We start from the raw sequence: 144,179 nt of genomic DNA, 5'->3' as shown, positions 1-144,179 counted from the left end.
GCAATTGATACGGTAGCAGCACGAAGCCGCCGAGGCGGGTAAGGTAATCAAGGGGCTGCAGCTGTTGAGGGCTAAGCGCTTCCAGGTGAATGTCACCTGAGATTTTGCATTCTGCCACTCGGAGGACTGGGGACACACAGTAGTGCCTGACAGCACATCTGGTGCCAGGTGGGCAGGGAGGGGACATTGCTGATTCGGGAAGGGAACAGAAGGATGGACAAGGATTGATGAATGGACAAGATTTGAAACAAAAATGTCTTTTTTCTTTTTTTCTTTTTAGGGCTCACATACGAGCATTGAGTCGCACTCTGTAGCTGTATGAAAAAAGGTCACGTCTTTGGCTTTTAACTCAAAACACAAACTCCAATTAAACTCAAACCCTTATACTTCCTGTAACTATCTGACATTGACTCACAGCACACTGTCCACTTAAAAGGAAATAAACGTGTGCCAAATCAAAGCAAGGAGAGAAGTGAGGCACAAGGAGCAGCTTGGCACTTTGACCTGTGGTCTGAGGCCTCGCAAGCTCCGTGCCGATGCTTAGGTTTGTAATTGAGCTAGCAATCTAAATGGGTCTTCCTTTGACCTGCACCATCTTTCAACAGCTGAAATGAGCAATTCTGTTCATGAAAAGACAGATCCCCAGGATCTTTTAACAATATCAGCACTGGCACATTTAACAAATGTATGCAACTCAAACATTTCACTAAAATGTCTAAGCTTGAAAGTAGGAGGCTTAAGTGTTTGGTTATTAATACAACTCCTACCTTTCCTCCCCGAATGGACAACCAATGTCATCAGCACATTGCATAATCGATGGAGCACACTGCTGGACTCCAAAGATGGGCATGTGAGCCTTTACCACAATGACAACTTCCACCTGTTGTCATACTCCTACTTGCCCTCAGCTATATTTCTTCTATAATTTTTAATTATTATTTTTGGCTTCCGTTTTTAGGAAGAAGCCCTTTCCACACAGCAAGAATTCTGATTGAAACACTTACCTTCATGAATTACCACAATGATTGTGTCTTACTCACCTGGCTTGGCAGACTAGCAAGCCTGCCCACCAGATAAAACTCCTTCACATTTACAAGACACACTAAAATCCTTTCTCATTTACACTATTAAAACTTCAGAGAAACACCATAAAAATGGTGGAAATTATTCTGCATCAGTACAGAAAAGAAATCTCAGACCAATGCCTTGGACTCCAAGCCAGAGTCCAGCTGCTTTCTCTTTTGCTCTTACTAGCCAATTCAAGTTTTTCTTGAAGTTGATTTCCATTATCTCAGTTTCCAACAAATATTGTTTCCTTTTAGAAGAGCACAGTTTTCAAAGCAAAGCTTGGTAGAAAAGGTAACAGAAGTTAGTTCCTAGTGCTTAACTTCCTTAGAAATGCAAATTGTGATCATTCTGTGGATGAAAAGTTAGACAACACCTGGAAAAAGGGTAGATATAAAGGTCATCTCAGCTTCAGTAAACAATTAGCATCAGGAATGAAATCAAAGTCAAGCAAATGCCAACATACAGAGACTGGAAGGAAAAAAGTAGTCACTTTCTTTTGAGCACATTAAAAAAATGTAACAACCCATGACAGCGCAGTAATATAGTAATAGCAGTAATTTCTATATATTTATCACCTACCTGTCTACATATGTTGTAAGAGAGTCTTCTACTTTTCTTCCCATTGATGTTGTGTTCCACAACCTAAGAGCTGCTGGCAAAGGGAAACTCATGTCACATTAAAACAAAAACAGAACAGGAAGTGGAAAATAAGAAGTTTGTTTCTCCTGAAATGAAGATCAAATTGTTCCTTTTAGCAGAAGACTTCACCTTCTCTGTTTCTCATGTCATAGGCAGATGTTTAATGTAAACCTGTAGCATATGCACAGAACAACAGAAACACCTTCACAAAGATCAGCAGAAGGAGTTTTTCCTTTGCTACTGAGCAGTGCCCAAGAGACTAGAAATTGAATCAAGAGTCTCACTTTAGGAAATCACAAATGAAAACAAGGACATTGACTTTCATTTAACCAACCAGAAACTAATATTCTTGGGTAATCATGAAAGAAAAATATATATCAAACTTTTTCCAGGACTGAAATAGAAAAAAAATCATCCCCCTCCACTGTCCCCCCCCCCCCCAAGCCCAGCTGTTTAACTAATTGCAGCTAGGTGCAAGCCTGGGACAATTGCTAACATTGGTGACAAGCCCAGATGAAAAGAAATCAGTTAGAATATTAGTATTCATCACTAATAATTAAATGCATTTGAAAACACTACACACATGGCCATGGTAGAAAGACATGAATTGTACTACAAAGACAAAATCATTCTCAGTGGTTAGTTAAATGTTGTCAGTCAGTCCTAACCATTTCACAGCCAGCTTTCTCTTTGTAATGGCAGATTAAACTTGGCAGACTTGATGGGGCGTGATAAACTTCATGTAGTTCCCACTCCCCCTCTTTTTACAAAGCTGGGGCATGTCCTTCCCTTTAGGTTTACTTCAGAAAGCCCACATAAAACAAGGAGATCAGTTTCTAAGTCCTCAGGAGGTTGACCCAGTCTCATTAGAACATGAAGTTTGAGTACATCTGCATCAACTGAGGAATCTGCTTCAGCATCTCTCCTGTCTCTGAAGTTCAAAAGCATTGAGGAAGGAAGCACTTACTCAAACAGTTCCAGTGATCAAGCAGCAAAGACAAGGCCAAAAGAAAAGATTTAAATTATATAGCTGCTTCTCTTCAGAAAACAAAAAATGTCCTACTGGGTCAAATGGTCCACCCTGGGCAGTATCCTGTCTCCCACAGAGGGAAAAGGAGCTGCTATTTAGAAAGAGCATGCAAGCCTGATCACTTTCTCCAGTACATTTCCCTCATACCCTCCAGCATCCAAAACTGTTGTATTAGGCATTTGGGGGGGGGGGGGGGTACATCTCTGCTTAACCCCTTCAGTATGTGTTTATGGACCTGTTGTCCATAATTTGACAAAATTTGTCTACTCTCTTTTTGAAACTGTAGATATGGTGTCTCCACAACACCTTGCAGCAATTGTTTCTAGAGTTATGCTACCCACCGCATAAAGAAAGACTTTCTCCACTAGCTCTTCTTCAGACTTTTAGAAGTTCTCATATTATGCCCGTAAAGTGTCCCTTTCCCTGATCTGCTGCTGTCACAAACTGATCCTGGCAGTAGAAACTAGAGATGGTTACTCTTGAAGAGCAGTAGATTTGAGGAACCATAACAATTTGAGAAAAAAAGAATACATGAAGGACATCCAATCTTTGCTGCCACAGCTGGTTCATTCTCTCACTTCCATCTTTCATTCCCTTTAATCTAGGCTCTGTAATGACCTGCACATCTGGAAAGTTCAATCTTCCAGTGAATCTTTTCAACCCAATGCCATCTAACAGAACAGACTGTTTATTTGAAAAATAAAATGAAAACAATTTTTGCCATTATAAGTAAACATCTTGGCCTAACTGTAAAATGTTGTTTTTACTGAAATCCAAGATGATACTTCTTCCTAACTTTGGGGGATTTTAAATATCCCAGGTTTGTCATAGACTTTCCATGATATGGAAATGACTTGAAAATTTTAAACAAAATGGTGCAAGTGCTTAGAAATAGCTTCTAATGAATGGAAGATAAATTGTGACAGGGCAGAAGTAAGGCTATTTTTTGAATACTTAGCACTGTTAAATTTTCTTCCATGTACATATATTAGATATATTTACATATCTATCATATCTCCACATTAAATTTTTAGGGTGTATTTCTTTTTCTGGCTACAAATTCTTCTGTTCAAACATCATATTATCTGTGTTAACTTTTTATGTTCACTCCGCAAAAATATCTGAGTCTTCAGATTTGGATTAATACCCTTTTCTTTTCCTACCATTCCTGCAATGTAAAGCTAGGAAAATGAGCATATGAGGAACTAGGCTCAGAATCATCACTCTTTAGCTCCAAAAGCAAAAGCATTTATCTGAATCATACTGGAGCTAACTGCTATTTGGGTCAATGATGAGAAAGGGAAACATCTCTACCTCACACACACAGACTTTTTTATAAAAGTAAGTATGTTACTCTGCTACCAAAAGGCTGTAGGTTCAGGAGAATTAATTCAGCAAATGTAAATCAAAAAAAAAGGTCAACCCCTTTTCCCCCAAAAATTAGAAACCCAAAACTTAGATACCATTCTGAAATAAACCACAGCCAGAAAGCAAAGCAAGAAACTATATGAAAAGTGTAAGTCTCGAAAAGCACACTGAGAAATTTAATTGTTTTGTTCTACAATCAAAAGCCTGTAGCATGCAAATTAAATAAAAATCTCTGCTTGGATGCTGAAGTATAAAGGAATTCATGTTCTCACCACACTGCAAGCAAGGCACGTTGTTCACAGACATGCAGGAACAATTTCACTTTGATATAACTTTAAATATCACCTATTCTTTTCAATAATGATCTGCAAAGGAGAGCTGATAGGATTTAAACCTGTATAAAGTCTGAAGGTATAAACACGAGCCATTCTACACACCAACATGAGACAAATCAGAACTTCAAACAGTCCTTAAATTTGATAACCAAAATGGCAGTTTGAAAGGTGGAACTTTTCAGGCACCTTTTTAGGTACAACTAAACTTGGTCAAGCATGAGCAAAATATAAGGTTTGTAGAGTACGCTGGAAGCACTGCAACATCCCAGTCTGTTTGCCTATGCTTCACCCTCTATTGAATTTTCTTTTTATTGCTGTGAAAACACTAAATGAAGCAACTTGGCAGAACCTATTCATAACAGCTAAGAGATAAGATGTGGGTCTCTGTGCTGTGCCAATCTGTAAAATAACACTGTCCCACACCAAAGGCATGTGCAACCTAAGTTTTAAAACTCAACTTTGAGTTTTAAGGGTTTTTATTAAGTTTTCTCCCCAAAGTTCCCAAAACGGAGTGTTTTCTGACTTTCTACTGAAATACTAGATAAAGCTTTTCAACAGTTAACAGGAGTATTTCTCAAAACTTAGGGAAGTCATGTTATGTTTCTGCTAATTCATGTTGTGAAACAGCATACTACCTGAGGTGGGTGTGCCTTCGCACTCATGGCTTCTTCAGCATTCTTAGAGTGAATCTATGCAGCCATTTCAGCATTCTGACACCTCCTTCAACCCCCAAATTAGCTCCATGTATGGTATTTAATTTCTAACACAATTGATGTTAACATTTTAACTTGAGCCAGCTGTAAGGTCAAATCCTACACAAATGTTCTCCTGTGAAGAGCCCCAGAGATCAACATAATTACTTGAGAGAGTAATGCATCTCCTATGAATACTTACAGAATAGAACTCCTTTTTCCTTACTAAAATAACTTATTACAAAAACATATGCCCTCATGAAAGATTTTAGGCTGCACCATTAAATACTTATGTTTTTCTAAAAAAAACTTATCTAGCCAGTTGTTGCTTATCAGTCAACTATTTAAGTATTGTACTGTGTTGCCTTGATCTGACTTTGCCACACTGTGATAAATGTGCACAGGTGTACTGCACACACTGTTCCAGGCCCTTTTTTTTTTTTTTCCTTCTTCTCCAAAGGATTATATATGGCATCTACATTAACTAGATTGTTACAGGAAATTTCACACAAATAAGAAAGTCCATTTTTTGTTAAAAAGGACTAAGTTCATAAAAGGATTCTGCCACCCTCACCAAACAGCATGTCAAGATGCAGCGGCTGCCCACTGAAGGTTTGAAGATCACAAACAGTCTCAGGATCCACCCTTCCCTTCCCATAGAAACTCTCCCATTTCTGGGGTCCATGCCAGTCTTCACAACAGCTCTGGGAGATCCAGGCATGAAAAAAATGACACAGGATGTAAATCACTGTATTAAACTCACCTCCAGAGTGGGGGATCAATTTCAGTAGTATTTACTGAAGATCCTTGACAAACCTGGTGGTTCTTCCCAGCTGTCAAGCTCCCAGATTAAGCACAGCCTTGCCTGCTTTGGGTTATTCCATAAAATCTCTTTAAGCCATCACAAATGGGTTGCTGACTGTGCAACTCTAGATTTAAAAAAAGCGATTTTCACTCTCTGTTGTCAGTACTATTTTATTTTCAAAAAGCGTTGTTTCAGGGTATTTCCATTCACCAGCTAAGTCAGTATTAATTTCTTGTTCCCCATTCTGACAGCACACAAAAATTAGAGTATATGCAGAAGCGAATACAGTCAAAATGGAAGATTTTCAACAGGTGATCAGATAGCAATCTGTGAAAACAGCATGAATTTCTGTTTAAGGCAATTGAGGAAACTTTGCTTCCTCCAGACACCATGATAAAATTACCATATATTAGTTTCAGCTATGTCAATTTTCCTAAATTGAAAACCCCAGTGTAACAAAATGTCAACAAATTTTTTTGTGAAATGCCATTGTTCCTAACTATCCTTAGAAGTCACATGTGGTCAGTTATAACAGGCTTAATAGTCTCTCAGAGATTCTATACGAGTTCTGTATTAGTATCTCCTGGCATCATCCCTAAGTTGATTTACCTTAATCTTTTAACTTCATTGTTTTCATCAAAAGTATTCTTCCTCCTTTCCTGCCTCTCCAAAACTGGCATAACAACCCAAATACTTTACTCACTATTTCTTAGCAATTGTCTGTAAAAGGAAAAGGGATTTTAGTATGTATTCTGTACTTATATGCAGGAAATTGAGTTGAAAAACTAGAACTTGTATCACCCATCAAGCACTGTTACTCATCACAAATTATGCTTTGCAATGGTGATCAATACTTTAATTCTGTTTGCATTTAGATAAACTAAGGCACTTTGTAGTCAAGCACTTAACCTAAAAAAAAAACCTCTAGGATGCTCTTTTCTTCTAAAGAAATATATTTTTATGGCATATTTACAGTATTCAAATGGTTTGATGCTTTACCAAGACATCGTTCTACCATATGACTATTAAGAACACAGTAGCATAAATGTATATGTTTGTACGGAGTGAATTCCAAAAAAGATTATACAAAACTCAGTGAAAGACTATACAGGGCAGCACTGCCTCATAACACATTATATACTATTGACATAAGACTTCTAATAGAAGAATAAAATTGAACTTGAGGTTTAGTAAGATATACGGTAGGTATGGCAAGGCAAATTAAAAGTTCTTCAGCAAGCCCACCAGATGCCTTAGTAACTTCCTTTACAGAGCATCATATTGTGGACTAAAGAGATCTCATGAAAAATAAGTTGAAACCTGACTTAGAAAACTGCATAGTGCTTTCAGCTCCCAGTCAGTATCTGCAGGATCAAACCTCAGCAAAAAAGCACTGCCTTGTAGCACATCATAAAATAAGCTCAATAAAGACAGACTGCAAGAAGATCAAACTAATGAGACATCCCTGTTTTTCTTCTGTTTCCTAGGATACTTCTCTACACCTACAGTTCTTCCATGTTCATGTTTTAAAACAGTCATTTGACATTTACACCCGAATTATTTCTAGCTATAAATATCTCCCCTTTTTATATATCCATCTAGCTTTAGCATGTTGGTAGCTCACAGTATCCATTTCATTAAGATCTTCAGGATTATAAGTGACAAATCATTAACCCATCCTTCCATATAAAATAGAGCCTCTGAAGTATAACAACTAAAATAAACAAATCTAGATTAAGCAGGGCTCTGAAGATCTTTTGCTCTTTCAAAATAGCTGTTTGCCTGTCCTTACAAAGTTAACACCTCCAGGCTTCTCACAGTGGTTGCTCAGTAAGGAGTTGTTAAATTCTAACTTAGAAAGTCAACTGGTGGAGGTTAAATAGCTGGTTCAGGCTCTCTGCTCCTTCTAATCTCCGTGTGGAAATTTCCACCTAAAGTGCGAATCACAGCTGTGGCTTTTGTGACAGAAATACATAACCAGTATGGGCTGGTCAGCGCACCCACTCAGTCTCCTAGGACACCTTGCAACACCTGTTAAAATAGAATGGCTTTTCAGCCCTGAGGTAAATAAAACCTAAAGTTACAGATTTTCAGCTGACTGTAACAGTTGACTTTCTCTTGCCATTGAAGTACTCTACTAAGCCCTCACCTTCTCCCAACAGAGAGGACTGCTAGTGTGTCGGCAAATGAAGGACTCCCTGACAAAAGTTTGATAGCAGAGGTACTGGATGTCTAGCTGCATTACTACAGCTCTCCTCCCACACTCTGTAACCATGCAACTCACTTACCCTATTTTATCTTTACACTACACTTCACTATACCCTAAGAAAGATCCTCATCACCTCTTCATACTTCATGAAGCCTTCAGTTGCCTGCTATGACAGTCAAGTTTACACCTTTTTCACCTAGGAGACATGTACTGTGAATTAAATTGTTTTTTGTTTCCAGTAAAATAGAACAAGAAATCAGAACAAATATTCCCTGATGTCCTTCCCTTCCCCCTATTTTATGTGGCACAGACCAGCCCGCAATAATCAAACCAGAGCCATTTAGTGTATAGTCTAGTCTTGCTGTGACTAATAGGATGATTGGTTGTATAGCTTCTTTATGGTTGTTCATTATATCACCCTTACATAAAGTAATTTAATTTCAGTGGGATAATTAGGGTATTTCTAATCTAACTGATAGTCTGAATGAAATGAGATTCTCCGAGGGAGATTTGTGTACCAGGAGCGGGCTGACCTTCGGCCCCAATTTTCACACAATGTATTAAGCTGACAGCCTCCCTCCCAAGCCCCGCCGCACCGCCTCCTCGCAACTGTGCGGATCTACACCCTGCAGACAGACAGCAACATCAAATGAGGTTCCCCTAGCCCCAAATCCCATTATTAAAGAAAAACATACTATTTTATTTGAATTATAGAAAAATAATCCAGGACATCATTCACTAGTTTGAAATGCAGCACTCAAATTGCTATTATTTATCTGCTGTGCAAAGCATGCAGCTAAATTCTTGATCTGAGACTGTGCCTTACAAGGCAACTTTGAAGATATATAACATTCACTTGACTGACACCAAACTTCTATAAGTATTGGAACAGAAAAAGGCTTTTTCACAATTTTCTGGTAACAAATATGCAAAAGTTGAAATATGCCATTTCCATACCACTAGCAAACTGAATCAGTGCTATACTGATGAACCAAAAGAAGAAGGTTGCACTAACAGCTGCTGTACACTGTGACTGTTGAGCAGTGCAGAATATTCGACTGGTTAATGAAAAAAGGCCCTCCACTGCTCCACTGCCACGCACGTACTAGCACCTTTCTTTCTGTTATGTCTCCTCATTTTCTGAAAGCTAACACATTTCTTTCCCATACCTGTAGGATACTTTTCTGGCTCAGACCAACCACTCTGTCTCTGAAAGCTGCAAGAGTCTTTTCCTTACTTGAGAGTGAACTGAATCTGGCTACTGAAACCTCACCCCACTGCCATAGCTGAAGGCTGGTCCCTGTGGTTGCACATTCCTCTGTTGATCCTTGTCATTACAGAGGATGATACCCTTAAACACTGGAACCCTTCATCCTCAGACCTTAGAAATTATTTCCCTGTGATTAGTAAACTTCTCCAACCTCAGTTACTCTTAAGAGCTAATAGAGGCCCATAAAGGCTCTACAAATCGAGGAAAATAATTTGCTCTGGCATTTAATTTATTTTCAGTATTCCAGTATTTGATTTAAACACAGGAAATAAGTTATATCAGCTTTCAGGCTTCTTTGTCCCAGACTAGCATAAACAGCTGAAGTGGCAGACTGAAGACCTCAGTCACACTCTTCCCTTACAGACACCAAGAGTGAAATCCTGCACACAAAGTCAAGAGCTCCCACTGATGTCAGAGGCGTCACAGTTTCACACCTACAGCTCTACAGTTACACACAAATAATCAATACACGTGGCGTCACGTAAATATATATATATGGATTAAGCTATTCACCTGTTTCTTAATCATAATAAAGCATAATTTAATGGAAGTATGTGCACTTGTTCTCTGAAAAAGAAACCTCAGCATTTACGCTTGAGCGGGGAGAAAAATATGTAGATAATCTATAATATTTACCTCTGAATATTTAGACAGTAGATTTCATACAGAAGTAATTCTCTTCAAGAAATTACACTGCCATGAGCACCTTTTTAAAGAGAGATACTTCATTGTTTTTAAAAACAAAACCCAATACACTGCTACATATTCTAGCTACCTGAAGGTTTTTTCTTTAAACCACAACTACAAGAAAAAGTATAATTAAGATTAAGACTCTGTGTAGATTCATATTTTAAAAGCATGTTTTAGGGAGGGATGGGGCGGGGAAACATAAATGCAATTTAAAAAGAGCCCACCTCAATCTTTATTTCACTCAATTTCCCATCTTATCATTATTCAGTAATGGTCATTTGTGTTTTATTTTCTTCACCAAGCCTTGCACTTGCAATCATGTCAGGCCACTTCCTTGGGAATTTGTTGTTAGCAAGTCACTAACCTGAAAGATGGTAATGGCTCTTTTACAGAAGGAGCAGTCCTGTCAGGACCTATTTAGGAGACTCTTTAGTTCATGGTTCATTGGCCTGATAAAACGAAGAAGCCATTATAGTTTAATGGGCCAAAACAGAGCTCTCATACAAGAAGTAAAGGATCTGTACTAAAGATGAAGGACAATTTTCTACTTTTGGACACATACTACAAACTTAATTTTAAATAAATTTGTAGAGAGAAGACAGTATTGATCAAAAGTAGTTTTAAAGTAACAAATATTTTGCAGTGTCTTCATCAGATGGTTTTCTTAAGATTTTCCAATATATTCTTCTTGGTCAAAAGAAAATCAAATCCTTACATCACTCACAGATAATCTTATATTAAGTGAATGCCCAAAACAGATCTAAGCATTTAGAATACAATAAATCTACTTTATATTAAAACATGAAAGTTAAACACTAGTTTAGAAGGGAAAATCCAAAGCAAAAACACTATTATTATTTTACTGTATTTAAGAGTATTGACAATGGATATCATTGGGTTCTGCTCGATTTCTACATCTGCCATAATTAACATGCAGCTCTGTACTCATCTGTACTTGGAGTAAGCCTTCAGTATCACTAACCCTCCAATGTGCTCTGACATCCTCAGATGAAGTGCTATAGACATGTTTCTGCGTTAAGAGTCTGACTTTCCCAAAAGTTAAGTATTCAGCTAAAATACTCAAACTTGAAATTGTATCTATAATTAGATGCATAACTAGGCATTTGCACGGGCAACTGCTTCCCATTTTGCATGCGCAACAGAAACAACTGTCCTTAACTCCCCACAGCAGTCTCCTCCTCTTCCAGCCTTTCACTGCAGCTCTGCTGCCACATTCTGCCTCTGTTCTGAATCCTCCCTCCCAGCGGCAATACTTTATTTCTTATGCCTTTGACAGAAGTCAAAGGATAGTGCAACTCTACGGTGACTTGAAGATCAATTACTTCATTAGGAAAATAATGATAAGACAGCCCCAAGCTGCAGCCTATTCTTATGCAATTACAAAGACAAGCACTGAGCCTTCTGCTGAACTGTACCCTAAGTGTTTCATGTAAAACCCAGACCAGAGCTATAAAGAGAACCTGCAGTGGAAGAGGGGGGAAAAAACAACTGTTTAAACATTTGGCCAATGAAGTGCACCCTGAAACACGGCTACTCCTGCAGCCCCTACACACAAGTTTGAAAGAGTTCCTCGTATCAGTGAGCCTTCATATAAGCTGAGGGTACTCAGTAGTTCCCAAATGACGTTTCACTGCCTCATGGAGCTTGTCCCCGAAAAGGGTCATAAAGCATTTTAAATCAGGAGCAGAAAATTATCTTTTTTTTTTTGAAACTAGTGGGTTATGTACTGATATCAAACTGGAAAGCACATACAAAATACATCTCTCCTCTCCTAAAAAAAAAAAAATCTTTATTTTTAGTACAGTTTAATAGAGTGACAAATTGCTATGGTATAGAGAGTGTCAGGGAAAGAGAAGACACATCTACTTTCACATATTTCAGCAACATTCAAACCATGCCAGCATTAACAATGATATACTTCAATCACAAAAAAGCCTTACTAAAGCTTCATTTTTAAAAGCTACAACTGCTATAAAGGCATGATTATAAAATTGCTTTATTTCTTACCCATTATACTACCACCTCCAAATAAAATATTTTTTTTTATTATTATTTGAAACTGTTCAAGAAAAAGTCTTGAACTAACATCACTGTCATAGCACTGTTTGGAGGTGGGGGGAAAGAAACAGGTACAAATTCAAAATTTTGGGCAAGATCACCCTTATTTAAGTTTTTATTAATCAAGTAATCTACTAAGATTTTCACTGAATTTTATTTAGATGCAGAATTCATGTCTTGTCCTTAACAGCTCTACAATATTAAAGTGCTCTGTGAAATGACTACATTAGGTCTCCAAAGAGAACTACAAATCATAAGATTTTTCAATAGCAAATCAATTTTTTTGTGCAATTTGTTCAATACTTAAAACACTCAAGATTCTCCAGGAAGAAGTCCTATAAATAGATGTGTTATACAGAAGACGTTAAATATGCAACAAACTTTGCCACCACATTTACGCAAGACTGATCTATACATCTATACTTTGTTATGCTCTTTTCATTTTTTTCTGGGAATAATAACTGTTTGCCTTGTTTCATGCAATTCTATTGTCTCCACTGATTACTGGAATCACATTTCTAGAGTAAACAAGGTGGAAAAAAAAGTCTCTTTCCCACTGTCCCATTTTCTGTCAGGAAGGTTTGAAGCAAAGTAGGCCTCCCAATAAGTTTTCTAATCTAGCTAAGCAGGCCTAAGATATCTGACAGCTGTTTCACGCTCTTCATCATCATCTGAAACAATCAGTACGCATTAGAGAGTACTTTTCCCTTTACAAAGGTGATAATTAGATAACAAGCTGAGATTAAAGTAATTACAGTTAGACAGCTGGCAAGGCAGCACAGTCATGTTGAAATATTGTTGATACTTCAGCATCTGGTTCTAATAACAGCACAGGCTAAAAGATTTTACATTAATTACAGCACATAATTTAATATAAACATATTTAATTACAATTGATGAGCGATAAACTGTTCAAGAATGACTTAACCCCTTACATATGTCAAAATGATTGGAACTTCATATATATCCTTCCACTTTAGAAGCAAGCTACAGTCACTATGAAGGGTTAGAAATTTTCATTTTTAAGAAGAGAATCTACCTGGCCAGATGAATTGGTGATATGTTATTTAAACATAATTCAAAAATATGTTAAAATTGAGGGCATACTACAGAATTCAGGACCAGATCCAGTAAAACATTTAGGCAGAATTGCAGCTAAGCCCAAAATTGCTATCTCAAAAATTCCATCTCCGTTGCCACCCAACCCTGAGGCACCTACAGCTCCCTGGTGACTGTAAAGTTTTCCCAAGCAATGCTCTAAATTACTCAGATCTTATCAAAGCTAGGCAACGCAGAGCCTGGGTTTCTTCCTAAACCCCTTTGGGATGCAGACACAAGAATGTGCTCCAAGGACTGCCTGCGTATTCTCTTGGAAACGGTCACTGGGTAAAATGCAAAGCTGTCCTTGGAGGGCAGGTGGGAGTCCTTCAAAGGTGTGGGCCCTAACCATTAACTTCTTGCATCACACTCGCTCCTGTACTCCTCACTGACCCACCAACGATGTAATTTTTGTAAACGGACAGTCAAAACTATTCATGGTAGGAAAGGTCCCACCAAAATGGCTACCAGCTGAAAAATTAGAGCAGTGGCAAAGAAGGGCAGAAATGAGACAAGCTAATCCCCCTGAAAGAAAGAAGAAAATGAAGTCTGATTTTCTGGGAACACATCCTACTCGCAAATAGCATAAGTATCCCAATAGTACCCGCCTCCTCTCCATATAACCTTTGCAACCCACCATAAGGAGGAGGAGTACCCCTTTCTCTGCTCCTCAAATCTGCAGCTTACACATGCACCTAACCTCTCCAGGGGTGCAGGCTCACAGCTGTATGTTCCTCATCAGAGAGCAGAAAGGTACCTGCAAAACTGGCCAGGCTTCTTGTTGGTGTTTCACCCCATACTAGCCCTAGATCAGGCTTCCATTCCTATTTCCTATGATGGTCTGGCCACACACCTGAATAAAATGATTTATTTGTGTTTAGGCCCTTGTCTGACGCTCCCCAGGGTCAGTAAATATTTTATACCTTTGTAATGTCTCTCTTCTCAGCAATATTTTCACTGTATTTGACAATGCCAATGCTTTATTTGTGGTCAGCAATTAGGTAACTTTTTAAAAAATCCTCTGACTTCTGGCTGGGGCTTTCTCATGTGAAATGATTTAAAAAAAAGACAAGTTTGCTGTAATCCTGAAGATGACATATGATATGAGTAATACAGATTTGAAAAATGTGCACTGATTAGGATGGGTAACCCATTACTGTACATATTAAGTCAAATGCATATTAACTTTATCTTTCCTGAGCAAATAAATTAAGAAAGATGAAATTAAGATGAGCTTAAAAGACAATATATGCCCCATACTATAATATGGTTGCATTTCCTAAAAATGTAACTCTTTTTTTCCCTCTCCAAACATGCAAGAAAGAAATCAGCTTGCTCCCTTAGAAGAGAATTAAAAAAACAGGGACTAAAGCAACATACAGACAAGCACTATCCTCTTTCCTAGATCTGCCATCATTATAATTATACACAGAATAGATGATACTTCTGTAGCACACCTTAGTTAGCACTGACTCTTAGCATCTGTAGTACACAGCCTACATGGCGCTTAAGTTTTATTAGAATGTACCTTACAGTATGTCCATCTAGCTGTAGTATTTTTGGCAAACCTGCAAAAGCATTTTCTTATGAGCCTGCTCCCCCAGTCTCAAAGGTTCCCACTCAAAACAAATCAGGCACCTACCATATTACATCATTACGCATAGGGCTACTCAAAAAAAGGGAAGAGACCTTTGAGGTGGTATCTTTAAAAATAAAAGGCTACATTCAAACATTAAACTTGAGAGAATGCCAGGGAGGATGACCAGGGATTTTAGTCCCATCATTATAATAATTATATGACCCTTATAGGGACCATGTCAGCAAAGGGAACGAACATCTTTTGGAAACTGATGAGCACTTTCAATTTTTATTTAAATGCTTCTATACAAATCTAGTCTTTTCTTTTAACTAGCCCTAGATAAAGATATTGGGTTTCTTCAAAATAATCAATGCTTGTTTCTTTGCTCCAACCTTCTATAGCAATATATAGTATATTCCACTTCCCTGGGTAATGATATAGAAAAAAATGTGACACATATCTGTGCTGTGAAACAACAGCTCCCATTGCTAGGATGCTCAAAATAACAAGCCCTTTGGAACCATTAGCCTAAAAACTGAGTAGGCTGTATATAATTAATTCAAGATAAATCATGAAGAGCTTAATTTTCTACACACCTCTTTCCTTATATTCTAATCACTCATTTTGAATTTCTGGACAAATGAGTCATATTCCACAGATACAGCCAAATGAAATACAGTAAGTGCTACCCACTTGAATTCCTGTAGTTATAGTTACCAACTAATTTTTATTTACTCTCTTATGCACCTAACAGCCTCTTACCAATTTTAAGATAAAACTGTCCAACAGATTTTTTCTCATCATGAACAATTTTATTTTGCCATGTTTCAACCAAAAAAACTTATGTTTTGTTCCCTGCCTTTTGGGGATTCAGCACCATCAATGATGTCAACCACTACCACTGTGACAAAATATATTAACTTGTTATTGCATCGAAGTAGTGCATTAAATAGTCATTCCCTTGCCCTTATCATTAAATTAAATCATCATTTCCTTTTCAGTCCTACAAAGAAAAGTTCTGAAATAATTTAAATTTTTTAAGCTTACTGGAGATAAACTTAATCCCAAGAAAATCTGGGTTCCATTGGTGGACAGCAATTTAGGTAAGGGCAAACATTAAGTGATTAATTTATTATCTCTTCAAGATTTCCATTATTAGGACTTAAAAATGAGCAATGACAACAAAAAGCCCAACAAGTTTCAGAAAGGATTTCTAGATAATACTTCTACAGAAAGTTAAATATTCTTCAGTCACCTGGTTCAGATTGCATTTTGATGAACTGGTTTTGCTTATCCTCAGTTTCTCCTCATTATGTGAATTTCTGGGCTGTGTTATATCCGAAAGGTCAAAACTACTCAGTTATTCCGTTGAAGTTAGAGCTTCTCCAATTGCCTACCTACTCTTTTCAGCTAAAAACAACCCAAATCAAAGCCCAATTCTACTCATGACATGTGGGTGAGGCTTGAACAAACTTTTCTGCCATTACCATCATTGTCCTCAGTGCACTTGGGGGAACAGAACATGGTTGTTGGTACACAGCAAGGACTTTACTTCATTACTCTGTGCAAATGCATTGGCCATTTCCACAACAACTGATAATTTGTGCATAGCTTGCACAGCTAGTTTCTGTCAGCAAGACTGCAGAAGGAAAGGGTAAATCTTTAGATCAAAGTGACTGATGCAGAACACAGTAATTTCCCTTAAATTTTCTGCTGACCTCAGAAAATGATGCAACCTCAGTCTTCTGTATAAAGTTCCCTATAAAAAAGTAGGAGAAACTCTGATGTTGTGCTAAAATAGAGAAAGTATATCAAAACTGATGCTTTATTCCTTTCAAACATTGTCTCTCATCACTTAGAATCACTATGGCTTTACCCCTAAACTCACTACAGACAAAGTGAAGAGGCTGAAACACAGAGCTAAGTTACTGCTAAATTAGACTCGAGAGAGAGACAGACCAGGACAGGAGAAGGAAGGAGAGAGGGTGGGGAGGGAAGGGGAAAAGACAGCCTCTCATATTTTAACCCTCATGGTTATTCTCTTTAAGAAACAAACCTCTTCAGGTTACCTCTTCAGAACAGGCTCAGTTCAAGAGAATTTCATTGTCATTCCATATTTTAAGATTTAAAATCCACAAGCACAAAAAAAAGTAGCTAAAAATCCACTTACAGCTCAAGATCACTCCCATCACCTCATATTAGTTAGTCCCCGACCTGCCAGGAAGTTTCAGGGAAGGGAGGTGTCTGAGGAGAAAAGCATCTGTACTTGCCTTTTAGCTGGGCTCTTCAGAACACTTGACTTTCTGAACACAAATATATACAAAGAAACTGGGTGTGTTCTGGTATTTCATGGTAGATGATCACATTTTGGTAAAGGATGATGCATGAAAAATCTGCCATACTGCCTAGATATCTGCACAATTTAACATTAATTAATTGATAATAAGCATTTTAATTAACATAGTCTCTGTTTTAATGTTGCTATACCCTTTACCTTTCAGAAACAGAAAATAATCTTATGAAGGCAAAATAATTTTGTACAATAATTAAAGAAAAGGAATTTTACAACACTGCCCAAACTGGCTGAATTTTCCTTACATCAGTCCTACACGGTTACAGGCAGAGATGTTGTCAAACCCTCTTGCAGGGTATATAAAATCCTCTATTTGGTAATGTGGTTCCCTGAGCACATGAGATGTAAGTGAATGTTATATTCAGAATTGCTCAGTGGCCAATTCACTCACTCATCTCAACTTTAGTTCCTAAATCTTGAGTAAACACTGACTGACTTGTTTGCATTGAGTGCCATATGCCACAAATACCTTTTTTAACAGTATCTAAACTACCAGGGGTGCTTCTGTAAGAGTTATATGGTCTTATGCCTGGATGTAGAAAAGGCGTGGATCTTTACTTTGGCTTAGGCTATGCTAACTAAATTGTTTGTAGCACCAATACCTTAGTCAGATCTGTCACATGAAACAGTAAAATAGAAGCAAACTTTTTGCTCTTTAGCTTTCTGGTCATTTTTAAATCAGATCATTTAATAGCTGCTGGTTAGACTGTGAGCCACTGTTAACCTGACAGGCATAGTAGGGGTAAAAAGTAGGAACAAGGGAAAAAAGGGAGGAACCCCTTACAATGTATCGACTGAAGAAATTGTAACAGGGATGTCACATCACCAGAATATCATTTCATGACACATTGGTATGGCAGCAAAACAAGCTTAGAAGATTCTCTACATGCTTGTTCCCACACCTGTGTGAGCTGTTCTCCCTTAAAACGCAGTCAATATAGCTGTCTGTTGGGTCAGAGTACAAACCCACCGCTAAAATGATGTGTTATCCCATCTCCTGTGGGATAACAACTCTTGTAAATAATGCACAAAGATATAAACAGAAATAAGAAGGGCCAAAGATTCAGTCTTATGCTTCCTCTTCCATATTCAGCCTTTTTGTTTCCCTAATCTGCTCCTGCCTTTCTGAATTTTGTTTTACTTCATGTCCTTCACCTACTGCTATCATTCTTCTCCTCCTTTCAAAACAGAAAACCTCAGCCAAACAAAAAAGAAACCTGAAAACCACATCTGCTGCACAAGGCGCTCCAGATGCAATGCCTAGTGGCCGTGCTGCAATTGTTCTGTTCGACTGCTCCTGCCTCTTTAGAGCTGACACGCTGCAGGGCAGAAATCCCTTTGTCTGGCACATTTACTTCTTGTAATGTGCAATGTACGCTTTGAGATGAACCCAGGGCACTCAGTTTTGATGCAGGTTCAAAAATCAAACAAGCCAGGTCATTGATACAGATCAAAAATTAAAGCCCAGACACTCTGACCAACAGGATTTGAAGGCTTCCTCACCTGTAGTGGACAGGTTTCAGGTAGGTAATGTCTATTTTATATTCACTGAATTCAACACAACTGAGAGGCAGGAGGTGATATATAAGGGCTGGGGGTTTTTTTTGGTGTTGATCTACAAATATAGATCCAAATGCCCCCAAATTCTGAAGGAGTTCAAAATCCATTCAAAAGCTCTAGATCCATACCTTGCACTCCATCGTAACTCCTGTGTAAGTGGTTTCCTCATTAGGTTGTTTTTTGCACAGAACATGAGAGTAATCAAGTCCATCTACAAGGACAGAACTTTCATTTCATTCTTTACCATTTAAAATAGATTTGGACTCCAGGTGGGATTTAAAAAGAGGCAATATTTAAAAATTAGCATATTTATCATAACCATTATAAAGCAATTTACATCCATCATTTCTTCTTACTGGTTACATACAGTATACACTAACGTCCACCCATGTAGACACATCACAGTATCACAGTACTAAAGAAAGAAAACTCTGCATGTGTCTGAAGAGTAGTAGGCAGTTTTGACAGACATGCTCCAAAGGCAAGGGGACTATTTAACAAAGAGTAGCTAAAAAGCATTGAGTTGGTAGAAGCTGTTGGACTGCAGCACTGCATGCTAGCACAGTTTGATCTTTTTCCTTCCATTAGGGAAAAAAACTGCTATACAGATTTTTCTCAAAAATAGAGCCTGGGAAACAGATCCATGGCTTTGCTTTATGCCTTTGCTGAGAAAATTATGTTATATTTTTTAAAATAGAGAATTCTAGCAAGAAAACAGTAGTATCAGGAAGCTGCAAATACACATTTGTTTTGATAAATTTATTCACAAGTTGAAATAGTACATTTTTAAAATATTTTCCTTTTACTTAATTTAATGAAAAAGTATTCATCTTTTTGATAGGTGATAATTAACCATTATTCTGTCATAAACAGAAAAGGAAGATGTACCTGTGCAGCATTTAACTGAGTACTGTGTTAATCACACTGCAGTGACTCAAAACACAGAACCAAAGCAATTAAGTTTCTTACATGAGGTGTTCCTTTTGCCACAGAAAATACAGCCTGAACATTCCTGAAAGTTTTAACTCCTGATCACAGAAATAAACCTTCAGTTCACTTTTATCCAATCCATTCTGATGAAATTTCAAAGACAAATAAAAACTGACAGGTTTTTAGGTCATGAAGACAGATCTAACTAATTTACACTGATGTTAAACATTGAGGTTTGAAAATTTCTCTGTGAACTCTGCATGCACAATTTCAAGGACTTATGAGCAGTCCCCCAGATATCCCATGCTTCAAGGTAGTTAAATAAATATGCTGTTAAACATTTTTCTTAGCAACTGATAGAGAGGCAGACCTTGTGCTCTACGAGGCCGATATGTTAGAATAACAGAGGTGAGAAATAGCAGAGGAGGAGGGTTTCTCCAAAGGGCTCAGGAGTGCGCCAGAAGGAGAACTAGCTAACATGCCTGCACATCAGCCTTCCCAATAGCAAAAGTATTCAGTTCATCTTTTCAAGAAGCAGTATTCACACATTAACCGTGATATGCACTACTTTCTTCAGAGTAGCAGCCAAGACTTCCCTCAAGACTGTTCGGCTAAGTCCAAGGGTGAGGATCACCAATCAAATAAAACATTCTACATACAACACTTGCATTTAAATATAGTTAAAATAGTATATTTGAACTCATAACATTTTCTTTTTTTAAACAGTGTGAACCAAAATAAAGTTCAGCTATAAAGATATTCCAGGTCTTCAACTGTATACCTTTAAATTAATAGGATTTTTAAAGTGCATTTTCCCACTTGAAGAAAAGCTTTTCACCAAGTACATGAATATGAATACTATAGACTTTTCAAACTGGAAGAGAGGCTGTGAAGGACCTAAATATTGTTCATAAATGTCTTTGAGTGGGTACATTGGCCTGGCTGATTCTATGGAAATCTATGAATTCCTTGCAAGCCTTCCTAAGTCCAATAATGGCTCCAATTCAGCACAGTCATACGACTAATATAACAAATCCACTACTGGATTTTATTTCCATCCTATTTAGAGGAAATACACAAGCCAGTTTGACCCAGTTCAGTCTTGCTTGAAACCTCCAGAGAATTATGCATAGCTCTGTAGTATAAGAAAACTCATTTAAAAACAGATTAGCACGCAAATCTGGTTTGAATTATTCACTTCATAGCATTTATAATTTGCCAGAAAAGTTGGGCAACATAGTGACTATCCGTGCTTACAGAAAAGGCCCTGCATATCTGAACTGCTACATCTCAGAAGCAACTACTATAACATTTTCCATTTTCTTAAATTTTATAATATATGAAACTCAGTTTAAAAAAAAAAAAGTGGCAAATTGAATTTTCCCTGAAGATAACACCTCATTAAATACAGAAAACAAAACAAAAAAAGGAACTTGTACTGAAGACCTGATCCTAGAAGTAGGGCAAACGACGTCCATCCAGAGTCCATTCTATTGACTTCATCGTCTTCAGCATGTACATTGTAGTTCAGTCACACGCCATTAAAGGTAGCAGAAGAGCCCTGCATTGGTCAGAACTATTTATTTAATTGATACGTGGAATACAAATCAACAGAAAGCCCAGAAACAAAATGAAAAAGGTAAAAACAAACTGAAAAAATCCCAAAAGATGATCTCTATCAGTCTGTATGAGACTCACAGTTTGTATAAGACAGTATCTTTTCAGTCTGTAGAAGACACTGAATAAGTTACAGTAAAATTAGTAAGAGTTTAGGTAACAAAATGTTACAAAATAGATAAAATTACTATCATATACAGCAGAGTGGACACTCCTTCAAAAGTAATTTTTTTCCAGTTAAAGTGTGTAATTTGAAACAAAAAGAAAGTTTTTGGAGCTGTTTTTCCCCAGTCTCTTGCTTACCATCACTATTTTTACACCTTCAGTCCTGAAGCTGATTTGGGATTCTAAAAAATCCAAATCTGAGCTCTGCTTGCATCCAAACTACATAGATGAGCAAGTGCATGTACATGTACTTTATATCTATCGATACACAAATACTATACACACAAATATATATATACACACTAATACTGTTAAATATAGGTATATATTATATATTTATATATGTGCATGATACATGCAAAATGATATTGCATTTATAATATGTTTATAATACATAATATACAATATATAATTTACTTCCTATACCATACACACACACATACACATGTGTGAGTGTATACAGCAAATAAAATTACCTGACAGACTGAGGATGAAAATCCTGTGCACATTTTATTTATTGAATATGAAATTCATAGCTGAACAGCAACTAGAAATCACAAAGGAGCTCACTCATATTATGTCAGCTGGGATATTTCATCACTATAGACATTAATGTAGAAGCTTTCAACAGATAAATCACCAAGACTCAAACTTTTCTCCCATGCTATCCAGGATTCTACAAATCATTTCTGGCCCAAACCATAGAGCTGGTTACACCCTGAATTTGATATTCAGTCCTGATGCAAAGTTTGTGAATATCACTATTACCCTAGACAAACCAATATGTCATGAAGGCTACAGAGGCAAAAGCTTTTTCAGCTCTTATGTAACATAAAAAAAACTAGGTCAACTCAAAGTCTACTTAAACAGCTGCGCAGATTCAGAAATTTAAAAGGCACACATAGGGTCCCTTCCACAAGACAATGAACTGAACAGTCTTTGTGTCTTTGCCACTTAAATACTAGTCCCGAAACAGCTTCTTCTTTCCCTATCATCTGTGCAGAAATCTCTCCGCCCTCCTGAAAGGGAGGGTCAAGTAAGAATGGAAGGGTAGGGTCTTCATCACCAACAACAGAAACTAAGACTGATACACACAGGATAATAATAATTCCTCAAAGCCACTGCTAAGGCTGTTTCAGCCTAGAGAATGGTCCCAATCACCATCAAGTACAACCCAGTTCTTGTTTTTCCACTGTCTTTGCTCCTCAGCCACTTGAGATGGTAATGGCTTAATGCTGACTCCCTGCAGCAGAACCAAGCACTGAGAAGAGAAATAGCCTTCCTCTAATGAGGTGGCTTCATCAAGTTGTACAAACATTAGAGATGTGTTTGTTGTGATCTGTTCACTCCATACACTCAAAATGGATGGCCTATGTGTACTTTGCAAGCACAATACATACCTCATAAGTGAAGCTGCGGAGATGAAAAAGAGACCAGAATTAAGACTGGTGAATCTGACACCAGAATCACAGAACTGATGCTGGTCCCAGTCAGAACTGCTGGCTTCCTTATAAAGAGGAGAAAGCCTTCCTTACTGCTTCGGGAACATGGTTAATGAAATAACCCTAGACTACCTGAAATGTAAACAAATACTGCTGAATGACAATCCAAGTCCTGAATATCCAAGAACAACTAAGTCTAACTACATGCTCCTCTTATTGACACTAATAACCTAGACTTAACATGATTAAGCACCAGCAAAATAAATATGACACATACTTCTACATAAGCTTTGCCACATAGAAGGCCACTATCACAGACACAGCTTAAGGCTTGCATGAGCTAGCTCAGGTCAGCCAGCTGATGCTGGATCAAAGGAAAGCCAAAGAAAACATGTTGAAGAGTTGAGAGCTACCACACAGTTTGACCAAAGATGCATACACACGGTTGATTCAGTCCACAGTTAAAGACTGAGCTATGGAGCACTCATGGTTTAGGATGCCAACACTCTCTTTGAAGTCATTCCTCATGGATGCTACTGCCATCTCCAGTTGTCTAGAAGATAATAAGCATAAGGCATCATGAGTAATTAGGGTTGTATTTGCATTGAGCAGAAGCCAAATTCAGTATACAAAGGAGAGGCAGTGAGAAAAAGACTTTTATTTAGAACTGAACTGGTTACTTACAGAATAGGGTGGCTGTATGAAAACTGGATTATCAGTCCCCATTGCTCACCTCCTTCCCAAGCTGTGCAACATGCCAAAGACAGAAGACTAAGTGACATTTACTGGAAATAGATAGTCAAACACAATCTAGAATTTTTATATGTTTTTTTTTGTAAGTTAACTTGTAACTATAAATTCCAAAATCATTATGTTGAGCCCTCTGAAGTGAAACAGATTAAAGGTTTACTTAAAATCCATTTGTTGCAGAGAAACAGGGATAAAAGGGGTAAACCTAGGATGCACTGTCTTCATATAGAGAGCAGACTAAGGGTTAGGGAGCATGCAGACAGAGAGACCTAAACCCTAAACCTAAGCTTGGAAGCCCCGGAGGTGCAGAGCACAGCTTGGCAGTTTGCAGAGGACCCGAGAGGCAGGCTGTATTGAGAGCTGCCAGGGAAAGTGACGGAGTCCCAGCAGCCCACAGGACCAGCATCCCTGGTTCGGGAGGTAAGGGGAATCACTGTGTAACTGTCAGTCAGGCCCAGGGCACTAAATACGTGTGTCTGCCAACCTGCTACACTTCTGACAGACCAGAATGGGCCAAAATCAGAAACTGAGCCTCCAAGAATGAACAATGCTAAAAAAACATTTAAGATTTCTGAGAAATACCACTGCAGACATTCACACCCAAACACATGCAGATTATTTATTTGGTGAGGTTTAAGTGTGGAAAAATGGTGCTGTGAAATTAAGAAGAGTGGGTATTAAGAGCATAGATGATTTCCAAAGATGTGCCTGCCAATGGCCAACATGCATTTTTCCTAAGTCCTTGTTTATTTGACTAGTTGCACACCTTTCCAAAATAATACCTACACTAAAATATGAATTGCCTCAGCATACTGAAGATGCATACCCAGTAACTTACTTGCTGGAACATTCGAAGATCTGGTACCTACATTAATCTAGCAAAATCAGTTCTGAGTTAACGACTGAATTCTTTATCTTTTATGAAATATACAATGCCAAAGTAGAATGTTCTATTAATATTAAAGGATACTAACCAGTAATAGTCAGATGGTTCAAAGTTAAATAGAATGATCTGCTGTCCCTAGGTGCTGATACACATATTCACAGTAACAGCTAAGCTCAACAGAGCTCAACAGAGCAGTATTGTTGCTAATTGAACATGGAGAATGGATTTGTTCCATCAGACGTGTTCGTTTCTTCTAAGAACACCCCACGGAATATCAAATGTACTAAATATAGCTGTCAACATTAAAAGCATGCAACTCAAAAGTGCTATTAAAGAGCTAAGTGTACTTCACTTGGCATTATAAAGCCAAAGCCCTATTTAAACACATCATGTTATTAGAGACAATTCACATTAACGCAAAAATCATCCTTCCTAATATATTTTACAAGACATGCCTAGGCTACTTCCAAGCTCAAGAGTTCCTCAATTTCTTCCACATTTACTGGTAATTACATAAATGAATCAATAGGGTTTCAAGTAGGACAAAAAGAGTGAGTTAACTACAGCAAATCAATACATTAGCTTTCCATCCCAAACCAACTGCTTCCTGGTAAAGCTTCAAAATAAGAAATAAAGCAACATCTACGGATGTTTGCCAACATCTTATTCTATTGCATTTGCTACTGCTGTGTCAAGGTGCTATAAATCTTCAGATACTGCCCAGAAGAGATACAGAAAACCTATATAATTATTGAAGGTTTTTACTGAGAAACTCTGGGAGATCCCTATAGGAAGCCTCTGCTCAGTGATTAGTTGAGGCTATTTGCTTTCACTAATGTAAATATGCAGGAGATTTGTGGAATAAAAATGCAAAAAGAAAATATGAGGCAATCTAGAAATAACTAAGCCTGAGGAACAGCTCACTGAAATCACACCACTGTTCATAAGTCAGAAGCAGAACTACTGCACATCTGCTTACTTTCAGAGGCCTCTTGCTCTCTTCGGTACAATTCCATCCAAACTAACAGCATCCCACAGGTACTGTTTAAGAGCAAAATTTAACCTGAATAACTGATATTTTGGTCTCTGTCAGACAGTTCTCTGAAATACTGATGGAAGCTCTACTCATATAAGAATATCAGAGTTTGGAATCACTATGCAGAAGTAATGACACAAAATACTTCGGACAACATAAACTCATTTAATATTATCCCTATTAGGTACTTCTCTGTTAGTTTGTCTGCTCTTAACATATGCAAAATTCTTTTCAAGGACATGATTTCAAGCAACATGGTGTTAAGCACAGCAAGCAGGTCATGCATCTACCTTAACCTTTTCCCCCTTCCAGGCTGTACAAGTTCATAGAATTTTAAGAATTTTATTTCTGCCCTAAAGAATGCATTGAGATCACTATAGTCTTCTAAAAGCACCTCAAGTTAAACCCAAGATGTGTTTCTAGGAAATTAAAAGAAAAAAACTTCCAAGGACAACATCCAGTCTTCTCTTAAGTAACGAGATTGCTACTCAAATTGGATAGTAAAATTAGCCCTGGTATAAGACATTAGAGAGATTGTGGTAAATACTCTGTGAATTCACATGCAGGCTGCACAACCCTGAGATTTCTCAATTCCAGCAAATTAGATAAATAAATGACTAGTTTACCAATTACACATTGATAAACAAGAATTTTTCAGAAAGAAAAAAAATGTCTGCTCCCTGCAGTAAACTGGGTCAGTTTAAAATACTAAAAGAACCATGGTGTTGTAATGTCTCTTCTCAAATTCAGAATACTCCTTGGCAGGGCACTAATGAAAAAACAAGCAATTCTGACACTTTACCATAGTAACTGAAATATTCATGTTATTAATGTCAGCATGGCCTAAAATGGAAAACAGCCACAGCAAAACACAGTAACCTCTGATGGAAGCAAAACTATTTTTTTTCCTCTGGATAAGCCTACCTAATATTCATGTCTGGAGTTAAACACTAATATTGTTTTTCCAGCCAAAGCTGATTCTAGCCAAAAAAATCAATGCAGAGCAAAGAACAAAAGCTACAAAAGCACAAAATATCATTCAGGAAAGACTCCTCCCTTGCTTACTTTGTAAATCACACATTATTGGAGCCAAACCCCACAGGCCTTGTTTTTGTCAAAATTCCCACTGACTTCAGGAGCCATTTTGCTGGGTTTTCCTCAGCCGGGAAAGACAAATAGAATCTTTTCTTGACATACCACAGAACCCTCTTATGTAGCTCATCATCTCTCTATTATTGTTTGTTGTCACAGAGCGGTGACTTTTGCGCAGTTACGATTCTCCCATTGCAAGCATTCAGTGAGGAATAGTCAAACTCTGATTAGACATTACAAAACCTTCTCGGAAGGCTTTCTGAACCACAGCCAGCAAGATTCCCTGCAGCATTAAGGGCCAGTCCTGCTCCCACCGTAGTCTGTGGGAGCTTTGCCAAGGATGTAAGTGGCATTATGACTGGTCTCCAACAGCAGATATTACCCGTCACACTCAAGACTTGATTAAAGACCTCCTCATCTGCAAATATATAATAAATAAAAGACTTAATTGCATAATTAACTACAAGGGCTTTTAATCCACTATAGACAATACCATAGGTTTTAGGTAGCTGACATACACCAAACAATTCATTAGATCCATATTCACTTGCCATCAATTTACAGAAGATTGTAGAGGGATTCAAAAGATAAATATTGTCAAGAACCAGAGAAGACAACAGGAAGCAATAAAGCAAAATCAAAAGAATACCACCAAAACCTAGACCTACAGGCAGAAGTAATTTCACACTGTGTACACAAGCTTCCAACAAATGTTTTCTCAAAAATATATGCATGATGGGCAGTGATTTTGAATGCTAAATGCAGTGCTGCTCCTACACTTTTCCTTTTCCAAGGCACCAGGCTGAGATGTAGCAGTGTACACAAGTGGGGTGTAAAGTCAATGGGATTACATTTTCCTAATTATTTTCTGCTTGAGGTTTACATCACATACACAAAATGAGATCAGCCGGGACTTGCCTCTCTAACAAATCACTCAGACTTAAACATTGCTCAGATAAACAAAAGAGGGGGGCAAGGCTGAGAAAAGGCAGAGAAGTGCTTCTTCAATCACAGTTGCAAGGAACAAAAACCTGGAGGGGGAAAAAAGCTGTTGGACCGCCACCAAATCTCCCCCCACTAGAGACAAGAGCCCATCTGCTGAGCTCTGCAACTTAGCTTTAACTACCATTCAACTCGCGTCTCTGCAGAGATCAATCTACAGAGCTGGCAGATGGACCCCTGCTTCCCCGAGTCGCTGTGTTATTTGTTTAATAAATTTAATTAATATCCATACTGCATTGGATCGCTCCCAGAAAAGGGGCTGCAGCTCTCTTTCCCCAATAGCAACATGATGAGTGATTTCCCAGAAAAGACCAGATAACAGTGCCCCCAGGCCATTGAAAAATTAAAAGTGCCATGTGCTTACATTGCTTTGCATGTATTAATTTTTGCAGTGCACTAATTTGTTCTTGAAGCCTATTTTAACTTTACAAAAGTATGGGATTTTAAAAAAGTCATAATTCATTTTGTTTTATATCAGTTACAAAATTAGTTGGAAAGAAAAAAAGCATCAAATCTAATTGGACTTCCAAAAATTTTATCTATTTTCAAGAAAGAAATAAATTGTTAATGAGGGTGTCTCCTCAAGCAATATATATTTTCACAGTTTCTGCCAACAAGTTACTGGCATTCAGGGTCATGTTGGACATGTTTTGCTTTAATGCTTAAGAACATACTTATTTTAAGCAAAAAGACACATTCAGCCCACATAAAATCATAAATGATGAAAGAAAATAAAACTACTAGCAATTTTTTTACAGTGAAATGCATAATAAAACAGCACATGCTATGATATTCCAATAGCAAGAGGAAACATAAATATGCACAAATGTTGTGGGGAAAAAAAGCTATTTATCTTGAATGTTAGCATTTCATATTTGCTTTATTTAAAATGTTTCATTTTATACCAAAAATTGAAATTGAGACTTAAATAAGTCTGAGACCAATTTCAGTCAAACCTACTTAACTCTCAGAGCTGTGCTAAATGGATCCGTTTCTCTTTGGGTCTCATTTCCTTATTAACTCACCTTCTGGCTGGAACGTTCCACCTCGTGTCTATTAGCTCAGCTCCAGCAGCAGGGGCTCTAGCAAACAGGACGGGGTTACCAAATTTTATCTTCAGCCTCTAACGTTTTGTAAGCCCCCTTCCAAAAGGAACTGCAGCAGGCAACACTGCAGACGTAACTACGTACCTCTGCCTCTTGGAAACAGCTCTCTAGCCCGTATCACTTTAAATCAGCCTGATTTATTCAAACAATATGACACCTTTGTTAATTCAGGTGATTATGACTGAAGCAGGTTAAGGAACAATGAGAGACATAATTCCATAGACAAATCTGAAGAGGTATTTAATTTCTTTCAGTTAACTACCCTTCCCTCTCCCCTGACCACCAGTCTATCCCTACGTGCTAACAATTTCCACCAGTGATGTCATTTTCATAGTGAATGCCCATCCTTACCTTCAGAAAACAAAGTAGTAAAAATACCAGTGACCATGGATCTCCTATCACCATCAAAGACAGCAGGAATGAAAGTCAGGGAATAAAGGCTAGGTACACTCCACTTGTGTCTAAAAAGCAATTATCTTCCAGTGAGAAAATTAAATAGACTTGTTGACAGAGAGTATGGGAAGACCTTCCTTATGGTACAAGTGGCCCTGCAGGGAAAGGGGAGTAAGTGAAAAGACATACTCAGAACAGCTGAAGATCCCTCTGCATACTCTGGCCGCATGCTTTGAAGCTGCGGCTTCTGGGGAAGTGGAGGCAGGCCCAGCCCCAGGACGCAGTCCTACACAGAGCCTGAGACTATCCCTGGCCACAGAAGCAGCAGTCACAGCAAGAACAAAGATGCCAGAGAACTGGAGCTGCTTCACAGACGACTTTAGGGAACTCTTTTCCTTCCAGATCTCAAGTGATGCTACACACAGAGCTCATTGAAGGAGCGCTTCCATGAGATGTTTAATGCAAAAGGAACAAACTTTTACAGCACAAAAAAGTTTGGCACATACATCACAGATATTATGCAGGTTTGGTGCATTTGAGTGTGTTCTGATAGAAATTTAAAACATTTTCCCTTAATATATCTAAACAATTATTGTGTGTTACAGGCCCTGTATATGTTCATTTTGAATAAAATATTTTACAAAGTAATTACAGTTCAGAAAAGTACCTTAAAATATGTTTATTTATTATTCCCTTTGTGGAAGAAGCTCATGATAATAATTTTTTTCTAATACCTCTAACTTTCTAAAATATTTATGAAAATCTGACAAACAAAAAACAATGACTGGCTACCAAATATTTACGTAGTAGTTTTTACTCATTAATCTTAGCATGGTTTTCATACAAATGTTACTATTCCTGTCCTGTGAGCAGCAAAACTGAGATACAAAGAGAACAGCAACTTGCCAGAGTCAGTGGCACAGCAAAGAGCAGAACCCTCATTCACTCATTCATGCCCTGCAACACCATATCTTGTCCAGTGTCTAGAAAGACCATAATACTTAGCTGTAGTCTTGACTATAATGAACATCAAAAATAATGCAGATGTTTTAAAAGAATTAACATTTCAGAGTCGTGGAAAGCAGGAAGCATTGTGGAAGCAGCTATCGATATAGGATGTTTCATTCATTTCAAGAGCTTCGAAATCAGGTGCTTTGTACGTACAAGCATTACATCACTCATAGTGACTGTGCTACTCTTAAATATGGCAGGTTTAATAGCCTGAGAAACGAAAATCCTCCCTATAGCCGCAAAACAGCCATAGCACAGTGTTAGTCACATTTCATCAAACTACTATGAATGCACCTCAACCATGACTACCGAAAGCCTATGGGGTGACAGCACAGTTCATCCTTTGTACAGAAGACACCACTGGCTTCTCTGCCAGGAAATTAAGGGAGGCTGCAGACCCTGTCTATTAAGAGAAACACGCAGTGGATTCACCATTTCCCATAGGCTATGAATGCCTAGTAACTTGCGACTTGACTTCGAAGGGAAGTTTCCAGCTCTGTTTTCCACTGCCTTGGCAACCTCATTTCCCTACTATGATTCAGTTTTGCTTGCCAAAGGGAGACAGGTCATTCGTTGCCTCATCATACTGAGCTGCCTCGATATGATTAACTTTTTTTTTTTTTTTAAGGCTCAGAATATTACCCCTTTAGATTGCAGTGTGGAAGGAAAAAGTTTTTTGCAAAAGTAAATGAGTAACACTTAAGTTTTCCTTGTGTTTGTTTTTTCAAAATCACTTGCAAATTGAACTGATAATGCTGCTTCCAAAATGATGTGAAAAGTCCTATTCTTTCAATATCTCATAATTTTATGAGAGGTATTTTACAATTTTCTTGTCAATACATGATTTCAAATTAGCTGTAGTCCAGTTCATGTGTTATTTAAATGATACCTCCATTTGATGATAAACTTTAATCAAGTAATGAAATACTATCTCTGTTCAGCAGTTTATTATATTACTGTGTATACTAAAAAAAAAATCTGAATATTCCCCTAAATGTGATTCCCTGGGCATAATTAATATGAAAGATCCTAAGAGATCCATTGCAAAAGCTTCAGGTGTCATAGTGCATTTAAATAAAGGCAGGCAAAAATGTGTGGGTAAGATTGGGAAAAGGAAGCAAGAGAAAAGGTCAGAATACAGAATACAATCCAGTATGCCTTGCCTTGCTTTTATTCTCATTTTGAGCGGATCACCTGGAAAGTGTGTTAGAGCTGTCTCACGTTGTTCCACTAGCTGCTAGAAAAAACTAGGATCCTGTCATTAACATCTTTGAGTGGTCTCTTCTTCAGTTTTCATTTTGAACAATAATGTTAAACCAGGGATATTTTCCACAGGCTCAGATAATATTGCTAATCTAAGGTCAATCACCTATTCAAACAAAACAGCTAATCAAAGAATCCTCTGTGGAAAGGGAGATCTGTCTGTCCTTAAGGCAGGGAGGTATCACCAATGTGAAAGGTTATTAAAACATGAGTTCAAAAGAGCAAGAGCAGCTTCAAGTTGATCTCTCATCACATTATCAAAGCTACAGAATTAATTTCTTCACATAAAAAGAAAGAAATAACAGAGACATTTTAATGCCCAAACATTGCAATTACATTATAATACAATACCTGACAAACACAACGTTATGCTTTGACAAGATAACAAATATATATTGACTATTATTAAAATATCGGTAGAAATTCTTCAGGAGTATTTTCAGTACCAAATGGAATTTTCAGAGTTCACAAATCATGGAAAAATAGACAAAATTCCCATGTGTGGAGTCCCAGAGACCAGCTGCTTAGTTCCACCAAACCCAAATGAAAACTAGCTAAAACTGAAAGTCTTAAAAGGCTGAAGAAAATCCTTTAAATGAGGACATGCTCAAGCTAAGAAAGCAGCTAAGTCTGACTTTCAACTCATCACTTGGAGATCTGCTAAGCAGCAGTGGACACTTAATTACATATTCACAGTGCGATATAATGGTAACATAAATGCCTTAGCCATATAAGAAATATGAGGAAAGAAGTCAGCACAAGCAGTATCATTTTTCCCAGATCACCCCATTTGTTGTTGGACTCTTGAGTTCACTCCAGACTGGAGTTACTAATGCAGGGAAGAAAGAAAAGGTGGGAAAGAGAAGGAAAGTCAGTCCCATGTTCCAAAAGCTCCACATAGAGGCTGCAACTAGAAGTGGTAACTTGGAGCTTCTGCAAACAATCACTGGCAGCTAATTTCTAGAACAAATAACGAGGAAGACTCTTACTGAGGTCTAGCGAGTGGGCATTGTACCACCTAGGAGATGAATCATCATTTACAGAACTCAAGTGAGCTTAATAAGGATGAGCTCATTCTAACAATGCAATCTGACAGGCTGACATTCCCTATAACTGACTTTCAAGGTCACTTTGGGAATTTTTACATAACTTTTTTTTTCTCACTAGCCTAATATATTGAGTGCTAAACTTCTACCACAAGCTGACTTCTACTACTAGTATACCTCGATTGTACCAATGGCACTTAAGTGATCAAGAACTGTAATAGAAACTTTGGGAAAGAGATGCTCTGAAAAAAAAAAGGTGTGTGAAAGCATGCTAGTTTACACCTTAGGGGAACAAACGGCAGTATCATAAAACTGCCACTGCCCAGTTTGGATGCAGGATTTCCAAAGTCTGTTGTATATGTCACACTTACAACCTGAAGCAAACAGGTAACATTAATGACAGGTAAATATGGCTGCCTAGTATTATTTAATTAATCCATCTGCAGATTATTCAATCAGTTCCACTTCTCAAAACTAATGCTGGCTGCCAGACGGCCTGAAGATTAAACACGCAAAATATAAAACATTGTAATGCTTATGACAAGTAAAATAACACCCCACATTTTGAATCTGAACATGACACCTAAATCTGACTCCAATGCTAGTGCAATTCACAAAAATCTGGAAAGCTGACTACACTTCAGCTAAGCTTAAGTTTTATAAAGGTATCTAAGAGAAGTTAAAATTTTTGAGGTGTAACTAGCTGCAGATACAAAATCAGGCCACTGATACAGAAAGCAAAAAAGAGTAAACATATACTTCAGCGAATCAATCATTCAGTGGAATGGAAGAACAACCTTCATATGGGTATATGTACAGGATGTGTATTACATGTACAGGGAGAGCATGCAAACAGAAGCTTTACAAAGCAAAAAGTCGTTCGGGAAGTTCTGTTCAAGTAACTTACCCCACGGTATATGGGATGAGTTAACCCACGCTATTCAGAAAACTCAATGTCAATGTATAGTAATTTTGGTCTGGAACATTTCAGGCTCCTACCAATTTTGTGTAACCTTTTGTGTATCTTGAAGTCAGGATATTTTAAGAACTCACAAAGGAGAACATCACAAACCCACTGATATAAATGCTGTTAAATATTAAAATTCAGTATTTCTGTATAAATAAAAGCCCCACAAGCACCAATTTACTACAGCCATTGTTTATGTGTCAAGATTGCTTTGTTTGCAAATAAATCTTAGTAGGAGTCCTTCTTTATCTGTTATTTGAGACTAGGGTTTGAACAGAAGAAATATAGTAGAAGTGGCAGAGCAGCCAATGAATTTCTAAGTTGCCTATCAGGTGCTTATTACAGATTCCAGATCAACATGCCTCAATTTAGACATCTATTGTAATAAGAGATGTTCAGCTCTCCATTCATCCAGTCTCCATTCTCCCTGCTGATTCCTTATTAATAAGAAAAGCTAATTTTTTCCCATCAGGGCCAAGACTGAATGCATGGTGGCTGTTTTTATGATTCAGAAACGCCCATCTGCTCAGAAGGGACTGAAACTGCTAAGGTATTTTGTGCAAACCTTCGAAACGCCAACAAGTGATAAACCTTGGTCACCGTACAAACTGATATGAATGTGTTCTACAGGAGAAAGATCCATTACCAAGCTCTTCAAGAAAGTCACTACCTTTCTGGCTTGAGTTTCTTTTCTTTTGGACAATGTTATTTTATGATGCTGTGGAGGCTGGAGGCCAGATGGATTCTGCAGCTTTCCTGTCAGATTTCTGGCCAAACAGCAACCTGACACTCCATGTGCCAACTTTAATGGTTTTTTTAAACAAACTTAAAGAGAATAAACCTTTCTTCAGCATAATAAATAACATCAGCCTTGTATTATTTATAAGTGACACAGCATCAGGTAAACTGTTTCACACTGCTCAAAATTATTTTCACGCTGAACAACCTGACTAAATTTTTCATGTCAAAAACTAATCTTTGCAAAAGACACTATCTGATCTACACCACTTTACTCAAACGTACAATGGAAAAAATTATTATTCTCTGAAATGTAAGTTTTCCCATTTAAAATACTTAAATGCCATCACTGAGCGATTGTTAAATATTTTACTTGGAAAGAACAAAGTAGGCAAGTATCTTCTAAATACTGGATGAAAGCTAAACAATGGATACCACAGAACCACTAATCTGAACAGAGTACAGGCTGGGACAAGTGAGCAAAGTTCACTTAAAAATCACTCTTATTCTCACCTCTTACTGTTTTGCCCTCCCCCACAACTGCCCTCCCTGATATACAATCATCTTTGCTCCAGCTCTAAACAATTTAATTCCAGAGAAACAACCTGAAGTTTTATGCAACACCAATCCCAAAGTTAAACAGGCTTTGTGTGTATTGGTTAATATACTGGTATCATCAAACAAAATCTCTCTAAACTTGGACTACAACAAAAGCGACATAAAGACCAACCCACAAACCTTCACAAATCCAGCCTGGCTTTGCATAATCTGGTGTTTTACAAAGAGCTAAGCTTTTTTTGTGTGCGGAGGTGCCACAAACAAAAGTGCTCTTACTCTTTTGCTAAGAAAAGGTGTTATTTGTTTTTTCTACCTTCCCAGTAAACCAGAGCAATTTCCTGATTTTACTTGCTGGATTTCTCCACTGATTTCATTCAGCCCTCTTCAAATTCACATCTTCCTGGCCACACTGGGACACTCAACACGTTAACATAAGCCCTGCTGTATAAGCTAGACCAGAAAAATTACCACAATGCACAGCTCCAATAGGCAAAATCAATCACAGAAGTCCCAAGGCCCCTGGAAAAATAGTATGGGGACACACCTGTATTTCTCCATCATAGAGTTGGCCATTCTTGACATCACATGTCTCTTTAAATATATTTGTAGTGCTTTTCTCTCTACAACTATTCTTCTCTTAGATTTGGGATATAATTCAGCAGTAAACTGAAAGTATACTGACAATTTAATAACCAAACTTCGTTTTAAGAGCAGGCCGAGCAGTCTTCACTGCATTCTTACCTTCTTGCAAAATGTGAAAAGCACATTTTCTTTAACCTCCTTAGAAAACACAGTGTTTCTATATCAAAGCTTTTCTAGCAGTCTTATGCAAGTTATTTATATTTCCAAGCATACGACAAAATTTCTAATTCCATGACAAATGGTTTCCTGGATAATCCTTGCTTTGATAAGACTCTTCCACTTTACAAAAGTTGCAAGTATATGACATGCTCTAGAATTTGCATTAGCTGCTTATTGGTAGAATTTAAGATATTCATTATAAATACCAATTAACTTAGCTGAAAGAAAGCTTTTCTTGTAATTTACTGCCACTTCTACACATACTGGAACCTATCTAAGAGACTCACTCTTACTGAACAACTGGGGATTCCAAATACGTCTAGGACTCCGGACTTGCACATCCTCTTGGTCTAAGATTGCCAAAGAAGTAAAAACCCTCCAAACATTGCAAAAGTTGCTCTTTTCACAAGGTTTTTAGGAAAGAACACATTTACCCTTCTAGGGACAATTTGGGAACTAATTAGCTTTTGTAAATTGTCTGCTGATAAATTACCACTTCCATCTGAATAGCAAAGACTGCTAGCTTGTGAAGGTTATTTTTAACTGATAGATAACTTTAACTTACAGTTATATTTTAATTTATAGTTATTTAAAATTTAATTGCAGTCATGTCACTCAAAGCTTTGTATGGGCTTTCTTTTTTAATGGTAGACATAAATCAGTAAAATAAATTAAGTGCCACTGAGTGCTACATAGTTATACAGCAAATTAATGAAATCACTCAGGAATACACGTGATACAGGTATAAACAACACTGAATCCAACAGGTGGGGCAAATGCGCTACCAAACCTGTCATGCAGCCATGAGAGAAGTTGGTTACCCCATGAGAGACAGCATCTTCCCATTTTAAGTAGCAGCAAATACCCAAACCGCAATTATTAATGCACATTAACAATAACTCTGCTGCGCTTCTGAGCACCGGGGCAGTTGTCTGCTACTTTTCCAAGCAGTTCTTTTAAGAGCTTATCAGGCTTATTTGTTTTATGCTACTACACTCTCCTTTTATCTCCTCTTCTTCTGAATTAAGAACCTTCTTCTTTATACCTACCGGACAGATACACTTCATGTGCAGCCCTGAAGAATACCATACTTCAAGCTTGTGTTTTGGAAATAGCACATCACTGTCTGAGGCCTTCTAGAGAGTTTTTGTTCTGGCTTATTCCCTTTTCATAGCTGCCTTTCACAGTTCAAGTCTATGCAAAAAAGCCTGTCTTTACAGACATTCATCTAACGCTACAATGCTACTATTTACGAGCTAAGGAAGCCAAACTGTATCTAAACTAAGAAGTCTTCAAGTAAACCTAAATCAGCAAGATACTGAGCTCATGATTCTCGAAGCACAAGTCTTTCTTCCAAGTCTCCATTGATACAATTCACAAGCTATGTGAAAATATACTGAGTTTCAAGAGTATCATATTTCTGGAGATGCTGGTTTCTGAATAAAATGTAAGGCAGCCATTCCGTCCTCTTCTTGTGACGATGGATCTCTTTTCTGAAGACCAGGAATATTAACCTCAATGTCCTAACCTAATCCTGAAATGGATATTGCAGCTAATTTCTGACTATGTAAATATCCTATCCATTTTCAGTTTGATGGGTTTTTTGTTTGTTTTTTTTTTGTTGTTTTTTTTTGCTTCCTGTCCTAAATTGTTATGTAGCCTTACTGCTCACTGTTAAACAGCTTCTGAGTTTCCCCACCAAGGTGCTACATGTCAGGGGTGGATGAAGTGATCCTTTTATATCAATTAGCAATTACTGTAAAGTGCTTTGGGGTGAAATGCCACAAAGGATTAGAACTTCAAGAGAAGAATAAGCAGCAGGAGCACATGAACTCATAAATGGCATAGATCCTATTTTATGTAAATTGCCCTGGTAATAAAGAATGAGCAAAAGGTCAGATAAATACAGAAAATGACATATAAGCAGAGTAGTCTTAAATAGAATATTTTTTCCAGTTTTCTCAGGCACTAGCGCGTCTCTAGGCCAATAGCTCCCTCATCTGAGCATCTGTAATATTCAGTCATAAAATATTGGGTTTTATCACTCTGTGAGCTAATTTTATTCCAGACTAACACTGGGCGAGTTTGCAAAATCCATCACAAGAGGATCAAAATTTTCCCCAAATTTGATAACAAAACATTTAAAAAACACAAAATAAAACAAACATCCTTCCACTCCCCATAAAACCCACACATGCTCCACATGGTTCCAGGCAGATCACTATTCTTTGAACACTTTTACACAGGTTTAATGAACCGAGGCAGGAAGAAGACGATATCTAACTCAGAAAGGTTGGAACACATCAATAAAGTAACATAATCGTACATATTTGAGCAGCCTTGAAATTTGAGAGATTACAATACCATTCTAAAGAAAACTGATTTCTTCTTCATTCTTTTGTAATATAATGAACAATCTTACATCTGCTTTAAAAGATCTATTACAGTACCTTCTCCAAAACATGTAAGAATGAAAACAAAAAAAAAAATTGATAAATTTTTTCTACTACCAATACTTTGGATCTACATTTCATTAAATAGCAACAAAAAGCTGAAATTAGAAAAACTTCTGCTGTTCACACCTGAAATTTAAAAGCCATGGAAATTAAGTTTTATTTCCTTAAAACTTGACTGGGGGAGGGGGAGGCAAAGCTTAGCTAACAAGGGCAAAGCAAGTCACATTTCATTCTAAATTCTTATACTAGTTAGGCATTAAATATTCTAAATCAAAGCGATATAGTCTATATAATTAACAATATGGCTTTTTATAGCACCACCAGTTCATGTGCTGGATCTTTTAGTTTGTCTTTACTCTTATGCAACTTCTCATCTAAAACCATCTAATGATATATGGAGACCAAATTATACACAGTGCTTAGTGGAGCATTTAAGGTATTCCCCTAGCATGTAACAAAATACTTCATCAACAGCATGAAAAATACTTTCATTATATTCAATACTTAACTAATTCTTTATGAGAGGTAAGCACTACAGCAGTGGATAGCAAAAAAAAACCCCAAACCTTAAAATACCTCAAACTCTGTAAAATAAACTAACTTTTCATTTCAGTGCAAAAATGATCCAATGCCATGTGTTTCATTTAGTGTGATCTTCAGACAGCATATCTATATGATTTCTACTCCATTAACCCATCTTACCGTGTTTCCAAATGTCTTGCAGTTCTGCTGGGTAAGCAAGAGTTCATTCATGTTGGTAAAAACGCTACCTTTAATACATTGGCTATTTTACTTGTTCAGTTATTTAATGTGCAGCTACTGTAGCTGAAAGAAAAAAACAGCATACAAAAAGAACTCAAAACCATTTCTCCTGTAGATTCAAGTTTACTCTTTTTAGATGGGCAGGGTTAAATAGATACTTTAAAAAAAATACAATGATCAAACCATTTTACAGATTTATTTTATAAGATCCTAGTATATGCTATCAAATTCAAAGTAACTATGCAACTGCAACATAGTCATGTAACGTCCTGTATGCATTTGAAATGGATAGGAATGAAAAAAGGGAGAGGCAAAATGACAAATGAGAAAGGAAAGAGCAAGCTCTGGCTAAAGCAGAAAACTGCAAGTCGGTAGATAAAAATGTCCCAACTCTGTCACAGAATGACTATATTGCCACAGTTAAGAAACTAATCATTCTATGCTTTTTCTTACCTATAAAACAGGTAATACTTCTTCCTGACCTCACAGAGATGTTATGATGCTTCATTTGTTAATATTTATAAAGCATTCCTGTCCACACGTGCCTTGCCTGCATAATTACACCAGTATGTTCTCATAATACTATCTGGAACCAACGAGTAGTCTAGATGGGGCAGTCATTGAACCAGAGGATACATGGAAGCTACAGACATTTCACACAGGCATTTAAACATTTTGTTCCTTTTAAACAGTACATGTCATTTCAAAAAAAAAATATATAGAAATGTTACAGAAAGCATTATTGCTACATTAGATACTGGAAAACACAGATAAGCACCTAGCTATCAAAACTGGAAGTTACACATGAAACACCCTGTCACCAAAACTGTCCCAACCTCTCTCTTCTGTAAACCTACTCAAAACTAAAAGCAACATACTTTCCTGGGAGAGAAACCCAGGAAAGCCCTTCTGACAGACAGCCTGTAGATAAGTTTCAATCATTCTGTGCCCTCTTTCACCACATATCCTTAGAGGTTGAAAGGCTCATGCATTTCATGAGATCTCCAACAGGAACAGCCAGCCAAATGTCAGAGTATGAATCACTTTGTTAAGAAGCAAGAGGTACCAAACGAAAGAAAATTAGTTTTAAAAAGGAAGCATTCATAATGTCTCTAGACTGCATTCGCTGCTCACTTACAGCTGAATCAAAAAGATTAGACATTTTTCAACATGTAAAGCTCACAGATCCTCAGAAGGGTTTTAACACATCATCAATATCAGACAGTTTCTCCCACACCTGCCTCTGTTGATCCCATTTTAAAACAAACCATTAAAAGTATATAAATTTGGTAATCTTCTACTTAGATTACACCTGAACCAGTAACCTATAATGTTTATTAAGTTATGAAGCCTTCAAACAGACTTCTGAGTATGAAAAAGCTTATTTAGCCTTAATTGCCTTTGCTCACTTCTACAATTTCTGCTTTTGATAAGAAGTGGAACTGCTGAAATACAAGAAGAAAGCAATGCTATCCAAAGCATCATGGCATTTCATTATAAAGTTAATTTATGATGTGGTTTTTAATAATTTCTACAACTCTGAATAATAGATACAACCTTTCAGTTGCTTATTTTTCATTAAATCTTGAGGAGCTTATTAGCTGCAGTCCACACTAACAGAACACCAGGAACAATCCAAGATCCTGACTGGTTCCCTAACCAGCTGATTAAGAGATTAGTGTAACATATGAGACACATGGTAAATCTGAACAAACTGACAGCCATACAAGATTCAGGAAATAACAAATTAAAGGAAATGAAGAAATAACACACCACTTTGCAGGAAATCAACATCAAAACACAACAATATTTTTTTTTACAGGAACTTGTCTCCATTATCTGAAGGGCAAAGAGACTCTTCAGTTTTCCCATCACAGTTAAATAACCAACCTTCTGAATACCAAAGAAGTAATCTGCCTCATATAACACATGGTTGCTATGGCAATTCTTCATTTACAATGAACAAAATAAAAAGTGAACAACCAGCACAGACTCTGTGTTAAGCAAACGGCATACCTGTAGACTTGATAATTGTGGTTACTATAACACATCAGGTAACAAAAAACAGCGCTTGGCACTTCTCAATCCTCGTAGATACAAATGCTCTTACCTCTATTCCCAGTCCCTCTGTTTAATCCTTTCAAATCATTCCTAATAACCTACCCCAGCTGTGCTCCCACTACTTGCACTATTTTGCAATACTAACGCAAGTGATGCACTGAGATTTGTCTTTCCAAGCAAACCTTGTCCTTCCTGTCACAGCACTGCAGGCCACCTCCTGCTCTATCAGATGCAGGCGAAAACCTAGCTTACTGGATCCCCAGATTGGCTTTGTTACTTCTTTGTACAGCGCCCTGCACAAAAGACCTACCATGCTGGAACAAAGTGTCTAGATTCTGCCCTTATGCAAAATAACAGTGTTTTTCATTATTACTGCACCTCATGCTGGGTGACAGAAATCACTTTAGGCTTGAAGAGGCAGTGCTGCTGGTGGGGGGTATTGCACACACAAGCTGAAGGTAAAGAATGATGAGAAGGTTATGGAGTAAAAAGAAATCCACCCTAAACTGAGAAAGCTGCTATACAGCTACTAGCAAACTTCTTTTTAGTAATATTTCTCAAGGGTATTCTGCCTTGTATATTCACATATACATATCTAAATTGATGTCTCCTTAGAAATATCCCCATTCATGACCAGGGACACTAATTCCTTGGCATTTCTGGAAGTAACATGATTTGGGTAGATTTCTGCGGTAGTAATCGTGTGGCATAAATGCTGGCTCATCAGTTTCCCACTTCTCCAGCCATGCCTGACACCTGTAGCCTAACACCCCAACTACATCACATTAGTGATTTATTCAGAGAAGAGTCACAGCACCGTGTAGGCTGGCAAGGGTAGGAGTACTACAAAGTGGGGTAGCTGAAGAGCGAAGCTCATTAAGAAGTCGGAATTGCAAATGAGCAAGGGGAACTGGGGATGTAGCAGGATTAGCAAAAGCAGTAAAACATGTCACAGAGCAGGAGCAGGAGACAAAAACAGGGCTGATACCTTCATTTTCATAAACTTAGGCTGTAAAGATTATTAAGGTTCATTTTTTAATCTAAGACACACAGGGAAAGTCCATGTAGCAGGAAGAAGTCAAACCCAAAATATCAACAGGAAGAGGAGGGAATTGTTTTACTTACAACAACATTTAAAACTAGTCTCATGATTTTGTTTAAATTTGCTTACAATTTTCAAAATTCAAGAATGGTAATAGTACCCCATTCACACACTATTCCCTTCCTCATGCCTGCCCAAGTCACGGGTATTTGAGCACAAAGAGCGGATTGCAGAGAGCATCAGACCTACTACCCTGCGCAGAACTCTTCACCTAGGAACTATCAGGCTAAACAGCCTCCACTGACACTTGAACAACTATGCAGCATCAGATGATCCAGCAATCTGTCAGTAAATTTTGGTGACTCACCTAAACCCTGACACAATTTGCTTAAAACAGACCTCCAAAAGCTAGGTTCACAGTATACCACTGCTTTAATGTACGCTTTAATGTGTACACTGCTTTAATGTATACAGCTACAGCACAGAAAATCCTTCATTCCATTTCTTTCTCAGTAAAGTACGCTATGCCCTCGAGAACCAAGAACCACTTTGGATCAGTATAGAAGATATACTGTGAGGGCTTTGAGGGGTTTGTTTTACTATTAGCAGAGGCAATTGTTAATATTCTCCTTCAAATAAAAACCTAAAAACACATTCTTCCTTGGTTATGCAGGTAGGCCTTAACTTTGGCTAGTTATGCGGAGAAGATGTTTTACACATGCAAGAACCACACACAAGGAAGTTTGACAGTGCATACAATCCATAAAACCTTAAGCAAGCAGTAGTACGTGTTCAAAGTTATCAACTTACACGTCACCAACATTATTACTCAGTGTGCCTATCTCCTGAATGTGTTTAAATGAGCCCAAGCATACTAAATTAGACTGGATACTGCAAAGAAAATGTGTTCATCCTTTAAGTCAGTTCCCCCTCCCTTTTTTTTCCTATTTTTAAATAGTCTTCCATCCAGTCATCCTATAAATGCACATTCACAAAGGTGTTCTGGGGAGGATGATAGGTCACCTGATTAAGGTACCTTGGTTTATCATTCCAGCTTCGGTTTCACTTCTGCCACAGGCTGTGTAACCACCAAAAGCAACACACTGCACCTCTCCCTCCACCAGTCTTTCAACAAGAACGGGTCCTATTTAGTTAATGGGAGTACTGATACTAATTTAAACACATCCACAATTGTGTAAGTTATGCACCAGACACATAAGCCTGCATTAAAGAAATATAGACAATTTCTTCTATTCTCACAGTGCACATAACTCATCTATAGAGCTCTTTCTGCAATGAATTAAAACCTGGATCAGAGTCTATAAGCTACTGTATTAGACATTCTGTAAGTAGTTTTTGAAGCTTTTATATATACTAACTACAAAGAGGCAAAGTCCACAGTAAAACTGTCTGAAACACTTCTGGGCTCAAATGGGGAGCCAGGGAAAACAGGAGGAAGGAGTACATCCCCAAACACCTTCATCAAAATGAGACACTGTTCATAGTACATCAGGCAGATATTCAAAACATAACCTGTGTGTAGTTACTTCCCTGATCACGGCTTCAGGTCTATAAGCTTTACAAAAATCCCTAGGGTTTGCCTCATCTCTGTTTTTCTCCTGTCTTGACTGGAAAACAGTCAGCCACAACACTACTTGGTGCAGCAGAGAAGATGAGATGCCAAAAAGTGGTGATTCTACTCCTCTTTCACAAGAAAAGCAAAAGGAGTTAAATATCACCATGAAAAACAATATAACTAAGATGAAACAAATCTCTGCGCAAACACCACCTTTCTTCAGTTATTCTCGGTTCATTTTTTTGTCTTCCAAAAGTTAACAATTGAAGAAAAATTTAAAAGAGTTCCTGGAGAACTACTTAGTATGATGCATGGATTCCCTTGAAGAGGACCTACCACCTTAAAGTAATTCCCAAGGATTAGAAATTTAGGACAAAATGGTCCCTATTTATGCAGTCACAGTACTGCACACACTTCAACCATGTTAACAGTGCCTGGAAATGAAACACACTTGTGCAACTCCAAAATGGTTACAGAGGTGTGAGGAGAGGGGAGAACAGACAGAGGAACCCTTTTCAGTCTGCTCCAGTCCATTTCCCACAAATCATCTTGACAATGGTTTTCAATTACAGCATTTTAAAATTATTTAAACTGCATCTTAAGTCACATGCCTACATATAGAAATACAGAGCACTGAATTAATGTACACATGACATTCTTATAGTTTTGTGGGGGGGGGGGTTATAAATAGAAGGAGTTTGGCCTTGAAAGCTATTTCCTTCTCTAGATGTTTTCCCCCAGGATTCCTGTTGTCAGCTATTCCACTTATGCTTTTTTTTCTCCTGTTTTCTAGTCTGGCAAAGTTGGAAGGCAGGGTAACAGTAAAAACATTAAAGATTCATTAGGAACATTTTATACATTTTTTAAATCCAACTTTATTAAAAAAAAAAAAAAAAGAACAAACACAACACTCCAGTTGATCCAGGGGAAAAGGCAGCGTAGGAGTTTAGTTTGTTTGGCAATGTGGGCACTTGAAGGTATAGGAAGGTATAGGCAGCACTGTGCAGGGACAATGTCCTCAATGGGGCTAATCAGCATGATGAGATTAGCGTACTAACATGACTGTTCTGCCCGAGGGATCCAAGCAGATTTCTTTTAAAGACAGCCAAACTACATCTGTGTGGCACTAAGCACAGCCCCGATCAAGATGACCTGCTTATTTTTGTTTGCTTGATCATTGTGTGACATTCAGACAACTGCTGTCAGACATATATTCAGCTCTGCTTTTCTCTCAGTCTGACAAGACATTTTTCTATCCACTAGCAATTTGGGGGATGTCTACTACTTGCTATATAGATTTCTCATGTTCATAGATGATATTTTGTATCTCATATTTGGAAAAATTTTTTTAAACAAGAATTTATTCTTTCTTAAGAGTAACCCTCTTCCTGCCTCCTCAGATTCTAAAGCCAAGAATATTTGGAAATGTCAATTCATCATTTTTATAGTCAAAGACAAGAATACCCTGGACTGTTTTTTACCTATAAGTTTTGTATGTATATACCTAAACTGTGCCAACCTCAGAGATCAACATGGCAAAGTAAAGAGGAAAAAGTAGGTCTAGTCAGATCTATGCCTAGGTATTACAAAGCAGCCACTTTTTTTTTTTTTTTTTGCTTTTATCAGCTATTCACAATTCTTAAGACATCTTTTATAAAAAAACAAAGATTTAATTTACACAATAAGTAATAAAAATAAAACATAACCTACGTGTAAAAGAATGTTAATATAAGAGAAGAATTAAGGTAACAGTTTAGAACTCAGGGACAAGAGAGACTAGTACAAAACGGGTAAATAAGTAATGGAGGAATCCCCACGAGAAGAGAAGAAGTGATGGAAAGACTGGCGGGGAAATGTCCAAGTGCTGAATTCTCTTTAAACTGAGAGATAATATAGATAAGGAGGAACTGAGGTCTCCCACAGCAATACTTATACATGTTACAAAATGTGTGGACTACCTTCTTCATTGCCTGCTATGACTGTTAAACTGTTGCTACATTTTATGCAGAGGGATTTTGATGATGGGCAAAGTAACTCTATCACATATCGTGCATGAATTACTCCCGTCAGACAGCCCTCTCCTCATTTATATCCTAAATTCTCCATTCTTCCATAATCCTGGAACTTTTTCAAAAAACTTCCACCTTACAAATCTATCAAAAAAAACCCAAATCATCAAAATAGTGCTTATATGCCTGTTATCATGAATCGTAGCTAAAATTTTGACTTATTATAGAATTACAAAATAATTTAGGTTGGAAGGGAGCTCAAGAGGTTACCTGGTCCAACCCACTGTGCAAAGCAGGGCAAATTTTGACATTAAATCAGGTTGCTCAGGGCCTTGTCCAGTTGAGTTTTGAGTATCTCTAAAGACAGAAATCTCACACATGCTGTCATCTTGTGTTCCAGTGAAAACCATTCCATCTTTTCAGGCATTCCATTTTGAGAAAGTAATTTCCAAAGTTCTTCAGGATCCTTCAGAATTTAATAAAACCCTATATAGTAAGAATAAAAGATTGTTAGATACATAACACACTATTTAGCTAAAAATGCTTTACAGATTTGGGAGATATATATATATGTGTATGTGTATACACAATCACACAGTAATAATATTAAAATTGTGAATAGACATAAATATCATTATCTATTATAGCTATTGTGTTACCCAGTTTTCAAAAGATTAAAATTAATCACATCAAGTAATTTTCAAGTTATAAGAAGTATCACACTGCTTGGTACAAGAGGGAGTACTAAATATCTGAAATATACTCTTCACTTTCTCAAATTTATTTTGTTTCACTACAGTGGTAAAGTTACTAAGTCTGAATCACAAATATATAAAATTATATGTATTAAAAATTCAATCATAAAGCTCCACCAAGTGGAAATTCTTAAAACTACACTAAGCTAATTCATGAACAAAAACTCTTATGTTGTAATTAAAACCAATACCCCTAATTCCAATTGTATGCACTGAATAGGAAAGCCGGCTGTCCATTCCCATAGTTCATCACTTCTACCAGTGTGTAGTAGTCTACTGATCAGGGAAAAAGTTTTGAAACCATAATTTAAAAATCACTAAATATTTAATTTTTCTTCTGTTTAGATCTGCCCTTTCAAAAACATTCTTTTCACTATATCCAGTGTAGACAAAAATGATCTGTAGATACTGATTTGCTGCTCAGAAAAGTAACCCTTCTGACTTACTGAAATTGCTATAGGTAACCTTAAGTGTTCCCTTTCTTAATAAGCAGCTTTGGTTATTTAAACAAATCAACAGGCACTACCATTTTAGGTAGCAAGAGATTCTAGAACAAATGTAGCTTATTAAATGGTTTGCTCTTTTTCACTATTGAAATATTCATTATCTGTGTAATTTTAACAACCTGATAAAAACTGTTAAAAGCATAACTGTGCTGCCCAGCAGGTAGTGCCATTTTAATGAAACTATAACTATCATAACTAAATAACCAACTCATGAAGTATTCATAATGTGCCTCAACTTCCTTCAAATGATTTGTTTTGATATGGAGACTAAAAAACATGCCACAACTATTCTGATCCAGTAAAAGGGTTTTTTAAGAATTAACAGCGAGATACTCTAAGCCAAAGTTTGCTCTCAGATCACCTGAACTTGACATTACAGTACAGAACAAGTAATTTTTACACATAAAATTCAGAGGAGTCTAAACTACTTTGGTATGTTTGACAGCAAAACGTCTCTCATGCTGTAGAATAGAAGCATAAACACATACCTCTCTTCTGAAGTGACGCTGTATGGCGCTGTCCCAACAAATCCTTGAAGACATTTGATGCATGTTAGAAGACTGTTGTTCCAACACAACATGGGTCACTGCCTGCATTCACATAACACTATAGAAAGTTATCAGCATGGTAACTCAACCCTATTTTATATAGCAAAGAATCCAAAATAAGAAGTATTTCTTACATATATATTATATTTTATAATATATATATTATATACTAGATATTATTTTTATATATAATAAATATATTGTGGCCTATAAAGTCCAAACACCATCAACCTGGCATGTCTGTATTAATGTTTATTTCAGATCACATACAGGCTTTTGAAGGGAATTTCAGCCATCACTCTCTCATACTATACTTGGGTTTGCAACACGGAGCAGTCTTGGAGCATACCAATGGGATTTTTTTCAGATGAAACTAAACCATAGACATCAGGTCCTCAGCACCAATTGTTCTACAATCTACAAGCGTATCTACAGATACGCTTCTACTGCACCACCTGATTTTCTAATATAAACATAGCCTTGGTTGTCTCAATTCTGCCATTCTTGATGCTTGTTTTTGCATTTCTTTGTATTTGGGGTTTTTTTCCCCTCTTCAGCTCTTGTGTTCCCACAATCATATACTCTGAGAGATTCTCAGCTTTCATTTGAAATAGCTGTTGAGAAACAGTTGCAAATTCTTTAAAAATATATTCTTTAGAAAAACTAAATCTGCCTTCCAAATTATCTGAGGCTTTGCTATTATTTAAGTACATGAAAAATAAAAATTTAGACACAGTATAGTTCAGATACTTGATAAAATGGAAACATCATGAAATCAAAAGAGTAAAAGATTTTAATAAGTTTTTGCTTTGTTTCGGAAAGCAGCAGAAGGAAGTATTACTATCTCATTGCAAAAAACAATTGCTTTCTACAATACCACTCACTAGGCAGCATGTGAAACGCTGACTAGCAGAAGGAAAGATGTTGAAATTTGCAGGATGGGACAGGCAGTTCTTTGAACTATTTATTTATTTATAGAACAGTATTCTTAGAAAAAAATCCAGAAATGTTATATCATTATTTTAAAAGGTTAGTGGACGGCCCAGTAAACTACAGGCTAGTCAGACTAACATTAATTCAAGGCTAAAACATGGCAAGGCAATGTATGCAAAATGTAGAAATAAAGGACAGCAGCATAATGAACAATAAGCAATATAGTTTTGTGGAAATTAGATCTTAACAAATTTTGTTAATATATCACAAAACTGGCTGATACAGGTAACCGGGTTGACACAAGTCAGGTCCTATGATGAATGCGACTGCATGAAATTTTCTTTAAAATGTGACATTTGTATAGGGATGTTTGTCACATTTGTCACTATACAAAAATTAATGAGGTCCACCATAAAAAGACTGAAAACCAGTGAAGAGGTGTCACAAAAATTATTGTAAAAATGGAATCAATTAACAGCGATGTTTTTAGTGGTCTTAAAGAGACCTGGCTTTGGGCTGATGCTGCTACCTTTATCAATGACTGGAAAGAAAACGGGTAAATAAAGAACTACTGGCAGCAAACTCTGCATAACAGAAACTGGTGAACTGGGCAACATCAGTTCTCAAGGTCAGCTAATCTCACGTGAATTCTAATGTAACTAAAAACAAGGTCATGCCTAAGAACAAAAGATGCAGATCACACTTTCAAGATGGCAACATCACCCCCATCTGAAAAAGCAGGGATAATTTTAAAAAAATTAGGTAATGATCAGTAAACAACAGAAAATAAGTTCCTAGAACAAAACCTTGTTTTATATAAATAGCAAGAATATTAAGGAGATATGGTGATGAGAGTAAATCAATGCAAAGTACTGAAACTACACGTTGAACAGTGCTGTACTAACAGCTTATTCTAATTTTCAAAAATAAAAAGTCCAGAAGAAGTTCACAGTGAATTAGCCACTGTGGGAAACATGACTTCTGCCCATAAGCCTGAAAAGGCTTATCAATGTGCTTATTCAGCAGACCATGAGGAACTGAATTCTTCAGAGGCTACCAGATACTTGTATAGGGAAGGAACTTCTAATAAGCAATGGTTATTTAATCCAGAAACAGAAGGCTACATCAGATGCACTGGCTGAAAGCCGAAGCTAGAAAAACTCAGACTAAAAGAGAAAAATAATTTAATAGTGATGGTGATTAATTATTGGAACAATATACCCAGCATTCTCCATCACTTGAAATATTTCTGTCAGATTTTTTTCTTCCAAACAGAGCTGCTATAGCTCAAACAGAAATTAGAGGCTCCATGATTTATTGTCCGAAAATGCTTGTTCCAAGTGACACAGGTCAAGCCATCTGAACAAAAGGGTCCCACTGGTATTTAAGAATCCAAGCACCTATGACAGCACCTTAGCTAAAAATTGAATTTCTCACTATTTAAACATACCTTTGCACTGAAAGCATTAGTAATACAGCACCTCAGATACATTTCACTAGGCTGATAATTGAAATGCCAGTGAAAATGTGGTTCATTTATGCCCACTGATGCACTCAAAATAATCTGCAAAAAGCAAAAGCATCAGGCTGAGTGATCGGAATAATGGCTGTGCATCTGTAGTGTTCGTATAGGTTTCTGCTATTCCTTTCACTCATCTGAATCAATCTGCATCATTTCTGCTTACCTGCAAGGAATATTTTTCAAACATTATATCCTGTTCTATGGGAACATCCTCTCTTCAATTTGTTTCATGGGAATTCAGTGCTGTGATCATGAGTTAGCACTACAAACAAACAATAGCCTTTAAAGAAATTGCAGATGTTACATTTGAAATAAAAATTCTTAGTGAAGTGAAAGGTTTTAAAGCAAGCCTTTGTGACTGCCTGCACTTGGTTTCAGCCTAATAAAAGTAACTTCTGACCATTAACAGTTCATGCAGTTTACTTGTGCCAGCAAATGAAAAACCACTGACTACATGGAGTCTTAGTAGTTGGCTGCATTTCAGCAATACTCCTTGAGATGCTATCAAAAGCACCGAAGTGAAACACTGATGAAAGCCAAGCTGTTATCACAAAATATACTGTTACTTGCAGTAACGGTTGTTTTGAAGGCAATATAACTTCTGTGGACTTCCTCAACTGCATTAATGTGCATAAGCCTCCTGTAATAAATAAATCACTGTTCTTTTCCAGTACTTAAAACACCTAATTCCAGAATTCTCAATTTATCCAGTTCTCAGTTGTGTTTTTGTCTTGAATTGTTTATTCTACAGCTATCAAGAGGACCTGTAGTTGCTGGCCACATGGTACCAGATTACCATTATCTTCTCTTTAACAGCATTAAATGAAGCAAAAAATAAGTTAAATATTCTTTTTCCATGTAATCAGTCATAGTAACTGCTATAAAAAGTTATGTGATGATCTCATCATATGCACCATATCCTCCTTCCTTTATCCTCTCAAACTGTCATTTACACTATGTTTATCCAGCTGTTCAGGAACATCAGAAGCATTTCAGGTAAGCAAGGTTGTGGGTTGGACTCAAATTCCACAGCAGCTGTTTTGTTGTTTCATGTAAATTCACAGGCGATTTTTCTAATCAGACAGAATGAAGGGCAATGCCCAGTTTATTATTACTGTGCTCAAACACTGCAAAAGGCATTGTCAATAGCTTTGCCAACCCCCTGTGGTTTTTTCATTGGCAGAGTTAGCAAATGGCTAAGCATGACCAAACCCTGAGCGCCGAGACATGCTGAGCACTTATTAGACATTCATGAATCAAAAAAACAAAACAAAACAAAACAAAAAAACAGAACCAAACGCTGTTACAATTTCATACAAAGAAAGACTCTGAAAGATCAGTCCTGTAGCAATAAAGGTGGTATCTCACCAACTCACCTTTTTTTCATTTAAGTCAGCTCACACTGAATGCAGCTACACCAGAAAATACTGATCTTATTTTTCCTATCCAACTACATAGTGTTTGGATATTTTACAATAAAGTTCTTAATTTTTAAGAAATGTGCAACATCAAAAAATCATGCTTAAAATCTAACCAAACTTTCCTCAGAAGGCCTATTTTGCAGAGCTATTGTAAACAACAAAGCCACTGTGTCCATGAAAGAACAGAAATGACTTTTAAGCATGCTTAAGTTGCACCTACTGAGCTGTGTTTAAACTTAGTAGCAGACTAGATTCCTGGTTCTGTGTCGCTCTCCTCCCAGACAGCTAATCCTGGCTCCTCCGACCTACCCAATTGCCCCATTCTTCGCTGGTGTCTCTGTGCAGAGTGACCCCCTTGCCCTGGCAATTGTCTCCAAGTGTTTACAAGAGTGCAAAACTACTTGATTCTCTGCCACGGACCTTGAGGAGACAGGGACAGGCAACAGTTTCTTAATGCATTTCACTACATTCTTCATTAGACAAGGAAGTAATTCCACGGTTTAAAAATCCAGTAATGTATTTCTGTATATCTTTCACTTCCTCTTCCACTATCTCCTATACAGGCTCTCTCTTTAATAATAAATCTGTCACTAAAGGAAGAAACATAGCATATGAAGCAGAGATTCCTGAACTCACCTCACACAACAGAGGCAATATTTCAGGAAGAACTGAACAGAAGTTTGCTTTTGTCAAGTTTATGTGGCACGGCAAATAAATTCTTTTATGCCAACTACCAGTAAAGGTTACAATTTTAGCTTATGGACACAGATCCCAGAAGACAAAAGCAAGAGACAACAGCAAATGGAAATATTCTTCAGGGGAGCAACCTAGCAAATAACTTCTTACTTCAGGCATGAAACTGTCCCTTCAAATGCAGATTTTTGAAAGCTTTGTTTCTCCCACTTTGGATGTTAATCTTACCCAAGTTACTTCCGATTTAATTTGATGAAAACATGAACTGAGCACAGAGAAGTGAAACAGGCTAGCACTTCTCTACGTCCCATTAAGTGGATTTTAGGTATGTTGCAGTTCAAAAACATTCTAAGGAAAAAAATCCTGCTGTTTCTACATGCAAACATACACCAAAGAGTATGTTTAAGGAGCTGTGTACTCTTTACATATGAGATGTTAATGGCATATTGCATACAGCTATACAGCATGCAAGTCATCTAGCACCTAACACTACAGACATTTGGCTGTACATGAAACAAATTACTCAGGTTTTCTTTATCTGTAAAGTTGAAACCAGTTCATATAACAGATTCTCTGCAATAGAAAAAGCTGCATCATATGAGCACTCTTGGTTCAAATGAGAAGAGGCTGCCAGTAAGTGTTCTTCAGGAGCAATCTTGGCTTCTAAATGTCACCTCTGCAAGAACACAATGAACCTGCTGTTCATCTGGACAGCAGTTTCTTTGCATTTTCAAGCAACACGTCTCTGCTGTTTTATATTCAAAAGTCAACATTATGCGTTGTAAAAAGCAGATAAAGTTGATCAGTCTATCTTAAAGAGAAACACTGTATAAACACACTACAGGATTGAATACAACTTCTTTAATAACACCTACTTTAGTCTGAGTACACATATTTAGGGCTGTCTTGTAAAACTCAGTGCAATTTCTCAAAGACTGGCTTTATTTGATTTAAATACAAGTTGAATCAAGCTCTCAAGTGTTTCTTTTATAATGCTAATATGACTGGAAATTTTAGCTGGAACAGCTACTAAAATTTCTCTTACCTCTATAGAGTTGTACACCATATGCCAGCACAGTTTCATTTCACTGTTCATTTTTTTCTTAAATGCCAATCAATGGCATTCAGATTCCAAACTGACCTTTTTCTTTACACTAATAGCTTTTCTTATCAGCAGCAAAATCGCTACATCTTCCACACAGCTGATCTGTCACTGTGTTTGGAATAATCCTTTACCCTAACATTTGGTGCTGACTATTAATAAATTAAGAACTAACAGCAAAATAATTACCCTTTCACCTAGGAAAATACTGGTGGCCACCACAGAACGTTCCCTCAGTGACACACTGTTTTGCCCTGCATAATTGATGCAAATGCGTAACAGGATACTGTTATGTTCTTTTCACTAGCTGTCACTTTCACACACATACTATTTGTCTCCATACTACGGCAGATGCAATAGTCTACTGCAGGGTTTTTTTGTTTGTTTGTTTTAAAACAACTCTACTTTTAATGTCAAATGATTTATTTATTGTGATGAGAAAGATAAACCTTTTTTCAAAAGGCTACAGATACTGGTAGTGTTTGGGGCAGGGAGTTGTAAAGTTATCTAACATTTCACTTTCAGATAAAATTAAACTTTTCAACAAAAGCCAAAATATTTATTTCCAGCTTGTAAGTATAATGTATACCACCCAAAATCAGCAAATCTTTCTCATCTATCAGCAGTAAATGCATAATGAATTGTGGTGCATAGAAAAATTCAGCATTTCACCCTACATAAGCATATAATTCATAGAATACTGCAGATGAAGGAGCAGAGATGTCTTTTCTTCACTATCAATAAATTAAACTCAAACTTTGTTTTATACATCTGCCAGCACAGTGGTGAACTGAGGTGTTGCAGGCGCCATTGTGATGGACTAAGGCAATGCTAAGGTCTGTTGCTTTACCTCATCAATCTGGAACCCAAATGGAGCTTTCCCTGAAGGTTGCCTCCAAACACATTCCTGAGGAGCACTGACTGGTGACCAGAGTGGCTGGCTGGAAAAAAAACAAGTTGTGCAGCGTATTAGCAGTGTTAGTAGCTCTTAACCAAGACACGCTACCTTTTTAAGAAAGCCTTTTCACCAGTAATAAGCAACGTGCTAACTTTTCCTCGCAGCAGATAAAATATTCTGAGAGCAAGGCTGGGGAATTTTTTTTAATTAACAGTGTAGTCTTTTCACACTGTAAAATTTTCACATAGTTCATATATTAATCAAAGCGAAGAATCAGATTATACATAGGATAAAACCACCGAAGTCACTTGCTAGCTTCCTTAGCATATGCAGTGTTATTAACAGAAAGTGCTGTGAAAGGATACTCCTTCCACAACGCTTAAGGCACTGGATGGAGCTAGCAGACGGGTTTTATTCTCAGCCTATTCAATGACACTAGAGAGTACCTTTCTGCTTTACCATCTTTTTCTACAGCCTGGAAATGGTAACATTTGCTTTTTTGCAAATCTCTAGATTTCTGGTAGGAGAAAGTAAGACTTTGCAATAAAGAGGACACTATAAACATCACTATAAGGAATTTTTCCCCAGTGAAAAGATTTAGCTGAATTCTATCTATAACAGAGGCTAATAACAACAAACATTATTTACAAAGGATAAATTCAACTACATAAACTGTCACTGAATTACCTAATTGGCATTTTCTGTCTCCCAAATGCACTCCAGATTAAGAATGTATTCACAATGGCCCTTAAGTCTTTAAACTATTTATAACTCTCCTAAACATTGAAATAATGTATTTACATCAGGATTAATCATCACTATAATTTAATTAGCATTTGACAAGAATTGATTTGGCAGAACTTTTTCCCTTAAAATAGGAAATGGCCATAAACCGGGGAATGGCCATAAACTAAACACACTGGTTTTTCTCTCCATCTGCTTCTGGTAAGGTGCATTCTTCAACTGTTAATTCAGTCAAGATCTTCTCAACTTCATTTATCCAGTTAATTAGAGTCAGATGCTGACAACATCAAGATTATAAATCAAATCTGGGTATGCAGGCAAAAAGAAAACTGCTGCTAACACCAGTGTGCATGTTTTGATTTCTTACAGACCTATAAATGAAAGAAGTGGATAAATTAATAACACTCTGGGAACAGAATTACGATTAGATCCAGTAAGGTTGTGCCAAAAGCTACATACTAAAGCACTAACCTTGCAAACACTTGGACCCAAAAGCAGAGTCTAGAACCTTGCCCTTCTGCCAAGCTGCAGAGGAAACTGAAGTCGGATCTCCCACTTTTAGGACACCAGCTCTAGCAAGTAGGATTGATATAAACAGTTATTTCCATCTCCTTCAGTTATGTTTCAGAAGACAGTGGTAGCAACCTCTGCATTTTGTGAAGAGCCCAATCATCCAACCACTCAGCAGATCTCTCAGAGCATGCCTGTCAGATCTGCCACCTCAGCCTCCTGAGGAGGGCGAGCACCCAGCTTCTGGATCCAGTCAGCCCGCAATGCCTCAGTCTCCTCTAAACTGGGGCAGTTTGGGGCATGCAGAGACATGCAATTCTAACATCGGCAGAACTGGAAAAATCAAAAGGAGTATTTAGTCTAGGCATAATGGGATAAAGCAGCTGCTGTGCTGGGGTTTTCAAGATCACAATTTTGTTTTTTAGAACATGGAGTCTACCTAGTTCTAACCCTGCATTTAAACATTCTTGGAGGGGGGGAAAGGAGATGTATCTGATCCCAGCTGACCTCCTTTTTGTGTATTATTTCTACTTACTGTAAGTGATCATGTCTGTGTCACCAAAAAAAAAAAAAACCATAACTAATACTGGTTCAGAAATGACAGAAGTAAAATATCTTATTAGTGCAACTCCTGTACTTGCTTGCCAAGAACCCTGAACGGATAAAGAACACACCAAAATACTGAGAAAGCCTCAAATCCGAAAGAAAATAATGTTGTAGTAAATAATTTTCTTCCTACAAAACAAAAAAGCAAACAAACCAACCCTTAATTCCAAAGCATAGAACAGGTTATCTCAGAGCGTAAAGATTAATAGGTCCCTTGGGGTCTCCACTGAAAACATAGGGCAATGTTGAATATCTGTTCTAAAATGATCTATATACACAAAGCATACATGCTGTTTAAGGATATATAGACTCTTGGGTCACTTCATCCAGTCTCATGCTACCAAAGTGTTTTCCCACACCTTCAATAATATTTTAGAAGAAAGACTGCATTTCTTTTCACTCCCCTTTAGAAATAGTCATTTATATTCAAATTAACTGACCAGCTACAATCCATAAGCAATCCAAAGAGAGTTTCAGTAAATAGTGATTCTCTCTTTTTTTTTTTAGGTAGCAAGGAGCTGGTTTTGGTTGCTCCTAATCTTTGACAAAAATTCCTGTGCCCATATTCTTCTGTAATACAGAAGGGTCATTCCTCAACTAGCATTCTCTGTGTATCCTTTCTCAAGGTCTCTGCATATATGAGGCAACTTGCTTAACAACCAAAAGAAGCTGAAACATGGCAACATTTTAGAAAATCAAGTATTACTGAGTATTCTCATCATGTTACCAGCCCTGCAAATCATTTAAGCACAAGTCTCACTGATCTCAATTTCCAAAAATCTAAATGTAAGAATTAGCACATACAGTGCAGTTCTTACAGTTCTTACAACTTTGCCATACTTCAAGTTGCACGATATTGCCTTGACAATCTTAAGCTACCGTGTCAGTGATTTTCATTTTATTGACTAGCTGACAGCACTTTCATCAGCAGCACAGAACCTGAATGCAGTTCTGAGCCCCAACAGCAACTTTGTCTTTTGAGAAACAAACCCAGAAGCCTTGGATATTCACCCAGCTACAGAGCAATTCTAGCTGCTCCAGCTTACCAGATCAGAAGGATCACGGCAAAGGGTTACATGCAAGGGTTATCTACATGTGGGTAACCGAATGAGACTGCATAGAATATTTGAAGAGAATAAGCTGATCCAAAGCTAACATGCCTCAAAACAGCCAAAAAAGCACAAAGCAGATTTATTCAGGAAATTACAGCTTCTCTGAAGAGCCCTAGTTCCCCATTCATACCATGCAGCACTCCTATCCCATCTTTCTCACGATTCCTGCCGACAGCGTTTCACTGCCTTTCCTTAAAGAAGCTTTAACAGTCTTAGGCAGAAATGTCTTGGCAGTAATAATGAAAAACCTCACCATTCATTCTGGCAAGTACCATTGCCATCTGTTGTTCAGGTGCAGGTCTTAAATAGCCCAAGCAAGAGAATGAAAACAGCAGCCGAGGTGAGGAACGAATTCAAGAGAAGGGCAAGCCAGCACAATTGCCCTGGGAGGCGATCATGCTGGATCCGGCACACTTGCATCACCACAAGGGCCAGTCCTCCAAGGGGAAAAAACCTTGCATTATAGATAAGCCCATGGCTTCACAGAAAATACTTGGAAGAAAATAGCTTTGGACACACTGGACAGAAACATCCAGACCGATGTGAACGAGGCTTCTTCTCTTGAAAACTTGTCCCTGATGATTGTAGGAGGCGGGTGTCCTCCCACACTGTGGGCTAGTGGGGATGTCCTGAGCTCTTGAATGAGATACAGTTTATGCACAGGTTATGCATAAATAGGTACAATTATAAATATAAATTGGGGCCTGTAATCAGCTGGCTCTCCAAATCAATATGCCATGAAACAACAATATAAACTGGTGATATAAACTCATGGCCCACATTAGTCCTTAGCACACTGCTTAATCTCATTCCATGGGTTAAGCACAACACTGAAACAAAACCCTACATTTAATCCATGTGTCCAAAATCTTACTGTTGCAGTCTCTGGTAGGAAATTAATGCCTCAAACAAGCTTTTCTTTCACTTACAAAAGCAGAGACCACCAATGACTTATCCACAGTCCCTAGCATTAAACTACAAAAACAGTCATTATAGTGGATGTTCCAGTTTCTTCAATCCACAGATATTAGAATTTTCTCCTTTGAATTCTACCACTGACCTTGAGTTATTGATTGTGTTTTATTTTGTTTTTGCTACAGCGTGTGTGATGTATATCATCTGCAAGGACGTGGTCTGCACAGTATTCTACTAAACAGTGGTTTTCTCAGAGATGGGCTCTCAGTTTAATCAACCACAGCAAAGGTGTCCCACAATTTAAGAAAATACATATTAAGTTAACCATTAGTTTTGTTTTGACTTGGCTACAAATGTTGCACCTCCCAAGATCAGGGAAAGAAGTAACCATATTAAAAACTCTTATCTCTTTGATGCAGCTACTCCATTTATCTTGGGTATCTTTAGTCAAGTGAATTAGCAGATTTCCTTTGTTTTGGTTTCCATTTTTATTCTTGAATATGGATTTTTACACCTTGAGCCATCAGTTATACTCCAAATGGGAAAGTGTATTCATGTAAACACTGCTCAAATATACCCGTTATCAGTCTGGATACGGTTTCTGAACCTCTCCAGCATATATATTTTAGTTTTTATAACAGCATCTGAGAGTTTTGTATGTTGACTTCACAAGCCTCACTCCTCCTTAAATTAAAAATCTTAAAAACTTATCCCCCATAGTATTTAAGAATCCACTCAGACTTCAAGATTTATCTGTTCTTTATATAATCTATATCTCAATTTTTACTAGTGTACCAATCTAAACTATTAAACAAGATTCATTCCAAGCCAGAAAATGATCTCATTTCATATGCACATTCTCTATTGGGGTCCAAGTCCCTACAAGGCAAGTACACAATACAATTTCCTGCAAAAGAAAACCTCTGAAATTAGTCAGACTGACAAGAAACTTAGATTAGACTTGGCAAAAGGTTCACAAAGATTTAGCCATATTGACCGTTCCCAATTTCTAATGACATCCAAAACCGTGCTTGAGTTATTCCAGTCTGGCAAATCACAATCCCAAGGAAGCAAATCCCTTTTTCATTCCTACCCACAGCAAGGAAAATGGTCTGATCTAAAATAACATCTCAGTAAGGACTAGTTTATAAGACTTGCATATCAAATGCGACTGTTATCTAGACATTCAGCAGTGTTGCAAGAGACGAAGAGTCAACACATTAAACCACTGTAAATGATAATTCATACAGAAATCACAAGTGAAAGAAACTTCAGGTTGGCAAAACATATCAATATTGTTTTTAAAATGATGATACTTCATGAAAACTAAAATATTATCCATGTGAAAGAAGAGGTCAACTTAATACATGATTTATGTATATTGCAATCCTCTACAGGAAATAAACCTAGAAACCATGGAAGGAGTTACACAGTAACAAAAATCAATTTAAAGTTAGTATTTAAACATGTATGGAAACAATCCATATGTAAGTGTATTCCACTGCAGTTGTGACTAAACTAAGCTATAATTAGAATATATTCTGAAAAATCTAAAAAAAAAATCTAATTACAGTTATTATGTCGCTGATTTTAGTCTAATGGAGATAAGTTAAAAATACGTAGAGCCCTGTTGTACCCTTAGAACAAGCTGAACTCATAATTCATTGCATTTTGTTTTTGTATCTGTCTTTGTGAAATTACAAGACAATAAGGATTTAGTTAGCAGAATGTCTTTATATCATCAAATGATTTCACTGGCCAAGGAAGAAGCATAGTAAATCACATTCTAAAAAACTGATAAAACATTATCAGGAAGGTTCATAAAACTTCTATTACTATATGTTCCTTTTTTGGAGCAGGGAGTTGACCCAACTATGATTTTGCAAATATTTACTCTTTTCATTTATTATTTCTTTCTATTCTTCTGCCTTCTCATGCTTTGCCTTCTTTTCCTTTAAAAGGAAAATTTAAAATGAAAGTGATCTAACTTGTACTGGCCAGAACAGGAAAGAAGATAAATGATCAAATTCTGGAATCTCAGAATGCAGCATTTACGTAGCTTGAGAATCCTTCACAGATCTGAAACAGAGTAGTTGTCATATATCAGCTCCTACCAACTTAATTTCAGTAGGTCTTGTTTTAGCATTCAGACCATTTTCTAATTCTGTGGCTGCTTTTCCAAATGAACACAAGAGGGCACAGCTCTGTGCAATCTTAGACTATGTATTTGTATTCAGAATATGCCAAATTCAAATCACTTCTTCCTACTTGCAAAGTATTCCCCTGCAGAAAGTTTGCATACCAAGATAAGGCAAAACAACAGATAAGGAATCTTAAGTACATATAATTTCAGGTACTTCTAAGTCACTATAGGAAAATTAAAATGCCATGAGTGAAATACTTGAAGATTATCATGTGATAAAGGTAAATCAGGCCTCGAAAAGAAATGTGCAACACACATAACTTGAACTATCTGTTTCAGGAAATCAGACACTGATCCAACAAACATGTAAAGATCCTGAATATACTGTATCCTGGTAAAGGAAACATGGAATAACTCAAGAAAAAGATCATGCTGATGATAGGGGAAAAAAAATGCTTCCCTCTATTATTCTTAATCCTTTGAGGCCAAGCTTATCAGTCTATTATTAACACAATGCTAAAAAAAGGAGGGGGGGGCAGAGTTAGGAAGACTTACTAATTTCTGTGCTCTTCAATAACAAATCACATATTCCACTTAAATATATTATTTTGTGCTCTAAGATAATATAAAGCATTTTTTAGTTCTAAGATATATGCAATTGTCAATGACAGAAAGGAAAAGAAGAAGGGAAAGAAGGGAAAGAAGGGAAAGAAGGGAAAGAAGGGAAAGAAGGGAAAGAAGGGAAAGAAGGGAAAGAAGGGAAAGAAGGGAAAGAAGGGAAAGAAGGGAAAGAAGGGAAAGAAGGGAAAGAAGGGAAAGAAGGGAAAGAAGGGAAAGAAGGGAAAGAAGGGAAAGAAAAGGAGAAAAGCTGAGTAGTGCCAGTAAGCAGTACACAAAGGGGCTGGTAAGAAATACTGTAAGAGCTCACTCTGTAAACTCTGCTGCTGCATTTTGGCATTATTGTCAATGACACATCAGACAGCATTGCTCAGATCGTGACAGGTTTTAAACACAGTAACGCTCTGCATCAAATGCAACGTGTCTGAAACTCCACCTTGGCCCCAGAGTCAGAAGGCGGTGAGACTCTTCTTCCCAGACCAGCACCCTGCCCTGCACAGCAGATGCCTGTGTCGTCTGGCTGGATAGTGACGACTGGCTCGCTTTTCTTTGAAAGTAAGCCCCGTGAAAACAAGTAAACATGCTTTATCTAACAGCAATCAGAGTGCCCAAAAAGCAAGAAACTTGAGAGTACAACCTTCTCAGCTGGAAGAAATTCAAAACATCTCTCACCTTCCATAAACCTGCTCTAGCCACGAGGCTGCGGACCGCGCTGCTGCAGAGGCATCTGCCACGTCTCCTGCGAAACCCACACCATGGAGCAGACACCCGTGCAGGCTCTGGTTACCAACGACCGGGAACCAGTTCCTAGCTTACGGGCATCTTCTGCCTGGCCTGCACTTACACCAGGATAAATCAAGAGTAATTACAATAAATTAAAGGGTGAAAAGAAAGCAAAGCCTTTTATTTTAAATAAAGCAGCATGAACAAAAGTGTCCATGCAGTTTGTGACATGATTGTCCCTAGTCATTAACTGTCAACACAAATAAAGCCTCAGCTATAAAATTTGCTTGTCTTTTATAGTAGGGTCTGTAAATTCACAACTATTTAAAGCAAAAAATAACATTTCCTCCTCCTTTCTTAGTATTATTTACTTCAGGCAAGTGGACTATATCTGTTTGTCCTCAGTGTTAAGACTTAACTGAAAAATAAAATGGTTTTCCAGCTTTAGTAAAAATGATAAAAAAACAGTTCTAGTATGTCCAGAGTTGAGCGCAAAAGGAAAGCAAGTTGAGGAAAAGAGAGCCGAATAAAGAGAGGAGGGAAGAGGCACATCATCACGACAAAAGAATATACTGCTTCTTCTGATTAAGTTATCAACAGTAGTATATAATTTTAAGCAAAATGATCCTAAAGATCAAAACCATTTTCCAAGAATTACAGCTCAACAAAGTATGAGACACACCTAAATATCCACATTTACCTACTTCGATAACATGATAAAAAATCTGCCATAAAAGCAAGAATTCATTTTTCTTTTCAAAAGTAACCATTTCAAAGTAGTAACAGGCTTTAAAAGAAAGCAAAGATCACACCAGTCTGCATTAGTTTCTCTCTCCATTTCTGAAATGCTATATGTTATCACGTACATGTTTGTTTTTATCTGTCAGTTTGGTTTATTGTTAGGGAAGTGTAGTATCAGCTGTCTCTTCCCTGCCATCAAAGCTACTTCGTTAAAGTTAATAGTGTTTGACTTCCAGAGGATCTTTTACCAAGGTAACACAAAAAACTTCTGCTCGTCATTATTTTTCCAGCAGTAAAGACACCAAATGGATGCAGTAACCCTCTTTATCTTAAAAAAAAAAAAAAAAAAGAAAAAAAATCCATTGCATTAATCCATTGAAAGCATTTAAGAATTCTACTTGTCATTTACTAAATTATTTTAACTGTGGGCAACCATGCACTGAACGTTGACAGCACGCCATCAGATGGCAGACCAGATTACATTAATGAAAATCTAGTTTGGTTTGTGCAAGACTGCTGTACATACGTTCTTATCCACCTGTGTTAAACTGTACTGCCTTCTGTTTAACATTATCCCATTGTAACTACTCGTGCTAACTGACATGAAACATGCAGCAATGCCCTGTCTCCAGCCCGTATGAACGCATTCTAACAGCCCGAACTGAAGAACAGTCAAAGAGTATAACAACACTGATTTCATTAATAATTTCTGCCTGGTTTTAACTTACCTAATTATTAACTGAGAAGTGTTTGGCAAGCCATATAATTCCCCCCCCCCAAAAAAAAATGCTTCTTCTATATTTCCAAAACATTTCCTTCCCACATTTACATTTCTACATTTCCTTTTTATGACAGTGTCACTGAGTTTAGCCTCTTTGTATTTACATCTTTCCTTATCTCTATTTTCCACCAGATGCTAAAAGTACATCTGATTTTGGAAATGAGGGTTTTTCCATATAAATGACATTGTTTCTGAAAAAAAGCAATACATTTTATTATTCTTAATCAGAAAACACCAATTCTGTAAATGTCTATTAAATTTGTAAAACAAATATGCATTTACAACAGAATTGCAAGAACATAACCAAACATCATCAAAATTGATGCTGAAAAGTGTTTCTATTAAAAGCTGCTTACATAAATAAAATGCTGACTGATTCTAAAAAAAACATTAATTTTCATAGAACCGCTTAGGATCTGAGCATAGATGCTTTAGTACAACACACACACATACTATTAACTAGTAAAAATATAAAGATGTAACAGAATCATTATGAACTTGTTCCTGCATAATGTAAGTTCTCTTAAATAATTAAATGTTTGATATTTAAAAAGATCCATTCAATTTAAGACACATTAGAATGGTTAATATAGTCACAAACAGAAAATGTTAAACCTGTTTATCAGACTAACTATAAGAGGGCCCAAGTTGGTATCAACTTTTGTTCTGACAGATATGCATTATAAAAAGCTTGTGCACCTCAATAACCTGTAGTAAAAGAAAAAAAGAAGTATTTTATGCATTATTAAGAAACATCCAATCTCCTAAAATACATTATAAGAAAAGAATATCTGTTAAAAAGAGAGGGGAGGTATCTAATGCTTACAACATGGGAAAGCTAACAGAATTACACAAGTAAAATTAGTGTTTTATAATAGATAATTCCCTCCCCTTTAAATGTGAGGAAGAATTTTTGTCAGACATTTTTTATCTGAATAATCTCAGTAGCATCTTTTCAACATGTATGAATGTATCAAGAACATTCATGATATCTAAGAACACATATGGTCATTTAACTGCTAAGATAAGTGCATCCTCAGGGGATTTTATTATATTTTTTAAAATAATGCCTTTTCAAAAGAACTGTTCTTATATATATATATATATATTCTGTGTGAGTTTGTGTATATGTATACACATACATGTATGTATAATATATATGCACATCCCCCTATTAGGATTAAGAATGTTATACACACATACACACACACACACACATATATATATATAATTATTTTCTGTATCAGGAGATCACGTCAATTCAAGTGTACAAAATCAAAGTGCTGTAAACAACGTTTAATTATGTAAAATTTAAGGTATCATTACTTAATTATCCCTTTCATGTGAAACTAGTGGCAACAACAAGGTTTAAAATAAACCACCTAAGTATACTGCATGAATCAACTACTACGACTTCAGAAAGGTACAAAAGAAACACTTCTAGACTAAGCCTACAAACATGAAGGTGTGTGAACAAAACCCTTAGGAGTCAGCACAAGGGGGAGCAGTTGGGTAACACTAACAACGCTTCTGACCCAACTTCTCAAGGTTTATCATGCAGTTTTACAGCACCGGCTTAGAACCTGCCTTAGCCGACTGCACAAACAGCTGCTTCTGAGAAATCCTCCTGCATACCCTCAAACAAGCATCTACTAAAATACGAGAGCTCACTTCATCAAAACCACCCCACTCTACGTACAACCAAAACACAGCGTTGGCAATTTCAGTGTGCTGCCTGATGCAATGTTTGTAGCGGTTTTCTAAAGAGCAAGAAGAGTAAATATATTGACAATCTGTTTGTGAGGTGGCAGGAACTTTTCTGCAATCACTTAATTTTGGTAATAAAGAAACATTGCAAATCTGAAGTGAATTACAAAACAACAGAGAGTATCATCTAAATCTGTATGTGCTGCTGCATTTAAATTTTTTAGTTTCAGTTCTGTTAAACAGAAAATGCTAAATATCAGCTTTTCCTCCTTCCTGAGGGAACAAGTAAATTGCAATGCACATTTAAACATACTGAAAGAAATTTTAAGTCATCAACCCTTTTGAACTTTGCTGTTTGAGAAACAAAAGTGATCCTTCCCAAGAAATCTGGAAGGAGATCCCCCAACACAAGCTCGCTGTCATGACTTACTGTGATGGTCTTCCAAATTAATACAGCTGTACTGCTTCCTGTGTATTTCAGTCATCCTGCTGCCTGTAAACCACCTTCTCTGACACCCTGGGCTATTCTCTCTTTAGGTCCTGGAATTCTTTTAGTTTCATGTTTGTGAAACACAATTTAAATACAACCACCGTCTGCCTGTGACTATGAATCTTTGCTGCTACAACTAAGCACTTTTTCAAACAAAAACTTTAAAAATATTTACCATGAGAAAAGAGGTAACCTTGCACACTGAAGAAGAGTACCAAAAGTGCAAACTGATTTTTTAAAAAATCAACAGTAAGCAGATAGACAAATTTGAAGCAATGAAGCAGGCAGTCAAACAAAAACAATTCACTTATAATCCAGGGCTTCAACCAGTAATCACTTTCTCATTAACATATACAATGCATAAATTAATTTATGCTACCTTTGTATTTAAGTCCTGCTTTTAACAACTCTGAGAAAGAAAAGCATAAAATACCAGCCAGAAAAACCCTCCATCCAGCAATTGTCCTACTACAAACTCCACTTTTAAGATTACTTTATACAGGAAATTCATACGCTCAAAACCCAAACCAAATCCCACAGAAGCCAATGCAAATTCTTTCAGAGAATCCAGTGGGAGCTTGATAGAATTCACAGTACTATTCACTACACTGCAGACCACAGTCCATCCACTAGTATTTTTAGAGCCACCAAAATACTATGAACTTCATTCTCAGGTAGGATACAATCCAAAAAAAAAAAAAAAGCTTTTTAATCCTTAATATCAGTTTTCTAGAAACCCTTTCATAATTTGAAAGGATCATCACCATGATCAAACTTTCAAACATTACTCTGCAACACCTGCAAGCAACTTTTAACTTCACAGAACTGCAAAATTAGATTTCACCAACTAAGAACACCATGACCATCATTTTAAAAAACGCAAGAAAATCTTCAGTGCAGCAGAATTTGAACTGCAGGTCCAGTAAATCAACCATTTAGTTTAATTAAGAAGAGCATATTTTTAGTGGAAACATTCCAAAAATACTAGATAGGCCAATGAATTACAGTCCTCTCTCCGAATAAAGTGAATGTAAACCTTATTCTTTACTTCTGCGGGTTATATGAAGATTTCCACCCGGAAAAAAAAAAAACTTTTCTCATTTAAATTCACATTGTCTCTTTTCTCATTGTATTTGCCGTGCAGTCCAGTTGAGAGAAAGAAAGATTTAAGGGTTTTTAACCAAAGTATCTGCTGCAAGTTCGAAGTAAAGCCTTGACAGGGCCCAGCTTGCCAAGAAATGCACTTTCCACCAGTAAGCACAGAAATCTGTCCAGCTTTTTTTTTTTAAAAAAAGCATTTCTGTTGGAATTCACTCTATTTTTTCTAATGATTCTGTGTGTTTGGTGTCCAACAGAAACAAAACACCTTTCCCCGAGGACGCCCCCCACCAGCGCCGGCGGGCAGCGGCGAGGCGGGGCCGGACGCCCCGGGCCGGGGCCGAGGCCGGCACCCGCCCTGCTCTCATGGGGGATCCCCGCGGGGGCTGATAAACCCTTGCCCGCCCCGGCCTGGCGGCGGAGGCCCCAGCCGGCCGCCGCGCACCCCAGCGCCGGGGCGCCGCGCCTCGCCGCCCGCCAGCGGTCCCGCCGCGCCCCCGCGCAGCCATTCCCCCCCCTCAGGGCGCAGCCCCGGCAGGAGGCTCTGCCCGCGGCCGGATGTCGCCGCTTCTCCCGCGGCCGCAGGTTGTTTCTCGACGTTTGCGCGGGGAAGAGCCGCGGCTTGGCCGGGGAAGCCGCCGCCCCGCGGTGCGGGCCTGGGGCGCGGGGGGGGCGGAGCGGGGCGCGGGCCGCCTCCGAGGGGCCGTTGGGGCCGTTGGGGGCAGGGAAGGGTCGTAACGGCCGGGCGCGCGGGAAGGGGGAGGGGGAGGGCGGCGCGCGAGACCTTGCGCTGGCCGCCTTGTGTCAGGAAAACCTGTCATCTGAAGGAGCGTCCTTTTATTTTTTAGCATAATTTGTGCTGCATGCATTAATCGTCAGTAATGATGGACTGACAGATAAATAAAGCGAGTGTATTCCAAAGGCGGTGTTCCATTGTGCACGATTATCACACAGTCTGCAGTGTATTATGCAGCAACACAGACAAGTTAATGGTTTCGGTTCATAAAACAGTGTGACACCGCCGGGGTACCTAGAAAGAAAAAGACGCTTATTTTATCTATTCTGTCTGGAAAGATGGTAGAAAGCCACCATGCTGGCACCTGATCCAGGCCAGGGTAGCTGACAGCATGAAGCAGCAGATCTATGCAACAAAATTATCTGAATTTTTCTCCTCTGTAAACTATGTTGTATCACCATGAAAGATTTGCACAATCTAAAGAGAAAGCAGGGAGTGTAGCAGAGCAAGCAGGGCTTTCATGGAAGTATTAACCCTGGGCAGGTTATTAAAAGGGCCTCTGGAGTGCAGTCATAAAAAGGGAAGAATTTCAAAGGTAACCCAGTAACAACAAAATAGCCGAGCAGGAACAACTTCATGTAACTGCCAAGAGGAATATGGCTAACGCTCAAAAATTCTAAAAAAGCAGAAACATGATAAGAATAGAAAGGATGTTCATTTTCAAGCAGAAGATAAGATATGGATTAAAGTTCATTTGCAGAATAGTGCAGAAAAAGATTTTATGGCTACACTAACCCCAAAACAGAAGATTCCATACTGAGTTATTTAAGTAGCAGGGTAAGCTATTTGAACTACAGTGCTTACTCTATAGGACATGTGCTGTTGCGGGATGTAAATCCTGGCGTACGCGTACTTATGCTTCTGGGGATTGTGTCAGCCTCTATTTTGGACTTCTACTAGCATTCAACTTCTGTATTTTTTATGTTTCCATCTCTGATTTTATTTATGTGGGCATTAAATTCATTCATTTCCTGATGTTCTTTATCTCTATCATTTAGTTTTAGCTCTCTCTCAAAAAAAAAAAAGGAAAAAGCAACCTTAGAAAGGAGGCGTAACTGTTGTATAACTAATCCTTTACATACAAATGAGGTTATTTTTTCTTTCCTTTATTCATTAAATACATATCATTTCTACGCATGTCTACACCTTGGCCAAATAATTATCATTAGTTTATAGGTTTCTTGCAAATATCCTTGCAGGAGAGCTTGGGAAGGGAGTGGGCTGGATGCAGGGGTCAACTCCAGAAAAGGCTCCACAGTTTCTGATCACCATGGCACAACCTGCAAAAGTAACTGGAGAAAAAGCAAACAAATGTTTCGACATGGCTTTTATCACTGGCAAAGCACAGGAGAGAAAACGGTCTAGGAACAATATTAGTTAGGAAGAGACAGGCAAAGCTGTATGGGATTTTTAAGCCAAGGAAAGAAAGTTGCTGAGGTAGTGAAAAAATTTGTGAAACTATATTATATTTCTTATAGACCTGGCAATGGAGCAGTTGCAACTATACATTTCACCTTAAAAAGTGACCTAGGACTCCCATAAAGTACATAGTCTATGTATGCTGACAGGAATGAGTATGAATGATCTTTAGCAGTTTGGAAACTGGTCCTGCAGTTGTAGCTAGACAGAAACACTGCAGGTTTGCTTACTGATTTAGTTTTACCATGATTTTGGCTTCCTTCATGTCTTTAAGTAAATCATTTGATCTTGGCTGGCCTCTTTCTTCTACTGTAATAAAAATCTGTTGATAATATTTCCCTTTGCCCACTCTTTGTCCAAGAAGACAATAAGCTCTTCAGAACAAGGACAGTAACTTACATGAAAGTGCTACAGTAATAAAAATAATAATTTCTGAGTTTTTCGAACTGTAAACTATTGGTTTATTAAGGAAAAATATCCAGGTTTTAAAGACTTGTTGGCATTTTCTGAAATGTTAGGCTGTGTCCAGTTCATTAGCCACCTTTTGAGGCTGTGAACATGTTTGGTTAGTTAGATGTGGAAAGGACCAGCAGACTTTTCCAGTGTCCCTCTTATCTGTTTCTTTCATATTTTTCTCCCACTCTCAACTTCACCTCTTTTTCCATGTTGCTTCTTATACTTTGAATAACTTCCCATCTGCACACATGCCAAATCTCCTTTAGATCTTTCCTTAAAACCTACTTCCTTCACATAGCCTACTTATGCTGATATTTTCACCAAGACATCTCCATTCATTTCCCATCTGAGCTATTGTCCCATAAATCATATTTGTCTTGCTTAGATTGTCAAGGCTAAACATAAAGCATGCCCCGGACATTCTAGCAGTCATTCCTAGTCTGCTGCCACATGAATGATAGCAGGGTCTTGTATCAATTTCTGTACATTTCCCCGCAGGACAGAGGAGAAAAAATAATTCAAAGAACTTCACAACAGCCCTGAAGGCTTGTCTGCATTACCCAGCTGGGAACAAACGTATCTTCCTCCCATGAACTACAACTCACAATATTATTAGTTAACCAAAGGTTAAACACAACTAACAAATATTTGTTCCTTATACATGTGACAGTTCCTTATTAGCATACAAACATGTTAGTAGATATTAAAACATGCCTTTCTTCTTGGTTCTGAAAGTGAATGTTTCAAATGACACAGTAAACATTAATAGAAAAGAAAATGATTGGTCTTTAATAGTTGATAACAGGATATAATTTGCTTAAAATTTGATGAGAAAGATCTGTGAATAGTTTCGAAAATGAATTTTCTAAGGTCATATTTAGTCAACAGCTCTCTATTTCAATTGTGAAGATTAATGTTTTTTCCATGAAACTAATGCCAAAACTTTAACTCACTGGAAATAAAACATTAGTTTAAAGAGCTACTCATTATCATTTGTTTTACAGTAAAAAATAAATTTCACGAATTAAGATATAAACCATTCTGTCACATAACAGTATGTTGAGAAGATACCGAAAGTGACCTAGATACAAATAGTTCATCCACTGTTGCCAAGTTCTCAACTACTGTAACACTCACATCGCTCACATGGAAAGAGAGTTTTGCTTGCTCAGACTATTGATTTAGATTATCTTTCCTCATCTGTAAATAGAAAATCTAATGCCATTCTTGCTTACCTTACCAGAGTATGGTGAGGACTGACTGTCATTTTTCTTTTTCTATAGGGTGCAGAACCTTCCCCTGGATGTTAACACCCCCTGGCCTAAAATCAGCGCAGACATGGATGCAGTCAGTGAGATCTTCTGTGACATGATACCTTTACACATGTGAGTAAAGATTTCTCACATGCATAGATGCTTTTAGAATAAATCTTGGCACAGGGGCCAGGCACAGAGCTTGTATAGGTTATAACTATTAATGTAATGAGCATTTCTTAGAAGTACCTCTGCATCTTCAGCTTGTATTGTTGCCTATGTGAAAGACCATAACAGTAGATCCTGAGGCCACCTTCTCACTTACCATGACTTTTGTCACACCGGAATGCAGCAAAACTTGGGAGGTCCCAAACACTTCTGGGAAATGATTAGTGACTTCAGTGGAAGGTGAACAAGCATGAACATATCCAGCATCTTGCAGGATAAATTCATACTTTTTTAAAATCAAAATCTTATTTTAGCATTAAAAATATGTACAAAATATCTAGATGAGACAAGAAAAATAAAAGATAGTAATGAAATTAATTTGATGGTTTTGTAAAGAAATTAACTACCAATGCTGGAGTATCAGAAAATCATGCCAGAAATTCTTGAAAATTTTGGAGCTGTCACAGGGGGAGTCAAAGATCCTTAACTGCAAATTCTCCTTTATTTCCCACAAAATGCCATGAACAGCAGTTGTTATCCTATCATTTAGCATTTAGTAGGATATATCTAATCTTATATTGTATTTAAGGTTTTATTTTCCTTTTTGGGTTGTGACCCAGTGTTTTGGTCAATTTGCTTTCCGACCAGTTTATTTTTTCAGATTATTTTTTAGTCTACAAGAGATTTCAGATTCATTCCTGTTAACCTACTGAGATCTGGAACAGGTATTCTTGGCTTTAGGGAAGCTTCAGAATGACAAAGCTGGGAAGGTGTTGCCAGCCAGTGCCTTTGCACGTAGGGACAGATGTTTTGTAAAGGCCGAGAAGCTAAGGAATCTGTAGAATTCCAAAACCCCAGTGGGTTTAATGCTCCTTGCTCTCTCTACCATACCAATTCTTTGATGTGTGTCCCATTTCCTGGATTCCCTAGCAATGTGAAGTCTTGGATCTTCACAGGATATTTAAGTTTCCACTTACTAATATGCACCCTAAATATTTAGAAATATTTTATTTTCTAAAGAAACTACCAGTCAAAATGTTGTTAAGGTAAAGGCAAATCAGAGCACATGTAAATAATCTAAAATGTATTTCTTCTGTAAGAGCTGATTTTTCTAAAAGCTGGTCATGATTTTGGGAACCATGATTTTGGTTATGCAATATGATATACTTCGAAAGGGTTGTGATTTTTCAGAGGACAGATGAGTACTTTAAGAAAACAGTATATCTTCAAGGTGCCTCCAGCTGGCTACTTAAAATGGAAACATTCAGATTTCCTAGTTACTACAGTTGATTTGGGCATACAGAATCACAGAATCACAGAATCACTGAGGTTGGAAGGGACCTCTGGAGATCATCTAGTCCAACCCCCCTGCTCAAGCAGGGTCACCTAGAGCACATTGCACAGGATTGCATCCAGGCGCGTTTTGAATATCTCCAGAGAAGGAGACTCCACCACCTCTCGGGGCAACCCGTTCCAGTGCTCTGTCACCCTCACAGTGAAAAAGTTTTTCCTCATGTTAAGATGGAAGTGTCTGTGTTTCAGTTTGTGCCCATTGCCTCGCGTCCTGTCACTCGGCACCACTGAAAAGAGTCTGGCCCCATCCTCTCGACACCCTCCCTTCAGATACTTGTACACATTGATAAGATCTCCTCTCAGCCTTCTCTTCTCTAGGCTAAACAGGCCAAGCTCTCTCAGCCTTTCCTCATAAGAGAGATGCTCCAGTCCCCTAATCATCTTTGTGGCCCTTCGCTGGACTTGCTCCAGTAGTGCCACATCCCTCTTGTACTGGGGAGCCCAGAACTGGACGCAGGACTCCAGATGTGGCCTCACCAGGGCTGAGTAGAGGGGGAGAATCACCTCCCTCGACCTGCTGGCAACACTCTTTCTGATGCACCCCAGGATACCATTGGCCTTCTTGGCCACAAGGGCACATTGCTGCCTCATGCTTAACTTGGTGTCCACCAGCACTCCCAGGTCCTTCTCTTCAGAGCTGCTTTCCAGCAGGTCAACCCCCAACCTGTACTGCTGCATGGGGTTATTCCTCCCCAGGTGCAGGACCCTGCACTTCCCTTTGTTGAATTTCATGAGGTTCCTCTCCGACCACCTCTCCAGCCTGTCCAGGTCTCTCTGAATGGCAGCACAGCCCTCTGGGGTATCAGCCACTCCTCCCAGTTTTGTATCATCAGCAAACTTGCTGAGTGTGCACTCTGTGCCTTCATCCAGGTCATTGATGAAGAAGTTGAACAAGACTGGACCCAGTACTGACCCCTGGGGGACACCGCTAGCTACAGGCCTCCAACTAGACTCTGTGCCGCTGATCACAACTCTCTGAGCTCTGCCATTCAGCCAGTTCTCAATCCACCTCACTGTCCACTCATCTAACCCACACTTCCTGAGCTTGTCTATGAGGATGCTATGGGAGACAGTGTCAAAAGCCTTGCTGAAGTCAAGGGAGACAACATCCACTGCTCTCCCCTCATCTACCCAGCCAGTCATTCCATCAGAGAAGGCTATCAGATTGGTTAGGCATGATTTGCCCTTGGTGAAGCCATGCTGACTACTCCTGATCACCTTCTTTTCCTCCACATGCGTGGAGATGGCTTCCAGGATGAGCTGCTCCATCACCTTTCCAGGGATGGAGGTGAGGCTGACTGGCCTGTAGTTCCCTGGGTCCTCCTTCTTGCCCTTTTTGAAGACTGGGGTGACATTGGCTTTCTTCCAGTCCTCGGGCACCTCTCCTGTTCTCCATGACCTTTCAAAGATGATGGAGAGTGGCTTAGCAATAATGTCCGCCAGCTCCCTCAGCACTCGTGGGTGCATCCCATCAGGGCCCATGGATTTGTGGGTGTCAAGTTTGCTTAAATGATCTCTAACCCACTCCTCCTCCACCAAGGGAAAGTCTTCCTCTCTCCAGACTTTCTCTCTTGCCTCCAGGGTCTGGGGTTCCTGAGGGCTGGCCTGACCAGTAAAGACTGAGGCAAAGAAGGCATTCAGTAACTCTGCCTTCTCTGCATCCTTCGTCACCAGGGCACCCACTCCATTCAGCAAAGGGCCCACATTTTCCCTAGTCTTCCTCTTGCTGCTGATGTATTTGAAGAAGCCCTTCTTGTTGTCCTTGACATCTCTAGCCAGATTTAATTCCAAATGGGCCTTAGCCTTCCTCGTCGCATCCCTGCATACTCTGACAACATTCCTATATTCCTCCCAAGTGGCCTGTCCCCCTTTCCACTTTCTGTAGACTTCCTTCTTCTGGTTGAGTTTTGCCAGGAGCTCCTTGCTCATCCATGCAGGTCTCCTACCTCCTTTGCTTGACTTCCTACAAATACAAATAGCATTGTGGATTCTTATGCTGACTGCTTCTTGTTCTGTGTCAGAAAGCACTCAGTTTCCAGACAAGAACCTTGTCTTTCTTTACTGTCAGCTTTCCAAGCTCATTTGGATGTTAATATTTACAAGAGGGGCTTTTCGTGCTTTTCACATCATCACTGATAATAGTTGTTCAGGTACATCTGTGAGAGCTCACAACCTTCATTTCAGCCTCTGAGGTTCTAATGCAGGAATGCACTTCAGCAAATCCATCATTTTTAAGTAGTGTGTAGGCTACACACATATTCAACCGTTTTCTGAACGGGAGTGTCTTCTTCTAATAGATCATACAGCTTGAACCTACTAAATACTTCTTGCCGTACAGCACAAGAAAGAATTGTATCCATTCTTCTCAGGGTTAACTGTTCTAGGAATAAAAAAAACCCAAGGAAATATGTTATTCAGAAATAAAGTTGCTTGATACAACTGAAGAAGTGGGTTCCTTGAGCAAGTATTTTTACATGGCCGTTTTTCAAAGTCAGACTGTACTTGAACAGTTAAAAAAATCAGAAATGCACTGAATGCAGACATTACATACAAACTAGGAAACTGAGAGTTAAGAACAAATTTAGAAGAGACCACTTCCTGCTTCAAAGACACCATAATAGTTTGTTAAATTACTTGTGATGTTCTCATAGCCTGAACAGTAGTGAGCGACACTGTTAGGAAACAGGCACTGCTGGATACAGTGCACAGTTAAATTCTGGCTGTGCTGTGTGTGAGGGAGAGACCTAATGCCTGGCCCATAGAGAGGACAAGAAAGATCTTGTTTAAATTTCAGAAGCCCACATACTTTTACAGAAATAACCAGCATCAGCATCCTCTGGTACCAACTCTACAGCATACACAGTGACTCAGCCACTGGTTACAGCAAGGGTTTTAGGGCAGGATGGTTTATTACTCTTTGGATGGATTCAAATTCCTAAGATTGCTGAATGCGCAATACAAGCATTAAATAACAAAAATGAGAGGATGGAAATATTTTACTTATCGGATAGCTGGGTATTAGGAAAAGGGGTGGCAGGAAAATAAGTGTTCTTTGCCCTCTTCTGGCTGGCCCTCAGCACCAGCAGGGCCCTGAGTATCATGCTTGTGGTGTAGCCTTCAGCTCAAATGTTCAAGGGTTTTGGAGTTTGTGAACAAACTTTTCAGTATCACAATTGTCGTACTTGCATACCTTTAAGAAGTGCAAATACTCAGACTTCATGAAGGTCAAAGTATTATGCGTCCAAAGGATATTGTACTGACCACCTTGTTCATTTCTTATTTAATTCAGTAAAATCTCCATTTCTGAAGCTCCTTGGCATTGCCACAGGATTTCTAGTCTATTAGTAAAGTTAGGGGCCTTCATCACAGCAGTCTGTTCTGGCTTGCTACAGGACATAGAAAATATTTCTTATAACTGATTAGCAATCGATTGTTTTTATAACAGTGCGTTTCTGTATACATGCCCTGCCTTGAATATGCCTTCTCCATTCCCAGGCCAGAGACACCAACTCAGTAGTCACAGTTTGCTATATTACATCAGAGGACCTCATTAAATCACTGTAGACACAATTATCTTTTGTATCCATCAAACCGTGAAAGGTTACCTGAGTTACTAAAAAATTCCAGGCGTGTCTTCCTAATAAACAACAGTATAGTGATTAATTGCTAAAAGAATCTGGTGCTTTAGGAGTAGCTTTTATTTGGAAAGTTTAACATACCCATTCACCAGACAACTGAACTCTCCACTTCTCACTTTCTCAGGTCACCTGCAAGTACTAGAGATTTATGTGAGCAAGAAATATTGTTACTTTTTAACATGTTTTTTTAAGTAACGTATCTCAGATAGAGATTTAGCTCCATGATGCATACAAAGAGACTCTGCTTTGAGAGGATTTGGTATGAACTAGGTCACAAAGGCAATTAAAATCGTAAACCAGATGTATTATGTCTGTTCAATCCTTTTCGTTTGTGTCGACGGGTGAAATCATAGCATGGTACGCCCTGGTTCATTTTGTCTTTCTAAAACTGGAAACGATGTGAACAAAAAAGCAGTTTTCATACTTTTTAGAACTGGGAAAGATACTCATCCTATTCCACTTAAAATAATGATTGATTTGAAGCTAAAAATGCATACGTATTTTTTAAGGTTCTGATTCTATAAAGTGCATTCAGTAGTCTGGATTCACTTTAATAGTGATTCATTTGTTTTCTTATATTTCCCATAGTATTTATATATAGGATGAAACAGATGTGAATAAATCACACCATTAAAGCTGTGTTTTCATTCATCTGTGGAATCCTTTATATGAATTACTGATTCATTTAAAATATACAGTTTGACTTTCATGTGACAACGCTGGACTGAATATGCTTTCTGCTTCCATGGAAGATCAGTTTAAACACGGTGAAAAAAGTAAATCATGTATGCGGTTGCTCAATAAGGAGTTACTCAAGTTAATTATATTTCTGTTGTTCTTGGCAAGTATCTAATGTTACAATATTTACTCTACTGTAATAATCTGAAGCAAGCTCTGAGCCTCTTTAAAATCACACTCTGCAGAGTGCAAAAGTTGTAAACACTACAGAGTGAGGATTCAACTCCAAAATAGATTCATTACTTATTTGCCAAACTTTCTTCAAATGGGGGAGGATTGCTGCTCTCAGAAAGGTAAGATACCTTCTTTATAGGTAACTGCTGGGAAAGCTGTTGCAACACCTTGGTGGCACTGAGCAGCTGGCACTGTGGCATCCTTCCTAGCTAAATGACATCTTTCAGAGCCCACCCTTGGGGTGGAGATCAGTAGCTAGTAAGCTCAAGAAGCAAACTGACAGGTCTGCTTCCCTGCTCTAGTCCCAAAGAGACTCTGTGTCCGACTGCCCAGGAGAGCTCCAGAAACAAAGATCCCATGGCATAGAAGGGTTACCTGCATTCCCTTGGGGTACCTAAATTCCCAGTGACACCAATCCCTGACACAGAACTAATGAAAATGGGTGGAAATCTCTATGACCGCACCTTGAGAAGGTCACCTTCATTAAACATCCCATTCTTTCTTCAACTTGCATTGTTTGGGTCATACTTGTGCTTTCATCTTCACCTATGGGACTTTCATACTCAAGCCTGATACAGTTACATGTATTTTGGGAGGAAAAAAATGCCATATGTGGTCTCTAAATAGCTTGCTTTCCATAGCTAGCCAGAAATTTGGCTATAATTTACTTTATCCTGCCAATACTTTTTGTCAGAGGAAATTGTTGGGGCACTGGAAGTTATTTATTTTCCCGTATATTTTATTAGGTTATTTCCTGTTTTTCTTCCTGTTCCTTTGCTCTGTCTAATTCGGCAGATTGATTTTCTTCTTGCACTTTCCTTCCTCTTAGTTTGTTCTCCCTGTCGTACTCACCATCTCCTTTTCCAAATCTTGTGTACATCGGTTGAATCTTAAAAAGTAAAGCTGGCCTAGGCTTTCAACACTTAAAAAGTGGATAAAGCTTTTCAGCTAATTTAAACCTTTGGGCTTGTCATAGGAGTTAAATCCAGACCTGGAAAATAGTCATTTCCTGTTTTTTGCTGTTAGTTTTTCTTTGTATCTTCTTTCCCCAAAACTTGTGCTAGCCTCTGCTTTATCTTGTTCCTGCACCCACTATAGCCAGTGGGAGTTAGACTGGTCTTCATTTCATCTCTTTTTGATTTCAGGTACTTGCATATTCCCAAAGACCAAAGCATTTCAGCAGGTCTCAGTTTTTCAACATTTAGATTTACAATACACTGGGATGAGTAGAGCTCAAAAGCACTGGGAAGTAAAGCAACATCCCCAATATCATCTGCTGAGTGTTGGGCAAAACAAGCCATTCCTTTGGGGGTACGTAAGCTTACCTGGCCGAGGACCCTTCTTGCTGAACATGTCTGTCTGCCTTTCTGTGTTAGTTTCAGTGAAGAATAATTATGTTGAAAATAATTAGTTCTAGGTGACTTCCGTATTCAACCTTGGCCTCTAGCTCCATCTCTGTTCAGCACTGCATATTTTATTTCTGTGTTAGGAAGTGAAAATTGCTCATTAAATGATGAAAATTAACCAGATTTCTCTAAAGGTGAATTTTCCAATCTAGTAGCTCACAGATTTCTAGTGAAATGTACTATGTTTCAGGAAACGAGTCCCTATCATGTAATGTGCCCCTCTAGACTGAGATAAATTGAATGACATTAGATGCATCTACACCTTGGGAAAAGAGATCATTAAGTTCAGCTCACAGAGAAATAGCCCCAGTGGATCTTAGGTTTATTCAGGCTGGCCAAAGGCCATAGCCAGCACAGCAAAAATCCCCAAATTTGACATATTTAAGCTATTATTTTGAATTGCCAAATAGTCTTTAGGCATACTGTTCAGAGCCCTGAAGTGGAATTGCTTTAATTTTACTCATCAGCTGCTTTAACACATGTTCCAGGAAGGCAGGAGTGTTGTGTTATTCCTGCAGCATTTTATGATTTCTCTCCTAAGATAAAGCAATTGGATTTGTATTTATTTTTAATAAAGGTGTTATTTTTGTCAGAACCCTTCAAAAGAAACAAAACTATTATGGAAAACTATTGATTCAGTCCAATAGCACATAAAATAATTATTAGATAAAAGAGAACTTACCAGAATATCATTGTTTCAAAACCACAAATGAAAAAAAAATTTACTTTAAATACATATTTAGTGCTAACTGTGCACAACCCATCAAAACTGGAGAGGGAAACTCCTAATATTGCTTTTCTAATCAGTTTTAAAATGTTATCTATGTTTCAACATTTGTTAACTAAGCACAAATTTGATAGCATTGAGGGGAAGCAATACACTAGAAGCAGATTACGGAGACAAGAATATGCTGATACTAAAGGCAGTGAAAACATATTTTTTATGCCAAGAAAGAAGAAACTTGGGGTATGACCTGGAAATTTGAACACTTGAAGAACAAGGGTTCAGCATTTTTTATTTTTCGTTTTTGGCACACTCCATTCACTCCAATTTACTGCTCCTGCGTTTGGACACAGATTCAACTGTCTCCTGAGTCCCAGGGTAATGACCTACCACTCCAGTGATTTAGTGAACCTCAACTCGGTGCAGCCACTCAGTCAGTGATGGGCTAATCCCTTAATGGCCATTTGTGTCTTTCCAACGCACCCTGAAGAATTCTGCAACGCTCCGGTTCTGCTGCGCAGAATTATGTGCACTTCTTCCACCCACGTTATCTTATCAGGTAGCTAATTCCCACAAATGATCATGCAGTTTCATGTTTAAGATGAAATTGCCATTGAATCATAAATTTGTCACTCTCCAGACAGCTGCTAAGTCAGTAAAATCTTGATCAAGTGGGGATTAGTCACTGGATTGAACAATTAAGACCTGTGAGTGCATCTGGCCCTCTGTCAGAGAAATGTTTATTGATTAAAAAAATAGTTTATATAGAGGTTTAGAATGTTATTAATTCTTAAGTGGGGCATAATCCTTTATCTAGTATATTGTGACATATAACTAACTATCCCACTAACGTCTTGTTCTGCTCAATTGACTATTTAAACAGAATTAATCTTTTGAAATAATGATGACTATGAGCCTTGATAAATTACCAGGGCAAAGTACAGTCAGAGATGTCATTTACAGAAATTGCTTGCTCCCATGATTTTTTTTAGTCTGTAAAGGAAAACATAATTTCAGATCATTACCTAGTTATGTTTTTATTAAAATATTCTTATATATTAAGTGGCATATTTCCTACACAAGAAAAATATGTTTCCTACAAAGAACTGACATATACACACGTTTCTCTGAGCCCTGCTTTGAAAAAAATAAGGCACAACGGGGTACTGAAATGCTATTTTATACTTCTTGTTACATAATGGAAACAAATAAAGGAGATAAGCACTTCCCTCTAGTTAGTGACCCTTTCCAAAGTTTTCTTTAGCAGAGATTTTTCCCACTGTACTATGTGTCCATGTTTTACCACAATTTATTTTTGTTAGTTTATTGTAGGAAGTAGAGAGTAGATCTCTGAAATGTGAAGCCTTACGATTTCATGGCTGAAAACTTTACACCCTTCATATTTTGAACACAGAGATAGTTTCTTAACTACAGATTTGGATGGATTTAGATTCTGGCCACTTCTATAGTCTTCAGTTATGGAGTTTTCATAAAGTTGACAACCATCTGTGAAGAACTCAGCAGAGACTAGAAAGACTAAGACTACTAAGAGCAGCTAGTTTTGCTCTTTTTTTTCCCCTGAAAACTAAACTAATGAAAACTAAATGATTTAAGGTATAATTCACTATGGATACCCTGAGTGAATACAGTCCTGTCACCTGACAGATGCAGTGCACATGCACTCAGTAAACAAATTTTGTCTGCTGTGTGTGTAGTTGGTAGCAATTGACCAAATGCTTTCAGTGCAACCAGAACCAGTTTTTCTGTTTTATATCATATAAGGGGAAAAAAACCAGAAGCATTGCTGTGTCTTTGGATTAAAATGTGATTTGTCTGCTTTATGGAAATCTCTGTGTTATACTTGCCTGTTATGAGATTGAGTCTCTGGAATTACTTCAGACAAAGGAGAAAATTGAACTTGCATTTTCTGCAGCCTGAATGCTCTCATTACATAGCTCTGAGTACAAGCCTTCTTTTTTTAGCAGATCTGTATCCTTCAATCCCTTTGCTTTTCTCACAAGATACTGAAACAAAACAATCAGTTTTGGGTTTGGAAGAAACATTTTGTTCAATCTGGAATAGCAGTTTTCAGCATTTTATTCACACAAAAAAATAAAAGGCCAAATGAAAATTTGACTCGATGAAATTGAAATTTGGGAGAGACACCTAAGTTTCCCTGCCCAACTAAAAAATCAATTATTTTCACATCCTTAATTAACTTAGCAATATGTTTTATATAGCAATGTTGTCATAGTTTAAACCCACATTAATTTAATAGCAACACATGAACTCCACACCAGAAAATGAGATTAATTAAATTAGTATCTCCTTATAGTAAGATAACAGCGATATTTTTCCTCTTACACTGTATAGCACCAAACACAATATCCCATGCAATAAAGAATCATCCTAATGTTTAGCTGTATTAAGTGTTCACAGAACTCAGCTGGAAGTAGAGGTATATTTAATTTTGGCTGTGCATAATTACATTCTACATCCTTAAACACTCTTTATCCAACACTTGTTACAGACTGTTTGTGACTGGTGCATGTAGAAAATAAAAAAGTATGGTTGAAGAAGTTGTCGAGGGACAGTTTAGTCATGCAGGTATTTTTACCTACAACATAAATATTGGCTGGATTTAGCACTGCGATATGATGGAAAATTTCAAGTCTAATTCAACCACCTTGTGTTTTTTGAGCAGACAGGGCTCAAGAGAGTCCCAGCCATTTCATAAAAGCAGTATTTCCACAACCCATCTCACGTGAGGAGGCCTCATACTCTGATTTCTATGGCTCACTCATGTAGGCCCAAATTATGCTCTCAAAAATGAGTCCATAGATTTTACAGAATCCCTGAAGTGCTTAATCTGCACCCAGGTACAGGCTACAGCACACAATGGGGAGATTAGTCGAGGGTAACAGCAACTGCCGTAGCCGCCAGCATGCGGAGGTAGCCGGGTCCCTCGGCGCTTTTCGTCGTCCCACCTCCGGGAGGCCGGAAGGGGCCCACGTGCCCGCTCCACCACAGAGGCGCCCCCTGCACGGGGCTGCGTGAGCGCAGCGGAGGTGGCAGTGAGGGCGTCGTCCCCTCAGCCATCAGCGAAGGCACTGGAAGCGGCAGTCCCGTGCAAACATGTATAAATGCCTAGCAAAGAATGAGCAACTTATCCTGGTAAAAATGCTGGGAGTCACCTCCTCCCCTTAATTTAACTACCTTGTCTTGCCCCATCAGTGTACAGTCCAACCAGTTATTAATTTTTTTGTTTTATTGCAAATCTCCCAATACTTGGTGTTTCTCTTTTAGCACCAGCCTTCAGATTACTCAAGATTACACAAGAATTGCAGTTTTCTCTAGGTCATTAAAGCACGTGTCTATTCTCATAGTCAGGGAGGAAAGTTTGAAAAGGAAAACAGACAAAAAATGGAAAATGGAAAATACAGTCCAACATTTATTATTCAAAGCTTTCAGTATCTTAAAGCCAAATACATCATTTTCTGCACCTGCCAATCATTTCTCTGAATATTTGGGAAAATCCTGCTGGTAAAACAACAAATTTGATATTATTTAATCCAGATTTTGCTAAAATGTTGTTTCAGAAACATCAGATAGGAAATCTGCAAGTTCTTTTTCCTTGGGCTTTATTCAGTGCAGCTAACTACAGTGGTTGTTATGGTCTGGGCCATATACACCTGCTAAAGGACAGTGGTTTAATTTTTATTTGTTATAGCAAATTCTCCCTCAGTATTACATCCTACATTCTTTGTCAAACCACAGCTAAAGGGCCTCTTGCTCAAGGAACACAGCCTGAATCCTTGTGCCAGCCTGGCTGGATGTGGGTGACGATGCCTGAAACACACACGTGGGATCCACTTGGGCCTGCAGCGGCGGAGAAACGACGTCCTTCCTGACCTCATGGAGAAGGCACCATCATCTTGGCCTCCATGCCAACAGTGTCGAAGCTCCCAACCTTCTCTGGTATGTGGGACGGCCCAGGCCACTTCATCCTAGCATATTTTAACTTTCCACCCAGATAGTTGGTCTCTTTTGGTAAGGCTGCCCACGCTCCCTTTCTACCAAGAGAGGAACATGCTGCACAGGGCAGTGCCGCTGCAGCTTGCGCTCCCAGGGCAGCTGGAAGGTGGGCGCAGACAGCTCTTGTGTTTTCATGCATGTTGCCCATACTGCTAAAGGACTATTTATTTTCTTGAAGCCCTCAGAAGTTTTCTAGTAAAATCAGATATGAGCAGGGAGAAATCAGAGTCAGGGAAGCTCTTGGGGAAGAATGGGCTTGTGGTAACCTTATGTGAATCTTACACTACATGTGAATTGCCAGGGTTTTTCACAGAGAACCAACCAGTTATGTCCATGAAAATATAATCACAGCCTGGCATTTTGCAGCCAGATCCTTCATGAATCAAACAGAAAATGCCCTACACTAGTCACTGCTTTTCCATGTGGCTTAGAAGCATGATTTTGTAAATACTCTAAAATCCTATTCTCATAGGTCACAATCATTTCATTTTGCTCTTGCCTATGACTGATTAACACAAATTAAATTTCATGCTAGTCATCCTAAGAAATCTGCACAGTGTACAGAGATACAAGGTTTCCACTAGAAGCCAAAAACGTTTTCACGACAATGTTTTCAGAAAAGGTCAGAATTTTAAATGCGCTGATATCAAAGAGAAAAAAATAAAAAAATAATTTTTATTTTATATATTATATACAGCAATCTTAGATTTAAAAATAAAGTTGAAAAATCCAGCTGGGTTACTTTTTATTTTTTCTGAGTTTATTACATGTCTGAACAAAAATATTTAACATGTACAAAAATAACCCTGCTTTTTAAAGATGGGTCTCTGCAAAAAGAGCCAGGAATGTAGTTAGCTATTTCCGGCAAATGGCCAAGGTAAACAACATACAATTACAAAATTTCCCCTGACTAAAAACATTGTTATGCATTTCATGACTATTCACTACACTGCTCCTAAAATGAGTTCGATTTTTGAGCCAGTATATCATCTGAGTCTCAATTTTACCTCAGCCTGATCTTCTTACATTAAATATTCATTCCAGGTAGAGAAGTAAAATTTAAAAAAAAAAAAAAAAGACTGCCCTCAGTTTTTCTGTTGTCTGAAATTTTATTCTACTAAAGTAGCATTCAAATTTTCTAGTGATCAGTACAGAATCACATATGAAAGCTGCTGGAATTCAGCTAACTACATGATTTACAGAATCTAATCAGAGTACATAGTCTTTCCCATAGTCTTGATATCAATGTGACAGAACATCCTCTAATTATATACTAACTTGGAATGATTGGTATACTGAATTTGGAATAATCAGGGTTTTTTTAGCTGAATCCAGCAATTTTGGGTCAGGTAGAAGTCTTAATGCTATTAACCTCAGGAACACAGGACTCCTTCCTTTTTTCTGAGTAAGGGTTTAAAACTGCAGATTTAGCAGAAGCTCGTACAAACAAGGGAGATTAATGTTCAGCGGACAGATCTCAAAATTCATATAGTTAATTGGGAAATTCAGAGTCTTTATTCTAGTGCTTATTGGTTCCTTATACTACCCACTTGCAATAAATACTCTGGAGCAGTTATAAATTACATTCTATAAGTCTCTATTAAACAAAACATCTCAAGAGAGAATTTTTTATAAAAAACAGTGTCCTTTTTGCTGACTCCCCTGCCAAATTGATTTGGGTGGATCCAATTTTTTTATTGATTTTGGGTATCTAGCCTTTATAAGTAGCTTTTTGTAATCTAATTATGTCAAACAAAATAACACTTCAAAGCAAAAAGTTGAACCATAGAGGCTCTTCAGTAAGAAAACTTCACTTTCTTTTTTAGTTGACGTTCTTTAGCAAAGAACCGTGGCGCTCTCTGAAATGGCATAGTTCAGGAAATTTTTGTTCTCTAAGCAAATGACACATATCTTTATATACGAAGTTTTAAATGTTGCAGCTTTAAATAGAGCATGGCTGACTCCAACTAGATACCGTTCCCAAGGTATCAGCTGCTTCAGGTTTGTCATTAGGGATGTGGAATATTCTCCTGTTAGTTCACTGGCTTTAATTTAGGCCAAGCTGATAATAAAATGTTTAGCTGGATGATCAGTGATGGATGTGAAGGAAGCCCACCTTCTCGTGGCTGTGTTCAAAACATACTCAGCCATTAAGCCCAGAAGCCAAAGCCCAGGAGGGCCAGAAGAGCAACCTACTACCTCCCCACAGGGCGCAAGTCTAGAGCTCTCCAGGTTGGATCTGCAGTACACTGGCAAAGGCCCGAAGTGAAAGCTACACAGCTTCTGCCTGTTCTCTCCATGTCGTGTAGTTAAAAGCAAGGCTCTACCACTTGGGGCAGGAATATTTCCCCATCAGTGCATTCATTTATTTTTTTCCCTTTAATGGATCATGATTTGTTAGGAATACAATGACAATGTCTTCAGTGGTTGATTCAGCCTTAGAAAAAAAGGAGATTTTGAAAGACAACTATTAGACCTGTGTGAACTGGGTGAGAACTAAAGGGTTAACCAAGCTGTAATCATGGGCAGCCATCAAGTGGCAGAGAGTAGCAAACGTACTGGACACAAACAGGTGATAAAAGCAGATAAGAGGGATGACAAAATTAAGAAAATAAAGAACACTTATAAAGATTTATAGATCAGCTAAAGCAGAGCAAAATAAATGATAACAAACACTGATAAAAAGAAATGGGGCATCAGCCATATAAACACACAGGAAACTTCAATGCTTCTGTATAGTACTATGACACTGCTTTGTTTACACCAGCATTGACCTTTTGCTCCCAAAGAAGTTTATTAACCATCTCGGTCTTTTTTTGTGTTGCTTTACTCATCAAGAGAAAGTTGTACAGGGTTGATTCTGACGAATGGCTTTTTCAGAAAGTCAGGTTATCCTTGACTAGATGCAGATGGCCTAGTAAAAAATGAATGCTGCCAGCAGACATTGTCTTTATCAGTAGTAAAAGTTCAGCAGGGACTAGACTTCCTCATCTCTGGCCAGAGAAACCCAGCCTTCTGTTTCAGCACCATATCACATATTGTCTTAATGAATTCTTGTAACACACTGCAGCCCAGATAAATATGCTTATATTAATGTTTTTTGGCAGTCTGGGGCATGGTACAGAATTGACACAAGTGTTTGGATTCTGCCTGAAGCAGACACTAGGAATTTATACAGCTTAGAAATATTAGACTGTCGTTAGGCTGTCTGTCCTGCATGATGACCTTCAGTATTGCAAGCTGCAGTTCATCCTCTCCAGACTGTCTTCCTAAAGGCAGTCTCGCTACTTGCCTGAGCCAGCCACGCTGAAACCCTGCAGCTCAGAGCAGGGTGAGAAAGCAGCTCAGTCACCACAAGGTTTCGTTCATTCCACAACACTACGAAAACTGATTCGAGATTCACTTTTCAAGCAGTCCAGTGGACTTTCATCAGGGCACTATCCAGCTCAGGCAATTCAAATCATGCTGCCATGCGACCTTTCCTTTCTTTGCCTCTCTGTTCTTTATTAATTCTTTCTTGTAATAATAGAAACAGGAATCTCCACACTTTTGAGATACTGAGCAGTGAGTGATTTACAGAGACTCTCTCTTCAGAGCAAGAACCATCGTTCTAAGCAACCTCAAGGACAGTGGGATCCTGGCCTTTGAAGAAGGCCCCAGATAATACCAGAGACAAAAAACAACCACATTTTAAAAACTCAGTAATTCTCAATAATCACCCAGATTCGCTTGGATAAATGCTGTAATAACAGTAACAGTACAATACTGAGCGTAGGCTGCTGAAATACATTTTGAGTTGTATTACATGATATTCTTCAGCTCTGACTGCTCCTTTGTATGCACTGTAACTTTGTGTTGCAAGTTAGGAAATTCCTGCAGGAGTGTGAGTGGCTTGGCGGCTTGGCCGCGTCGCATTCCCAGGAACCCAGCTGTCCTAGCAGAGCCAGCCATCTAGGCTGAGCCATCTAGTGGCTGAAAGTGAAAAAACTTTCCTACTCTAAATTTATTTTTTTGTTGGGCTGGATTTCCTACTATACAGTGGATAAAACCCTATTTATTTGCCTTTACAATGTACCTTTACTGCGCAGTTAGGCCTGTAATTTAACCTAAAAACCTCAGCAATATTTAAGCAGACATGATTATTGTACTAGTAGAGCACATGCACAAGGACTTGCCATTTCCCAAGAAGTTTTGGGGGCAGGATTTTTTCAGGTCAATGAGGTTATTTTTTTTTCTTTCAGTCATGTTTTTCAACATTTTATGCAAATGAATGGGAGATCTGGGGAATGACTCAGGTTAGAATGAGCCATAAAAAGAAACTGTCTGAGAATAAACACAGTTCCATTTCTCTCCTGCACCTCCATACTAAAAGGTTTCAGCCTTGTGTGTTTTTATAATCCCCTTGCACCAAACGGATGGTGGTGAAGGGCAACTAGTTTTGTATTAGATTTATCTAGCCATTTAAGTCAGGATGAGCAACCAGTGATATTAGTAAGGCCTTTCCCTTACCACTCAGCCTATCTTTAAAGAATGAGATCTTGGCTGTGCAATAGTTCATCAGAACATGAGTAGCCTGTTTCACTTAAAAAGCAGTGATGCTATTGAATTATATTTATGCCTGTGGGATAGGCATTTAGTCACTGAGAATAGAAAAGCCCTGCCTGGGACAGTATTTTCTTATTCAAGATTTTCTTATTCAAGATTTTCAGATGTTTTGTCAAACATTTGTCTTTAAAAGTCTCATTGGTGGTTTTCAGCCTCTTTGTGGCAGAGTCTGCCTGCTGCTCGCTGTTCCTACAGTGCCTAGCGCAAGATCTATGTCACTTGTGGCTTCTAGGAGAAATACCATGTTTCAAACCACTCTTGCTGCTCAGAGCCCTTTGAGGTCTCAAAGCTAACTTTTTTTTAGCAGTAGAAGTTGGCATTTCTGTTTGGATAGCAATCTATATGGAAAACTGCATTTTATTTATTTGATGCTCTGGCTTATTTCCAGTGGCCCTCCTGGCCCTGGTTCCCTCACCACCATCATGTATGAACATGACTGTGCTGATGGAGCTACATCTACCCATCACCACAGAAGCGGCCAAACTGGGCACTTAAAACCGGGCTTCATTATGCTGCTATTTGAAGCTGTGGAAGTTCAGCCACATATTTTATGGGAATCGACACAGGCTGTGCTGACAATTCCAGCCAGCTCTGTTCTTTCCTATATTACAGGTAGTCTTTCATGAAAAAATAGTAAAAACGCTTCTTTTTTTTCCTTTTGGTATCTCTTTATGTGCTTTGCACTGGTAACTTGCAAAGACAAAGCAGCCCATGTACAAGTTCTTCAGAAACCTGCTTTTTAGCAAGCGTGCCAGGGCATCTCACCAGCGAAACCAAGGGCAGGAGTTATGACCAGTGCATCTGATAGCATACACATTTCTGTCTGTCAGGCTCATCTTCCTTTCAAGACGATCCAGCAGTTTACCCTCATCCCTCACACAACTTTGCTGACAGCCGTGGTAAGTCTCCCCCTGAACGCCAATAGCTCCTCTGCTCCTCTGCTGAGGAACTCGGGCTCAGCAGCACTCTCTGAGGCCATTGGCCCACCGTGCCCGTCCGCTGAGTTTATTTCAACTCTACCCCCAGTTTTGTCACTGTATCCTTCAATCCCCTCTCTCCCCATAAAAGTGTCTAGCTGTCTCTTAAACTCACTTTACCATTTGCTTCTTTGACCTCACTTGGCAACTTATCCTTGTGTTTATTATTTGAGGTGGAATAGTTCTGGCTACATTCCTGGTTTTACTCTTAATTGTCTAATTTTTAGAATGTATCAGTGGGGTTGGGATTTGGGTTTGGGTTTTTTTTTTTTTTTAAACTAATCACTCTTGTGACCAGGTCTTCAGTTTCATTAGGCTCCTTTGTGTTATCAGGACTTCCCCTAACTAAAAGGATTCTAATGAATCTTTTATTGGATCTTCCCAAATATTGCAGCTGCACTCTCATCCATCAATGCTGTTTTGAACTGCATACACTGCCTTTAATTACTTTTTTGTTAATTGGGGGGAAATTTTCCCCAAGCAAGGAAGAGTTGCCCAAGTCAAAAGCTGAATGATTCTCCCTGCCCATACTTGCCCCCAAGGGGAAGGTACAAATAGGGCTCAAGCAGGACTGTGTAGTAGAAATGCTCTTTTGCATATCCTCCGGCAAGATACCTCTGCCAAAGAGTTACCTTTATGTACCTACCTCCTGCTAGGTCCAGGCAGCTCCGAGGCGTGGGGCTGCAGACACCTTCTCGGAGCCCTCAATCCACTCCTAAAGCTTTGTTGAGCTTTTGGACAAGGTGCTGAGAGCAGCTTGGTTACCATATTGGATTTGCTGTCAGGTCACACTGATGTGTGGAAGACACTGCACATGACAGAGTTTTCTCAGTGCCTATTTGGGGAAGGGGAAGGAAGAAGAAACACTGGTTTAAAGCACCTACCTGTATCTTCAGGAAGTGTTCTCAGTTGATTTAAGGTTGGTTGGTGGAGCAATGAAATGAATCCTACTGATATCCTGAAACAGATAGGCCTGGTTGGAGCTGCTTCTAAAATGAACAACTTACCTAACCCACCACAGAAAGAGGAGCAAGTAGCTACTTCTTTGCAAGTCCCCCCATTCCCTCACAGATATAAACACCTACATCTGGAGGACTGACTGCTTTCAAAACGGTTCCCATTGCAGCAAGATAACTTCTTCGTACCTGTTGTTCACTCAGTACAGTTTGTAGCCTTAAAAAGTACAACATGCACTGAAAATATGATCATGTGGCTAAAATTTAGGCATTTTAAGTCTTGTTTTCATAAAGTTGAAGGGACATGTAGCTGCATTCACTTACCTTGAAAACACTGGTGCAAGTGAACCCCTTGAACCTCAGCTGGTGTCATCAGAGAGAGGAGTTAACAAGTTCCTTTTCCTACCCAACACATATTGTACATCATAGAGTGACAAGAAGTACAAGTGTTCTCTATATAATTGACATTCTCCTTTGTGGGGGGCTATGGAAACTACAGAACAGGAACAGTAAATCAGTCCCAGTAAGAGATCAACCCCAACCGAAATAACATCAGTCACTATTTTCAATTTAAGAACACAAGGCAGAGGCATACAAGATTTGCTGAATTAATTGTGAGATTGAACATTTTCCAGAGAGCTAAGGATACTTGTAAGATATAATAGAGTGCAGCCCCCTCATCTTTCATATGGAGGTCAAGTTCACAGAAACTGAGCCTGCTGAGCAGTTTCTGCCTGCCTCAAAATGAGGAATTGCATGCTGCAAGAACCAGTGTCTGGGGGCTGCTTCTGAGAAATTCAAGTAGTAAAGCACTTCAGTAAAGGTAGCTTACCTTGCTGATAGAATCTTGAAAACAAGGAAATGAAAGGGAAAGGCATAAAATGCCTCTCATGACAAAGACTGCAAAAAGGCCAAAGAATACAAATTTACAAAATCTAGCAAACATTTACCATTGTCTTCACTGCACTCAGACTGTTGGGGGATGTAATGATCATCAAACATTAGAGTACCAAGAAATACTTTCGTTGAAAAAGTGGTGACAGCAAAAGCAAAAGGACAGATACTCTGTCACTGATCAACCCAGGCTTCATTTTTATAGCCATCTGCCATTATTATTTGGCATGCAAATCACTATGCAGCAAAACCATGGACTTAGTTACATACAGGTCACCGGAAGTCTGGGCTATGTTGTGGTGTAGTTTTGGTTATATTTCAGAAGAGATAGTTTTATTTATGCGTGACAACTGGAGGTTAGTGAGGTTTTTTTGCTTTTTAGTGTAAACATTTCTGGCAGTTCTCTATTTTGTGTGCATACTGAAAAACAGATTATTTTGTAGGTGCAGGGCACTGCTGGGTAAATTGGAGCACACTGTTGTTAAGGCTGAACTTTCAAGAAAGCAGGAGGAGCTGCTTTATTTTTTAATTCTGTGCATTTTATATACACCATTCACTCCAAATATTTGATGTTTGCCACACTTGTTATGAGTTTCTCCAGAGAGATGCTGTCTTTTGGCAGCCAAAGATAAAGTTGACTGATACAAATGAGTTGCAGTACCCCAACAGTAATTAACCGTGATGCAATACCCATGCGAAAAAGAGGACTTGAAGAATTAACTGTTGAGTTTTCTTGACGATGCAGCTGCACTTTAAGAGAGAAAGCTCAACCCATCATAGAACTCCATTGTGTACATTAGAGAAAAAAGCTTGGCAAGATACATTCAAGATTTTTGCTAAAGAGATACAAATATTTTGCAAGGTCAAAGGGCACTAAGGCAGGCAATACTTACTTCCAGAGAAAAGCAGGCAGTATGACAAAGAAACAATATATTTTTTTATCTTCATTTTCACACTTCATCATCTAAGAAAGACTGTCTTTTTCAACCTGCTGAACTGATTTAAGCCACCCCAACTCTAAGTTAACTTTTACTTAAAAGTCAGTCTATGACACCCTAATCTAAAAAGTTATCTCTGCTTATGGTTTCAGCGCAGCTCTACAGAAGGCCAATACTTCCATTTTTAGACTGGATTTTACTATGCTATAAAGTTTTTATACAAATCTTACAGGTCTAAAGAAAAGGAATACTTTTGTAAGAAGACGAACGGTTGAAGCAACTGTTTTATAGCACAATATGAAACTTGACACTGTTTTCTGTTGCCAGTATGATTCCCAAGTGAGATGGATAAATTGTGGTCAAGACCTGGACAGGTTAACTAGTGGTCATCAGTGCTGGTGGTACCTTTATATACAAAAAAAAAAAAAAAAAAGGATACTATTGGACAGGGCATTTGAAATTTAATACCAGACATGAAACAAGACATCTGTTGGACTCTCATTTGTTTCTCTTTGAATGGGCTTTAATTGAAAGCTCAGTGAAAAATGCAGGTTACATTCTTAGCGTTATCAATAGTTTGTAACAGCAACGACATCAGAACAGTGATGCATCTAATATTTATACACTTTCTAATTTTAGATGTCTAAGAGCAATACATTATCAGATATATATATATATACACACAATTTCAAGCAATTAAAAGTAAATAATAAACCCCTCCTCCCAAAACCCTGAAACAATATATTTCCTTACACTAATAATGTCTTTTTCACATATACTTGACAAAGAGTCTTTTTAAGTTACTTATCTTAAGAGTAATCTGTTAATGGAGATCCTGGACCAGCCCCATTAAAGTTCAGTTTTAAGTTTATACAGCTTGCTAGCCACATAACCAGTGTGGCTTTACATTGTAAATAAATCCCAAATGTCTACAGTGATTGGAATTAGTTTTGTGTAAAGGAGATCTATATGTCTCATGATGGAATAAATTTAAACCAATACATTTAAAAGAGAGAGAAAGAGAGAGATAGAAAGAGTTATTTGACAAACAAATCAGTTGTTGGGGATCAATTATGTGATTATTTAAAAAAAACAAGTTAACTTAATGGTAAGATTCTTATTTTCTGTACAGAGAGGTATTGGTTCATCTAGCTTTAGCTGCTCTAGAAATATGTTCTTTAAAAAAGTTTGATTTGTGAAATTCAAAAGCTGAGCTTCCAACTTTAAAAGCTTGCCCTTTAGCAGTACAAGTACAAAGTTTACCAAAAGTATCTCAGATGACTGTTCTGTCGTAGGATAGCTACACTAGCATTTGGAAACTTCAGCATATGCACAAATGCAGCAAGCATAAAGCTTACCTTGAACTGGGACAGGTACCCTACTCACTGCAGGACTGAAAAAGGTACTGTAATATGTACCTAGAAAAGTTCAAGTAAAAATTAAAGCAGAAAACTGGAAACAGACATCCAAGGTAAGCGTCGTTTATAGTAATATTGAAACTGTGGCAATCTTGCTCACTTTTTAACAAAGTTACAAATAAAAATCTCTTGAATATATTGAATAGGAAAATTTTTAAGTCCAAATGGAAGACAAGGCTGAGCAGAATCCTACGGTTTAGTTAACTTGTGTCAAATGGGTTGCGAAGACAGCCGCAGCTTTCTGACAGAGGTGATTGAAGATGGCTGAAATAGTTTGCAGTAGCTCATAATGTCCCATCTGGTTTATTCACTTGTTTGAACTGTCTAAAGGGCCAACTGCAGTTTAGTCATGTTCCTCTGGTGCATGTTGTGATGACGAACTAATTCATCAGACCTGGCAAATTTTTTTTGACAGCTGGGCCACCGGCAGCTGAAAGGCTTTTCACCTGTTAACAAAACACCCTGTTATTAACCGGGTACACCGCTTGCCTGAGACACTGCTATTTATTTTCTTTCTGCAGGGTTGTGAGGAGCTAGGCAGAGCTCGTCAGGAGGACTGGCACCCTGGGCTGGCCTGACAGGGTGTGGGAGTGCCCTCAATTCCTGTTCACTTCAGTGCTCAGTGCTTTCCTACTTCTCCCTCAGCTGGTGCTGAACAACAGCCTTTTCAGATGATGCAGAACATTCTGCAACAGTTCCTCCCTACAGAAAGGCCGGTACTGGACACACCGTGTTGCCATGGCTAGACTACTATCAGTTCTTGAACGAACTAGTTTCAAACTAACTCTGGCATTCACATAAGCTTCAGTCACACTTTTGAGTGCAGTGCAGACATACTGTTAGTCACTGTGAAAACTGTCAGTGACTATTTAGAGCTTGACATCAAGTCAAGGAGAGTCGTTCCGGCAAGCTCAACGAGTTCTTTGGGACTGGTGAGTGTAAGTGAATGTGGTAGAAGCAACAGAGTTCAGCATGAAGTCTGCTGAACCAGACTGAAAGTTTCCCACTACTGTCAAAATAAAGATTTGAGAGGCCCAAAATATTCAGTATTTTTCTAACATTCCAACAAATATACTCTTCACTAAAAATGAACCCCAAGCAAAGCACATACAATTTTAACAAGAAACGCCATCACCTTTTTACAGTTTAATCTGCTCTCTTGATTTTCTACAATACTTAAGTGGAATTTCAGGCCGTGTTTCTGATGCTGCAGGAATGCTGATGGAATGCTTTCATTAGCTCAGAGCAATGCCCGGTGACTCATGTTTCTTTTAGACTTGCATTTTCTATTTTTTTTTCTTTTTTTTTTTTCTCCTCAAATAGATGCAATACTTTAAAGCAGGTTCAGCTCTGGGCCTGGGCTCTTCCATGCTGTCTACACACCTCGTACTCTCCAACTCAAGACACATTGGAGTGGTAAGAGCTCACCCAGCCATCTTCTTCTCTTCTTTGCCTCACACTTTGTGCGTTTCACAAACATCCAAATTCAGGCAAAAGGGGATCTGGGATGGGCGTAAATGTTGTGTATTTCTGTTTGCAAAATCCCATGCAATAAACAGATTATATAAATGGGGCGGAGGGGTTAAAATCTACTTTATCCACTTAACATACACGCTTGCAAAAGCATCAACCATCTCACATGAGTGCATAAAATAGTATGGGACAAAGCTGATCTGGTTACAACTACTGATAAGAATCACAGATTGCATAAAGTGGTCTCCTTTCATCTCAGCAGCATTAGCCAAACCATCCTGTGAACTGATGTGAGTTATCTGTTACTGGCTAGTTTTTCACTGAACTACCACAGTAAAGACAGCACAGAGTTGTGCTGCCTTACAAGCAATTCTGGTTCTCCTCTTGCAACAGGGGGCAGCAATCTCTACTAATCCTGCGCTAGGCACAGATTACTCCATACGGCTTCACTGTACAGATATCAGAAATCCTATTTCTATTGCTAAAAAAACAGTTGTGTGGAGTTTTCCTTTGATTTTGTTGTTGTTTTCTAAAGCAAAGATTGCTATCACAGTTAACTAACTTGCTGTGGAGACCCTGAATTTGTAGTTTACCGAATAGTTTTACAGTACACTTAAAATTAGGCCCACAGAAGATAAAAGTTGTGTGTGTTTTGTTTCACCAAGATTTAACATGGAGCAAGTTAACTTGAGCTAGATGTTTTGTTACAAAACTTAAGGGGTACAGGAGAAAAAGAGGAATGAAGCTACAGGGCAAGCTGGACATGAAAAATCCCTAGCCATCACTAGTGCTGTTTCCCCTCAGGGTATGTGTATTCTGCAGTCAAAGATGTATGATGCAGCCGAAATGGCCAACAGCAGCAGAGCAGCGCTGCAGGGTTCGCACACAACCTGAGCTGGTGGCAGGCAGCGATCCCACGCGAAGGTCTGTGCTATGCAGTTATCAGCCCTCAAGCACAGCTGTTTTCAGCGATGAGTGCAGTTTGGGCTTGGACCACAAGAAAGGACTAAAACAGAGAGATTAGTTTCACTAGAAAAAAAAGAGCTAGTTCTTCCCTGATTTAGGTAACCTGGAATAAAACCTTGCTGAAGTCAGGACACTCTGGAGTCTTCAAATGAGTTAGCAGATCAGTCAGCAGTGAAATGTGATGGGGAATATAGTTTATCCTGACTGGCTGACATGAGAAAACCTGCTCGCCATTTTGTCTCTATCAGAATGTCAGCTCTTATTGATTAAGAAAATATCTTTCTTCGTGCACATGCACACAGACCCAGGCGCTGCAGCTCAGCACGGGACTCTGGGAGAACCCAGGAGTACAGCCATGCGCTTTACCATGTTTGGATTGCATGTGCAGATATGGCCGTTACTTGAAGCATTTCTTTGGCTGGCTCCACAGAAAGTCCCATTATTCTCAGGTGAATCATGTCCTTTATGGAAATTTCTTATTTATTTATGAAAGTCTTAAACAGGCATTTCTTATGGTCCACAAGAGAACAAAAGAATACTTAGCAGGGAGAAAAAGATTTTCAGGCTCCTTGTCTACCAGTACAGAGACACATTTTAAAAGGTTAATCCTAGTATAGAAAACACTGTGGCATCTAATAAGAGAGAAGGGAAATTATTTCCTGACAAAAATAATCTCAATTCTTTTTAAACTAAGTTAGCAGGTCAAAGTGTTTGGTAAAAAAATGACTTGGTAAAAATATTCCATATGTATTGCGAGGGAATAGAAAATGTTTATTCATAAGAACAATTTTAAAGTTACAACTAAAAGACAGAGGTTGCTGCGGTTGCTCCTTAATGGTGTTTACATTTATGTAAGTGCAGAATAGACTAAAATGGCCTCCTATTTTTTTTCTTTATTTTTATGAAATACTATGGTTTCTACAAAAAGGTCCTTGAATATTTGAGTAAGCTTTTACTTTAGTGTCTGTCAGTGTGAGTTTGCAAGAGGCACTCTTTTTATCTTCTGGAGAGAAGAGATTACAGTGCAAGGAGCAACAACAAGAGCTTTGCCATGATATTCTGCATTAGGCTCAACTGACGCTTAGGGGAAGCATGAGTAGGTATGAATACTTTAGATTACAGACCTTCTGCTGAAGCTAGAATTAAAACTTCTGTCTTGTAGGTTTTTGCAGTAAAGCAGTAGAACAGCTTCACATTTGTGGGTTGAGACCATGATGTTCATTTCACAATAGCTGACAAAATACATTTTGCCAATCTGAAATTTCTTAAAACATGAAATAAGAATGTGTAGTTTCTAAAATCACCTAAATCCCATTTTGAAAAGTGACTATGACATTTAGGGACTATAGTCACATTGTAAAATCATTGGACTCTGAAATGATTTCTGTAGTTTTGAATATTTAACCCCTCCTTAAGAGACTTTCTAATCATTTAATTTATAGTAACATTGATTTAAACTTAATAAATAATGAAATATAAATGTGAAGAAAAGTTTACGCACTTGTTTTACCTGTATGAGTCCTGGTATGAGTCTTCAGATGATCAGATCTGGAGAACTTTCTCTGACAGGTTTTACACTGGAAGGGTTTCACGCCTGAAGAGATAAAAGAAGTCTATGGTCATATTCCAACATCTTTTGGGAGGGTGAATGATATCAGCTATGTATGAGTTTTCAAAAATCTGGATTTTTTTGTACTAGTTACTGTAACTGCTCCTCCCAGCTTCATGCCTACGCATTACAGAAAGTCGTTAATCAGCCTGCCACACATAACCCCTTTGCAACCTCCTTTTCCTACATCTGGGCCTGAAGTATCCAAACTGCACCAGCATAAACAAACACCCACTTACACTGCTGGACCAAGGGAGCTTTGCAAACTTCATTAATTTTTATCCTATGGCTTGGCACTGTTGGCATCATATATGAGCAGATGCTACATAAGAAAAGTAGAGGTTTAGGAATACAAATTTTGTATCCTCCCAGTAGGCTTTACTGCTACTGCTTACTTTACACACTGCACACAACTCTCGGACTGCTTAATGCAGAAGTTCTAGCATGCAGTTGTTAATATATCATCCCCAAAGGGTACTTTTACCACTAGCCTTCAGAGACACTTTTTACCTCTGTCAACAATACCATTTCAGTGGGATAGAACATCTTTAGCAAGAAAAGTAATAGACAAATCCACCACATAACAGCCAGTAGACCAATTGTCAGACCGCTCTCCTGAGATATAGGAGACCCAAACTCAATTTCTTCCTTCAGCTCAGTCAGAGAAGTACTCTGAAACCCTTCCTCACATTCGTGCAGAGTGCCCTTGCGGTTTGACTCCCAGCCGGGAGGCTGGAGTCAGCATCGTCTCCTCCTCAGTGACTCTGAAAGTGGCAGCTGTCTCCCCTGTCAGTCTGGACCTCAAGAACTCCAGAAATGCTGAAATGGGCCATTCTGACGTTTCCAGAGAATGGTGCACATGCACACACAAAACAACTTGCTAAATTTAGGCTGAACTCAAAAAATAGTTTTGGCTAGCTGAGAACAACATCTCAACCAACGAATGATTCACTGAGAAAGATCACGCACACCTAGCTAGGACCCAGATGCATTCATGACTGCTCTTGCCTGCTCCACTGTGTGGTTAACGAGTGCTATACACTTCCCAGGCTGTTTTTGGCTAGTTGTACTCTCTAGTGCAATCCAACCAGCCAGATCTTTGACATTTCTCTCCTTGCTACTCCTAGAATTGCTCTTTAGCCAGCAAAGTTCAAAAAAGGCTCAAATCTAAGCATAAATGGTTTGCTGAACTGCAGCCCTGGAGCATGTAGCTGCTATGGCTTTTCCTTCTCCACTCCTCCTTTCCACATGCAAGTGCACACTAACTCCACCACCTTTTCAAGTTAGGCATAGGCAGCACTCACATATTAGCTTTACCACACAAACACCAGAATATCAACAGTAGTGTTTATCAGGTTACTTGTTGGCAATTTTTTCTTGCAGAACTGTTTGCTTTTTAAAAATATATTTCCTATATTGGAGATACAGCACAGAATGGTTGCATTTAAAAAGCTGTTTCAAAAAGATGGCTGAAGGATGAAAAGGTCACATATACAAGCATATTAATACTGAAATGACAGCAAAAAAAACAGCTACAGTCCACTACTGAAGCTAAATTTAAGAATAAACCTTTACAGATAACTCACATATGAAGGTGAAATCTAAAGAGTAGAGGGGTGTTGCCAACAAACCTGTGTGTCGTCTTTGGTGCCGTTTGAGTTGGTCTGAACGAGAAAATCTTCGTTCACAGTCCTTAAAATCACACTGATAGGGTTTTTCACCTGTAAAGGACAAACGGTTTGTTAGAAAATGTGGCTAAAGTGCGGAATACATCAACTAGAATCAGAAGATAAAATGCATTATACTAAAAGATTTGATCTTCCTTCCTTTCTAAAGCAATCTAGAGTTAGGCCAGATTCTCATTTGATGTAAAACTATACAACTGTATTAGAATCACTGAGGAAAGTCTGGGGAAAGAACTAATTACACTACATTGTCACTGATCTTGAATCTCTTTGTTCTAAAAAACGGCCCATTAGGTTAAAATCACAAAAATGAAGTTGCATGAAAACCATTTTATTGTTTTCTGCTGGAAAAGAACCGAAATGTCTTGTTCAATATTTCACAGAAAATCTTATTCAGCCCTTTCCACCTGTTCCAGAGATAAATAATTTGTGCAAGGGAACATCTTGCAGTTTGTTCTAAATTGGATTTGAGGCAAAAACTAAACCAATGACATCCATGCAGCTGGTAATTTTAACTATGCTAAGTGAGTTAAAAGAATAACAGAGCAAAATTCAACCACAGAAAAATACACATTCTTCCCCAAAACACAAACGATGTTTCTTCCATAAAGCACCATTAAACAGAATTTCACATGCAGCTGCACACCGCCGCAGGCAAGCCTATGAATTATTCCAAAGCCTCATCTAACTATAAACTCTTCCTCCACCTTCTGTACAGTTCAGTGGAGAACCTCAGGATATGTTCTGTCTAGGACCAAAAGTGAACTTCTGATTTTAAAAAACTGAAATCCCTAAAAGCTAGTGTCTCAAATGAACATGATTTTCAAAATGAAGGACTTTACCAGCCACATAAATATGCAAAGAGAAATGCAGCAATCGAAGGACTTGAGGAAAGAGGGAAATGCTGCTGGACTGCAGCACGCTGCAGAGTTAGGGAAAATCTAGCCATCCCAAAAAAACTAACCCATATGCTGTTACAGAAGGAGCTGTATGGCTTTTCAGATCTGATTCTCATGCAGTCTCAGGCCCCCTTACACAACAATGTAGTCCTGCAAGAGCCTAAAATATATACAGTTATATCAATACCTACACAAAGTCTTTTTACAGTGCCACAGCCCTGCATAGAGACCTCAGCATGAGAACTAATGAAACCTCTCACTGCGGGGCAGGGAGGATCCTGGCTTTTATCTGGAAGGTACGCACTAGACCAGCTGGGACCTGCTTTGTCTGCTGCGCAGAGCTGAGGTATAAAACACAAATCCAGCATGAAGGAGCTAAGGAAAATAGTCAGCTGAAAATACATGGGACAGTGGGTTTGGCTTCTCTGTGTGTAATTTTAAACTCGTAACACTTTCAAAAACCTTCAATGAAAGAATCAGCATTTTTTATTATCTTATGATGAGGAGAAGGTTTTTCTTAGCAGCAGTTGCATCTTAAATGAGAACTCTATCTTCTGAGGTACAGTACAGGAGTATCTCTGTGATGCCGTGTTCATCTTGTGCATAATTTATGTAAGTGAACTGGTCTGTCTTATATAAATATTTGTTTGGAATTAATCATTAGGATAATAGGATGTGACAGGATTTAAGGGCCTAGAGACATTTCTCCTTCCAAAAAGATTTTTCTGGCCTGTCTTTAGACACCATGTAAGTACTATTATAGAATCAATTGAAAGGCTTATTAATAGATCTGTACTATATTTGCACAGAACTCTGTTCTAAGATACCAGTGCAAACTATTTTAGTTTAAAGCAGAAACCTGCTGATCTGGGTAACACAGCAGAAATAGCATCTTAAGAAGAGCATTCCAAATTTATAATGGTGTAGCTAAGATCAAAATTTCACAATAGCAGCTAAATCTTCAAGAACAATTTAAGCTCCTGTGACAGTCACCCAAAGGAGTTTACTGATTCTTAAACTTAGGTGTGGATAATTTCCATTCTGCTGTGCTTAATTTATTAACATAAGGGATTAAAGTTGCCACAAGTGTTTAAAATAATCCCCCACACTTTGACCACAAGGACTCCCTGGGGGGTGCCTGCTTTTCAGAAACCACTTACTTCCAAGGAATTCAGCCCTTTGGCAGATTTAAGAGGGGAATGTCAGCAGAGCAGAATGCAGTGACAGGATGATTATTTCCTAATTGCAATATAAATGCAGAAGATAGTTAGGGAGGTATTTGAATAAAACAGTATAGCGGGTCTGATGGCATGCATCTTAAAGTATTTCTTTAAATACTTGAAATATAATCTTGATTAAATTCAGGACAAATTTAACCAATGCATGTATTAAAGGAATCAATCTGGTATGCTTAGCACAGAGATATGTCAATACTGCATACAAAACAAAAGCAAACAAACAAAAAGAGGCACAATACTTGGACGGAAATCCTAGTCTTTCTTTCCTTCTACATATTCCATATCAGCTGGTGCCAAGCGAAATGCCTGCTGAAACCCATTGTCATGTAATCGTTAACTTCCACAACTTTCATCAGAACAGGATGACAAGAAGATGCCAAATTAGAAAAAGTCTGTTGGTGCCTCATTAAACCACTACACAGAAAGAGTCTAGGGCAGCGTCTAATTTCCCGTAGATCCATTAGAACCTCTCCAGTAGCAGGCTTAAGCCTCTCAATGTATGAAAACCATCCCATAATACAGTCAACTTCCTATATGACCATATAAAATTTCAAAAAAAAAAGAGGAATGATGATGAACTTTCACCAGTCCTTTCAGCTGAGGTTCTCATGATTATTTGCATTTCATTACTAAAAGAGAGAACACAAAAGGAAGGCTAAACTTGGTGTATAATGAAATAGTCAAGATGGGAGGGAATAGAGGTAAATTTCTGATACTTAGAAAAATAAAGCTCAGCAATGACAGAGCAAGTGTGATTCAGCCTTTGCATTACTGCAATAAATATTTTTAATAAAATAAACCTATTTGCTCAAAGAGGGCTAAATTAAACCAGAGCAAGCTCACACATTTTCTGAAATTCCTACTACTACAGCAGTTGCACAAAATATTCCCCATAATCATTTAATCTAATTAAGGAGCACTGGAAGAGCAAAAGCCTGCTGCTAACAACAAAACATCAGGAGAAGGGGCTGATTTTGAAATCAGAGCTTGCAGACTACTGGTGTGAATGAGAATCTGAAGGCTTCCCTGTGCTCACCTCACCAGCTTTTCTTCTATACCCACTGAATCAAACAAGCACAACCCCTCAATCAGAACTTTACTGCACCAGTATAACACATTCCTCTTCAACCTGACTTGCTTCAGCAAAGTAAATCGTGTTTCTGTATTTAGCAGAGAGCCTTTACAGGTAAAATTTTCTATCATCTTCACACAGGGCTTGAGGTATAGAAGGATGTTATTGTTGTGCAACTAATCTCTTATTTTAAATACATAAATAATTTTGTTTTACCCCTCAGAAATGAAAGCCTAAGAATGGTCCATACTGGCTAAGGCCAAAGGTCCATCCAGCCCTGTGGTCTCCCACACTGGTTCACCAAAGATGCCCATGGGAGAACAGAAGAGGGTAAGTAGCCATAATACTTTCCCTGGACACTCTCCTAGTATCCAACAGTCTGTGAGTTAGAGACTTTTGAGCCAAAGGTGACTTTCTATTTAACAGTGCTTAATGGAGTTTCTTTCCATGAATTTGTCCAGTTGTTTCTTGAACCCATGTAAACTTTCAGCTCCCACAATATTCTGCAGAATGATATTCCACAGCTTAAGTAGAAAGGTCAGTATTTCAAAGCAGCATTAATGAAAGAGTGCTATCCTAGAAATCACAGCACTAGACTCTTAAGAGGAGAGGCTGTTCAGTTCCCAGCTCAAACACAAATGAGCCCAGCTATCATCTCTATATAAAAAGAATATAGCTAGCTCTGTCTTTCAAAGGTGTTGTAACGATGAACTGCACTAATGACTGTAAGGTGTTTTGCAGCATAGCGACACATGCCATCATAAAAGGATATTTGCTTTAGTTAAAGCAAAGAAATCGTTATTAGATGATGAGCACAAAAATGATTATTCGACTGCATTACTTACACCCATTAGAACCTCTGAATTTCACCACCAAGAGCTGAGACGCCAACCGCATAAAGGGTGAACTTCCTGAGTTACAGATTCTCAGTTTTCATTACAGAAATTCGCACCTGCAGTGGAGCACATTTAGGCTGAAGGATGTTTTTTGCACGAAGGCAGAGAATACTTTCCCTGCAAAGATGCTGCTCTTAGTTAGGGTAAATCCACAGTTTTTCCAATGTGTGGCGCTACACTCCAAAGGGCGGAGGCAAAAATGGTGATGTTTCCACCATACATGAAATTCATGAAGGTTTAGACATGAATTTGTTTCCGCAAAGAAACCTCTGAAGTCTACTACAGGATAACAACTCACTATATTAATGGCTGTACTGTTGAAAAGTTATATGTATTTTTGCATTTCCTTTAGCAGGCCTATCTACTGCAGCAAAATATACCAAGATAAGAGAAAGCTTTTTTGGCTGTACATGTTTCAATAAAGGCATTGTTAACAATGGATAAGCAGTCTTGGAGGGTACAAAATGTCAACATGTTTTCAACTAAGGCTATATTGAAACATTGGTAAAAACTGATTACAGAATCCAATTTTGTGTTTTAGAGCCCTGTTTGATTTTGCAGTACTGCAGCTAGTGAACAGAAGATCTAATGAGCCAGTCCTCTGTAAATACCTATGAGAGAAAGGAAAATGATAATCAAGAGCCAACATTATTCTGTAATGATACCACCTGCTGGTTTAATATTAGATATATGTAACTATTTTCAAGTCAGGTGTTCATAATTACAAAATTGACATACCATTATGCGAAGAAAGGTGGAAGAGCTTCAATCCCATGAGTCAGTCCAGAAACATAAGACATTAGGACTAGTAAAATTTTATTTTGGCCATAAAGAGGTATACTAAACAGAACTAAATTATCCTATACTCTGGCTGCTTTCTGAGAGCTCTCCTGACTTTAAACTGGCTTGTCAGGATTCCTCCCCATCAAAAACTTGGAATAGAAGAAGAGAAATACCCCTTTGTTTAGTAAGAATATTAGGTACTATGTCTGCCAATTACTTTCTGTCCAAGTAAGTTAATTCTACCAAGTTCAATTTGCATATTTAGTAGTGAACTCTAAAATTAGCTTCACGACATCACTCTAAAGTGGTGTTATGGAGCTAATTAGGTTACAAACAGAGAGATGATCAGAGAGCCTAAGAGACAGCCATATAAATTAGTCAATGCATCCTGATAGCCTCACTCTAGTCATACTGGTCCCTTAAGATATCCCCTCGCATATAAAAACAGGCAGGTGGAGAAAAAAAAAGAAGGTGCAGAGAAGTGTGAACTGTAGCTGTCATAACTGTTGTCAACAGCAAGACACACAGTCTTCATAGCAATGACTGATCAGCCCTTGGGAAAGTTGGTTTCCAAATTTTGCTTTCAGCAATCAGCTTTTCCACAAGAAAGATCCACAATTTGGGGTTAGATAGCCAGGGAAAGACACAATGTTACAAAGGAAACTGGAAATGGGTTCTCAACATAACAGTCTCCCTAGCTGGCAAGGACTCTTGAAGACAATGGGACTGAAAAGGACCATATGGCCACCAAGTCCAGACCCTCCACAGTGCCAGGCAGCCATGAAAATATATTAATTCATATTCAGAAGTGTTTGCAAAATATCCACTACAAATACTCCCATACAGCATAGTTCACCAAGCACTCCCAAAAACCAAGACTTACAGGCTACAGGAGGAGACAAGAAATGAAGTGCATCATGTCCTAATCTCTGTGGCAGCTGGGAACTTGCTAGAGTAAAATTTCCGGGTGATAATCACAGGAAATAGCTAGCACCCGTACAACAGGCTGAGGGCAAAAACCTAACTCTCCCTGCTGGTTAGATAAAGGGGAGAAATCCCTTCTGATCCCAAGTCTGAATGCATCAGTCAGGCAAGTTAACCAACTACCCAAACAATTTCCATACCAGCAATGCACTCTCTCTTGCTTCCTGTCTTTAGTCACAACCAATTCCAAGGCTTACACGGCAGAGGGAAGCAAAAACCCCCAAATACATCAAGACGCATTGCCACATCACATACCAGTGGAGAAAATGTTCCTTCCTGGTCCCCTTGGGTTACCAGGGACAGCCCAATATCAAATAAATAAGGTACTATCTGCTTTCAAAGTCCCAGCCCATCAAAAACTCAAAACTCCTCTCCCATGTTTAGTTTCTTCTCTCTAGAAATTACCTCCTTCTATCACGGGCTCTCCATAACCTCATGGAAAAAATAAACCTAAACTTAAAACCCCACTACTTGTTTGAAATATGTCCCTGGAATCTACCTCTCAGATAACTAAAATATTTCTTCTAATTTTTAGTCTGAATGGGTTGATTGCTAATTCCTGCCCATTTAATCATATTCCACTATTATTCTCTTATTTAAACAATTTTACATCTTTGAGGCTTACTGCAAATGCGTTTCTAAAATGGCATCACGTCCATATTCTCTCTCAATCTGTATTTTGCCAGGTACAAAAGGTTAGTTTCTTCTCACTACCTTTTGAGATACATTTGCCAATCCTTTAATCATCCCAGAAAGCCTTCTCTACCCGTTTTCCAGCCTACATTCCCCCTTGCTGATCATAGTTGACCAGAACTGGGCATACCATATCCCAGAGAGGTCTTAGACACAGCAACATTTGTATCAGCAAATGCAAGCTTGGGGAGTCAAGTTGGCCATTTACTGAAAGCACCTTGCGAAGGTTAGAGATAAGAAAAAGGCTTCTTGTCAACATATGAAAATGTAGTGGCAGAGAAATCTGGGCCCACCTTTACAGAAGAGGTGCTTGAGGGGAAAAGACTTTTCTCCTCTACCTAGTTCCACTATAGCATAAACCAAAATAGCAGGAGGGGGCTTTTATAACCTCAAAGCCAATGGGAGAACTCGCTCCAGGGCTGCTAGATGGCCATAGTCCCATTCCTTACATCTTCTGTGGCTTTTGTGACTCTGAATGCCTAGATAATATGTGATATAATGCTAGAAATCTTCTCCAGTTAAAGAAAAAAAAAGAAGAATGTAAACTGAATTCCTTGTGATGCATCTAGAAATAATACCACGTAAGCCAAGCAACTAAATGCAATAAAATACAGGGCCAGAGCAAACAAATTAATATTATGATTGCTAAAATACAGAGTAAATCAGTCCAGGAATGAAATAAATAGCAATTATGAGAACAATTCAGAATGGCTTAGGCATATTCAAGAAAAATACTGCTGCTAATGGACCCCAAAAAGGTCTCCAAATTTTCTTTGGTTTTAGACTTATTTATGGAAAATAGAATAGCATTTCTGCAGACCTTGGACTCTAAAGACTAAATTCCAGTTACAATCTAAATTATCTTGAACCTGTAATCTGAGCAACACTGAAGATGTCTATCTGAATATTTTGTGACTTGCACATTCAAAAATTAAAAATGCTTTGTAATGTTTATTTCTCACTTATAATTGTTTTGTGCAAGTAACTAATGTCACCATATGGCCTCCATAAGGAAAAGTTTGCAAACTCTTTTTATGAGACATTAGGACACCTGCCCAGTCCCAGCAACATGGACTGCCTCCCTGTGGTCTGTTTCATGCCTTTGACAACTACAGGAATTGTTAACATTGCAGAATAATTGAAAGAAAGAATGTGACATATTTCTAGTACAAAGGAGCAGACAGAAATGTGATGGACAGTCAGCAACATATACTCTCCAGAGACAACAGCAAAACCAGACTGCCTCTTGAGAAACCAGTCATATATTAAATTTTGAAGGAAGACACCAAGGTAATATTACTTTCACATTCTGTCATATTCATGACTAACTAAACATCCATATTTACAGATTTTATTTGCAGATTTAAATCACAGTACCCAGAAAGCAGGGTCTAAATAAAAATGGGATAGGCAATCAGAAAAAAAAAAGCAGACGGAACATATCTAAAGATGTATCATAATTACACGTTTCCAAACAGTTACAAATCTTCAAATAGGAAATGATTCAATTTATTCTTGTGCAAGGTAGAGCAGGGCATTGTATTATTTCCACATTTTGCGACTGCCTGAATTCAAAGAGATCCCAGGCCTTAGCCTACAGATTACTGTCTTCAGTCTCAATTCTTCACAGAAAGATCCCATAGGAAGGAAGCTCATTCTCCAGTCCTCACTTCCCCACCCCCAACCATAAAGGTGCTTACAGAGGGAGACAAGAGGATGCTAAAGGTCTGGGTTCCTCTTACAGAGGAAACTTTACAACAGTGAAACTTTCAGTTAAACCCCAAAAGACTCCCTAAATAGTAAAAGAGGGAGGGAGGAGGTGATCTCCTTGCTGTCACTGCTGTTCCATGTTTTTCTTCCTCACTAGATTCACAGAGAATCTTCTGCATCCAGAAGAGGAACTGCTCAGATGCCAGAGCACATACATACCTTGTCTGACAGATTCACACTGTCCCCAGATTGGCAGATCATTTCTTGCACCTTATGCCATTTTAAAATCACCCTGCCCACTCTGCTGTCCAGTGTTGTAACGTAATTTATACCAATCAACGCTGACACTTACCAGTGTGCTTTCTGCTGTGCATCTGTAAATGGGACAACTTAAAGTATCGCTTGTTACAGCCAGGGTACGCGCACATGAAGGGACGTTTTTCATTTGTCTCACTTGCTGATCGGACAATAGTTGGAGCTACTCCTGGCACCCGTCGGACATCCTACAATGACAGAGACTCGCTGATGCAATGCATATGTTCTCAAGTTTTTAATTATCATATTCAAAGGCAAACAGTCAAATGCACTTCTCCATGACAAAGAGATACTTGAATATAGCACACTGCAAATAGGCAATTTTATTTTATTTTATTCTTCATTAACAAAGTACAACTTTAGTATACCTTAATCTGTTCTTTGTAGAGCATTAAAATTATATGAAGGTGAAACGAAGTGAACTCTGCTTACTAAATTCCCTCACCAATATTATACGTAAGATTAAACAGGCCATGTTCTGACGTCATGTACCGATCGCACAATCCTGGAAGAACACTCATTGGCACAAGAAATAATTTTAGGCTTATACCAGCCAAAGAGATAAGAGCATGAGCCAGAGTAACATTCTGTTCTTTATATTAGACTTTCATATTAAGTTAAAGGACAGGGATATTTATTAATGTATTGGGTTAATGCAAATTGGTAAAAAACAAAACAAGAAAAACTGTCTAGGTGGAGCTGGTGGATAGTTCAGCCTTAATACAGTTTGACCACTGTCACAATGTTCCATCAAAAACGATCATCTCCTGGAATAATTAACTTCCTTAAACAGTGCTAACTGCTTAGTTGTATTCACTCAACAAAAAGCTGGCTCACACACCTATTTCTGAGAGCTCGCTACTAAATAATGAATTGTTAAACCATACAGTAAATAAAAAAGTACAAAAGATGCTGTCTAAAAATGTTCACATATGTTGAAAACACAGAAGACAGAGCAACACGGAAGAGATATATTATGTAATGACTTTGCCATAAGTTTAGAGAAGGTATATTTTTACAGTGTTATTTACCAATGCTCTAACTTTCAGAAAGGGAGAAAATTAACTCCCATGAATGATATTTTCCTTCCAAATGTTTCTAAAGTAGTCATTAGTTCACAATCGCTTATTTTATTTTCTTTTAATGAAATAGGTTCAAATTAGTAAAGCTTCAGAAATCCCTGAAATCAAAATGTCATCTAACACTTTTTATATACAATATTGGACTTAACCCATTGCAACCACAGAAGCCTTACACGGCAAAAGTGACTGCAGCTAGATGCTGGACCTTCTATTTTGGGCCATTCCAAGAAGCTGATAAGGAATATTGCCTCACAGATGCGTTTTAAAGGAGAAATAAATAATTTTAAATGGCTGTGTTAGAAAGTAGTCTTACATTATACTTCAATGAAGTCAGGGCACATGTTATTTCAAGCATTTCTTGATAACACAGGGAAACCGCAAATCAAGGGTGGATTTATAAATACCAATGAAGTAGTAAACAAACATTATAATCAGGCAGAAGTTTACTTCCCTATGAAGAATGCCCTGCTATACTCACTTGTATGCCTCTAAAAACTCCATGGGTGTGTATTCTGTATTGGGCCCCACAGCTGTATAACATAGGAGCACTGTGGTTCTCATTTTCATATCCTGCTGTATGGCTGTAAATAAAGAGGGGAATAATGGAGAAATGAAATAGTTTTCAGTACTCAGCTCCATGTGAGAGGTTTCATTTCTTAAGTTGGCGATAACATATGCAGAGTTCACTTCTGCAGCCAGGATATCCAAGTTCAAGCAGCATTCACCAAAAGAAGCCTGTTCTACCTTTGCATGGGTCCGCTCCCTTCTGGCCCAATGCACTGACCCCATACATACATCTACCAGTATCCATTAAGACAGTCAGAAAAAAAATTACTGCCATGATTTGGACTCTGATGTATTTCCACAAAGATATTAGGTAAGGGGAAAAAATCCACATAGCAGTGTAACTGTGTCATGTGCACATGTACACGTTATTTATCAGTTAAATGTGGGGCTGGCTATTGCTAATATCTTTTGGAATGAGCAAAATGCCTCAAGTTTCACATTAAGTGCAGTGGATTTTTGTCAGCACCTCATGACTCAGATATTACCAGATACTACCATGAAAGTGATGACATTTATAAGAATAGCAGTCATGTACTCATAAACAGAGATTACAAATCAGTGTCCAAACTATTTATCCCACATATCAACTTGCAGGATGCACTACAGATTAACCCTTTACAAAAAAAAAATAAATAAAAAAATCAGCCTATTCCTGCTGGGTATAAATGATCAAGATTCCTCATGCAGCATCATGACAACAATTTAAAAAATATGTAACTTCTGTTGTGTTTTGGGGGATGTCACAATCATGTGTTTATCTAATTACACTTATTCTTCAAAGTCTTCCTTTCTGCTCTCCAGAATGTTAAAAACATTGCTGTATTTCCTGTGTGCAACCTCCTTGATGTCAAAATGATGTAAATAAACTTTAGCTTTTAAATTAGTAGCCACATGTATTAATATACACTGGCAATGGTAAGTGCTCATATTTTACACTGTGTTAGAAATTAGAAAGCCCAGAACAAAGCCCAAGGGCACAGAGCTAGGGACAAAGATGGATACCTAGGATGTTATCCTAGTCTTTGCCAAATGCTTGCAATAGCAATTCTAGGGGGTCCCTGAGGCCCAGACTCTCATTTCACTGGTCCTTCCTTTCTTTTCACTCAAAGTTCATGTGCAGAGTAGAATTACAAGGAAGTTTTAAACCACTTAAGTGATTTGCAGAACAGCCAGTGGAACTGGAATGCAGGAGACATCTAAACAGTTTGTGAACTTCACCAAAAAGGAGGGGAAGAGTTTTTGTGAACAGCTATTACTGTAGCATGAGGGCCACATCCGTCATTGTTAGTCCACATACCAGCTTGCAGGCTGCCACCTGACAGATGTGCTCTTTAGCTCAAGTCCTTTGCTGCTTGAAATACTAGATTCAAATCCTGGTTACAACAGCTCCCACCAGCTGCCTAACCTGAAAGGCACAAGTGCACACAGGCATCACCTATATTTTACGTCCTATTTCTAAGGGCACTTCCACCAGATTCAGAGATCCACTCAGCGGTCGTTTTGGCCCAGCTGTTCAGGGAGGAGCATCACGGCCGTAGCCAAACTAGTAGCCATAGCAAGCCTTCTGGAAGGCAACTTCCACTTGCATCTGTTACGCAGTATCTGACCTTGCATCTTTGGTTGGTTCAGTCAGCAGAGCCAAATGACACAAAGACCTGCTTTTCAGCGATTCAGTGACAGCCACCATTTTCCTACTTCTGGCCAGCTACAACTTGTCAAGAATTCACTTCAGTTCCTCCTACCCAGGCAAAGGATCAAAGGCTACATCCTTTAGGAGACTTTACTCTGCTTATTTCAGTCTTAAGAGGCAAACAGGAGATCATAATGAAACAAGCTATAGGATGGTTACAAGAAAGTATTGCTGATCTGTGGCATTATCTGCAATAGTAGAGAAAGGAAGATACTATTATCTGATTCAAAGGGATTAATCTCTTCTCTGGATATGTACCATGTCTAACTACATAGAGTCTCCTTTTGTCTCCTACTTGGGGCCTTTTGTCCCCTAATACAGGCAATAAATTACCATTTGCTCAACTCAAATTCCCCATCAGTGTTGAATTTTCCTCTCCATTTAAAGGCAGCAAAGTCCATAGACTTTGTTAAAAAAAAAAAAAAGAAAAGAAAAGGAGGGAGGGAGGGAGGGAGTTAAAAAGCACCCAACCCATGGTAACACTCATGTTAATCACAAATCATATGGTGCATTTTTAAAAAGGAGGGAGATGAGAACTACCATCTTAAAATGAGGAAGTTCTGCAGTTTGCAGCAGAAGCTGTTGCTGATCTGCAGTGTATTAGTAAATCTAGGGTAAATGTGAACTTCAGCATTAGTCATCCTGAGTAACTGTGTAACCTTTCATTCACACCTTTGCTAACGGCCTTACACATTATAATAAACAAGAGACAAAAAGCCAGATAAGAAGAATTCCCAGGACAGAAACTTTAGAAGGAACAGGAATATCCAGTAAAAGCTTATGCCACAAAATACAGCCTAACTTTCCCTTCAAATTCGCATGTTTTTCATCCTTCAGTGATTAAGATTTTTGTAAAAACTAGTCAGTTCTGAAATAATCCCTCCCAGAAATAAGAAACAGAACAAACACTCTGTCTTGTGCCCTCAACTATGTCTCCATGAATGGGAGATATCCTCCAGAAGATCTCCATCTTAACTTTTATTGCATAGTTGGGAAGTCTTCCTCAATGTTCAGCCTTTTCATTTTCATATTTCCTCCCATTATTTCTAATTATACTTCACTATAGCTGTACATAAAACTGCAAAGCCTTGAAGATTAAAACCTGTTTTCAGAGCCTCCTGACCCATAATATACTAACTACTGAACAGCCATCTACTTAAACAGCTCCCTATAAGAGACATTTTAGGGAGGAACCATAGTTCCCATTTTAAAACATATCAGCATTGACTGGTACTCAGCATGGTCATATGGACAAAGACAGCAAAATGGGCCATGTGAGATTTCTTGGGCAAGGTGGTATTATCTACTATGAAGCAATATGGAATAATTTGATCTTCAGGGAGGTAGAAATTAATAGTGAATGTTCATTCAAATCAGTGAAGATACTGGTACACTGAAGGGAGTTTTCACAGTCAGTCCCTACCACAGCTCTCTTGAACTTGAACCTTTACTCTGCATCAATAGTAACCTTACTGTGAAATATGAACTCTTCTCTTTCAACCTCTTTCCTCTATGCATCCATGATGTACGCCACAAAATTTATACCACATTTTGCACAGTCAGGTTTATTTATGTTGCTATAATCTATATACTAAAATAAAAAGAACTGATAGAAGAACCAGTATAAATCTCCTAAATACATTACTGAACCTGAAACACCTGCTTTACTGCATTAGAAAGATAATGATCAGAGGAAATCCCACATACATGAGCAATGAAAATAAGTGATGAATTTATACCTGCAGTACATTAAGTAAAAGGAAATCTTAAGAGGGTTGGAAATCTTTAACTTTTGTCTTTTCTAGTCAGGGATTATATGTTTAACTAGGCAAACAGACAATGCCTCATACACTTTGACTTCACTAAAGTACAAAAATAGTGAAAACTTGTCCAGGTAGTCTCTCAGGAGTAGGCAACATCCTACATCTCCCCCAAGCACCATGAAGTCCACATTTTACGTTTCAGATCCAGTAACAAAATATGTATTACAGATCAGAAAGAAAATGCATTAGACATTCTCCGGTGCTGTCCAGGTGAACACTGATAATACAGGGTAGGTAAGCACTGATACTTTGGGATAGACCTGTTCCCAGAGGAGGATCCGCATGTTCTCCTCGGGCAGCCTGGGCTGGTGCGGCACCACTGAAGGCAGTCGGGAGAACCACCAGCGGAGCCGCGCGCTGCCCTGCTGCAAACCGGCTCATGCACCGCTGCCAGCGCTGGCCTAAGCTCCGACACGGTGATGTCCCCTTCCTCCAAGGGCTGAGCAACCCCCAGGAAAAATCCAGCTAAAGCCAAGGGGATACCAAGGGGCAAAAAACAAACAAACAAAAAAAACCCCACAAAATTTCCCCTTTAAAGCCTAGAGTTATCATTAGGAGAGACACAAGGCTAATCCCTCTGCAAGTCCTACTAGGAGTCAGAACTAAGCAAGGCCAGATGCAGCCGAACTGGTCTGTCAGGATCCACCAGGAATTTTTGTTCAAGTAAGGACTGCAGGATTGGGCATCATGGTCTCATTCTGCCTTTACCTGTAAATACGCAACTCCCTTAACTTCAATGGGAGCAGCACGAGGGCAGAACTGGACTATAAATATTTAGAGTTCACCAAGTTAGTTGATGAAAAATGGCCCAGTGTATCTGTTCTTTGGTTCTAGACAGTCATAAACAGACCTGGAAACCTATCCATAAAATGTAACTCTAGATAACTGGGAAACAAAGACTGATACTTATGCAACATAAAATGCTAAGCAAGTGCTATCTGTTGGAGAGTATTTAGAAATGCTTGCATTTAGCAATAGTCCAGCAAATCCTTAACACTTGGAGAGTAGCTCTTTTAAAATGATTAATCTCAAAGTTGTACAGATTGTACAAAGATTAATAAAAATGAAGGTTTTACAGATGAGAATGTGTGATGAAAAACAGAGCAGCTTTAGAGAGTTGTATCAATCTAAGTGGTTATAAAAAAACTCATAAAAGATGACATTCTAATCTGAATATTTTAAAAAATAATCAAGCTGCAATTTCTCTCTCACACCATTTTTACTTTGTTAAGCTGAAATTGTCTGTCTAATATATAAACCAGCTACAACTTAATCTGAAGAGTTAAGCTTCTTTATTATTATTTCATAAACCAAAAAAGGGAAGCTTTAAGGCATACCAAGGAGAGTTAGAAAATTTCAGATGAAATGTGAATACACATTGATTCATGAGATTCAGACTTGGAAGAATAAAAAAAAGCCAGAAAGCAAGATTACATTAAACAGGCACCACATTAAGCCTCAATTTAATTGTGTTTCAATGCAGGAACAGGAATTTTAGGGTTTAGAAACAGAGCCAAAAAATGAGGCAAAGTGAGGGTGTGGGCTAGTCCCATTGATAACAGAACATAAAGGAAAAGAAGTAGAGCTAATTCCCTCTGCTAAAATATTTACCATCCTAGCACCATGGGAAAAATATGTATGGAGACAGCAAAAAGATTCTGATTAGTTATATAGAAGATCATTTTTCTGCCTGTTTTTTGTCTAACACTATTAAGGAGGGTAGAGTATAAAGCTGCATTTTTATCTGCACTTTTCAAGGCAAAGGAATATTAAAAAATGTGATTTCACAGATTACAGCCCTTCTGCCATCTTCAATGAGAAAAACAGCTGGTTGATGAAATGAAGGCACCGGACCTTCAGGGGACCCTAATCTCACTGACTTCAATCGTTTTTTTTACCGCTGACCTCAGTGGAACCAGGATTTCACTCCAGACTTCCCTTCGATGAGACACTCAGCTATCAGTAGGAAAGGGGAAATTCGGTACTAGAAACAATAGGTCATCATCCATTCCCAGTTCATTTTGTCTGCAGAACTGAACCCAAGTAGGAAGTTTTGCATCTCCAAATTTTACTAATTATACCTCCATAGGAAAACAGAAAAACCTTTATGAATCTCTCCTAGACAAACTGAGTTTTCACTGTCTTCTTTAGATGCAGTTTTAATGGTGTTCTACAAAGATCATACCTAATTTTCCTTCCAGTGAATCTGAGCAAAGAGCAATATATACAAATGTCTATGGAACACATTTATTATTTAGCACCTGAATAAAAACAAGAGGTACAAAACTAAATTTTGTCTGGTTATATATGAGACTTCAGGTGGCTGGAGGAAATACGGATCATTCCTTTTGCTCCAAGAGCCAAAGAGAAAACTATGCAATATATCTATTAAGTCTTGCTGCTGTGCACGTGGCTATACTTCTTGTCTACCATGCACTATCTATTCCCTGCTCTGTGTAAATTATTTCCATGTCACTTTTATGCAGAACTCATCAAAACAGCAATGAGAGTTTTATAGTCATGAGGACTGTCTCTACAACAACCCTAGGAAGGGAGGCAGTATTTTCCATGTTGTACAAATGGGAAAGTAACAGAAAGAGACTAAGGATAAAAACTGAGGAAAAAGACATCCACTAATTCTGGGCATCCATTCTGAGATGTCTAGGACCTGAGTTTTCAAAGTAATAAGTACAGGACCCACTGACTTTCCTGCGACAACACAGATCATGTCTCAGCTGTTTCAAAAAAAACCCACCACAAACCATAAACCTTTCCTTTCAGATCCTTGAAGTTGCCAATTCGTGCAACAATTCCCAAAGACACTAAGACAGCCCTCCCCCTTGTCTCCCCAATGTTTTGAGAGGGATGGAGAAGTCTCTAGACAAACAGGCATCACATAATTGAAATATTAGCTCACAAGGCAGTGAACGTGGACTACTCTCCGCTCACTTGTGGGTCAGACTTTACATGAGTTATAAGCCCAGTTTGAACACAGTCTTCAGTGTTAAGAGTTGAACATGAGAATCTACAACACAAGCTCGAGTCACTTGGACTAAATGGTAGCAGTAGTGGTCTTTTCCTCCAAGGACAACTCCTTGCAGAGAGAAGCATATTTTGGGCTACTGGACATCATTTTGGTTTGCCAGCAAGTAGAAATGTCTAGAATTCAACTTCTAGGACCTACTCCATGTTCTGGAGCAGTCTAGTTGCAGCCCTTTCTATCTACTTCTACCCGCCCCACACTTACATCGCTCCCTGTCCCCTGCCAATCTATCATGTTCTTGTCTCCCGTTGGACCATCTCTGTTCACCTTATGTTTCCCTCTCCACCATTTAGCAATGCTGGTCATGCACCCTATTCCATACCTTTTACTGCCCACTTCTGCTTGATGCTCAAGCTATTCCTTCTGCAGTTTCCTAATACTTACACCTACTGAAAGCACTAAAAGACTAAAAGCCAGAGAGACAATGAAACTTCTCGCCCTGAGCTCCAGTATCTGACATTAAAATATCCAGAGAGGAAAAAATTTCAGCAAATCTGCTAAGACTTAAAGCCACAGGCTGAAGCAGGCTCCAGGCAGATAAAATCATGAGATAGTTGCCAGACTCTTGCTTCTACTAATAATGCACAGACAGGACTGTTGAGAAGCTTGCAAGTCAACTGCAATGATTTTCACAATGGCTGAAAAGGACACAGTTTTGGCCACCTGACAATATTCCTTGCCAAATACCAAACTTCTAATCCGAAGTGAGAAGATTATGATCAATCAAATATTGGCAAGAATGCAAACAGATAAAAACAAAATGCTACCAGAGAAACTGCTAGACAACTTAAGCACAGAAGCTGTTTCCAACCTTACCTAAAATATATGGCAATAGCTTCATTTCAGTATATTAAACTTTCACTGAACATGAACCCAAAAAGCAAGCTACTGAACTGGTCTACTATCAAGTATAAGGTGCATGACCCATAAGTTTTATACAATTGTAGAGTTTTCTAATTACTTGTAAAACTTACTGGTAATGTTTTCTTGCTTGTTATAAAGTGTAGAAGTCTTAGTTAAGCTTAGCTAAGCGCTCATGAGAACTCAAGGCAAGAGAGCTAAATAAGGACTGTCATCATTGGACAGAATACAGAAGCTCCATATTTCAACAGAAAGAGTGATTCTAAAATTCTTAAATTACAACTACAAGATTGAGAAAAGTATCTGAAATACTAAACGCCTGGGAATCACTTATGAACAGATCATATATTTTAAAGATGTAAATCTTGAGAAGAATACCTTATGTTCATGGCAACTGAGATTGGATGTACTGTGTATTGTAACTCTCAGCCAGAAAAGACAGATAACTATTTTGGCTCATATTACCAGTGATGAGGCTATGTCTAGCGCTGATTTTCCACAGATTCTACAATCTTGGCCTATACCAAAACTTTCAGCTTTGTTTTACCATAGATCATTCATCTTGATTTTTTTCTCTTTTTTTTTTTCCTCCTTTCATGCATCCTAGGTCACATACTTTACACTGCTAACAGTCTGACTCCTGGACAAGTAAGAAGCCATTTATTTTGTTCAGCACTCCTTTAATATTTCTATTGTGTCTTTTTTTTTCCTCCACTGAGTTCCCCAAAGAATAACCTCTTCCTTGCTTTAATAACTTGGACCTCTGTCAAGGTTGATGTGTTTCTCCATTTTGCAGGATATTTTCTCCAGAAGAGACAAAACAGTGTCTAATATTGCAATGACTGATTTTTAAAGGGTACAGTTTAAAGAGGAAATCACAAACACTTCAGAAAAAAAAAAAAGGTAGGAAATAACCTTTAAAAAGAGAGAGTCAGCAAAGAGGCCAAATTGTACACAACTGTGGGATTTGGGGATCTTCTTTACAGCAGCAGAGCTCCTTGATGGATCTTCAGACTCAATTCACCAGTTCATTCCAGCATAGATAGTTTACTACACTACTATCTTGTGCCTCTAACCTTCAAACACCACTCGTGAATGAGCTAGAAGGAGATGCATAATATTTTCTCCTTTATCATGCTACAACATTGTACACAATGTCCATATTGGACAAGGTTTTCACAGTTATGGACGACTACATGAGAGCACATATCTAATGCTGGCTCTTCTAGATTTCTCCTGCTGTTCAGCTGAGATCCTTAGCATACGCTTAGGTGCTGAGAGCAACTCAAAGCAAGCTGGTGACACCTACCTTCGGCAGGAGAGCTTTCAAAGCCAACCGCCTAGGCAGAGCAGAGCGGAGCAGAGCAGAGCAGAGCAGAGCAGAGGGTCTTTGGCTCTATCTTGACTAGGATCACAAGCGGCTCTTTTGCTCAGGCAGCAACTGCGGCTGAGCCAAGGCGCAGCTACGGCAGCGTGCCGGCCGGGCGGCTCTCGGCTCTGCCTCGCCCTGCCCCGGAGGCCCGGGGACGAGCGGCCCGCTCCGGGCCTCCTCAGGCGGGGGCGCAGGTGCCGCCCGCGGCCGGCGGGCCGCGGCGGCGGAGCGCTGCCCCCCGGCGGCCGCCCCGGCGGGGCCGCGGCGCCTTCCTGCCCGCCCGGCGGCAGGAAGCGGCGGGGGAGGCGGGCCGAGCCTCTTCCCGGCAGGTGGGAGGGCGACAATGGCCGGGAGGAAGGAAGCGGGGAGCGCCGGCACACAGGACGCAGGGCCGGCGCGGGGAGCCCGGGGGAGGAGGGCCGGCGGGCGGAGGCGACGACCCGGGCGGGGAGCGCCGGGGGGCCGCGGCTCCCCCGCCGGGCCGCATCCAGCCCCGGGGTCTCCAGGCGCGGAGGCGCCCGCGGGCGCCGCCTCGGCCCGCCCGGCCCGGCCCCGAGCCCGCAGCCCGCAGCCCGCAGCCCGCAGCCCGCAGCCCGACGGCGCCGCTCGGGTGACACCCGTCTGCGCGGCTGCAGTTAGGTCCCGATGAGGCACAGCGAGGCGCTTGACAAGGCTGCACCAGCGCACGCTCCTGCAGGACGAACCGCTCTGAGATAGAAAGACAAGCAAGCTCAGGAAAATATTGTCATTTCGTCCCCGATCTACGGGCGGAGTAAAAGTCTAAGGGAAAACTTTAGCTTTTAACTATTTACTATTTAACTTAATAGGCATGAACGGATCAGCAATGTAACGCTTACTAGTTCGTTAAAGGCATTGTTAAAAACACGGTAAGTTATAGCCAGATGATGACCCATTTTCAGTGCTGGTCAGTATTTTTTTCGTGCTAGTGACCGTATTCAGTTCGTAAAATAAAAAATTAAATTTAAACAAAACTACACTAGGGTAAAAGATTACAAAATAATAAAACGCCTTACCCCTTTAATGTAGATCCCAAGTTCATTTGATTCCATGTCATGCATTCAAGCTGTGAGGTCATTTGGTATAAATTGTCACTGTTATGAAAATATCTAGAATTAGAACTAGAATTACTGTGATCAGATTAGAACTAAATCAAAATAGCAGCATTATTATTTGTTACTTGTTTTTAAACATACAACAGTAGCAAGTGAATTTATTCTATATAATCCCATTTATCAATGTAATATCAAATTTAAAAGAAGGAAAGAATAGCTATGCAGTGCAAAGAAAAATCTCTTTTGATCTACAGGTCTGTTCATTTTTCATTTGCTGGAAGTTGAGACATAAAACTCTTTCCTTACAGAAAAGTCATATCCGATATTGACACATTTAAATTAATGAAACGAATATATGCCGACTTGTGGGTTAACAAAGCAGATTATTTGTTTAAAAAAGGCAAATCTGTTAACTGTTTTAACCAAGAGTGTAAAAGATCACGTGGTTAATGGACTGAAACAGCTATCGTGACTAATGATGGATGTTACTACATATAGGGGCTTGACAAGCAGAAGAAAAATGGAGTGGCTGAGCGATGAACGAAATTCACAACTGGAAGACACTTTTTTTTTTCTTTTGGCACAGGGCGATGGTCTCGGAGCAAACAACGAGCACAGCACACGCGGTGGTTGCAGAAGGGGATCCCCAGCTGGGCGCTTTCTCCTTGCAAGCCGCAGGCGCCGGCAGCGCGGAGCGGAGGGGCGCTAAGAGCAGCGGCGGCGGCGGCGCGCGCAGCGGGACCCCCGGTGACCCCCGCGCCCGCGCTGCCTCCGCGCGCCCGCGCAGCCCGGGCCGCCGCTGCGCGCGGAGCACCCGCCGTTCCCGCGGGCTCTGTGACTGCTGTCCGCGCCAGGCAACAGCCACGCACAATAAACGCGAGGCTCCCTGGTGATTAATTACACCTCCACTCGCTGGACTTATGCAGCGAATTTATATCATTCTGTTATGAGAAGAGGGCTTTTTTTTTCCTCGTGGCAGGTAGAAGCGACCTAAAAAAGTCAGATTCCAGTGGGAAGCTTTTGCATATAAAAACAAATTAAGTGACTTCAATCTCGAAGTATGTGTAATATCATTTGTCTGTATCACTGGACACTATTATTCATCAGTGTGTCTGAACTGCTATTATGCTACTACAATGTCCTGCATATCAGCTCAGGAATTGTTAAACTCTCCTGCAGTTTCCCCATTTGCAATAGCAGTTCGTGCTGGTCTGTGCCAACTACGTTTTGCAATTCCACGAATTCTTCCTGTAATGCTGCTGTAATTAATTCCTCCAGGACCCTGATTTTTATTAGAAGTACCCGCCCGATGCATTTACAGCAGGAGATTTCCCTTTAACTTTCTTTCTCTTGACAGTTCATTTATAAGAGCCTCCCCCACAATATCCACTTTTTCCCCTCCTTTGCTTTTTCATAAAGCAATACACTTATTCATCTCGTCACTAGCTAGCAGCCACTGTATTGCATGCCGCGTTTCGGTGACAGTGTCCAAAACGAACCTCTGAGAAACCAGCGCAATTTCTAGAGGCGAAGTGAAGCCACAGCTCACTGTCTTCACCTACACGTTAAAGCTCACTCGTGCCCTCCCCGATGTACAGCCGCGCCTCGGTCCCTGGTCTGCAGCTTCGACAACTCAACAACGGAGCCGGAGCGGGCTTCGCCCTTGAAGGGAGCCCGGAGCGGCTCTCAGGCAGGCTGCGCCTGGCGCAAACGCCTCCGAGAAATAAGGCGAGCGAAATCCCGCTCTTTCTGCTGAGCGGGGCCGCGCCGGCGCTGCTGCCGCGCCTCCGGCCTCCCGCGCCCCCCCGCGCCCCTCCGCGCTGCAGGCGCGGCCGGCCGGGCCCCGGGGGCGATGACTGCCCGTGGGCAGCCGGCGCCCAGGCTCGCCGCCCCGCCGGCCCTATCTGTCCTCCTTCGGGGAGGAAGCACGGTAGGACACGCACGGGGCGCCGAGCCCGGGCGCCTTTACGAGAGCCTGGGGCACGGAGACGTTTACCGCGATGGGCTCCGACGCCGCGGGAAGGGCAGAGGCGCCGCCGGTCCCAGGCCCCTGGGGGGCACAGGCAGGCTTGGCCGAGGAGGGAGCGGGGCGGCAGCCGGCCCGGCCCCGGCCCCGGCCCCGGCCCCGGCCCCGGCCCCGGCCCCGGCCCCGGCGGCGGGGCCAGGTAGGGCGCCGCTGGGCTCCGCTCCCCGAGCAAGCCCGCAGGCAGGGAATGTCGCGTTTGCTTCGGGTTGCCCCGGGGCCATCGGGCATCGACAAAGGATTAAATATCTCGCCTCTGACATGTGATAGAGAACAGGACATCCCTAACCCCATTTACGCTTCAGCAGGGTTTATTATTGACAGTACCATAAGATGATCTCATGGAATTAACAGCTCCGCTCAAAATCTTTGCTTTGAATGAGGTTTGAATTATGAGAAGGAAAGCGCAGTCTCTGGGGATATGCCTGCATTGATTCCAATCTGAATCACTGGCCCTCCAAATGGCCACAAAGAAGACACTAAAAATAACTTATTTTCATTACAGAGATGCTTTTAAAGAGAAATGAGAGGAAGGGGGGAACATTTCTACAACGGGGATTAATGTAAGTTGGAGTGGAATAAAAGGAAGTCAACGCTGAGCAAAAAGGGAACTTAAAAGGAAACCAGTAGTAGATCATATAGAGTTTGTTTTGGCCTGCATTGCAGTATTACCGAGTTCTTGACCTCTGCACAGAAAGAGCTATAATCTGAACTGAGACTCCTCCACTTTTAAAGTCTTTGTAAGTGTGACTCACAGTAAATTTTCAACATTGAGCATGTTTACTACATTAAACAGCGCGAGGTAGAAAAGTTCACATCACCATTTTAATGGACCCACAAATGCTAGTCATCTAGTGCACACTTGCAATCTGTGCAGGTTTGTCATCCATGTCTAGCTATCAACAACAGGCGCAGTACTCTTTGGCAGAGGAGGCGAGCTGCGCTATAAACAGAGTAAGAGAGTAAGTAGTTGCCGAGGCGAGAGATTTCAGAGATACTTTTGCTTCCAGTGTAAGAATGATGGTCTTTTAACCAGTTCTTTCAATCTGTCGCCTTCCCGACTGCTCTGCCTTGGTAAGGGAGGCAAGGGAAAGGTCCTCGGCCTTGCACCCGCCCGAGTGCCTTCTGCTGACTCCCTTTCCGCACTGCAGCCCGGGCTTGCACCAGCCAGCCGGGCAGCTCTGCGGGGGATTTACGCAGATCTGCGCGCCGGCTCCGCCGTGGCTCCCCGCGGAGGAGGCTGCAGGGCCGGCGGCTGCGCGGCGGCGCTCCACCTCTGCGCGCCCCCGCTCCACCTCTGCGCGCCCCGCAGCGCGCAGCCCAGGCGGTTCCGCGCAAGGCGGCGGGCGCTTGGCCGAGGGCGCCCGGCGGGGCGCGGGGAGCGCGGCGGGAGGGCGCTTGGCCACCGCGGGCGCGGAGCCCGGCTCGGGGCGCGGGGCGCTGCGTGGGCACGGGCGGCGCGGCCCCGGGGGCCGGTCGCCGCCGCAGCGCAGGGACGGACGCCGGGCGCGGGAGCCGCAGAGGCCGGGCCGGTCGGGGCCGCTGCGCCGGCCCCTGCCGTCGGGGGAAGCCGCGTCTCCCGGGACGCGAGCAGCGGGCGGCGCGACACCCCGCGCGGCGTTTTCTCAAGCCCTGGAGCGGCCAGCGCCGGCCGCATGCCGCAGAGGGAGTAAAGTCGGCAGCGGCTTCGTGGCGGTGTCTTGCACGCAGCTATTGAGATGACAAGGAGGGGGAAGCGCGAGCATCAGTTGGACCAGTGGTTCGTTTCTGCGCTTCCTGACAGCTGCTTTTCTTACTCCATCTCTCCTCGAGGAAGAATAACCTTTCTGGGCTCGTTTCCACTCTGCAGAGCTCCGAGGCGGTGAAAAGGAAGAGATGGAGCCCAACGAGACCGGGTGCAAGGCCATGCAGACGCGAAGCCTCGGCAGGGGTGGATGGGCGAGGGACCAAAGACCATGGTCGAGATGACAGGCTCCGTTAGCTTCAGCACCCCTTCGGCTCAGTCCTGCAGCAGGGGAGAGGGAGGGAGCTGCGGACGCCGCCGAGGGGTTGAGGCAAGTGTCCGTGCTCTTGATTTGAGCATCCCAGTGATGCCGGAGATCAGCACCGCGACCATTTGCACCCTGAACAGCAGCCAAGTGCGCACAGAGACGCGCACCGAGCACGGCCGGCGGACAGCCTTATTGCCATTATTTCCTTCGCCATCGCTCAGACGCGGCAACTGAGCCAGCAGTTGTCAAAACAGAGCTAGCAGACTTGTCTTGGACTCCGAAAAGCAAAATAACTCTTGACAGCGGGGGTACGGAACCAATATCTTCTTTAAAATAATAACGGTAGTAATAATAACAAAGATTCCACCAAATCGTTTTTCAAGAAGTATGGTCGTTTTTCAGAACATTGCAAATGTGGCCAATGAGTCACGTTAATTTCTGCATGGTAATTAGTCACTCACTTTCCTTGATTACGGTCCCTAGGAAAAACACTCGTGCAGTAGGAAAATCAGGAAGGAAAAAGGTTGTGTTTCTTTTTTTCAGATGCTTTTGAACATTTGGATGTGGGGACAAGGAGAGGCAAGATTGGAGCTCACCCACCTGTTCAGCCTGCTTGGAGCAGGCTTTGTACAAATAGGAGCTTTCCCTCGCCCTGGAACAAGTTCTGCCCTGATATATACCACCACACATCAATATTGGCTCCAGGGAGGTTTAAGGGCTTAATCCTTATCCTAATGAAGTAAGTCGTAAACCTCCCAGGGAGTAGAGTAGGATCAAGGCTAACGTGAAGAAGAAATCGGCTCTGTAGCGTAGCTCAAGTCCGGTGGGATCCCAGTTCCCCATTCGTGCCGGGTTCTGAGTCCCAAAGCACCGGGCCGGAGAGTGGCCCTGCTACGGCGATGCCAAGCCGTGCTTGCACTCCTTCCGCCGATGACTTCCTTAGCAGAGGCATGGGTTGGAAAGCTGGAGGAAAGAGATCTTCTCCTGAGCGATTTCACAAGTAGCGATTTCCTATTGGAATCCTGTATCTCAGGATTGGGCTTGCTCCATTAAATATAATTAGTGCAAGTGAGAATGATTACATCAGCGGAAAGACAAGAAATAAAGCATCCTTCAGATCACGCTTTCGCCACCCCTCTGCAAGAAACGGAGCTGCTCGTGGGGGAAATGAGAAGGGTTTGAACAGCAGCTTTTGCACCGGCTCTCCTAGAGAGAGAAGCCTGCTACTCGAGGGAGAAGCCATAGCCTTCCTCGTTTCTTTTGAGTCTTGAATCCTCAGAGCTAGTGTCCAAAGAGCAAATCCGGGCGGAGCGGGGGGAGATGCCATGCTGCGCGCAGAGGCCATTCCCACCGCCACGGCGCGGGGCCGGGCCGGGCCGCTGCACGCGCGGGAGCGCCGGGGCGGCGCAGCGAGCTGCGCGGCCCCGCGGCGCTGCGCAGAGGGTCGGCCGCGCTCCCCGAGCGCCGGCTGCCCGCGACGGCTCAGCGCTGCCCTCCCGAAGCCTCCCTACAAATCATATTTATAGATTTCCCTGCGAGGCGAGCAATCTCTGTCACTTCAGCGCAGGAGTTCTCCCCGCCAATTATTCTGCAAGCTAATCTCTCTGGATAGGCTTCTTTCCTTCCTTCATTACCTCATTCCCTCCTTCCCTTGACGTCAACTCACGTTCATTAACGAAGTGGCTTCTGGAAGTGACAGAATTTTGTTGTCCCACGTCCATGTGTTGATTAATCAGAGATGATATAACCAGCCTATAAGAAGAGCCGCTTGCAGCTTCCTTCGCAGAGGCATATTGTTTTGTGTGTGCGAGTTACTTAGCAACTCGGAGATATGGGACTGGCTCCAAGTTCACAAAAAGTTGAAGAATAAATTTTGGGTAACTTCTTTGCTCACTAAACACGTTGTAAAACTGCAAGAGGCACGCCCAGCCCCCATGCCAGACCGAGGAAAACGGGAAGCTGCGTTTGCAAAGGACGCTTCTGTTTGCAAAGACAGTTCGTGCTTAGAACAAAATTCCAGATACACCTTTCTCCCAGCAAGGAAATCTATTACCTTTATTGACCCGTTTTCAGAAACTAACCTCTCCGCAGGCCAGTCCCCTTCGCTACTGGGAGCCCTCGGAAGGCTCTCGGTCCGCAAGATGAAGCCTCTTGACTGAGCTAATTTTTAATTGCCTGCCCGATCCCTGTGCCGCGCTTTGTGGGTCGCCGCTGCTCCCCAGCGAGCGGCCGCGCTCCCGCATCTCCCACCGTCAGGGACAAGCGGGAGCGGAGGCTGCCAGCGCCGGGAGCGGGCCGCGGGGCAGGCGCAGAGGCCGCGGGCTTCCCCCGGCCTTAGCAGGGCCGCGCCGCCGGCTGCGCTCTTGGGGGGCCGCCGGGCCGCCGCGGCCGCAGCCGAGGCGAAGGGGCGGCTGTGCGCGCTCCCGGGGCGGCTGCAGCCCCCACGGCGCCTCGCGGGGGTGGCGCCCGCCGCTGGCAGCCGGGGGACGCTCGGGAGCAGGGTCTGGGCCCTGCAGCCGGCGGCTCTGCTGGGCTGCCCGGGCGGCTCCTGTCGGCACGGATGGGCAGTCTGGGCGCGTCCGGGCAAAGCGCAAACCCTGCGCACCGACGGGCTCCGGGACAGGCCCGGAACAGCCCGGGCAGCCCGGCCCCCGCCGCCCGGAAGCGACCTGCCGCCTCAGAGCGGCCCCCGGAGCCGGGCGGCAGGGCCCCGGGCCCCGGGCGGGGTGCAGAGCCAGCGCCGGGCGGCGCCGCCACCGCCGAACCCGGCCCGGGGAAAGGGGAGGCGGCAGGGGCAAGCTCTGAGACACGGCGGGTCCCGGGGTGGAGGGGGCAGCGTATCTTTTTTTTTTTTCAACATGTCTGCATCTTTTTTCTTTTTTGAAAAAAAGAAGGGGAAAATAGATCTGTTTGCCTGAAGAAAAGAGAAAGCCGTTTGAACGACATGCGGGGGAGAGGCCACGTCCAAGCAACAACCAACGCGAATCGCACGTAAAGCAGAGACGGCAGAGCTCCTGCCGGAGGTACCTGTTGTAGGGGGTCCGGAGGAGCAGGGCCTGACTGCCCGTGCAGCTGTCTGTGGGGGTGTGACAGCCGTACACCGGGGGCGGCACCGAGTACTGCTGGTCGCCTGCAGAGAAAGCGGGAGAGAGTTAACCCGGGCTGCGACCGGCCCTTTTCCTCCAGCCCGGCGCGGCAGAGGGGCTGAAGGGCCGCACCGCCGGCCCTCGGGCCGCGCTAGCTCTGCCCGGCCTGCACCAGTGCAGTGCCGCGACTCCGGAGCGCCGCCGGGGCGCCGGCCCGCGCCAGCGCCGCCGGCCCCGGCCCGCGCAGCGCACTGCGCGCCGCGCGGAGGCAGATTTGCGCGAGGCGCGTTGGGGCCTCCTCGCTGCGGCGGCGTCCGAAATTACCTAGCGAGGTCTGCTGGCTGATGGGGTCCTCGTGCTTGAAAGAGTGGTTTGTAAACTGAGCAGCATGGTGAGACGGCGTGTGGCCATAGCTCGGGGCGCCATCAAACGCCACGGTGCTGTAACCTGCCGGGAAGACAACAGCCCAGTTAGGAGGCGGTCGCCTGGCCCTGGCCCTGCGCAGCCACCGGCTCCCCGCAGAGCGTCTCCAAGCAGGCGTCGAGCAACAGCAGCCCACGCTCCCCCCCGACGACAGGCACCGCAAAGCACCCACACAACCGCCAAATACTTTGCATTTATTGCACTGGCTCCAGTCCATCTTCCCCGGGCATGCTGGCCACAGGGGGGAAAAAACATACCAAGATTTTGCCCCTTCATTCACTCTGCCCATACCATCCCCTCCCCGCCAACACACACACAGACGCACACGCACACTTGGAAAGACTGCAGGCGTAGGGCGGTGCGGGTGTAACCCCGCGGCGCGGTTTTGGGGGAGCGCTGCGGGGCCGGGCCGGGCCAGGTGCCGCGGAGAGGGGCGCAGAGCGGCCCCGCGGGAGAGGCGAGCCAGGCAGCCCGCTCTGAAGGGCGGAAAGTCGGAAGTCTCGTTCATGTTTAAAGAGAACAGATCGTCTTCGGTAATAAAAAGGATGTTTTCATTAATTGTTGCTCATATTAAAGAGGAAGATTCCCATCTGCTCTGTGTACTCCTCTGCCGTTTCCAATTTAGAAGTTACCCTTTAATCTCTCTCTTTTTTTTTTTTTAAGGTCAGCTTTCTGAAGAGTCTGCAATAAAGAGGCGGAATGTTACATGCAAAAATAAAACTCCTCCTTTCAGCGAAAATTGCTCTCCAAAATAATAAACAGCTTATTTTGTTTCCTACACCGAGCAGATTCAGATGGAAAGAGACCACCTCTGCTGACCCCGGGCCGACACTAAATCGTAAATCAGGTGCTTGGACACCAACTTTCATTAATGACTTGGAGCTGGCTAAACAACTTCAGCTAAAAAAGTAATTACAAAGTAATATTATCTCAGAGGCTTCTCGGCTCATCAGCATTTACCCCGAGAATCAAGCTCCTCCGAGAGTCACTCTTCCAAAAAACAAAACAAAACAAAAAGTCCACGTAGGCTGGGAAAATAAACCAAGTCAACCACGAGCACTCTCTCGCATGCATTTCTCTCGTAACCTACTTATTCTAGCAAGGGCATCCTCTACGGAACCGTTTGCAACTGGCATGTGACTGGAGGTTAATGATGATTATTTTAATTTTGAATGTGGAGGTTAATTGACACGCAGCCCTCGGGGCTGCCTCTGGTCTCCTTTGGGACAAGTCGGGTTGGGGCTCCCAAGTGTTCGGCGCTGTACAAGAGACCTGCTTTATCACCGCGATCAACAGTCACCGAATCTTTCAGAGACAATCAAATGGAGAGGCAGCAAAGGGATCCGGTTGTTGCTTCTCCAATTTATTGTCTCTGCAGACAGCCTAGATCCAGCGACGTTACAGAATTTAATTAACCTGCAGGGTTGTGCGGGAGAAATGAAGGGAGCAATAGGCACGGGAAAAAATCCTAAAGACTTTGAAACCTTCACCTTCGCGATGTTTTAAAGCCAGCCCTTGGACTCCAGGGCTGGGATAGAAGTGGGACTTAGTTTTCCCCGGCCAGATCTGTTCCACATTGCCCCTTGTAGAGCTCCCTCCGCGGCGATGCAAGCAGCGCTGACAGGCCAGTACCTTACGGACTCCCATCCCACAGCTGCTTCTCGCTGCATTATCTCCTTCCTTAGCCCTCAGGGTAGAGGCTCAACCTTCAACTCCCTTTCCCCCTTTTCCCTCTGCCTCTTTTTTAACTTTCTGAAAACACTGACACTTTCTACGTTACTTTTGGCCCGGCGCAGACTTTTGGTGACCTTCAAAACTGTGCTAGGAGCAGAGCGATGTTTTGGCCGCATTTTCCGGTGTTGCCTGACCCAAAGCTTCAGGAATGTGATAAGAAAGTTGAGTTCTGAACCGAGCTGCCGATAGCGAGGTCTCTTTAATTAGGGCGTTATCAGAACCAGGCCTGATTAAAATGTGCTGAAAATAATTAAAAGTTGTACATCTGCTGGAGAACGGGGCCCGCTGGAGGAATCCAGTTGTTGGAAGAGCCCATCTGGATGAAAGAGACAGGCGAACGGGAAGAGGAAAATTGGGCAGAGGTTTCAAAGCCTTATTTCCCCCCACACCCCATCCCAGACTTGGCAGAAATGTCATCGCAGAGCCAAGGTAGTGTCTTTCCCACGGTCGGGGGAACTGGCTAAAAAAAACATGAGTTCAACCTTGAGGAGAGCCAAAGCAAGAACATTTTATCCTTCCTCGAAAAAAAAAGTAAAGAAAGCAAACACCCTTTGCCGAATTCCTCCTTGCCGAAGGAGTTAGCTGCGTGTCGCTGAAAATAGTTGTGGCTAAGCCCAGCGCTGCCGTGCGGGGACACAGCGCGAGCTGCGGGGACACCCTCCCGCGCCGGGCGCGCAGAGCCCGGCCCGGCGGCGAGGCCGCCCGCCGCCGCGGAGCAGCCGGGGGGAGCCGGTGTCCCCGGGGCTCTCCGCGGAAGGCGCCTTCTTCCGGGCTCTTGCAGGGTTTCCACCCCGCGAAGCGGCCGGGGGGAGCTGCAGGCATTTAATGCATGAGATATGTAATGCCGCTGGGCCCCAGCTCTCCAGGCACACACCTGCACGGCTATAACTCAGCACTATTCGCAGAGCCCAGGAGACCGGCTAATTTCTGAATTTGGGAGCTCCCAGCCACCTACTCTCTTGGTGAGATACTGGTCTCCTCACAAGCAGCGGGGTCCGCCCGCACTCAGTCATGCTCGGGCCAAGGCAGCTGCCAATTCGGACTCTGTGTTCTTGTGCATTAAAGGCTCCGTTTCTCTTTAGAGTGGTTAAAATCAGACGAGATTGGAAAGAGCGGGATCGCAGCTACCTTGTCCATCACTGACTCGGGCAGAACCGCCACGCTCACGCACCCGGGGGCGAGTTTAAATCCCTTATCCTCCTCCCCGCCTTCTCGTCACCATTTCAGGCCCGCGATTAAAAATCCTCATGGAGAACTTCTGAATTTCAGATGTCTAAAAAAATCCCGCCGAAGGCCTTCCTCGCCCGGCTTGCTCCCTGCGGGGGCCATCGCAGCCTGCTCCCGGCCACCCCGGAGCTAGGGGCACACGGCCGCTCCCGGCTGCTCGCCGCCAGCCCGGCGCGGCGCGGCGCGGCACGGTGCGGCCGACGCCGCCAGCCGAGCTCCCAAGGACGCTGCGCACCTTCCCGAGCCGGGGCCGGGCCTGCCCACGCGTCCCGGGGCGCCTCGCACCGCGTTGCCGTCCGTGCAGCTCCGCGCTGGGCACGCAGCGGGACGCAGGCAGCAGAGCCGTGGCACTGGGGCTGCGCTCACCCCCCACGGAGCTGCGCCGAGCGCAGCCAGCGCGGACGCGGCGCGCTGCTGTGCGCTCCCGCGTTGCAGAACAGCCGCCTCCCACCTCCGCCATCGCCTGTCCTCCAAGCAAACGGCCCGCGGGGCGCCCCTGGCCGGGGAGCCCAAAGCCCGCGCCGCCGGGCCGCGGCCTCCGCTCTCGCCCCCGGCCTTGCCTCCCTTCGCAGCCGCCAGCAACGGGACAGCCCGAAACGCCCGGGTCCTCCGGGGCCGATCGCCCCCAGCCCGACTCTGAGGATATGTGGCAAGGCGTTGTCGACATACCTGCAGGCCTGAAGCTCCTTCCTGGGCCGCAAGAGAGCAAAAACAAGCCCCTCAGTGCAAAAGAAGCCCCCAGCTGCTGGCATCGGGTTTTCACCCGCTTTGGCGAGCTCGCCCACGACCCCGCGGCAAAGGCAGCGAGAGCGCGGCGAGCAGGGCCCCGCGCCCGCCGCCTCTGGCACCCTCCCGTCCCCTAAGTCTGGGGGCCGCGACGGACCGAGCCCCTCGGCCAGACTCCCCCGGCAGCTCGCCTCGGGCCGGCAGCTCGGGGCAGGCGCTCCACAACATGCACCTTCGGGGCCGGCTGAAGTAAGGGGAAACAGGACCCGAAGCTCGCTAGCGAGCTCTCTGCGCACTCTCTCCCTCTGCCTTCTTCCTCCCCGTTTTGCACCAGCAGACGTTTCAACCGCAGCCACTGGAAGAAAAACTATTAGATGATAACCCCGACTCTACATGCGGGGGCTGATCGATCGCCCCGGCCGTGCAGCCCACGGGAATGTTTCAGGATAGTGCGAACAGCGGAGTCCGCAGCGCTGTACAGTTCAGCCTACCCTAGCTAGGGAGATGCTTAAAAGAAACTAAAAGCTATTCCCCAGCTGGCCCACGCCGCTCCTACGCATATACCCCGGCCTGGGGGGATTCAGCGCTCGCAAGGTTAACTCGACAAGCGACTCGAAAGCAGCAACATGTGAACAACAGTTTCCGGGGTTCGGGAGGAGGTTTGGAGGTAATTTCCCGCCGCCCCCCCCCCAAGATTTTTAGAGAGAATTGTCTCAGGGCACTGGCCCGATCTCCATTACAGGACTTGCGCCATCCTCGGCCCAAACAAAACTTTGCGAGGAGGGAGGCTGCTCCAAGCGAGCGAAGGAAGCACCGCCAGCCCGGCGGGAGAGCCGCCCGCCGCCCGGGGCGGGGGGGGGAAGGAGCAACCTGCGGCTCCCAAAACTCCGCGGACCGACGTGGATCCCGCACCGGGAGGGAGGGGAGGCACGGGAGGGCTGGCTCGCCCACCCGTTCCCGGCCGGCGGCAGGCAGAGAGGCTCGGCTTGGTGTTTACACGGAGTGCGGCCCGGCAAGGCAGGGCAGGGCAGGGCAGGGCAGGGGGATGCCTGGGGGGCTGCGGCCCGAGGCCGGGGCGCACGGCGGCGCGGCCCTTACCCTGGTTCCGGATCGCTTGCTGGCTCTCCAGGCAGTTGGGCAGATAGGGCCCGTTGGGGAACATCCTAGCCTGGCTGGAGGGAGGCTGGCTGGGCGGCGCGGCGCCGAAGGGCCCGTAGCGGCAAGCCCCGGCCGTGCCCGTGAACTGGCCGGAGAAGTGGACGGTGAAGGCGCTCAGGTACTGCTCCTCGTGCGGGTCCGACCCGTTCCAGCTCGGCTCCTGCTTGATGAAGGAGTGCGGCCCCAGCGAGCCGTAGGAGGCTCCCGGGGGGAAGTCCAGGACGGGAGCCCACTGCGCCGCGCTGCTCACCGGCATGGTGCAATTGCTGTTGCCCGGCAGGGAGGGCACGGAGGGCAGCAGCGCGTTGAGATCTCGGACATCGGACCCCATCTGCTCGCAGACCTTCTGCCTGCCGCCGGGCAGCCAGTCTGCCCCCGGGCCGCACTTATTCCAGGACACCTGGCCCCTGCCTGCCAAGCCGGAGGCCGGCTCCGGCTGCAGGCACCAGGCTGGCGAGCTCAGCCCCTTGGGGGAAGTTTGCTCCGCGACGCAGCTCCCCGGGTCCAGCCCTGCGGGAGCCGGCAACAGCGACAAGGAAAGGTTGTTCTCCAGGATCGCCTCCGGGGTTGCACCCGCTCGCAGCGCAGCGCAGCGCAGGGCGGTGTGCGTGTGCGTGTGCGTGTGTGTGTGTGTGCGTGTGCGTGCGCGCTAGGGGGGCACAGCCGCCTCGCACGCCTCACCTCGGATGCCTGTTCGCCCTCAACTTTGCAAAGCTCAAATAGAGGCGCTTGCAGGGGAGGAGGAGTCAGCCACGCCGATCCTCCATTCACACAACCTCCGCCGAAGGGCTGCCCACAGCCCGCTCTGCTGAACCGAGCCAGACCAGACACGCGGGGGGAGGGGGAGACGAGCAGAGCTGGGGATGGAGGGGGAGAGGTTACTGTGGGAGAATATATCTCCCCTACACATCACTCCCACCCTTCCTCTGGTGCAAGCGCCACTAAATCTCACCCTAACATCCCTTCGCTTTAGGAGAGACTTGCGAAATTGTTAGAGGGATCCAGGTGGCCAGTAAGTACGTGCTGGACGACTTCCCCCGCCAGCTCTGTGCATGTCCGTGGGGACTCCCGAGGGCGGCGGGGTCGCAGGCCCGGGGGACCGTGTGGGGAAACCTCCGCCCTTGCACGAGCGAGGGGAAGTGACCCGGCCCGGGGCGGGCCGTCCCTCTCCCAGCGAGGGGAAAATGTCTTTCCAGGTGCCTCTCGCACTGGCGGAGGCACTCGCATCTCCCTGAGCTCCTGCGGGGTGCGGGCTGCCTGCCAGGACCCCCCTTCCCCTGTCCGAGAGGCACCCGGCGCTCCCCGTCCCTGTCCGGACACGTCCCAGAGGGAGCCGGCTGTGTCAGGGCACCGAGGGCTCCGCAAGGGCGGGGAGGGGAGGGGAGGGTGCCCTCTGCAAGGGGACCAGGGCCGGGGAGGGGCCTGACCCGTCCCCCCGTCGTGCCCGTGTGTGAGAGGGAAGGAAGCGGCTGGGCAGGTGGGAAAGGATCTCTGCACAATAAATAACCTGCTTCGGGGGCATCCTCCTGGCACTGCTCCTGGGAAGCCCTGGCCTCTCTCTTTCCCCCACAGCCTCCTGCCCCCGGACGGCAGCCCCTCAGCAGGCATCCCGGCGGCAGTGGCGGGAGAATCCCCGATAGCATCCGATACATTATCCCCTGATGGCCTCTGCAGGCGCCACGGCGGGTTTCGGGCCGGGTCCTGGCAGCGAGGGCTGTCACGATTCCGCCCCGCGCGGGCGGCGCGGCGGCAGAGCCCCGCGGGACGCGGCTGTGCCCGCCGCGGGCGAGCGCGCCCCGGGGGCAGGAGGCGGGTGCGAGCCGACAGCCTCCCGCGGCCCCGGGAGCCCTTCTGCGGGCGGGAACGCTCTCACGAGCGGGGCACGGGGGATCCTGCCCCCTTCCTTCAAAACTACTCATTCATCATCAGCTTCTGCAGGGGGGGAATTAGCTTCTCCGAGCACGCGTGTGCCAGCTCCTCGGAGCTGCTTTTCGACACAACGCGCTGGCAGCCGCAGGCTACGCGGAGGCGCGGGAGCCCCGCGACTCGCTGCCCGTGTCGCTTGCAGCTTCTCCCCAGGCGCTGTTAAAACCGCGGCACCGAAAATACTGCTGTGGACACCGCGAGGTCTCGCACAAACGCAGCAGCACAGAGCCCGAGTCCTCCCTTGCCGCTTCAAGAAGTGAGAAGCGGGACCTCCCTCTGAAGCTAAAATAATAAAACAAATGCAATGAACATTTACCTGCCATTTGGAAGATCGAACCTGTTGTCTTCCGAGTGACAATTTACGCTTCGTTACTTCCTTTCCCCCACCGCATTACAGGTTATCACAAAGCATCGCCAATCTTGAAATGATGTTTTAAAATTCAAACGGTAACTGCTAGAACAGAATAAATTAAAATAGCTTGTTATTAGAGGAGCTAAATTTTAATTTAATTTTATTTTTAAACTATTTAACCAAAACAGTCGTTTTTGTTATTAGTGAAATTACTTTAATTTTCATTATCTCATGATATTATCTTATTTCATTATATTTCAAATCGCTTTTAAATCGCCCGTTTTGATTTCTAAATATATTTGTTACAGAAATCTCCGTGTAACGTAGCAGTAAAAGATTTGCTGATTATCTTGGCCAATATTAAAGATCACCTACGTTTGGAGATCTGCTGCTTTTGATGAGTACGGACGAAACTAAAACAATCTCGGAACGGTATTCGTGTAAATGCAACCTATTCTGGTAACGCGGGCAAAGCGCTCCCTTCGCTTACGCTGCCGGACCGAGATGTTTATTTCTATTCTCTGGTCTCTCTTTCTGACTCGGCGCAAGTTCTCCCCGTACGCTGCACTCATCTTTTGGCCCTGTACCCGCAGGGTCTTTGGGGGGACCACGGGAAGGTACCGAATCGGTTGCCGGGCTGTTTTGTTAATTTCTGTGATGGTCCAACACCTCATGTCGGTCACATTAATCTTCGGCTCTAAAATCTACAAAGTACCCACAGAAATAGAAATCCTTGGCCAGTCTAAATGGAGTATTTTATGTCCTGTGAAAACTACACCTCTCTTGGTACAAATAGACAGTCTGCCCTGCAACGGACTATCTTTCGAATTATCTTTTTTTTTTTTTTCCTTGAAATAACCTAGCTTGATAAATCTTCTTTAAGGGGAAAGATGTTTTCTTGATCGCTTAGGTCTGCGTTATTTCCCCTGGGGGGAAGACTTGCCGAAGTCCTTCCAAATCTTCGCCTCTCCCTCACATCTCCCAGCAGATACAACCAAGCGCTGAAACAAAAAGACCTCTCTGGCCTCAGCGCATCCTCCCTCCCCGCGGCCAGGAGCAGAGCCTGCAGCGAGACTGGGGAGAGCCGTGCAGGGCGGCGGGGGCGCGGGGCGGGCAGCGCCGTGCACCGGCACCTGCGCCCGCCCGGGGCGCCGAGCAGTGCGGCACAGACCGCGCGGGCGCGGCTCCGCACAAGAGGATGTGCCGGGACAACCCGCAGCGAAGCGGAGCAGCCCGAGGAGGAGGGGGGCACGGACCCTTCCACCCCGGCAGGGCTGGAGGCTTTTGGGAACCGGCCGGCGCCACTTTCCGCAGCCACTTCCAGCAGCGGGGCGAGATATAAATCCTCCTCCCCGCCCCGCTCCAAGCAGAGGCACTTTTCTAGCCGGAGCCGCGCACTTGTGGCCCAGGCCAGCAGCGCCGGCGGCGGCGCGGAGGCCCCGGGAGCAGGCGAGGCAGCAGGTCCCCTCCGAAGAGCCCTGGCAGGTCGAGAGGAGCTGCTCCCCGCTGCAGGAGATATTTGCCCGCGTCTTCCCCGGAGATCCCCACCCTGATTCCGATCTCAGCCCGGCGTAAATCACCCTGCAACACACTGCAAACCGGGCGTCCGCAGCCGGGCCTTGGTGCCAAACTGAAAGCAAAGATCGGAGAGATGGCAGGTTTTGGACAGCATCTCCTTTGCCGGTGGTCAGGCCCAGGTGGCCCGAAACTTTTCGCCCTCTCCCCTCCAAACTCGGCCTGATCCAAATTTCTGCTATGTAGCAGTCAGACAGGCTTGTTTTGTCCGCTATTCCATAGCTATGGCAATTCCTCATAAATACTCAACCTTCGCTTGTGCTCAGTGGCATACTTCGCAAGATCAAACAAAAGCTATTTCCTGGACGAGGATTACTCTACCGAGAGTCCCACTCAATTCCGGGCAAAACGGGCTCGGGAACCTGCGCCAACCCGAGAACCGCTGAAGCACCTCCCCGGCCGGCGTTTCCCCTTCCCGCTTTCTCCCCTGCCATTCTAACCAATTAATGGGCCGGTAATTCTTACTACACTTTACTAAACTCCATAAATGATCCCCCCGCGGCTCGAGGGTGGGGGAGAGTGACTTAAACAGAGATAAATCCCCAGCACTTCCAATCCTGTTCAAGCCGTTCAGAGCACACAGGGGGATCTGTCTCCTTTCACTCAGGGAGCTGATCGGAGTTTGATTATTTAAGTGCCAAGAGGAGCAGAAACAAAGCTGCGAACCATCTCCAGGAGCGCAGGGTGCAGGGAGCACAGGGGCTGAGCGAGGGGCAGGAATTCATCACGGCGGGCCCGATCCTGCATTCCTCGCCGCCTTCGCTCGCCCCGCGGCACCTTCCCTCGCGCCTGCGGCCCCGCAGCAGCGCCGGGGGCTGCCCACGCCGCGGGGACCTGGGAGCGCCCGGCAGAGCGAGACTGGGCTTCCCTTCCTGGGCTGACGGGGGCACTGACACGCTTCCGAGATGGGGGAGGACATTTTGTTTATCCCTTGAAGGAAAAAAGCCTTCTTTGATGGCGCAACGAGGGAAAGGTGCGCACCCTCTCCCTGGACCTCCGCTGAGGTGGGAGGTGACCTGTGTCGCAGCGGCCCCCCCGGGCTGCGCGCTGCGTGGCGGGCGTTACAGCCTTTCTGAGGCGAGCCCCGGTGGGGCCGACTCTCCGGCCGAGGGCAGGCAAGAGTCGTGTGAGGTCTGCGCGCTGGACTCCCCGCGGCGCGGGGGCCTGTCCGCGCCCCTGCGGGACCCAGGCAGCGGCGCCGGGGGAGACTGCCTCCGGCCCAGCTCCCCCGCAGCCCGTCCGCGGGCTTGCCCCGCACCTGCGGGGAGCGCGGCGCGGGCCGCCGCTGGCTGGGCGGCACCTGGGAGCGCCTCGGCCGCGCCCGGCGCCGCCTCCCCGCCGCCCCAGGGCGCCGCGGCCCGCACGGCAGCCCCGCGCCCGCGCCCGCGCCCCGCCAGCGCCGCCCGCTAACGCCATTGGGTGGCGGTCGCCGGCACCCCGCCGCGTCCGCCAATGAGCACCGGCCGCGGGGAGCCACCGCCCGCGCCGCGCCGCGCCGCCGCGCAGGGCGCCCCCCCGCGGGCGGTGCGCGGCGCAGGGCCCCGCCGCCCCGCGCCGGCAGCGGGAGCGGGCTGGGCTGGGCCGGGCCGGGCCGGGCCGCCGGACGGGCTCCGTGACTGGCTCCGGTCCCCCGGGGCTGGCTGGCCCTGCGTGCGCCGCGGCCGGCCGGGGTTCCCCGGCCCCGGCGCGGCCGGCCGGTGCGCCGCCGTTTGGTTGAGCTCGGGCTATTATTTCCCCGTAAATCTTTGCAGCGCTGGAACTAATTACGCAGAGGATATGTCTCAATTTGTTCTGCACTAATGCCGCGGCGGGGGGAGGCCGGGCCGCGGCGGGAGCAGACACCGAGCACGTGAAATTGATGAGCGGGGCCCGCGGCGCGCCCGGGGCCGGGGCCGGGGCACGGCGAGCCCCTGACCCCGCGCTCAACCCGGCGGCGGCCGGGCGGGGGCGGCCGGGGCGGCGCTCCGCGTCCCGCACCTGCGGCGGCCCCCGGGGCGGGCGGCCCGGCGCCACCGGCCGCCTCGCCTCGTCGGGGCGGGGCCGGGGCCGGGGCCGGGGCCCGCCCGGGAAGGCAGCGCGGTGGCAGGCGGGCGGCGAGCGCTGCCCGGCCTCCGCGGCGCCTCCTCCCGTGCTCGCTGGTCTGGTTCAGGCCAGGAGGGGTGCGAGGTGAGACTAAAACGAAGTACTAGTTACTAGAGGGCCTCTGCTAAATTTATTGGCATACTGCTAAAACGAAACTCAGTATAAATCATGGAGCTGTATAGGACCATAAAATATCCCTAAGGGTCCTGCCCTCGCCAAGGTTCTGGTGAATAGAAGTTCATGTAAAACTGGGCATCAGTAGTATCTTTCAGATCTGGGATATGTGACATTTTAAAAGTGCCAGATATACCATGGGATATACTTATGGAGCAGCTAAAACTATTATATAGAATTTGTATAGGTATCTGGTACTTACACATAAAATTAAAAAAAAGGCCTTAGGTACTATACTGGAGCTCAGTTCTTGGCATTATCTCTAATAGTCTTGAAAATAATAAAATTATTATTTTGGGAGAAGAAAAAAAAATCTAAAACTGAGTAGATTATAAATGGATATAAGGTAATTGAGAGCCAATGAATTAATTTATCCCTAGTTGCAGAATGTAGATCCAACTATAAAGGCTTACTGAACTATACATATAATAATTTAGATGAAAAATCAGTGACATACCTGTCATAAACACAAACTCTAAGAATTCTTTGAGCCACCTGGAATACTGTCTTGGAATCCGGGTACATATCTGAAATGTAAAACAAATGCTTACACATTCAAAAGTGGTAGGAAAGACCCAGTTAAACCCGCTATGCCCTGCCACACATTAAAGTATTTGTGATACCTCTGGTAAGTAAGTGAAGGCTGTTTGTAACTCAGACCCCAAATAGCCTCAGGTGTAACGTTAGGATACCGCAGAACAGTTACAGATTGTGAATTGTTCTTGAACAATTTCTCCAGTGGACTTGACGTGAACATGTTTTCCTAAACACTAACCATGCGTGCCTTTATGTTTCAACTTCATTCTTGAACAAATGCATTTTAACAATGCAAGGGAAGTCCAAATATCATGTTATTCTTGAAAAGCCCTTTTTGCAATAACTCTGGGCAAAGATACTCTCTTGACCAGTCCTCCTCAGTGGGAAATTAGTGGGGCTCCACCAGGGCTACTCGAGCTTACCTCAGCTGAGGATCTGAAACCGTTTTCATAGAATTTTGTTCTAATCCTACATACTTCAGAGGAATTCATGCATGTAAGCACCTGACTAAAGGTGCTTTAGGGCAAGAGTAGTCCCACTGAAATCAATGCTTTATGACCTTAGACCATCAGGGACTAACCGTTCCCACCACGCAGAAGCGAAAACCAAGTAAATCCTCTTTGCTGCTTGTCTACAGATATTCAGTGACCACAAAACCCAAGTGCATGAAGGCAATGTGTCTAGTGCCTAAAACAGATGAGGAGCTCCTGGGTTTCTATCCAATGCCTTCTGCATACTCCATGGTAAAATTGGAAAGGTGACAATAATTTTGCCAGAACACTGGAGAACTCCAGCAGTGTGTGTGAAGTGCTTTGAGGCCTTGGGTAAGCAAAGAAACTCAGCTGCTTGTTGCGTTACACAGCACTGCTCAGTGCCAGTAATGCTACCTGCGAAGGAGTGGAAGTAAGTGCTGAAGCCGGAGAGCTATTGCAACGTGCGAGTCCCCCGTCCCAGCCCCATCAGCACAGAATAAACACTCCAGCTGTTACTTCACCACTTGGGGAGAAGATTCCACTGCCCTCGGCCCCAAGGCACAGCCCTTTAGCTTCAGCAGTAACAAAGCATACCCAGTCCTTTATTCAATCATGCATACATGAATGTGCATGTCTCCTCTCTCTCTCTGGACTATACATACTGAAATATGTGGATTGCAGTAAAAACTCAAAGGCCAGTAAATTCTTTTTTTTCATCTAGTTGGCTGGAAGCAATTGGCAGCAAAAATGTAGCTCCACTGAAACAGGAATTTCCCCAGTCCTTTATTTTGAGGTTTCCCACTCAATGTATTTCTTTTTTTCTCCACCAAAGCTTTACACCCAGTCCCTCCCTTGCTGCACGTGGCATCTGGTCCGGCTGCAAGGGTGAACAGCCAACTGTAAAACTCCATGGCTTCAGTGCCTTAATTCAAGAGAGATCTGCTGCAAGCAGTGACAGCAGCCACGGTGCCCTCCACAGAACCGAGTGCAGCCTAGCTGGGCTTTGAGGGTGCTTGCATGGTTCCCATCAGTGTGTCACTGCAGGACTCAGCTTTTTTCTTCACATTTGTGACTCACTGTCTAGCAGCAGGCTCTGCTGACCCCGCTAGGTCCAATGGAGTTGTTGTCTTGCAAAGCTCAGGCTGAGTCTGAGCTCTGCTGGGACAGTTAGAGGAGGAGAAGGCTCCATATACTGAACGTGGATTCAATAGAATTTGGCTTAGAAGCCAAATGTATTCCTGGTGACACACGGGATTCCTTTCCCTTCGGATTTTATGCTGTTTGATTCTGCTATTCACCTGAGTACTATTATAACACAGGAATTAAAAGCACTAAGAGTTTGCTGTAGCCATTGAGTCACAGATTCTTAAACTGATCAAACTTATCATTTATTTGTCCTTCCTTCCTTCCTTCCTTCCTTCCTTTCTTTCCTTCCCTTCCTAATACATCATAGAGTTCAATAAGTTGCAGATCGGAACTAAGACCTACTCTTGTAGTGTCTTAACAAACTTCTTTTGAAATACTTAACTTGTTAGTTGAAAAGAAAGACGCAAAGCAAAGGACAAAGAAACCCTGTCAACTTGTTATTTATGTTTTTAAATGAAACAATGAAAGGAACAGCTAAGTAAGTGTGACTCCTTTCTTTAGACTGCAATATCATAGATTAATAGCTCTATGAACAGATTTGCAAGTAGCACCATCATGCTAATCAAGATATTAAAAAAGTTTATGAGCAGTTGCTTAGAAAAAACAAGATAAAGCCTACGGAAATCTGATACTGGTCAATGGTGCATTTATTCAAAACATAATACTGACTTCAAGTTTCCATAAATCCTTTGCAAATGAAACTTCCATTGTGATCAGTGTTCCAGATCTAAATGATTTACTTATTTTTTTCTTTGGTAGAAATAAGATATATCTCAGGATGTACAAGTTATTTACCTATTGATACAGAACTAATCATGCCCCCATGAGATAATGCATATTAAATTTGAATTAGAAGATAATTCAAATAAGGAGTATCCTTATAAGCAGATATTTTGATTTATTAGTGTATTAACTTACATGAAGAAACTCACATTTCTGTGTGATTTGTTTCAAAATTCAGGGCTTCCACCGTTCCAACCAGTTAGCTCTTGGGAGCAGAGCAGATGTTGGATTCTGTACAGTTTCAAAAATGAGTTCTTAGCAATATTTATCTCATTGCTTCATCCTAAGCAGCATCATCCTTTGCAATCTGTATCTGCATTTGAGGAGATGGGTTCTACTGCTTTGAACCGCTGCTAGAATGCAAGGAACGCAGTGGAAGGCCAGAGAAGATCCATCAGGAAATCTGTTCATCAGCCCATTTCTCTAGCACAATGAACAGAGCTTCCCAATTTGTAAAAGCCTTGTAGACTTCACTACCTTTGGGTTTCTTGTTTTCTGCATGCATCTCCCCTAACTGTTCAAATCCAAATGGATTCTCAGTCATCAATTTACTCCAAAAACCTCTGGGCAGAAGTCAAAGTAAGTTCAGCAAATTGGTTGAATAGCAGCTAAAGAACATGCTTAATTATTCATCAGATAAGCTTCTCTCAGTGGAATTACTGCAGTCAGCTTTAGCTAAACACCAGGTCTGTAATAAAATAATTCTATGTATGGATAACACAAACACTCTCTAATAACTACCTATGCTTTATCAGAGACTAAAAGTTCTTGAATAACTGTGGTAATTTTCCTTATTTTATTAGTCACTGTTTAAGCATAATAAACTGTCCAACCAAATAAAGTTTTCAGAATACTTTACATTTGCAATATGCTCCGCTCCAACACCATCTCTCAGTAATATCCATACAGATATTGTAGAGGTTTGGGCCCAGATTTATGAGTATATACACAAAGGCATATACAATTGCCACCTAATGCATCTCCAGAGATCATGTCCCTTTGGATAGCTGCATCTAACTTCCCTGCTGCCCTTGCAGTTTCCTGCACTCAGTATCAAAGGAACAGGATCAGGCCTGTAGTCACAGTACACACATTTCACACACACGCTCAGAGGAGGCAGGTTTTCTTCATGAGCTGTAATACTATTTAGTAATACTAACCAATAGAGAAGCCATAGTCCAGCCAGCACACAAGGGATCAGAGCTGCCCAGCAAATGCAAGGAATCCAAAGAACCTCAAACACATTTAAAAGATGGGAAGCACTATCCAGTCCTGGATGCCAAGTCATTAGGTGACTAGAGAACTATGCTTTGTGCAGCACTGCAGGGCTTTGAACAGTCTTGTATAACTTTTCCCAAATCACAGAAGTCCCCCGGGAAACTTCAGTAATCAAACAAGATCTCGCGGTCAGGAAGCTTTTCTTCATCCAGCCAATTTTATTTCCCCTTCATCATTCCATCTATTACTCATTACATCCTCCTGCCAAACTGGACATAATTCTTCTCCCTCTCTCATGCTTACATGTTTCAGTTACATATAGACTATTATGTCCTTTTATCCCAGCATGTCAGGCTGCATGTACTTAGTCCTTTTCATTCTTCCTGCTATCCTCCTCTAAGCTCCCTCCAACAGCATCTCTCCAAAATAGAACTCAGTGCTGAACTAAATATTTTGCAAATAATTACATTTGGCAGTCTCTAAATGTAAGGACACACAAACCAATGACTAAATCACCTTGAACAACTGAGTGAGAATCCAAAGCCATATAATTGTTACATCAGGATAGGGTACTTTGGATGACATTGCAAGATCAACTTTATAGGAAGCCCTCAGGTAATGGTTTCCTCAAAAAATTCCCTGGTCTATTTTGTTGTTCTTGTCTCAAGGAATGTGTCATGAAGTGCACATTACTTGCAGTGATTTTTTATGTGCAAAATACTCCATAAGTGTTATGTCACTGTGACATTAGGAAGGTACTAAGTAAGTGCATATTACCTTATAATATATTCTTGAGACACAAGTAAATTATTGTTTCTAGACAGAGAAGTTCATGTAAAGACAACTTACTTGCCCAATTATATCACTTATTTTTGACCAACTCATGCTTAAAACACTAGAACATACAGATGGATCACTGCATTACACAGTTACAATATTTTGCTTCTCTCAACATCCCCTATTTCAAAGAAACAACTTCCACAGCCTTTCACTGCTAGAAATGTGTGGTTCCTTTCCATGAATAAGACAAGGTAATTCCACAAACCAGACCATATTACAAATTAAACTTCACCTACATAACTTACAATTTACAAGCTCAGAGCTGACAGACTTCAAGTCTGGTAATCTGAAGATGGTGAACATGGTAATTAATCCCTTCAAAACTTAGGAGCACTATATATTTGAAACTGGGTTTACATCCAGTTAGGGAAAACAGCTGTCTAGATACCTTTAATATACTCTTCCATTTTTATGAAACTCTATCAGCTTTATGACTAGACACTGATAATGGTGTATGTTTGTGTAAGGTGCCAAAACTGAAACAGAGCTACATTATCACTCCCTGAACTCAGAATTTGATTTTCCTTTTATAGCAGAGGAGAGAGGTAAAGTCACTGGAACTTCAGAAGAGCACACCAGTCCTGAGCAAAGAAAGCAGGCATGCTCATGTAACACAGTACATTAAATGACGTATGTGCAAAACACACAGCTGAGCAGTTACTTCTTTTTTTAACGTAAGGCAGGTTTCAGGTTTAGAGTTAGTCCTGGTGCTTCCTGGGCCCTTGCCCAAAGTTTGTGCTAGGAGCGTATTAACAGCACGGTCCATTTGGGGTCAGTGGAACTTCTACCACGCCTGGGAGAAAGGTGATGGCAATGGAGTTAATAAAGCTGCTATTGGACCCGAGGGACCTCTCACTACCTGAGCAAGAAATATACGGGCATCTTTCAAAATGGAAGCGGCAGCTCGGGTGACTGGCAGATTTAAAGGATCGCGAGCACACAATAGGAGGGAAATGTCTAAAAGAAGCACCTGCCTACTTGCTGAGCCTGCACCTCCACACAGCAGAAGCAGTACATACTGTGCATGTCCTAAGCCAAGCTCAAATATGTGTTTTAGAAGTACATTATTACAAGAGAGTTTCTTTCTTTAATGCTACTCTTTCCCTCTCCCCCCGCTTTGATTTCTGTGCTTGTTCTCCTCCCCTGGAATTTGTTCTTGTTATAAAAGAGAAGGATACATTCCCTTTCAGTCTTTCCTAGGTAACTGGAAGGAGCTAGGAGAGGCAGCACGTTTGCAGATCATTTCCATGCCAAAGACACTAAGCTGCTTTGATTACCTGGCATGCATTCACCAGGGAAAGGGAGTGAAAGGAGTCCTAGCCCTTCTCCCCTGTCCCCTGCCCTTAACAGGGGCTGGTGCAGCACATGGCCCTGCCCCACCTCCTGCAGTCCCGAACTCACAGCTGTTCTGTCACTCTCCCCACTGGAAAGCAGGGCCATGTTCTTTCTTGATTAGGGCCAGAAAAAACAGGCGGCATAAAGTATGCAAGGTGTCGGGCCCTATGACCACTGACAAATCTCAAAGTGCTATGTGGGCTATACTGGAAGCATATTCCTAGAGATACTGTTCATGTTTATAAAGTCTTTTGGGGCAAAGGTTGCTCAACAGAAAAGTCGCGTAGAAATTTAACAAAAGCCACACTGCAAAATGTAAAAACAAAACAAAAAAGTAATTCTCCCACAGGAATTGAAAGGCATTTCATACATGTCCAATGAGACATTAAAAATAATTATGTGGAAGAGTAATAGCTCCCTTGGTTGTTTTAATATATTTTTGTCTACAAACAAGAAACTTTCTCTAAACTGCTGCCTTGGCTTGGCTTGAAAGGTCTCTCAAACAAAAGCCCTTCAAGTGACCCTTAGATTATTAAACCTCAGTAACAATGAATGTGGATCTCAGTTCAAACAAAGACTGTAAAAATAAAAAGACAGCAGTTTAGGTCTTGGAAATAAATATGCCTTCATAAACTGGGAACATATAGAATGTATTTTTGATCAATAGTCATCCCTTCTCTGAACAAATCTAAAAACTTTCGTCTGTCACAGTTTATTTCTTTCAAACAGTATCTGCAAATAGCCTCACTTCTAGTACAAATGAAAAGGCTGGATGCTGTATCTTAATTTAAGCTTCCCAGAGTTCATTCAGAGAGCAATTCAGATCACCAAGGTTATTTTGGATTCTGTCCTTAATGATTTTTCCTCCAAAACTTGCTAAACATCATTAGTATCATAGAAAACATTTGTGGGGAACAAAAAATGCCAGCAATACCAAATTACAAAGCTTAAACACTCTGATCTGTGTCTCCCATGAGAAAGATACAAAGGTTGAGATGTTCAATGACAGACATTAATGTCAGATGCCAAAGCAGGAAAAGCAAACATAGGAGTGGGGAGAGATGTATATGCCCCGTAGAATACTTTGTTTTGAAAGTCATATGTCATTTAAATGGCCTTTATAACTGAAGAAGTTCATTAAGAATATATTTTCATGCAGTTTGCAGACAGAACATGCACTGCTGCCAGCTGCTAGAATCAGTTTTGCACTTGTGAACTGTGGGTGCAACTTCTTGATGTCTGCTTCATGTTGTGAGCACAGCACTTCCTCTAGGCAGTGGCCAAATAGGATGTTGCCAAGGAGCATGTCCGCACAGAACATCAAAATGAGCACAGTTCCTTTGCCTCTACCAGACTTTCTCTTGCAGCCAGGGGAGAAATTGGGGAACTAGGGACAGCAGCCCTGGCTGGGAGAAGAGGACAACCTCCCTAAAGGACAGTGGTCCTCTGCCCCTTCCACCAGTTCACCAAGCAGCTCACTAGCCTCTCCTCAGCTGCCCTGGTTTTGCACCTGAGCTCTGGTGTTTCTTTGCCCTCCC

The 144,179-nt window shown here is 41.4% G+C and overlaps 1 protein-coding gene and 4 long non-coding RNA genes across 11 annotated transcripts; 3 read left to right on the top strand and 2 right to left on the bottom strand.

Moving 5' to 3' along the window:
- Positions 1-45,626: 45,626 nt before the first annotated feature.
- LOC106498188 (uncharacterized) lies at positions 45,627-62,204 on the bottom strand. Its single transcript, XR_001294907.2, has 4 exons — positions 62,100-62,204; positions 53,815-53,905; positions 47,234-47,335; positions 45,627-45,970 (listed from the first exon to the last, which is right to left on the bottom strand). It is a non-coding gene; the product is annotated as an uncharacterized lncRNA (long non-coding RNA).
- A 4,348-nt stretch (positions 62,205-66,552) lies between these two features.
- On the top strand, positions 66,553-101,226 carry LOC136992076 (uncharacterized). Of its 3 annotated transcripts, none has more exons than XR_010884099.1 (4): positions 66,553-66,635; positions 70,005-70,106; positions 81,953-82,153; positions 92,520-95,877. It is a non-coding gene; the product is annotated as an uncharacterized lncRNA (long non-coding RNA). The 3 variants fall into 3 exon arrangements; XR_010884100.1 differs by lacking the exon at positions 66,553-66,635 and adding an exon at positions 66,639-66,698; XR_010884101.1 differs by lacking the exons at positions 66,553-66,635; positions 70,005-70,106 and adding an exon at positions 101,164-101,226 and having other exon boundaries at positions 81,279-82,153; positions 92,520-93,414.
- WT1 (WT1 transcription factor) lies at positions 90,161-130,849 on the bottom strand. Of its 5 annotated transcripts, none has more exons than XM_067296199.1 (9): positions 130,141-130,611; positions 125,257-125,379; positions 124,874-124,976; positions 117,794-117,871; positions 107,882-107,984; positions 106,359-106,509; positions 97,678-97,767; positions 95,939-96,031; positions 90,161-90,985 (listed from the first exon to the last, which is right to left on the bottom strand). In XM_067296199.1, exons 1-9 carry the CDS (start codon positions 130,529-130,531, stop codon positions 90,960-90,962), a joined length of 1,158 nt encoding a protein of 385 aa, XP_067152300.1. In that variant the 5' UTR covers positions 130,532-130,611; the 3' UTR covers positions 90,161-90,959. The 5 variants fall into 5 exon arrangements, with proteins under 5 accessions (XP_067152300.1, XP_067152301.1, XP_067152302.1 ...); XM_067296200.1 differs by having other exon boundaries at positions 95,948-96,031; XM_067296201.1 differs by lacking the exon at positions 90,161-90,985 and adding an exon at positions 91,056-92,444 and having other exon boundaries at positions 130,141-130,849.
- LOC136992077 (uncharacterized) lies at positions 120,119-126,391 on the top strand. Its single transcript, XR_010884102.1, has 3 exons — positions 120,119-120,809; positions 124,738-124,869; positions 126,019-126,391. It is a non-coding gene; the product is annotated as an uncharacterized lncRNA (long non-coding RNA).
- A 267-nt stretch (positions 130,850-131,116) lies between the features above and the next one.
- On the top strand, positions 131,117-132,860 carry LOC136992075 (uncharacterized). The gene is made up of 2 exons (XR_010884098.1): positions 131,117-131,212; positions 131,773-132,860. It is a non-coding gene; the product is annotated as an uncharacterized lncRNA (long non-coding RNA).
- Positions 132,861-144,179: the final 11,319 nt, after the last annotated feature.

The sequence above is a fragment of the Apteryx mantelli genome, chromosome 4 (genome assembly GCF_036417845.1).
Source record: "Apteryx mantelli isolate bAptMan1 chromosome 4, bAptMan1.hap1, whole genome shotgun sequence".
NCBI lineage: Eukaryota > Metazoa > Chordata > Aves > Apterygiformes > Apterygidae > Apteryx > Apteryx mantelli.
The sequence above is the reverse complement of the archived record's forward strand: the minus strand, read 5'-3'. Positions and strand labels throughout refer to the sequence as shown.

Coding starts and splice junctions, on each gene's coding strand:
- WT1 (XM_067296201.1), bottom strand. CDS start 130,531: ATGGGGTCCGATGTCCGAGATCTCAACGCGCTGCTGCCCTCCGTGCCC. Junction 117,872..124,873: donor CTCCGGACCCCCTACAACAG/GTACCTCCGGCA, acceptor TTTTCATAACAG/TGACAATTTATACCAAATGA. Junction 97,768..106,358: donor GCACAGCAGAAAGCACACTG/GTAAGTGTCAGC, acceptor TGTCCTTTACAG/GTGAAAAACCCTATCAGTGT.